Source organism: Vicia villosa, linkage group LG3 (genome assembly GCF_029867415.1).
Source record: "Vicia villosa cultivar HV-30 ecotype Madison, WI linkage group LG3, Vvil1.0, whole genome shotgun sequence".
Lineage (NCBI taxonomy): Eukaryota > Viridiplantae > Streptophyta > Magnoliopsida > Fabales > Fabaceae > Vicia > Vicia villosa.
Window position 1 is genome coordinate 157,669,642 of NC_081182.1, and position 144,179 is coordinate 157,813,820.

Consider the following 144,179-nt stretch of genomic DNA (forward strand, 5'->3'; position numbering starts at 1 on the left):
CATCAGCTAGTTGATTTTCCTCGCGTGGGATGTGTTCGAAAGTGATTTCTTCGAAGTAAGGAATCAAACTCAGCACATATTCTTTGTAAGGAATTAGATTCGGGTGCTTCGTGTCCCATTCCCCTTTGACTTGGTAGATTACCAAGGCCGAGTCTCCGTAGACTTCCAGGAATTTGATTCTTAGATCGATTGCAGCTTTAAGACCCAGAATACATGCTTCGTATTCGGCTATATTGTTAGTGCAATTGAAGCATAACCTGGAAGTGAATGGTGTATGACCTCCTGCGGGGGAAATGATCACAGCTCCGATGCCATTGCCAAGTGCATTAGAAGCTCCGTCAAAAACCATAGTCCACCGGGATCCTGGCTCGGGTCCTTCTTCTGGTCCTGGTTGTTTGTAGTCATTGACTAGCATAATGTCTTCGTCTGGGAAGTCAAAGTTCAATGCTTGATAATCATCCACTACTTGATGAGCCAGATGATCAGCTACCACACTTCCTTTGATTGCTTTTTGTGAAGTGTATTGAATGTCATATTCTGTTAAGATCATTTGCCATCTCGCTATTCTTCCAAAGAGAGCAGGTTTTTCGAACACGTATTTGATGGGATCCATCTTGGAGATTAGGAAAGTGGTGTGATTTAGCATGTACTGTCTTAGTCGGCGAGCCGCCCAAGCTAAGGCACAACAAGTTTTTTCGAGTAGTGAGTATCTTGTTTCACAATCGGTAAACTTTTTGCTAAGATAGTAGATTGCGTGCTCCTTTTGGCCGGATTCGTCATGTTGTCCTAGTACACACCCCATTAAGTCTTCTAACACAGTTAGGTACATTATCAGAGGTCTGCCTTCCACAGGTGGCAACAAGATTGGAGGTTTTTGGAGATATTCTTTGATTTTGTCAAAGGCTAACTGGCATTTGTCATTCCACCTTTCCACTTGATCTTTCTTCAACAGTTTGAAGATCGGCACACAAGTAGTAGTCATGTGGGCAATAAATCGGGCGATGTAATTTAGACGTCCCAAGAATCCTCTGACTTGTTTCTCGGTACGAGGTATAGGCATTTCTTGAATGGCTTTAACCTTGGCGGGATCAACCTCAATTCGTTTGCTGCTGACGATGAAACCTAAGAGTTTGCCGGATCTTACTCCAAAGGTACACTTATTTGGGTTCAGTCGCAACTTGTATTTCTTGAGTCTGTCAAACAACTTGTGTAAATGACCCAGATGTTCTTCCTCGGTGTTGGATTTTGCAATCATGTCATCGACATACACCTCTATTTCTTGATGAATCATATCATGAAATAGCGCTACCATTGCACGTTGATAGGTTGCTCCTGCGTTTTTCAGACCAAAGGGCATTACTTTGTAACAAAAGGTTCCCCAGGGTGTTGTGAAGGTTGTTTTTTCCATGTCTTCGGGTGCCATCTTGATTTGATTGTACCCTGAGAATCCGTCCATAAAGGAGAATACCTTGCATTGTGCGGTATTGTCAACCAGTACATCGATGTGTGGTAAAGGGAAATCATCTTTGGGGCTTGCCCGGTTCAGATTTCTGTAGTCCACGCACATTCTGACTTTCCCGTCTTTTATAGGAACAGGCACGATGTTAGCTATCCAAGGAGGATAACTTACAACTTTTAGGAATCCAGCATTGAACTGTTTTTCAACCTCGTCTTTGATCTTTTTTGACATATCAGGCCTACTCCTTCGTAGTTTCTGTTTGACTGGAATGCTACCTTCTTTGATTGGCAGGCGATGAACTACAATGTCCGTGTCAAGGCCTGGCATATCTTCATAGGACCAGGCGAATATCTCGACGTAGTCTCGCAGTATTTGAATCAGTCTTTGCTTGATGCTGTGTTCTAAATCAGCCCCTATTTTGACTTCTTTCTTTTCTTCGTTGCTGCCCAAGTTGATGACCTCAATTGGCTCCTCGTGAGGCTGTATGGCCTTGTCTTCTTGTTCTAGCAGCCTTGCCATTTCTCTTGGCACTTCACAATCTTCCTCACTTTCGTCCTCAGTTTGGTAGATCGGACTTTCAAAGTCATGACGGGCTATAGCAGAATCGTTGTTGACTGGATCCAGAGTGTATGTGAATCTGCATGTTAGTTATGTGAGTGTGTGTGAAGAAAAAACATAGCTATTTGAAAGCGAAGAAAGAAAGAAAAAGGATCACAAAATTTTAAATATGCAAGCGTCCCATGATTTTATTGAATGCACATGATCATGATATGATAAGCCCTTATAGAAGGGCCAGTGTGCTTTGGGCAAGGCACACGGCTTTCAGGCTCATGGTTCGATTGTTCAGGAACCATTTTTATCTTTGCACAATATACACAAAGAAAATAGGAAATGGCATTTACTCCTGGTCAAAGGAGATCACATCCTCAGCTTTCCAGTTGTTCAATCCACTGTTGTGAGCAGGGAGTATCCAGCTGTTCCAGTTGCAGTTGTCTTCTTCATCTTCCACAGCATTGATTTCATTAGTGGGAAAATGAGCCGGTGATCCTTCGGGATAAGTGATATACTCTGCTGGATACGAGAGCCCAGGCTGAGATATCTCTGCTGGCTGAGCAAGATGCTCAATAAGGTCGTCCCATGCAGTCGGGATGATGTTTTGAATAGAGAATTGTGCATCCTGATGAGGAGTGTATGCTGACAGAAAGCAACCCTCGTTATTTGGTATTTCCCTGGCTTCTTGAAAAGTGAAATTGTCATCGTAATGTTCATCCCATCCAGTTGGGACAATGTCCTTCATAGCAATTTGTGAGCTCGGAGGAGCGGAATATTTCATCATATAGTCATATTTGCCGCTGGGTTCTCCTAGCGTGTCCCATACTTCTTTGGGTGGATTTTGATATTGCTCAGTGACGGGACTTGTGAAACTTTTGTCATTTTCAATTTGATCACCCCATCCAGTCGGGGTAATGTCTTCCATAGCAACATAAGAATTCTGAGGTGCGGTATACTGATAATTATACCCGTCACTTGGTTCTCCCACAGCATCCCACATTCCCATGGAAATGGGTGGAATCTCATCTGGATATGGCTGAATGATATGGTTCAAGAACACTCCTTCATCTTCAATAGCGTTTACTTCTTGGCTGGCGAAGTGTGACATTAATCCTCCAGAACGAGGACCTTGATCATTCTTTTGATCTTCACTATCATAGCCCAGGCCTAGCTTGTCAGACTTGTAGGGTATATCGGGAAGCTGTCCCCATACTGTGCAATTACCCTGTTCAATCATGGCTTTGGCATCTTTGAGAGAAGCCATAGTTGTAGTTGGAGTAGCAGGAATATGCTTGGTGGTAGAGACATCTGGGGAGACCACCTCAAATGATTGGCATGGAGTTTCGATGAATTCGTCCTCCAACTCAACATATTTGGAATTGCTTAGGTGACTAACCACATATTCCTCTTCGCCATAGACTGTGACAATCTTTCCTTTTACTGGATATTTTAACTTCTGATGCAGGGTAGAAGTTACAGCGTTTGCCCCATGTATCCAAGGGCGTCCAAGTAAACAGGAGTAGGCTGGGTGAATTTCCATTACGTAAAAGATAGAATCGAAGATTTGAGAACCCACTCTGATTGGGAGATTCACTTTTCCGTATACCATTCTTGTTGACCCGTCAAAGGCTCTTACCACAACATCACTTGGTTGTAACACAATTCCCTCGAAGTCAAGCTTTTCTAGTACTGTTTTCGGTAACACGTTCAAAGAAGAACCGTTATCTACTAGCACATGAGATAAAGTGGTGCCATTACATTCAATGGAGATATGTAGGGCTTTGTTGTGATTTTTTCCAGCAGGGGTTAGATCCACATCAGAGAAACCGAGACCATTATTCACGGTTAGATTGGCAACACAATTCTCAAATTGGTCGACTGAGATCTCTTGAGGCACATGCGCAGCTTTAAGGAACTTCATCAGAGCTTTGGCATGAGCTTCTGAATATTTTAGCAGAGATAGCATTGAGATTTTTGAAGCGGTGTGCCCTAGTTGCTCAACAATATTGTAATCACTCTTGCAGATGATTTTCAATATTTCCTCCATTTCTTGCTTTGATGGATCTTCAGCAGTGATCTCCACCGGGGTTTGAACTTGTTCAACTTGTGGCTCTTTGCCTCGAGCGCTGTTATCTTGATTAAGAACTGGGACTCGGACTGGACCAGCAGCAACATTTGGAGAAATTTCTGGTGAAAAGATTCTTCCACTTCTCGTGATCTTGCTGGTACCCACAATATTACCCACAGTTGGAGTAGTTAACTTTGCGGCCTCTTCAGTCGAGGTACCCTGCTTAACTCCATGAACATAAACATTAGTGTCGTATCCCCATGGGACAGCTTTGTTTGAGGAGTATGGAAATGGAGTTGGACTAGAAATGACTACTGATGCCACTTTGAGTGTAGCAGAAATTTTGAATGGAGCCTTGGCAGAGATTTTGAATGGTAAGCTGGATATCACTGAGGCATCCTCTATTCTCATCCCGTTTGCAAAGACTTCGCACAGCACGTCCATAGAAGGGAGCCTCTCAAACATAATGATACGGCGATCCATCCACTTTTGAATTCCCATTCTTAGATTTTCACAACCATTGGGCAGGTATGAGCAATAAAAGCAGTCGGGGTCACACCCTGGAAAGTAACCAGCATGGATTAGCTTTCCTTTGACTTCGCAGAGTGGAGTTGATAATTCGTTCACATCATAGATGTAAACAGTGTCCAGGATAGCGTTAACAGTTTTGTCATGCTTTGGCATAGGTGCAGTGATGACATTTGGAGTTTCTGGAGGATCGAACTCAATTACCCCAGCATCTATCATATCTTGTATTTTATTTTTCAAGGCCCAGCAGTGATCTGCGTCATGTCCTGGACAGTTTGAGTGATAGGCACATGTCGCATCAGGGCGATAATTCGGAGAGGAAGTGTTGACATTCTTTGGAGGACCTTTTAATGTGATCAGATCTGCTTTTAGCAAGTGCTGCAATGCCTGAGAGATTGGCATGTTGATTCTGGTGAAATTTCTTCTTGATGCATCTGGTCGATGCGTATATTTTGGCTGCTGATCTTTTTGAGGTGCAGATGCGAAGATCAGAACTGCCCCTACAGATTGATGCTGCTCACTTTTGCGACTTTTCTGAATTTGTGTTGCATTGACCTCATTTCTCCCGCTGATGGGCCTTTTTGTAGTACCAGAGGAGGAACCTATTTGAATTTTCCCATTTTGAATGCCACTTTCGACACGTTCTCCGGTCAGTATCAGGTCAGTGAAACCTGATGATGAGCTTCCCAGCAAATGGCTATAGAAAGGGCCAGTTAAAGTGCCCATGAACATGTCGACTAGTTCGCGATCAGATAAGGGTGGTTGAACCCTTCCAGCCATATCTCTCCACTTTTATGCATATCCTTTGAAACTTTCTTTTGGTCCCATAGACATGCCCCTTAGTTGAGTACGGGTTGGAGCAAGATCAGCATTGTATTGGTACTGTTTGTAAAAAGCAGCAGCTAATTCTTCCCAAGTATGAACCTTGGTATTTTCCAGCTGGTAGTACCACTCGAGTTGTGTACCCGACAGACTTTCTTGGAAGAAGTGAATCCACAATTTGTTATCTGTTGTATGAGGTTGTATCTTCCTTATATAGGACATCAAATGTAGTTTTGGGCAAGAAACTCCATCATATTTTGCAAAGACAGGAACTTTGAATTTTGGAGGGATGACAACATCCGAGATGAGTCCCAGATCATTGAAATCTAAGCCAGGTATTTTTTGTATCTCCATAGCTTTCATACGGTCTTCCAGCTATTGGTATTTGTCATCATCCGATTCGTCCCCAGAATGATCATCTTCTTCATTTGAAGAGAGAGAGGGTTTAGCAGAACCCTGGTTGCTTTGATTGTCTCCTTGTTCATCATCACCGACTGTTTCAGGGATCAGTGGCTTTTTGAACTTTTTGACTGGGATTTTGATCTTCCTTTTCAGGTGACTCACGCCTACAGATCCTTTGGGCTTCTTTTTCTTCTTGATTATCAGGGCTTTCAGTTCTTGTTGCCCCTTTGCTAGTTCCAGAATTGCCACTTGAACTTGGGCATTCTGTGCTTCGAGATTCGTGATGCTTATTTCAGATTCCATCTCTTCTGACTGAAATAAACAGCGAGAAGATGAGAAATCCGTCATGTGAACCTGTTATGCAATGTGTATGAATGGATGCAATGTATATGCAATGTAATGAATGCAATGTATATGAATGCAATGTGTGTGCAATGTATATGAATGAAATGTGTGTGCAATGTTTTCAAGGATCTTAGAGTTTAGATTTGTTAAAACAAAGAAGAAACAAACATTAGTTAAACAATTTATTTCTTTTTTTTTTGCTTTTTTTTTCTTTGCCTCATTTGGGCTTACAAAACAAAAATAAAGGAAATGAATGATCCCTCAGGTCTCCCATGGACGCTTTCTCTTTGCCCCCAGGAATGTGTTGATCTGCTGTTCTTCTTGAAGCTGTCCGGTGAGCTCCAATATCCTTCTCTCATAGTCTTGACAGTGTGCTTTGAAGGTGTCTCTTTCCTCTTTTAGTTGAACCCAAGATTTTTGCAACTCTTCTAGGTCAGTTGGTATATCCGGGTGTAGAATAACGTGGGGTTCGTCTCCATCGACCTCTGGCTCAATAGTCACAGGTAGAATGGCGGGATATGGCATAATGAGTTTCTGAGCATGAGTGCGGACCCATCTGAGGTAAGGTTCCATAGGGATAGAATTCCATTGCCCCAAAGTTTTGCTTTCTATTCTATAGACACTGTCCCATGCATGTATGAACCTTCGTCGGTGTCTATGAGAATCATTCTCGTAATCAAACACAATGCCACGGATAATCAATGCCAGGGATTGTAAGTGATGCCTCCTTTGATGCCAAGGAGTGGTACATTAGGGTACTCTCCACAATGATCAATGATAGTAATGTCTCTTTGAAAGAAGTTGTTCCACCGGATATCTGAATGAGACAAAGACATAATCCTGCGAGACCATTGCATTCTTTGTTCATTTCTCAACATTGATCAGGGAAGATGAAATGTAAACCACCTAGCCAGTAGTGGTATACAGCACATGAGAGTTCCTCGTTTCTTCATGGTACGAGTGTGTAGAGAATGTAGAATGTCTCCCAGCAAGGTTGGTACCGGGTTACGGATTAGGAAAAGGTTGATGATGTGTACACTTATGAACTGGTCGGGATTTGGGAATAAAACCAACCCATAGATCAAAAGGGCCATAACCTCCTCAAAAGCTGGATAACTTTTGTTTTCTAGCAGTAGTCGAGCCTTTTCCATTAAGAACTTAGCAAGCAAACCCTTAACTCCACTCTTTGTTTCCCAATTGGACTCGATTTCTGATTTTCGCAGATGTAAAGCAGCAGCAATGACTTCAGGTTTTGGAATCCTTTCTAAACCAGTGAAAGGTAATTGATTTCGAACAGGCAATACAATTAGTTTAGAGAATTCTTCCAAAGTGGGTACCAACTGGTAATCAGGAAAGGTAAAGCAATGATGTTCAGGGTCAAAGAACTGGAACAGGACCCGTATCATGTCTTCTTCAAATTTTGAGGTAACCAAATGGAGTAAGTGACCATGCCTTTCGGTGAATTGAACATTCCTGGGGAATTCTGACACTAAGTCTTTTAGTTCAGATGGTACCGTTGAGATGTTGATTCAGATGTAATCTCGAGTGGCGGAAGCCATTACCTGCAAAAACAAAGGTAAACTCTTTGATCCTTGAAGTGTTTTGTGAGAAAATGATATGCTTATGATGCAAACATGTGGCACACAAAAACAAATCAAACAATAGCCTTAGGTTTAAAGGCTTGCATGGAGCTGATAGGTGATACCCTCCCCACTGAAGTTGAGTTGGTTAAAACCTGTCCTAGAATAGTATTCGGGTTCTATGATCCTTGGAAGTAACATCTCAATACGGCGCTCGAGCGGCCGATCAAAATATTCCTCGAGGATAACTAACTTCGATCAATTTCAAAGCTAGCCACTTAATAGGCCATAAGTCAAGTTCAACTAAAAAGGTTCTAAGACAAATTAGTGTTTAATGACATTTCGGAAGCCTAATATACTCCTTGATCGTTTTCAAGGGACATCAGTATAAACCAAAGTATCGCACTAACGATGACTACCAGATCAACCGTATCGGTACATGCCGTACAGTTTCCTTGGTCTATTGTCATATACTTAAGGTATCTCGAGATTCGGGTTAGAATCTTTCACACAAGCAAAATACCCAAACAAACCTTTGAAAAATAGAGCAATCAAGTCAAACAATTGAAAACATCGAAGTAATCTATTCTCTTAAGGTAACCCCTTTAGAAAACATTTTGTTTTTTGAAAGTGACTCCCCAGCAGAGTCGCCAGTTCTATGGACCTCCGTTTTTCGGGCCATACCTCTGAGCGGGAGAGATACGTGAACTGACTCTTTTTTTATCGCTTATGCTTTCGCATTTTTGAAAATTCACAGAGTCGCCACCGGCCTTTTATTTTATCCAATTAAGGAAAGGTTTATAAAAGAAACAGAAAAAAGACCTTTAAGAAATTCTGGGTAAGGGGGTAGGTTATACAAAGGGAAGGTGTTAGCACCCTTTGTATCCATGGTTATCCATGGGCTCTTAAGTTTGCTTAGCTCACTTGTTTTTCGATTACTTTTCAATTGCTTTAGAATGCTCATATGTGGTTTCAAATACCTTTGTAAATTGAATTTGTAATGATCCTTGTGCGGATGTATACAAAATGTTTGTTTATCTTTCGAAAGATGTTTTGAAAAGAACGTTAACTTTGTAATGATCCGTGTTTGGATGTATACAAAATATTGTCTTTTTGGAAAGTTTTGTTTTGAAAAACAACAGTGTATGAGAATTTTGTTTGTTTTGATTTGAGCAAGCAAACTAGGAGGTCTACCCTGAGTTGTAAGGTCTTTATCCTATTTCCTTTAAAAATCTATCCTTTCACCGGATACAAACAAAAGGTTCGATTTTGTACTCGAAACAGTAGAATTTTGACTTTGATTTTGAAAAGAATGAGAAGGGATTACCGAGGTGCAAGTGTGATTGTGATTGGATTCAGATATTTTATCTTTGAAGTTAGTGATCTAACGGTTCAATTTTATCTTTGACATACACGCAGTTTATATTTGCTGGAAATTAAAATGCGGAAATGTAAAGTGCGGAAAGTAAATCTACGCTATTACATCGATTGTGCAGGAAATGTAAACTAAGCCTATTTACATGATTTGGACAACCTATACATTTATCTAGGAATTTAAATTGCAATAAGATAAATAGTGAAATGCATGTTTTTGGTTTTTTTTGATGATTGATTTTAATTTAAAATTAATGCATAATTAATTAAATTAAAATGAGAAAAAGAAAATAAATTTAAACCTAGAAATTAAGCTTAAAAATATGTTCAAATGTGCTTGTTAATTAATTTTAAAACAAAACTAATTTTTTTGGAATTTTTGAAATTGATTTGAAGTTTATTAAGTTAATTAAGACATAATTATGCAAATAATTATACAAATAATTAAAACTTAAAGAGAAAATTATCCTAAATATGTACAAAATTAGTTTATAATATATAAACAATATTTAATATAAAGAACAATTATTTTTATGATTTTTTTTGATTGGTTGAAAATAATTAAAAAGCAAATATATAAATATATACTAATTAATTATGAAAAATATTGGAATTATGAAGAAAAATAAAATATTTTTATTTCAGAAAATAATATATTATTTTAGAAGCTTAAAAATATTTTTTGTGTATTTTTTGGATTTTTTTAACTATTTTTAATTAATTTTGCAAAAAAATTAAAATAGAAATAAAAAATAAAAGGATACTAATCAGATGTGGTTGATTATGAGGGAGCATGATGTTCATGCATGATCTGGCGCGTTGGACTGGATGGAAAGTGGATCAGAAGGCTCAGATTTTGAGGCGCATGGCAATCAGTATACTTGCAAAACACTTGATTAGAGGAAAATTTAAAAGAACGCGCGTGCTGGCTGGCCAATGGGGTGAGGACACGCATCATCTTCAACCTCCAGACACCACTTTTAACAGCGCTTTCTGGCTAGAAGCGTTGTAATAGATTAAACTCATCCCTGCAAAATAGCGAATAGGTGTAAACAATCATAGAAATCAGGCGCGATAGGACCATTAAATTCGTCTTGTTCCACTGAATGTAACCATGCCCTTAATTTGGTTTAATTTTGGCTCTAATGAAGAACCCTAAATTTGAGCTTAGAAACCCTAAAATGGTGGTTTTGCGCAAACGGTCATTAAAACTTAATTAAAGCTCCAGAAACGACCAGAGCACCAATCTAAACACAAATATATATCTACATCTTGTTAAATGTGCGTGTATGATCAGATATGAGTTGGTTTTTGTTTGAGCAAATCGTGACCTGTGTAGCTCGATTCAATGAGGTTTAAGACTTGCAATTGATTGGAATAGTTTCAGTGAAGCTCAGAGATGATGTTTGAATGTTTAGTTTATATTGAAATTGACTGAAACTTAAAATTCGAATTTCAAGTTTCTTTGAATATTAGAAGTTTTTACAAGAGTGATATATGCTTATGAATGCTTCTGAATTCGTCCTCATTTGATTGTGAAGTGTTATAGCCTTTATATAGACTATGTTGTGCTTAGAATTGAAGCTAAGAAGCATCTTGTTGCCTTTGTTGAATTCTTGATTTTTTATATTAAAACCTTTGAATTGTTGACCAAGTCTTGCTTCCCTTCAATGCTCTTGCCTTATACCTCAATCCTCTGCAGAAAATTGAAGATTTTTGGCTGACTCATGCTTAGATTGTAAGCTATCCATTATCCATTCATTTTTCCTTTTGATTTAATCTTAAAATAAGATAAAATTAAGCCAAAAATGGATAAAAATGGTATGGGCTTAGTCTTGGTCGTGGGAGGCCCATAATATTATGGAAATGATGTTTGAACCATGAAAACTTGGCCCCATTTGGAAAAAATACATTTTTGAGCAATGTTGGTTTCATGCATTTTCCCAAAATTTAGCTAACTTCCACAAGGTGTAAATCCCTCAATTTTTGTCATATGAAGGAGTTCTTGCACTTTTTGGAAACCACAAAGAGTCCTCTAACCAATGTCTTTGGTCTCATTTCAAAATGATTTTTGATGCTCCTTGTGTGTCCTTTTGAAAAAAGTGTCTTTTTGTTGACTTTAAAAATGACCTGTAATGTCTTTGGTCATATTTTTCAAATGGTGAATGCAATGACCATGGGATCAATTGCATTTGAAAGATAATTGAATTTCCTTCAAAATGAGCTTTGGTTTGAATTTTTTGGATGAAGGATGAGAGAGTTATGACCAGTCAAAGTTGAGTTGACTTTTCAGGCAAAAACCCTAATTTTGAATCTTAGGGTTTTGTTGATTTTTGATCTTTCCTTGATGAATTATGATCATCCAATGATCAAATGATGAATCCTTTGACAAAATATGGACTTTGACAAAAAATTTCATTTTTGACTGTCTGTTGACTTTTTGGTCAAACGGGTCGTCTGTTGATTGTTTCAGCTGCTGACGGTGCGTCTGAGTGAATTGAAATTTGAAAATTTGTATGATGGTACTTTGAGATATATGGATGTGCATCAAGAAGAGTCTAGCAGGACCAGGAATGTACTCCAAGAAGAGTCTAGCAGGACCAGGAGCATCAGCTAAGCAATCCTTCTGGAGATCCAGAAATTCAGCCTGCACTTCCTCAGCAAAAGCTGTCCACAGCTTTCCAGCAGCTACATGATCCAGCTTGGAATCATGAGCAACCTTCAGAACTTCTAACCCTGTCCCGACCTTGTCATTTAATGAATCAAAACATGCATCAACTGAAGGTTTTGGAGGGTTTGTTCTAGGAGCTGAGATTGGAGTTTTTGGATTGAGAGATGAGATTGGTTTTTCTGGGTGAAGAAGGCATAAGATTGAGGTTCTCTATCAAGCACAAAAGATGTGTTTGAAGAGGATGGTTGAAGAGAGGATTCAGCTTCTTTGTCAGAGTCTAAGACTACGACAACGAGTTCAGAGGATGGTTTATTTTGAGGTTTATAGGAGTTCATGACGCGCTTGAAAGAATCAGAAAATGAAGATTCAGGTGAGAGGAGGTTGAAGAGCACAACAGAGTCAATAGGTTCATAGTTAGAATATGGAGGAGGTTGAGAAGTGGAGATTATGGAGTGAGGAGGAATGACGGTGTTTAGAGGTGTTGGTTCAAGAATTGGTTCAGAAATAGGAGGTACAAAATCAAGAATAGGCTATTTGCCTTTAGACTTGGGTGAAGATGGAGGGTTAGGAATTTTGGTGGTTGGAGGGATTTGCTGGGGCTTTTTTTGGGGAATTTTCTGGTGGAGCTTCTGTTGATACAATTTTTGAAATTAAAACAGGAGCAAAACCAGGTTCAGAAATAACAATACCTGAAGATTTTTTCTTCTTCTGAGGCTTGGCAGGACCTTCTCCAACAGTCTTCCTCTTCTTCTCCTTCTACTTCTCTTCCTTCCTTGTTTCCTTCTGTTCTGCCTTCTTTTCCTTCTTCGCTTCCTTCTTCTCTAGTTTCTTTTCTTCTTTCTTCTATTCTTTCTTCTCCTTCTTATCATTCCTTATTTCTGGTTGGTCTAACTTTCTTTTCGTCCTCCTTTCTTTCTCTGCTTCTGGAGCTTGATCAGCTGCAGTGACAAGCTTTTGTTTACTTATCCATATAGGATCATAAGCAGAGCCTTCCTCCTTACACATAGCTATGTAGCGGACAACAACATTTGGATGTTCATTTCTGAAGAACAATTCAAAGTCAGCCAGAGTAGGAGCTTTTCTGGTCAGAACTTTAGTGTCCACTCTGGGAGTAGCACCAATGGTCTCAATTAAGCCCATCTTCTTCAGAGTGTTAGTATTCATAGTGCTACCACTCGTTTCATAGATATCCTTGATGATTCCGGCTTTCTCCAGATCCTCAACAATCTTGGTTTGAACCAAAAGATCAGTAATGATTCTTCCAAAGGGAATGATGTGTCTCTTGTACTTGGGATTCCTCAGTCTGTATTGTTCTCTGTAGTCCTTCACATGATTCCACATGTGGTTAAAAATGATGTAAGGAAGACCCACCTTCTCTTGTTTGCCAATACAATACAGAATGTACCGTTAGTCCTTGTTAACATAGTTGGAGGAAACAGTTGCCTTTTTATGATAGATGCAACCCAAAAGGATCTTAGCCCAGACTCTGTAAGAATCCTTCAGTTCCTTGATATCTGTAGACTCTTTTCTAGACTTGAAGATTTCAGTACATACAGCATTCCAGTCTGTTCTTCCTATAATGGCTCTAGAAGCACCTCCAACAGTTTCCAAACCAAACAATATTCTTAAAAGATTTTCAGTAATGGATAACGGTTCACCATGAACAAACGAAAGAATAGCTTTAGGCATGATTGTTGCATGAACCCAAAATTCTTTGACCAAATCTGGATAAACTGGTCCACACAAACCGTAGAAGAATGCTTGCCATTTTTGAAAGAACATGTCTTCCTTCAAATGAATGTCATGTTCCTCAAGATTGTCAAAATCGACCATCATTTCACAGATAACTTCCAACTCATCCAAAGGAATTAAATAGTTCTTCTGCGGAATAAGTTGTTATTGCTGTTGATTTTGATCTTGTTGATGTTGCTGAGAAGACGAACCAACTGCTTGCTTAGATGAAGAGGCCATTGAAGCATAACTGAGATTTCTGGGTTTTTTAACTTTAGGGTTTTTTAAGAGAGAAAAGAAGAGACAGAAATGCATATAAGAGATGATGAATTCGTGAAAAAGGGTAAAATGAATATGCAAAGTGTTTATATAGACACGGACGTGAAACAAAATGCAATGAAATTCTGAATGGGAGCAGTTACAGAATGCAGAGAATCAATCACATTTATTGCTGAATGACGTTAGTGGAGAAAGCGTGAGATTTGAAAAGATTTGCACAGTTACCTAGGGCGGCGTCTTATCAACTGCACGCATGCTTGTCCCTTCAGAATGAACACGTGGTCATCATCTGGAATAGCTGGTGACAGATGTTTTGATCTAACAGAAGTTCCGGGTCATACTTAGACATCTGAAACGTTAGCAATAACAGAATCAGAGTATCTAAATGATCAAACATAACCTGAACATCTGATAAGAGAATAAATAAGCATTTCAAATCTAATCCATATATCAGATCTTCTCAACACCTTTATTCATGACATAAATCCATACTGATATTCTTTAGAATGAACTTAAACCTATCTTCAGCAAGGGGTTTTGTAAAGATATCAGCCCACTGATTTTTGTATCCACAAAGTTTAAAGAAAGAACACCCTTTTGAACATAGTCCCTAATGAAGTGATGTTTAATCTCAATATGTTTAGCTTTAGAATGTAAAATAGGATTCTTAGATAAACAAAGCAGAAGCATTATCATAGAATATAGGAATGTTACTCTCATATATCTGATAGTCTTCTAGCTGACTTTTCATCCAGAGCATCTGTGTACTACATCCAGCAGCAGCAACATATTCTGCTTCTGTAGTAGAGAGGGCAATTGTGGCTTACTTCTTTCTATACCAGGAGATCAGGTGACTTCCCAAAAACTGACAGCTTCCAGAAATACTTTTCCTTTCGACTCTATCTCCAGCGTAATCAGCATCACAATATCCTACTAAGTTGTATTCTTCAGATCTTCTGTAGACTAAACCAACATTAGTAGTACCTTTCAGATACCTAAGAATTCTCTTAACAACAGTTAAGTGATATTCCCTAAGATCTGATTGGAACCTAGCACACAAGCATACACTGAATAAAATATCAGGTCTAGAAGCAGTAAGATATAGAAGAGATCCTATCATACCTCTGTAGATCTTCTGATCTACCTTCTTGCTTACCTCATCCTTACCTAATACACACGTTGGATGAATTGGAGTATTTGCTTCTTTGCTTTCAGACAGATTGAACTTCTTCAGAAACTCTTTGACATACTTAGTCTGATGAACATGAGTTCCTTCAGAAGTTTGATTGATCTGACTGCCTAGGAAGTACTTTAGTTCTCCCATCATGCTCATCTCCAATTCTTCCTGCATAGACTTAGCAAACTCCTTCCCAAGTGTAGCATTAGATGTTCCAAATATAATATCATCAACATAAATTTGGCAAATTAAAATATCCTTTTTAAAGGTTTTATAGAAGAGAGTTGTGTCTACTTTTCCTCTTGTGAAACCATTTTCCAGAAGGAAAGAACTTAATCTTTCATACCAAGCTCTGGGAGCTTGCTTCAATCCGTATACTGATTTCTTAAGTTTAAAAACATGTTCTGGAGACTTAGAGTCTTCAAAACCAGGAGGTTGGTGGACATAAACTTCTTCATCTATATAACCATTTAAAAGGGCACTATGAACATCCATCTGATACAGAGTGATGTTATTCTGAGTGCCAAAAGAAATTAATAGACGAATAGATTCTAACCTAGCCACTAGTGCAAAGGTTTCAGTATAGTCAATACCTTCTTGCTGACTATAACCTTGAGTAACTAGTCTGGCTTTGTTTCTGATGACTTCACCTTCCTCACTCAGCTTGTTTCTGAAGACCCATTTTGTTCCAATGATATTAAAACCTTTGGGTCTTGGAACCAGATCCTAGACATCATTCCTTGTAAACTGATTTAACTCTTCTTGCATGGCAATTATCCAGTCAACATCTTCCAGAGCTTGATCAACAGAAGTTGGCTCAATCAAAGATACTAGACCAAAGTGACATTCTTCATTGTTCTTAAGGAATGCTCTTGTTCTGATGGGATCATCTCTCTTTCCTATAATCATATCTTCTGGATGAGCAGAGTTGAGTCTAGAAGATCTTCTGAGTGTTGGCTCTTCAGATATTCTGAGATTCTCTAAAGACGCTGCAACTTGATCTTCTGATACATCTTTACTCTTGGGTTCTTCAAGATCTGAGTAAGAGATATCTATATCTGCAAAATTCTCAAACTACTTTGGCTTTTCATTGCCAAGCTTATCATTAAATTTGATATTGATTAATTCTTTAATTACCAGAGTTTCAGTATTGTATACTCTGTGTCATACCCCAAATTTGTCCTACCCCTTTACTTCTAACTGGCTTAGGCTTTGCATTCATGTACATACATCACTTAGGTCATAATCCATACCCATGCATGCATATCATTGGTATCAATCAAAGACTAGCAGGAAAGAACTTTTATGGCAAGGAATTTCCTACCAAATGTGAGGATCTGAGGTGTGATTATGTGGCTTTGTTTTCATTGAAGTCTTCCTGGATTAGGGTTCTTCTCAACTCAAGGCATTGGTGGGAGTGTACAAGCTTGTAATTCATCTGGTTATTCTTAATCAGGGTTTCCTTGACCAAAGTCGACCAGTTGACTTTCTGGTCAACATATAATCAGAAAGGGATTTTATAAGGGAGAAGCTTTCATGCTGACTATGTGGATGTTTCAACATAGAAACATGACAAAAAAGGAAAGTTTCAACATGGAGGAGAGTTTCAAAAATAGAAAAATGACAAAAAAGGAAAGTTTCAACACTTAGAAACTTTTTGAAGGTTTTAAATCTTGATGAGCAGTCCACTTCAGCCCTGATTTACACGTGGCAAATGGCATTTTTTGGAGAAATTTCCAACATCAAAGTTGTTCCTCTCATGGAGGAGAACAACTTTGTAGTTGGACACTTTTTCATTTAAAGCTTGTATGAACAGGTTAAGTGGTTTGAAGTCACTGGAAATCCATTCAATCCAAGTCACAATCTAAGTCACAAGCCAGGTCATGACCAGGCATTTCATCAAGCATGTGGCATGCCAAATCTCAAGCCAATTTTAGAGCTCTACAAAAATGCCATGGAAGCAAACTTGGTATCATTCTAATCCTTGCCATGTCTTCTTTCCAACAAGCCAAGAGTTGAGTCAATTGAACAAATATTGAATGAATTGCAAGCTTTTAAAGTTGTGCCCTCACACTGACTAAGTCCAGCATCCGGCCAAGGCAGAAAACCAAGTCATGCGCGTGCATATCATCAAACACATGGTGGACCAGATTCAAGTCTATTTTTCTTCCTCCACAAATTTCCATATTGAACAAGCATGATCCTAAAGTGCTCTTTGCCATGTTCCCTATCCATTGAATCCAATATCTTTAATTTTGGACACATATTGAGCTAGTAAGAGGCATCCAAAGTCATGCTCCTGGAAAGTATGTATTGGGAAGGGCATCAGGTACAGATATCCATGTCACGCACGCAAGTCTCGCTGGGTGCACACTACCATGTTCCAATTCATCTTGAAGAGATTGTAAGCACTATTATGTGATCATAGCAACATGAATCATGCTCTATCATGTGTCAGCTACATCATGAGCCAAAAAACAAGTCATTTGAGCAATTGATGAGAGAATTAGAAAGCTGCAAAGGAGGCTACTTGAACTAGAAGGAAATGTGAAGTCTGCAGCATGTATCAAGGTACATTCACCATCACTTGCCATTTCAAGCTATGCATTTACTGATTTCAGAAAAGGACACTAAGATGCTTGCTCCAACTGCTCAAGCCTTGCTCATTAAGAATCCTAAGTCCCACACTCGAGGAAACGCTTTCATTCTCCTCACACTTGCCCTATATAAACACCTCCTCACTCTCAAATCCATTCACGATTCACTCACTTTCTCACTCACTCTTCACTTCCATTTCACTCTCACTTTCTCCCTTCTCTCTCACTTCCCCCGAGCTTTCATTACTCTCCCCATTCTCAACTCCGGCCACCCTAACCTCCCCTCTTAACCAACTCCGGCCACCCTAACCTCCTCTTAACCAACTTCGGCAACCACAACCTTCCTCAACTATCATCTCTTCCGCTCCAGTCTTCGCTTTCTATTATCATCCACATCAATCATCTGCACTCATCATCCATTATAAGAGAAGGAGTAGGAAGCGGCTCTCCGAGAAGAAGAACTCTCTCATCTCTCAACTCAAGATCTCTCCAAGTAAGCCTCACGAACTCATTCTGCATCCATAGGCATGCTACATGATGATGCTAATTCGTTTACCATAACTGTGCTTGATGAAAATGTATGATGCTTATCGTATGAAGTTCCTTTTCTTTGAATTCAGTTAAGTTGATAGCCTGGCTGTTGAAATGATTTTCTTGTGGTTATGCATTCTAGAATGTGTGAGAACTCCATTGATGCGTTTATTTTGAGCTTTAGCATAGATCATTGAATGTTAGGGCTTTAGATTCATGCTCGGTTAGGAAGTTAGAGTAGGAATTCGTAGAATCCGAGGCCGGATCTGTGATCAGCGGCGGAAAACGAGTCGAAACGTGTAAGATCCTTCAGTTTCTGCGTAAGTTGGTGGCGGACTGGCGGCGGTGCTAAACGAAGAAAATGACCAGAGCATCTCCGGCTCCGGTGGTGTTCATGCAGGGGTCTGTTATCACTTATTTACGTGGCAACATGTTATTGGTTCTCTTTCCCAGCTCTTTCCTATTTTCTGTTTTATTCATATGATTAGATGTGGATGTGGCGAATTCTAATTGGCTCATTGTTGCCTTTGTTTTTAGTGACTTAAGTCCACTGCACCAATTGATGTGTTGTTATGTGCATGTTACGTTCCATCAAATAAACCATATGCTAATAATAATACTCATGCTGATAATAATAACACATGCAATAAAGTGGAATGAATGGAAATAGAAGGATAGTGTGTTGGGCCATAAGGCGCATGGGCCTTGCCCTCTTTTCTGGATTACACCCCTGGATTACTATTGCACACGCATGTTAGATGTAGATGGGCCTGGGCGCTAGTTCTTTTCACACCCCCATTCTAGGCCCAGTTTGTCCCTTAACTAATTTTAGTTCATATAGAAAACACTTTTACACCCCCCATGCTGTTAATCAAAAATAATAAAAGTGATTTTCCTTTTATTTTCTTTTGCTTATTAATTGAATTTTCCTTAAATAAAAATGACAAAGATATTTTTCACTCAATGAGATTTTTAGAATTTTATTTTCTTTTAATTGAATTTTTTATTGTCGTTTCCTTTGATTTTTGATTGGTTGATAAACCACAAATAAATAGTCTTTCTTTGTTAATTCTTGAAAATAGTTTCTAACATGAATAAAGTGCAATTGTTTGTGTATATATTTTCATAAATAGTTTAGATTTTGTTCCTTTTATTTTTGTGAATATTTTCTTATATTGTGAAATGCTTAAATAGTTTTTTCCCTGTTCTATTAGGAATTAGAATTAGAACAACAATTAGGCTTAGAGATTAGGCTAGTCTCCCCCTCTTTCATTCTTTTTCTTTTACAACACTAAAACATCTAACAAATATCAAAATAAAATCCCCTTTAAAAAATACAAAGAAAACACTAAAAAATATTAATAAAAAAGTGAAAATCATTAAAAAGGGAATGGAAGCTTGAATCTCCCTTGCTTTAGGGAATCATTCGAGTGCTTGGATCTCCCTTGCTTTAGGGAACCATTCGGGCGTAAGTTCCCAAATTCTAAAAGACACAAACTAAAGAGTAACTCGAGTTTCCCTTGCCTTAGGGATTTCCTCGAAACACTCAAACTCTCTCTCTTCTCTCCTTTCTTAAGGGCATTGTTATCTCCGCTCTATTGCATCCTAGGCTGTCCCCTTATGCAAGAGCGCGAGCGTTAACTCCGCCCAACTAAAAAACACAAAAACAAACAGAAAATCTTGAGCCAAACTACGGCGCTCTGATTCCTGAAAAGGATACGTAGGCATCAAGTCGCGGGGCTTGAACGAGCACATTTGTAAATATTCCTTCTTTTCCCCGTATTTCTTTTGCATTCATTCGCATATAGACATAGAAATAGTACACACCCTTTAGATAGAAACAAACATAGGTGGATACCATCGAGTACGATGGGCGTGAGGGGTGCTAGCACCTTCCCCTTGCGTAATCGACTCCCGTGCCCTGTTCTCTGGTCGCAAGACCCTGTTCCTTCCCTTGTTAGGTTTTCTGATATTCCTTTCCCTTATGGGATAAATATATTGGTGGCAACTCTGTTCATTTTTCGCGAGCGTGCGACAGCTGGCGAATCTGCTGGGGAAACCTAAGCAAGTCGATCCTAGCCTTTGTTTGTTGTTTGTTTTATTGGGTGTTTATTTGTTTTTTATGTCTATATCTTGTATATGTTTTCATGTTTATTTTCTGCTTGCATATCATGTTTATTTCTGCTTGCACATCATGCATCTGTACTATATTATGGGTCCCCGTGGGGGCCACATATTTTTCTGCTTTGTTTTGCAGGTGGGGGGTTTTTGTGACGTAAAAGGCCCACTACCCAGGCCAGTGACACATAGGATTAGCGTGGATGCTCATGTTGACTCCCGTGGCTCTTGCTACGATCGAGCTTGACATGGGGTACCACAACTGGGCGAGGTTCTTTCATGGAACACTGTGTCTGGCACGCTTGCTGCCTCAAACACTTTGTACCCCATGGGAACTGTAGACCCTAGTGACCATTAGGGACCACCTGTCCGTGTCTAGAATTCATACCTGTGAGTTTGGGTGGGACAGGATACTAGCCTTCATCAAACCCTGATTTCCATTTTGCAATCTGAAGCCGGAATTTTGAACCTGTTACATTCAGTGTTACCCAGATATCCAGAGCTGTGAGGGACATTCAGTCTCTCACCACATCACACACATGACACATCATGCTATTGCATCCACCTCACTTCATTCGTGGAGAATCCTAAAATCTATTTCCAAAAAAAAAAAAAAAAAAGAGAAAGAAAAGAAAAGAAAAGAAAAGAAAAGAAAAGAAATAATGAAAAGACTTTAGGATTCTCCCAATGAAATGCATTCCATCATATCATTTAACATGCATGTTCATTTATTTTCAGGAACTTTTGGCTTTGTCTCCGACCAACACATGGCCCCACCGATGAAGACTGGTAGACGCAACCCCTCTTATTCTTTCCTGGATCCGAATCTGGATTCCCTTGGGTGTTTAGCAAAGAAGATTACGCCAGATGAGTCAACCAATTTCCGAGAAAAATATGGGTACATTCTGAGCCTTCTCAAGATGCCGTTCACCAAGTACGAGCAAGAGGGAGTTCATACTTTGCTTCAGTTCTATAATCCTCCCCTTCGCTGCTTCACGTTCACCGACTACCTTTTGGTTCCAACATTAGAAGAGTATTCCCTATTTCTTGGCGTTCCTATGAAGAAGGAAGTACCATACTATGACACCATGAAGGCCCCTGATTTCATTGAAATTGCTAAGGCTCTTTATTTGAGCAAGTCGGTCGTGGAAGCAAATCTCACCGAGAAGGGAGGAGGTCTTGGTTTTCGCATGGAGTTCCTGGTCAAAAGGGGTTGTGATGCTGCTGAAGCGAAAGAATGGGACACGTTTAGGGCTATCCTGGCTCTAAGTATCTATGGTATCATGATGTTTTCAAACGTTCCTAACTTTGTTGATATGAATGCAATTCATATATTCATTCTACAAAATCCGGTTCCTACACTTTTGGGGGATGTTTATCACTCCATTCATCACAAGAGTAGTCAGAAGGGAGGTTTGGTTAGATTCTGTGCTCCGTTGTTATATCGTTGGTTCAGGTCACATTTTCCTGAGCGTGGCGCTTTCGTTGATAATAGGCACACATCTAAGTGGGCTGAGAGGATTATGGGGCTTAGGGCCAAAGATATTGTCTTGTATAACAGATCTTTAGATGACATGGAAGTTATTATGAGTTGCGGAAAGTTCAAAAATGTACCTCTCATGGGTCTTAGGGGTGGAATCAACTATAATCCCGTCCTGGCTAGGAGAACATTTGGATTTGCTTTTATCAGTCCCCCTGAGCAGACATAAATTGCTGAGAATATTTTCTATCATTCAGCCACCAACAGTGGGCAGATGGCAGAAGCTGTACAAGCTTGGAAGAGTATTTGTTGGAGAGATAAGAAACATTTTGGTCAGCGAGATTGTGCTACTTACGAGGATTATACTAAGTGGGTCGAATCTGTGGTTGCTGTTCAAGGGATGCCCTTCCCTCCCAAAGATCCTTTGTACCCCCTGCTGGTGAACAACCCAACATTGTTTCCATGCCTCGTTATAATCAAACTGTGGATCAGAATCGGAAGTTGACTGAACAGGTGGAAACAATGCATGTTAAGATGAATACTGCTCGACAAGAGAAGCTTTCCGCACTCCATAAGTTGAAATTAAGAGAAATAGAGCTTGAAGAATTGTATGCTAGAGGGAGCACTTCTCAAAAGAGGCCAAGGATGAATGTAGGTGTTAAATCTACTGAAACTCAAGAAATGAAGCTGAAAGACCATTATGAGGCTCAGTTGGCAGAACTAACTGAAAAGCTCCAGATTCAGACTGAAAAAGCCAATTCAAAGAAGACTCGTCGTAAGAAAGCAGACAAACTCTTGTTGGAACGCCAAGGACAGATAGAAAAATGTTATGAAGAAATCCGAAAGCTGAAGGGTCAGATAAGAGAAAAAGATCAAGGTAGTGCCCAAGCTCAGGAGGAAGCTACATATTGGGAGTTGAAGAATCGCCACATGGAAACAATGCATTTCAGAAAAGACCTGTTGATTCAAGAAATCATTAAGAGGCAAACCCTTGTAGAGACCAAGAAGCTCTTTGAAGAAATGAAGACATGGAGTGATAAGAACATTGGGGAGAGCCCCCTCCGTCATGTGGACATGGAGGACCCTGCTTAATGCTGATTTTGTTGTAGAATCACCACCAAATTTGTTGGATGGGATTCCTAATTCTATTTCTGTATTTGTTGGCTCATGGGAGCAGAATATTTTGTACTTCAAGAACTTGATTGCAGAATTAATCGATTATGTTTGCTTATCTTGGTTGTGCTTATCTTGGTTATGCGTCACTATTTTCTCCATTATCCTGTGTTGTTGGCCTGAGTCAAAGCTAAAGAGTCTTGAAAATAATAAAACATGCACACATGCACCCATGCACTCATATCATATTGCATTTTCAGGTTTTTATCAGATTCTAATTGGGGCCCCTTCCAACAACAGATTTCTTTTCCGACGACGAAGCTGACTTTCTTACATCCTTACCGCACCAGAAACAACGAGAAGAGAATCATGGACCAATTTGAACAGAATCAAGCTGCCCTCCGTAGGGATATGGATGTTATGGGGGAAAGAATGACCCAACTTATGGATACTCTCCATGCCGTTGTCCAAGGACAAGAGGAGCTCAGAAAGAGCGTCGCTGGATTGGTCAAGGATGCTCCTACCAATTCTGCTGATGGAGGAGTAAAAACTAAGGAGACTCCTATTAATGAGACACTTAAAGTAGTGGATGACCACCACGAGGTTATTGATCTTGAACACGATCTTACTACTGAGTTGACCGAGACTGCTAAGATGTACCAGGCTCTTGAAGAGCGCCTTAAGGTTGTTGAGATTGCTAAAACTTCGAGTTTCAACACTGCTGCTATGTGCTTGGTACCTGGCATTGTTATTCCCCCGAAGTTCAAGGTGCCAGATTTTGATAAGTACAAGGGAGTTACCTGCCCAGAGACTCACATTCGTTCCTACTGCCGCAAGATGGCCGCTCACGCTGAGAACGAACCTCTGCTTATGCATTTCTTCCAGGACAGTCTCACTGGAGCCCCGTTGGAGTGGTATATGAAACTCGAGAGGTCTAATGTCAGTACTTGGGGAGAACTTGTTGATGCCTTCTTGAAACAATACCACTACAATACTGCTATGGCTCCTAGCCGTGCCCAGCTGCAAAATATGTCACAAAAGTCTGAAGAGTCTTTCAAGGAGTACGCCCAGAGGTGGCGTGAACTTGCTGCTCGAGTCCAACCTCCTCTATTGAACCGCGAGTTGATTGATCTGTTTATGGGAACTCTGAAAGGGTCGTATCTTCAGCACATGGTTAGTAATACTTCTCCTTCCTTCTCAGATGTGGTCATCATTGGTGAACGGGTTGAGAACTGTGTTAAAGCTGGTACCATTCAAGGTGTCACTACTCCTAGCAATTCTAATAGTAATGGTAAGAAACCCTATTCTGGGTTTGTAAAGAAGAAGGAAGGTGAGACTAGCACCACCTCTGTTGATCACAGCCGAGCCCCTATGTACTCTACTGTTCCTCCTCCTTATTACCCAATGCCTTATGTTGTTCCTGGCCCATATGTTCCTCAAGCATATGCTGCTGCTCTCCCACAACCATGGGTGGCACCTCAACAGCCTCTCGTACCACAGCAACAAGCTGCTGCTCCTCAGAATCGTCAACAGAATCCTAGGCCTCAAGGTCAAAGGGGCCCACAGAGGACAAGGTACCAAGATAGGCGTATAGATCCGGTTCCGATGTCATATGCTCAGCTTCTCCCTCAGTTGCTTGCTGGTCAGTTGGTACAGCTTCGTGAACTTGGTCCTCCACCTAGTCCTCTTCCTCGCGGTTATGATGTTAATGCCCGTTGTGAATTTCATTCAGGGGCTCCAGGCCATACAATTGAAAAGTGTAGAGCATTCAAATTAAAGGTTCAAGATCTTCTTGATGACAAGCTTATCTCGTTCACTCCTACTGGTCCTAACGTGCAGAATAATCCTATGCCTCCTCATGCAGGCACGACCAATGCTATTGAATTGTGCAACGAAAGATCCTGGTAACTGATGTTAATGAGGTTAAGATGCCGCTTGCAACTGTCAGAGAACACCTCATGCAACAAGAGGTTTTGAGTGAACTACATGACTTCTGTTTGCAATGTTCTTCTAATCCGGAGGAATGTGCCAGATTGAAAGAAGAGATTCAAAAGCTGATGGATGAAGGTAGTGGAAAGGGTTGTTTCTGGTGAAGATGTGGCCACTTTAGAGATTCCTTACTATTCTGCTGAGGTGTCAAAGACTCAAAGTACTCCTTTGGTCATTCATGCTCCGAGTACTCCTTTGGTTATTCAAGCTCCGAGAACTCCGTTGGTCATTCAGGTTCCAGATGCCCCTCTGACCCCTTCAACCTCATCTCTCGTTCCCTCTTCTGTGATTAATTCCAAGGCTGTTCCTTGGAGTTATAATGCTGTGTATATTCGAGGGAAGAAGTATGACTGTCCTTCAGTGGGTAATTCGAGTGTCACTAATATTGCTGGGACTAGTGGCATCACTCGTAGTGGTCGAATCTTCGCTGCCCCTCCTCCACTTCCTAAAGAGACAAACAAAGATGCCAATGCACAAGCGAAGGGGAAGCAAGTTGCTGTTGATCCTCCTGAGACCCGTACTGCACAAGATGCTGAACAACTTCTGAGAATCATTAAGAAAAGTGACTATAAGGTGATTGATCAACTTGACCAAACTCAAGCTAAGATTTCTATCTTGTCTCTTTTGGTGCATTCAGAAGCTCACCGTGATGCTCTGATGAAGGTCCTGGCTTCAGCTCATGTAACTCAAGACATTACTGTGCCTCAATTTGAAGGGGTCGTGACCAACATTGCTGCTGGTAACTGTTTGGGTTTTTGTGATGATGAACTTCCACCTGAGGGTAGAGCACACAACAAAGCGTTGCATATCTCCGTAAAGTGTCTGGATGCTGTGTTGTCTCGAGTTCTGATTGATACAGGTTCTTCTCTTAATGTGATGCCCAAGGCTACTTTGTTTAAACTGAGTATGGATGGGGTTATGATGAGGCCATGCACTATGAGTGTCAGAGCGTTTGATGGTTCCAGAAGGTCCGTAGAAGGGGAAATTGATCTGCCTGTCTTGATTGGTCCTCACATGTTCTACATTGCCTTCTATGTTATGGATATACGCCCTTCATACACTTGCCTCTTGGGTCGTCCTTGGATTCACGCTGCTGGAGCTGTGACATCTACTCTCCACCAGTGTTTGAAATTTGTTGTGAATGACAAGATTGTTGTGATCACTGGTGAAGAGGATCTGATAGTCAATAATCTGGCAACATACCGTTATGTGGAAGTGGAGGGAGAGATACAAGAGACACCCTTTCAAGCCTTAGAGATTGTGTCAGTCGACAAACTCCCTGTGGTCGAGATTAAGAGGGAACCTGGAGCACCCCTCTCATCCTTGAATGATGCTAAGGCTTTCTTAGAAGCTGGTGTTCCCCATGGTGCCTGGGGCAAGCTGATTGATGTCTATGAGAAGCGAGACAAGTATGGGCTTGGATACCAACCATCCTCTTCTACTCAACTCAGCACAACCCTCGGAAAGAAGGTGATCCCCCCGATTTCTCAAGTGTTCGTCAGTGCCAGTACTAGTCCTGGAGGTCAGGTTCTCGCCGTGGATGATGATGATGAAGAAGATCTCTCCAGATTCATTTGTCATGCTGCGCCTGGACAGGAACTCAACAATTGGACCATATTGGACATCCCTAGAGTCACTTTTATGGAGATGTAATTTTCTTGTTTCGATAAATCATGTGCTTCGCCCCAAGCATTTTGATCACTTGTATAAAGGAGGGCCCCCCATGTGTTTCAATTTGTTTAATATTGAATGAAAATCATATTTTCGCATGCAATTACTGTTCCATTTCTTTCATTTTTACTTTAAAAACTTTTTCAAAAATGGCAAAGCTTTTTCTCTTTTTTCATTTCCTTTATGTGTTGCATTCTAAGGCATGAACCATCCATCGTGCAGATCCGGCTCGGATTCCATCAAAAATGATAATGTTACAGTTCCACGTCTTGATATCCTTGAGAATCCAATTGACCAAGCTGATGGAGATAGTGGAGAAGATTGTGAAGTCCCTGAGGAATTGGCAAGACTCTTGAGACAAGAAGAGAAATCCATTCAGCCAGATCAGGAGGTCATAGAAATCATCAACCTCGGTACGGAAGAAGCAAAGAGAGAAGTCAAGATAGGGGCTGCTTTGCAAAGTGATGTAAAGAGAAGGTTGATTGAGTTGCTCCGAGGGTATGTTGACATCTTCGCCTGGTCATACGAAGACATGCCTGGTTTAGACACGGATATAGTTACGCACAGGTTACCGCTCAAACCAGAATGTCCGCCTGTAAAACAGAAACCACGAAGAACTCGACCTGATATGGCCTTGAAAATCAAGGAGGAAGTTGAAAAACAGTTGAAGGCTGGTTTTTTATCTGTGTGTGAATATCCTCCTTGGATTGGAAACATAGTACCTGTTCCCAAGAAGGACGGAAAGGTACACATGTGTGTCGACTACCGAGACTTGAATAGGGCAAGTCCGAAGGATGATTTTCCTCTGCCTCATATTGATGTGTTAGTCGATAATACAGCTCAGTATTCGGTTTTCTCATTCATGGATGGCTTTTCTGGCTATAATCAAATAAAGATGGCTCCTGAAGATATGACCAAGACTACTTTTACCACTCCGTGGGGTACGTATTGTTATAAGGTGATGCCTTTTGGTCTTAAGAATGCTGGTGCAACATATCAACGTGCGATGGTGACCCTTTTGCACGATATGATCCATAAGGAGATTGAAGTATACGTTGATGATATGATTGCAAAATCCCAAACTGAGGAGGAACACTTGGTATATCTTTAGAAGTTGTTTGCTCGTCTGCGAAAATTCAAGCTGAGGCTTAATCCAAACAAGTGCACTTTTGGAGTGCGATCTGGAAAGTTACTTGGTTTCATCGTGAGCCAACGAGGGATTGAGGTTGACCCTGATAAAATAAGAGCAATACAGAATATGCCAGCACCAAAGAATGAAAAAGAAGTTCGAGGGTTCCTTGGGAGATTGAATTATATAGCCAGGTTCATTTCCCATCTCACTAACAGTTGTGAACCCATCTTTAAGTTGCTGCGCAAGAATCAAGATATCCGTTGGGATGATCATTGTCAAGAAGCCTTCGAAAAGATCAAACAGTATCTCCAAGAGCCACCAATTCTCATGTCTCTGGTTCCTGGGAGGCCGCTTCTTATGTACTTAACTGTGCTTGAAGGATCTATGGGGTGTGTGCTGGGCCAGCATGACGAGTCTGGTCGAAAAGAGTGCGCCATTTATTACCTGAGCAAAAAGTTTACCGATTGTGAATCCCGTTACTCACTACTCGAGAAAACTTGCTGTGCTTTGGTATGGGCCGCTCGCCGACTGAGGCAGTATATGTTGACTCACACCACTCTATTGATCTCCAAAATGGACCCGATAAAGTACATCTTTGAAAAACCGGCCCTTACAGGAAGACTAGCCCGATGGCAAATGCTTTTATCAGAATACGACATACAGTATGTCACACAGAAGGCCATCAAAGGAAGGGTCTTTGCAGATCATCTTGCTCATCAGCCATTAGAAGAATATCAGTCAATGAAGTTTGACTTTCCTGATGAAGATATCATGAAACTAGATGATAATGAAGGACCCGAACCAGGGGAACGATGGACTCTCACGTTCGATGGTGCATCAAATGCTATGGGTCATGGTATTGGGGCAGTTTTGACTTCTCCTCGTCAAACTCACATCCCTTTCACAGCTAGAATATGTTTTGATTGCACAAACAATGTCGCAGAGTACGAAGCTTGCATAATGGGCCTCGAAGCAGCCATTGATATGAGGATCAAGATCCTTGAGGTTTATGGGGATTCTGCCTTGGTTATACATCAAGTGAGAGGTGATTGGGAGACAAGACACCCCAACTTAGTTCCTTATAGGGACTATATCTTGGAGTTGTTGCCCGCTTTCGAGGAAATCACTTTCAATCATATCCCCCGAGAGGAGAATCAATTGGCAGATGCTTTGGCTACTTTGGCAGCTATGTTCAGAGTTAGCTCCCCGAAAGAAGTGCCAGACATAAGGATCCTCCGTTACAAAGAGCCTGCACATGTATTCCCTGCTCATTGTCTCACTACTGAAGATGTGTATGACGAAAAGCCATGGTATTATGACATCAAAAGGTATGTTGAGAAGCAAGAGTATCCCGAAGATGCTACAATTGGTGATAAGCGAACGCCTCAAAGGATAGCATCCAAATTCTTCTTGTCAGGAGACGTCCTGTACAAAAGAAACTATGATTCAGTTTTGCTCAGATGCGTGGATAGACACGAAGCAGAATTGATCATGCGGGAAATTCATGAAGGGTATTTTGGAACTCATTCCAGTGGGCACTCTATGGCCAAAAAGATTTTGCGAGCAGGATATTATTGGATGACGATTGAAAGTGATTGCTATGTGTATGTGAAGAAATGTCACAAATGCCAGGTGTACGCTGACAGAATTCATGTTCCTCCCACTCCTCTGAATGTTCTAACATCGCCTTGGCCCTTTGCTATGTGGGGCATAGACATGATTGGACGAATTGAGCCACAAGCTTCAAATGGGCATAGATTTATTCTTGTTGCCATCGACTACTTCACCAAATGGGTTGAAGCTGCTTCTTACAAGAACGTAACCAAGCAAGTCGTCACTGCTTTATCAAGAAAGAATTCATATGCCGATATGGGGTCCCAAACAAGATCATCACTGATAATGGGTCCAATCTTAATAACAAGATGATGGCAGAGTTGTGCGAAGAGTTCAAGATTGAACATTACAATTCATCACCCTATCGGCCGAAGATGAATGGCGCAGTCGAAGCTGCTAACAAGAACATAAAGAAGATCGTCCAGAAAATGGTTAGAACGTACAAAGACTGGCATGAGATGTTACCGTTTGCTTTGCATGGCTATAGAACTTCAGTTCGTACTTCAACTGGGGCAACCCCCTTCTCTCTTGTCTATGGTATGGAGGCCGTACTTCCTGTCGAAGTGGAAATTCCTTCGTTGAGGGTCTTGATGGATGCCAAACTCGATGAAACAGAATGGGTTCAGACGAGGCTTGACCATCTCAATCTAATTGAGGAGAAACGCTTATCCGCCATCTGCCATGGCCAGTTGTACCAAAAGAGGATCAAGAAAGCGTATGACAAGAAAATTCGGCCTCGAGAGTTCCACACAGGTGACCTAGTCGTAAGGAAGATCTTGCCAATTCACACTGATCCAAGGGGCAAATGGACTCCCAACTATGAGGGACCATACATTATGAAGAAAGCATTTTCAGGTGGTGCTTTAATCCTGACAAAGATGGATGGGGAAGACGTTCCGCTTCCGGTCAATTCAGACTCAGTCAAAAAATACTACGCATAAAAGACCCGCTAGGTCGACGTACCTAGGCAAAAATAAGGGCATCCCGGCAAACCAAAAGGGTTTGGGCAAAAATTAGGGATAAAACAAAAGAGAATAACCCGCTAAGTCGAAAACCCGAAAGGGCGACTTAGGCAAAAAGGGGTATCCCGCTGGATTGAAAACCCGAAAGGGCGATCCAGGCAAAAGTTAGGGATCAAAAGCGAGAGGCTGCAGTCTGAATATCCTTCACAAAGACCACTATACACCCTTGGCAAAACGGACAGGCCGATCCAACCATTACGCTTCTGAAGCAAAACATTGAGAGGATCAAGGATATGGGAGCTGTAGCAATACCAGTTTTAATGGAAATTCGAGCATTTCTCTTTGCCATTTTGCCTTTTTGCATCTTATTTTCTTTTTCGCAACTACCTCATTTAGGAGTTGCTTCCTTGTAAAGAAGCCTATTCATAGGCATTCCATCAATAAAATGATCTTTTGACAAAAACCTTTCCATCTTACTTTTTCATTTTTCGCATGCGGAGTGTGATTTAATTCGTTATTAAACATTGCATTGAAAGCATGGGGGATAATAATCTTGAACCAAAACGAAACATGATGTTACATAAAAGTGCTCTAAAGGGGGGCACCATGTGCATCCAAATGCTGTTTCTCTGTGCAGGTTGCAGGTTCTAATGGTCACTCCAATTTGTCTCATATCACAAAGGTCGTCATCATCCCACGTGAATATTCAAGCATGTAGTTCATCAGTACTGGTAAGCATGGGGCACCAGAAGAGGTCCATGTCCCTCTTCCATAGGGCAGACAAAGAAGGGTCCCTCAAAACTCACCACCCCCAAGTAGTTCAGGATGTAGAGAAAGTCAAACGAAGTCACTTCCTCCCCAACAAAGCTGCATTCTAACCCTCAACGCATTTGCCAATAATCTTTGGCACCGCAGGGCTCCCAACATCAATCCACATTGGTAGTTCAAGACTACAAGCAACGGAACTCAATGATCCTACTCCTCTCGCCAAGGCCTTTATTTGGCACTCTGCATATAGTATCCATTTGCATATAACATCGCATCCTCAAAAGCGTAGCATATCCATTACAATGGATCATTACGCCATAAAACTCAAACATGCATACGAAGCATAAGCCAGATAATGTGAGTCAATGTTGAATCGAAACAATGACACATCCCTACAGAAATTGTCATCTTTACAAACTCCATTTGATATCTGCTGTCGTGTCACGAACACTTTTAAGCTGCGGTGCCGATACGAGGTATCCTCAATCCCCGACAAATGTCTGACACAATGACTCTCTGCTTGTATCTTCTCCTGATGTCGAGTCGATGTTGAGTCGTAGATCGCACGAGATATATTCCCTTTTCTGTCCTGAAGGTCGTACGAGTTCTTCTCCCGATGTTGAGTCGTAGATCGCACGAGATCTATTCCCTTTTTGTCCTGAAGGTCGTACGAGATCTTCTCCCGATGTTGAGTCGTAGATCGCACGAGATCTATTCCCTTTTTGTCCTGAAGGTCGTACGAGATCTTCTCCCGATGTTGAGTCGTAGATCGCACGAGATCTATTCCTTTTCTGTCCTGAAGGTCGTACGAGATCTTCTCCCGATGTTGAGTCGTAGATCGCACGAGATCTATTCCCTTTTTGTCCTGAAGATCGTACGAGGTCTTCTCCCGATGTTGATTCGTAGATCGCACGAGATCTATTTCCTTTCAGTCATTGTCTCATATAACCATTCTCTTTGGAAACTCGTATTGGCACCTCGGCTATGTTACATGCTACCACCATTCAAACCTATCACTCGCTGTAAATATTCCCACCAGAAAAACAAAACTTCTCTTTCCCCAGCAGATACAAAAATAAAAAAATAAGGATAACACTTACACCATCTTCTCTTTAGGACAAATTTCTGGTACTTTGGTATTTAATCTCCTTCTACCTTGAATGCTCGAAAGGCTAGCGCCAATCTCACCTTCAGGTTTAAGACGATTAAATAGGGGCAGCTGTCATACCCCAAATTTGTCCTACCCCTTTACTTCTAACTGGCTTAGGCTTTGCATTCATGTACATACATCACTTAGGTCATAATCCATACCCATGCATGCATATCATTGGTATCAATCAAAGACTAGCAGGAAAGAACTTTTATGGCAAGGAATTTCCTACCAAATGTGAGGATCTGAGGTGTGATTATGTGGCTTTGTTTTCATCGAAGTCTTCCTGGATTAGGGTTCTTCTCAACTCAAGGCATTGGTGGGAGTGTACAAGCTTGTAATTCATCTGGTTATTCTTAATCAGGGTTTCCTTGACCAAAGTCGACCAATTGACTTTCTGGTCAACATATAATCAGAAAGGGATTTTATAAGGGAGAAGCTTTCATGCTGACTATGTGGATGTGTTTATTTGACTGGAGAAGATTTAATCAAGAATTCCATCAATAATCAGAAAAATCAGAACAGTTGACTTTTGAGTCAAAATCAGAAGAATTATTCAAATATTGACTTTTGGTGGAAAATCAGTCAAGAAAAGTCAAAGAATGGATAAAATCAGGAATTTGACAAAAAGTTGCCAAAAATAGAAAAATGACAAAAAAGGAAAGTTTCAACACTTAGAAACTTTTTGAAGGTTTTAAATCTTGATGAGCAGTCCACTTCAGCTCTGATTTACACGTGGCAAATGGCATTTTTTGGAGAAATTTCCAACATCAAAGTTGTTCCTCTCATGGAGGAGAACAACTTTGTAGTTGGACACTTTTTCATTTGAAGCTTGTATGAAGAGGTAAAGTGGTTTGAAGTCACTGGAAATCCATTCAATCCAAGTCACAATCTAAGTCACAAGCCAGGTCATGACCAGGCATTTCATCAAGCATGTGGCATGCCAAATCTCAAGCCAATTTTAGAGCTCTACAAAAATGCCATGGAAGCAAACTTGGTATCATTCTAATCCTTGCCATGTCTTCTTTCCAACAAGCCAAGAGTTGAGTCAATTGAACAAATATTGAATGAATTGCAAGCTTTTAAAGTTGTGCCCTCACACTGACTAAGTCCAGCATCCGGCCAAGGCAGAAAACCAAGTCATGCGCGTGCATATCCTCAAACACATGGTGGACCAGATTCAAGTCTATTTTTCTTCCTCCACAAATTTCCATATTGAACAAGCTTGATCCTAAAGTGCTCTTTGCCATGTTCCCTATCCATTGAATCCAATATCATTAATTTTGGACACATATTGAGCTAGTAAGAGGCATCCAAAGTCATGCTCCTGGGAAGTGTGTATTGGCAAGGGCATCAGGTACAGATATCCATGTCATGCACGCAAGTCTCGCTGGGTGCACACTACCATGTTCCAATTCATCTTGAAGAGATTGTAAGCATTATTATGTGATCATAGCAACATGAATCATGCTCTATCATGTGTCAGCTACATCATGAGCCAAAAAACAAGTCATTTGAGCAATTGATGAGAGAATTAGAAAGCTGCAAAGGAGGCTACTTGAACTAGAAGGAAATGTGAAGTCTGCAGCATGTATCAAGGTACATTCACCATCACTTGCCATTTAAAGCTATGCATTTACTGATTTCAGAAAAGGACACTAAGATGCTTGCTCCAACTGCTCAAGCCTTGCTCATTAAGAATCCCAAGTCCCACACTCGAGGAGACACTTTCATTCTCCTCACACTTGCCCTATATAAACACATCCTCACTCTCAAATCCATTCACGATTCACTCACTTTCTCACTCACTCTTCAATTCCATTTCACTCTCACTTTCTCCCTTCTCTCTCACTTCCCCCGAGCTTTCATTACTCTCCCCATTCTCAACTCCGGCCACCCTAACCTCCCCTCTTAACCAACTCCGGCCACCCTAACCTCCCCTCTTAACCAACTCCGGCCACCACAACCTTCCTCAACTATCATCTCTTCCGCTCCAATCTTCGCCTTCTATTATCATCCACATCATTCATCTGCACTCATCATCCATTACAAGAGAAGGAGTAGGAAGCGACTCTCCGAGAAGAAGAACTCTCTTATCTCTCAACTCAAGATCTCTCCAAGTAAGCCTCACGAACTCATTCTGCATCCATAGGCATGCTACATGATGATGCTAATTCGTTTACCATAACTGTGCTTGATGAAAATGTATGATGCTTATCGTATGAAGTTCCTTTTCTTTGAATTCAGTTAAGTTGATAGCCTGGCTGTTGGAATGATTTTCTTGTGGTTATGCATTCTAGAATGTGTGAGAACTCCATTGATGCGTTTATTTTGAGCTTTAGTATAGATCATTGAATGTTAGGGCTTTAGATTCATGCTCGGTTAGGAAGTTAGAGGAGGAATTAGTAGAATCCGAGGCCGGATCTGTGATCAGCGGCGGAAAACGAGTCGAAACGTGTAAGATCCTTCAGTTTCTGCGTAAGTTGGTGGCGGACTGGCGGCGGTGCTAAACGAAGAAGATGACCGGAGCATCTCCGGCTCCGGTGGTGTTCATGCAGGGGTCTGTTATCACTTATTTACGTGGCAACATGATATTGGTTCTCTTTCCCAGCTCTTTGCTATTTTCTGTTTTATTCATATGATTAGATGTGGATGTGGCGAATTCTAATTGGCTCATTGTTGCCTTTGTTTTTAGTGACTCTGCACCAATTGATGTGTTGTTATGTGCATGTTACGTTCCATCAAATAAACCATATGCTAATAATAATACTCATGCTGATAATAATAACACATGCAATAAAGTGGAATGAATGGAAATAGAAGGATAGTGTGTTGGGCCATAAGGCGCATGGGCCTTGCCCTCTTTTCTAGATTACACCCCTGGATTACTATTGCACACGCTTGTTAAATGTAGATGGGCCTGGGCGCTAGTTCTTTTCACACCCCCATTCCAGGCCCAGTTTGTCCCTTAACTAATTTTAGTTCATATAGAAAACACTTTTACACCCCCCATGCTGTTAATCAAAAATAATAAAAGTGATTTTCCTTTTATTTTCTTTTGCTTATTAATTGAATTTTCCTTAAATAAAAATGACAAGGATATTTTTCACTCAATGAGATTTTTAGAATTTTATTTTCTTTTAATTGAATTTTTTATTGTCGTTTCCTTTGATTTTTGATTGGTTGATAAACCACAAATAAATAGTCTTTCTTTGTTAATTCTTGAAAATAGTTTCTAACATGAATAAAGTGCAATTGTTTGTGTATATATTTTCATAAATAGTTTAGATTTTGTTCCTTTTATTTTTGTGAATATTTTCTTATATTGTGAAATGCTTAAATAGTTTTTTCCCTGTTCTATTAGGAATAAGAATTAGAACAACAATCAGGCTTAGAGATTAGGCTAGTCTCCCCCTCTTTCATTCTTTTTCTTTTACAACACTAAAACATCTAACAAATATCAAAATAAAATCCCCTTTAAAAAATACAAAGAAAACACTAAAAAATATTAATAAAAAAGTGAAAATCATTAAAAAGGGAATGGAAGCTTGAATCTCCCTTGCTTTAGGGAATCATTCGAGTGCTTGGATCTCCCTTGCTTTAGGGAACCATTCGGGCGTAAGTTCCCAAATTCTAAAAGACACAAACCAAAGAGTAACTCGATTTTCCCTTGCCTTAGGGATTTCCTCGAAACACTCAAACTCTCTCTCTTCTCTCCTTTCTTAAGGGCATTGTTATCTCCGCTCTATTGCATCCTAGGCTGTCCCCTTATGCAAGAGCGCGAGCGTTAACTCCGCCCAACTAAAAAACACAAAAACAAACAGAAAATCTTGAGCCGAACTACGACGCTCTGATTCCTGAAAAGGATACGTAGGCATCAAGTCGCGGGGCTTGAACGAGCACATTTGTAAATATTCCTTCTTTTCCCCGTATTTCTTTTGCATTCATTCGCATATAGACATAGACATAGTACACACCCTTTAGATAGAAACAAACATAGGTGGATATCATCGAGTACGATGGGCGTGAGGGGTGCTAGCACCTTCCCCTTGCGTAACCGACTCCCGTGCCCTGTTCTCTGGTCGCAAGACCCTGTTCCTTCCCTTGTTAGGTTTTCTGATATTCCTTTCCCTTATGGGATAAATATATTGGTGGTGACTCTGTTCATTTTTCGCGAGCGTGCGACACTCTGTAGCCTTTTGAGCGTTCAGAATATCCAAGTAGAAAACACTTCTGAGCTTTAGAATCAAACTTGTTCAGATGATTTTTAGTATTCAGAATATAACATACACATCCAAATGGATGGAAATAAGAAATTTTGGGCTTTCTGTTCTTCCACAATTCATAAGGAGTCTTATTTAGAATAGGTCTTATAGAGATTCTATTCTGAATATAACATGCTGTGTTAATTGCTTCTGCCCAGAAATGCTTAGCCATATTAGTCTCATTGATCATGGTTCTGGCCATTTCTTGTAAAGTCCTATTCTTTCGTTCTACAACTTCATTTTGCTGTGGAGTTCTAGGACAAGAGAAATCATGGGCAATATCATTTTCTTTGAAATAAATTTCGAAGAATCTGTTCTCAAATTCACCACCATGATCACTTCTGACTTTTATGATTCTGCATTCCTTTTCAGATTGAATCTGAGTATAGAAGTCAAAGAACACAGAATGTGACTCATCCTTGTGTTTTAAGAACTTTACCCATGTCCATCTGCTATAGTCGTCTACGATGACTAATCCATATTTCTTCCCTCTGATTGATGCTGTTTTGACTGGGCCAAAAAGATCAATGTGCAAAAGTTCTAGCGGCCTAGAGGAAGAGACAACATTTTTAGACTTGATGCAGGTTTTGAAAACTTCCCTTTCTGACATGCTTCGCAAAGAGCATCTGATTTATATTTCAGATTAGGGAGTCCTCTGACCAGATTGAGTTTGTTAATCTGAGAGATCTTTCTCAAACTAGCATGACCCAATCTTTTGTGCTAGACCCACTGCTCTTCGCTATCATACATAAGGCAAGTAACCTTTTGATTCTTAAGATCTGAAAGATCAATCTTATAAATTTTGTTCTTTCTCTTGCCTCTAAATAGGATTGAGCCATCCTTTTGACTAATAGCTTTACAAGACTTTTGATTAAAGATTATGTCATAACCATTGTCACTTAATTGACTTATGGACAATAAGTTATGAGCTAATCCATCTACTAAAAGAACATTAGTTATAGAGGGAGAGTTACCAATACATATGGTTCCAGAGCCAATGATTTTGCCCTTCTTGTTCCCCCTAAACTTTACTTCTCCAGCAGATTTAAGTTCCAGATCTTGAGCACCTGATGGGTCTGTAACGTATAACCTAAATATAGTACTACAAGTGCACAGCCTATCGAAGTAATATATAAGATTATCGAACCACAGAGACCAATCGTCAATCTATGAACACTATTGTTAAGGTGCTTATCTAAGGTGAAACAGGAATATTGTTGTGAGTGCAGTGTAACAAGGTAAGTGAGTAATAACAGTTTAAAGCGACAGGTTGGAATGTAAATCATGAAACCAGACTATGATCCAAGCATGCATTAGTGAAACGACTCATGGGGCAGTATTTTTTATTCGTAGCAAAGAATCAATTTAATGGGAACTTGTAGCTTTTGGCTACCAAGAACCGAATTTACTCTTTAATTTAACTTCCTTTATTGTCACATATAAAGGGTGCCTTGCGCGTTAAAGCAGTAAATCTATTTTTAAGAAATTGATAGTTTTGACTTAACAGAAAAGTGATTTTACTTGGAAAGATTAACTTAAAGAGACTCTTGGCTTTTGACCAAGAGTCAGATTTCAAATCTACAAACGCGTCCGAAAATAGTTTCAAAATCGTTTTCTAAAAAGAGATAATGATTCCTATTTAACCAACCAAATGGCTTTCGCTTCTTTTGTTTGGTTAAATAATAATCAAGTCATATCTTTGATATGGACGGCTTTAGATCTTACCCAATAAACATTTAAGCACAATTTGACTTAAGTTAAAAGTAAAACATTCCCAGAGTATTTTCACTAACATGACAATTAGAACACAGACATGATCACAATCATTACATTCAAACCTATAAATTGTGTAGACTATGGTAAGAGCATTTAAAGTCTATAACACATGTAGACTATGGTAAGAGCATTTAGAGTCTATAAAACTTGTAGACTATGGTAAGAGCAAGAAAATAAATAAAGCAAGTAAATTGAACTTTACTCCGATCGAAGATTGAATCTTGATACAAAGTGAAGGCTGGTATGATAAACTGCAACCAAAGTGCTCCAAGACTCGATTACAACTAAATCTACACCGTAGTAACTCCCCGATGTGAAGAGGTTACTACTTTACAGAAACTGATAGTATATGGCTTAAGTTTGTACTAAGCTTGGATAAAGAATCGAAAATGAAAAAACTAAACTAAACTAGTGCTTGGAATAGACTTTTCTGAACTTGAAGATGATTCAACATCTTTAGTTAATTTTAAAACTTTTTCTTTCAGTTCAGAGTTTTCTATTTCAAGTCTCTTAGTCTCAAATTCAAAGAGCCTTTTCAGCTTTTTATATTTGATACTAAGTTGACTCTTGACTTCCAGAAGTTCAGATAAGCTGGAAACTAAATCATCTCTAGTGAGTTCATAAAATACCTCATCAGAGTTTGAATCAGAAGTAGACTCTTCACCAGCTTCAACTGTTTCCATAAGTGTTATGTTGGTCTGCTCATCTTCAGAGTCTGACTCTTGATCAGAAGAATCTGAGTCATCCCAAGTAGCCATTAAACCTTTCTTCTATCCAAATCTTTTCTTGGGCTTTTCCTTCTAAAGCTTTGGACATTCATTCTTGTAGTGTCCAGGCTTTTTACATTCATAGCACGTCACCTTCTTTTTGCTGGATCTTATGTGTTCAGAAGATTCTCCCTTTTTGGGTCTTTTAAAGTTCTTGAAGTTCTAAAACCTTCTCTGCTTGCTCTTCTAGAGTTGATTTACTCTTCTGGATAAGAGAGATAGTTCATCTTCTTCTTCTGATGATTCTGACTCGTCAGATTCTTCTTCTTTAGCCTGAAAAGCGTTAGTGCATTTTTTATTATTAGATTTTACTACAATAGACTTACCTTTCTTTTGAGGCTCATTTGCATCCAGCTCAAACTCTTGACTTCTCAGAGCACTAATCAGCTCCTCAAGAGATACTTCATTCAGATTCTTGGCAATCTTGAAGGCAGTCACCATGGGTCTCCGTCTTCTGGGTAAGCTTCTAATGATCTTCTTTACATGATCAGCTTTGGTGTAGCCTTTGTCAAGCACTCTCAATCCAACAGTCAGAGTCTGGAACCTTAAAAACATTGCTTCAATGTTCTCATCTTCCTCCATCTTGAATGCTTCATATTTCTGGATTAGAGCTAGAGCCTTTGTCTCATTTACTTGAGCATTTCCCTCATGAGTCATCTTTAGAGATTCAAAGATATCATGGGTTGTTTCTCTGTTTGTTATCTTCTCATACTCAGCATGAGAGATAGCATTTAACAATATGGTCCTTGACTTGTGATGATTCTTGAATTCTTTCTTTTGGTCATCACTCATAGCTTGTCTTGTAATCTTGACTCCACGAGTGTTTACAGGATGAGTCTAACCATCCAACACTAAGTCCCATAAGTCACCATCTAGACAAAGAAATTAACTTTCAAGTCTATCCTTCCAATAATCAAAATTCTCACCATCAAAGACTGGTGGTCTATTGTAACCATTTAAGCTACTGTTTCCATTGTTACCATTGTTTTTCTCAAGAGGAGGAGTAGATGAAGTTGTTTCAACCATTTTGATTTTGTGTTTTTCTCCCTGAATCTTTTGTCTAACACGGTTAAGTGCTTGCACCTAGAACCGGCGCTCTGATGCCAATTGAAGGAGTGAAAAACATTTAGAAAGGGGGGGGGGGGGGTTGAATAAGTGTAACTTCTCAAAAAGGTTGATAAAAACAAAGAACACAATTATTTTTATCCTGGTTCGTTGTTAACTAAACTACTCCAGTCCACCCCTGACAAGGTGATTTACCTCAATTGAGGATTTAATCCATTAATCAAACTGATTACAATGGTTCTCCACTTAGATACCCTCTAAGTCTTCTAGAGTCTACAGATCACAACTTGATCACTCTAGGAAATCCTTTTACAATCAATGTAAAATAAATGTTTACAAGAGTATAACTTGCTCCTAATAAAGCTCTAATCACAAACTGATATTTATCTTAAGTTCTAATTCTTAACACTCATTAAGATATTACAAAGTTGTGAGGTTGAAGATGAAGTTCTTCTTTGAATTTCAGTTTGACAGCGTTTCAGTATAATTCGCAAGAGTGTTGTATGCTGCTTCTGAATGGAACTTCTATATATAGGAGCTTGAGTGGAAATGACAGTTGGGAGAATTTAATGCTTTGCATGAATAGTACAATGCTGCATTTAATGTTTCACATGTTTGTCAACTACCTAGAGCCATGCTTTTACTGACTTTGCCTTTTGTAGCTTCTAACGTTCCTTTTGTCAGTCAGAGATTTGATGTTATAGCCTTTTCATCTTGTTTTTTCTTCTGGACTCCGAATGTGTTGAATAGACGTTTGAATTTCAGAGTCCTCAACTTTGGTGCAGATGCAACTTCTGTCTTCAGAATTGAAGTGCTTTGAGCGTGATACCATCAGAGCTTCAGAGCTTTTACTTTTGACTGCCATCTTCTGATGCTTTCTAGATCATGTTCTGATTCTGCAGGACCATCTTCTGATATCTTGCCTGTCGCAACCCAATTTTTGCCCTACGAATTTCATTCATCTGGTCATGTCACATTCACATTTCCTTTGCATTTTGATCGTCGCATTTCTTGCATATTTCTCGATTTTGTTTACCTTTTCATTTCAGTCATTAGTTTTATTGTTAATATTATTATAAGTTTTATTTTTATTGTTATTATTATTATTTTATTTTTAGATTTAGTTAAGTTTAGAGTTATTTTGTTATTAATAAAAGAATGAATAGATAAAAAAAATATAGAAACTTAAGTCTTTTTTTATTGTTTAGGCCCATTCTTTTTTTACTAGAGCCCATTTATATTCTTTCTTACACTAGAATAAAACAAAAATCACAAAAATAAAATGTCCTTCTTCACGGTTCAGTGTTCACTATGACCATGTACCATTGCTGTCCCTCCTACTGTCAAACCTTGCTCTGCTTGATACAATGGTGCTGCAATAAGCCAAAATTTTCACTAAAATAGCCATAAGAAAACCTGCAGAAGAAAGCACAAGATCAGCTTCCAAAAATTGTCCAAATACCCTGCATCTTGCTGCATATATAAGCCAAGACCTTCACCAAAATGATCAACCAAATCTGCATCAAAAAAGACAATGAAACAGTTGCCAAAGATGTTCAAAATTGATCCTTCTTTTCCCCCAAAAATCCTTTACAACCCACTACATAAAGAGCAGCAAATAAGCAAGAAAGGGGGAGCGACCAAAAGCAAAACTCAGAAAAAACTCTGTATCTTCGTGATCTCTTCACTCCAAACTATGTTTCCACCATAAAACCTTCATCATACACTCATTCCAATACGCCTCCAACTCTCAGCTTCCATCGTTCATCATCTGCATCACATTTAACCACAACAAAGACATCGCCATCAAATTACCACGACAACAAGGATGTAAGTCAGAGAAGAAGAAATTGCCGAGGCGCGAGATCAGAAGAAGAGAAGAATCAACTCACCGTGGATTCGTCACCTCCGAGAACATTCGGAGTCGGTATTTTCGCATTCTTTTGACTTCCAATTATTAATTGTGTAATTGTATTTGAATCTTTGTTTTGAACCGAATCCTTGTTTGCTTCTTTATACTTTGATCTTCGTGGTGGAGATCGTTGTTGTTGTTTTAGAATGAGTGTGAGAGAGTTTGTTTTGTTGTTAGTGAGAAACGCAGAGCCAAGAGTGAGAAACACAAATCAATAGAAAGCAGAGAGAGTTCCGTGGAGTGTTTGTTTGGTTCTTTTTTTTCCAGAAAAAGCGTGAGACAGAGTGAGAGTGATGTGAGAGGTGAGGGAGGCGGATACCCTCTCCACTAGTTTACGGTTTTACCATCATGAGGGAGCTTGGGCTTGTTGTGATTCAGCCCAACCCGGATTTGTTTATCACCACCCCTCATTTCAGCGTGTACCCCCTGGCTTATGACACTTAGTTTGTCTTGGGCCTGCATCATTAAAAGCCCAATCGAGTTCCTTTACATGCCACCCCATTTTGATTCATACACCCCTTTTAGGCTGAGTTTTAGAATTGGTTGGGCCTCCCCTCTAAGCCCAACGATCCCTTATGCTTACACCTCCCCATTTTAATTGTTTTTAGCCCATTTATTTGTTTTACTTATTTATTTGTTCTAGTTTTTAGCCCATATATTTCTTAAAACAAAAATATGTTTTAGTTTAGATTTTATTTTCTTATTAAAAATACAAAAAATATTAATATTGTGTAGTTTTAATTTTATTCTTATAATATAAAAAAACCCAAAAAATATTTTTATTATGTAGATTTGTTAGATTTTACCTCTTATATTAAAAATACCAAAAAAAAATATTAGATTAACCTCGATCCGAAAGTCAATAAATCTTGGTCCAACGCTAAGTCGCTTCAAATAAATTTCTCGATTCAACGTCGAGTTTCTTCCTTACAAAAATTCTTTAAACCATACCGAAAAATCGAGTGACAAGAAGTGTACACCTTTTTTTAAAACCTTTCATTAATCAGATCAAAGTGATCAAGTGACAAGGGGTGAACACCTCTTGAATACCTTGATCTTTTGAACTAAAACACATTAATCAAAACAAGATATTAAGTGACAAGGGGTGAACACCTCTTAAATACCTTGATCTTTTGAATCAAAACACATTAATCAAACCAAGAGATTAAGTGACAAGGGGTGAACACCTCTTGAATACCTTGATCTTTTGAATCAAAACAGATTAATTAAACCAAGAGATTAAGTGACAAGGGGTGAACACTTCTTGAATACCTTGATCTTTTGAATTAAAACAAATTAATTAACAAGGATAACAAGTGACAATGGGGCTCTGTTGAATACCTTGGGTAAAGACACGCTAGGTGCACACTTATGCTCAATCCTTTTCTAAACATCCGCAAACATTCTCTTTTACCAACGTGGATAACAAGTGACAATGGGGCTCGCTCCTGTTGAATACCTTCGGTGAACAACGCGCTAGGTGCACACCTATGCTCAAAAGGTTCACTAAACATCCCTTTAAAAAACCATCTTCGATTTCATTCAAACCTTTTTGCCTTATGGCCTTTCCTTTTTAAACCTCTTTTCGTAAACGAATGTGAACAATACTTCCACATGTGAAGATCGAATATCTTCCACTCGAATGCGATTCTGGCCAAAATCTTGTTTTATCCTTGATTTAGTCATCCATTCTTGTAGTGATCTCTTATCTATGTGCGCGTAGTATTGTCTCCATTTGAAAGCGATCGAGTACCTCTCGCTAAAATCAACCAACAAACTTTCGTGGTTCTTCGCCCGAACTACGATTGCTCTGACTTTCCCATTGCACGAGGGAATACGTAGGCACAAGACACAAACGTCTTGGCGAGCATAATAATAAAAAATCTTTTCTTTTTCTTCATAATAAAAACCCTAAAAATCCTTTCTTTTATCTTTTATCGACTACTAAGCTAAAGAACGCAAACATCACGCTAACACTCAAACACGAAACTAACTAAATGGGTCCCATCGAGTACGATGGAGGTGAGGGGTGCTAATACCTTCCCCTTGCTTAACCGACTCCCGAACCTAAATGTGGTTGCGATAACCATCTTATCCATTTCTTTTTCCTTTGTGGGTTTTATCGATATTTTCCCTTTCCTTTTTGGAATAAATAAATTTCGGTGGCGACTCTGTTGTACTTCAAGCGTGCGATTACGCTCGAGTACATTTTTACCGCTACGAAAAGTGGAGACTCTGTTGGGGACTATCCTAAGAGAGTCAACCCTAGTTTAGTTTGTTTGGTATTTGAGTGTTATATTTTGTTTGTTTATTCTTGTATTCTTTATGTTTACTTTCGTGTTATTTAAGTTTCTTTACTCTTGCTTTATCACTCTTATTTATTTCTGTATTTCTGTATATATTCATTTTTGGATATGGGAATGATATTTGAGTGAAGCTCTTAACCCGAGCTTTGAAAAACAAGAGAAAAACATAAGTTAGGAGGTGGTTGTGTAGTGTTAGTCCCCAAGGTGAACACATTGAATGGCTAATACGAAAACCCCACTTGGAGGAGACTTTTTTATGAAATTTGTCATAAGATGGTTAACCCGTCGCATGACAGAAATCCGATTTCGTCGTTAACTCCAAGGACCTTTAGAACCTGTTTCATCTATAGAGGTTATGTATTGATCCCCAAGGTGCACAACTTGTATGATTTGTACGATAACCTCACCTAGAGGATGCATAGTCATGAAATTTGTCATAAGATGGTTCACTTGCCGCATGATGAAATTCTGATCATGCTCGGATGCCTCTAGGAATCGTTATATCCAAAAACTCTAGAGCTAGCCTTGTGAGGGGATTCTTGGGTAAATTATATAGAACTGTCCTATTATAAGAAGCTTTCCTCAATAGGTTCTTTTATCCATTTACAATTATCATTTTAATTCAGTCTTTGTATAGCATCGTGACATTGCATCATTCATGCATGTAAAAATAAAAAATATTCATGCATCTGCATTCATGCATTCAAGCTGTCAATAAAAGACTCATTTCGACTGTCTTCATCCTCAAGTGGTATGTCTACCGTCAAGTTGATTCCTCAACACATTGAACTGGAGGCATGAATCTGAAGACTATGGAAGAACATCAACGAGGCCAAGGTTTGCTAAGAGTGGAAGTTATCCAATTGAAAAGCCAATATATCAGACAAGGCAACTCATCCTCGTCACTAATTAGTCACTAGGCCTTGTTTCCTTCTGTTTGCAAATTCCTTGAGTTGTATTGTGTACTGCATTGAACTTTGTTTGTTCCTGAATGTTAATTTTAATGAAATGAGCATTACATATTTGAATCAATCCATTTACATCCATTGTGTGCTTCTTTATGTTTTATCTCTCAAAGAAAAACAAAAATATATCTCTTGTTTACTTTCTTCTATCAAACTTGTGTTTTATGCAAAGATTGGAAGGAGGATAATGACAACGAAATACCCAAGTTGTTGGATTGTATGGTTTCAAATAAAACTTTGCTGATGATGTACAGGCATTGTTTCCATTCCCAAACACTGGAGAAATAAGGAAGTTAATACCTAGTCCACCCCCTTTGAGCCTAGAAGTTGGTGTTTCTTTCTGTATGAAAACCCACAATTTTAACCTGGGGCAGGGTAGTTCTCAGTTAATTTGTTTATGCATTCAATTTCAAGAAAATAATTAAGTACACCTTTCAATAAGGGTTTCAATCAAAAGTGACAAAGATGGTTATCACTAATCATTATCAAGGCAGTCACTATCTTTCCAATACAAAAAAACAAATCAAAGAAAAAGCCCACTAAGTCAAAACCTACGAAGGAGAGTTAGGCAGAATTGGGGCATCCCGTTGGCTGTAATCTCAAATGAAGAAAGTTCAGGCAAAAGTTAGGGATATCAAAAGAAAAAAGAGAAGTCAATAAATTCCTTAAACAACAATAAAATATTGCGATTACCAAAAGGAAGAAGTGACTGCCATCTCAAAGATTCCCTTGACTTATGAGTCATCATCAAATGAATAGGTGCAATTCCAAAAGCCTCTTGGAACCTGAATGTATAATTTGAATTAACTGAGCATAGGACTGAAGATCATCACGAAGAATGGGGTAGGTACAAATATATTTTGAGCCTATATCCTTTGTTTCTGAAACCGTGAACCAAGCCACGTTACAACCTTCAAAAGACCTAATTGAAGCAAGGTTTATTTTAAAAGCATACTACAACAAGGTTGCTTTAACCCGACTCCTAATGATCTTTGTGAATCATTTGTTTTGCCATACCTTTTCTTCATATTTCACTTTAAATGTCTAAACCAATGTGTTTTGACCTTTGATTACTTTGCTTTGAATCAATAGCATCATTCCAATAAATAATTTTGATTTCAAAATATGCTTTGAGCGTTGCATTAAAATTACTATTTTGAATGAACATTTTATTTGCAAGTACTCATCTTTTAGGAAGTTCAAACAGTCGAGAAACCTGATCAATGATCCAATCAGGGGCACGTTACTTCAAGATCCTATTGTTCAAGACTCATACTGGGGCACGGGTTACCAACATTCAAGAACTGAAGCGACGATCAGTCAACAATCAGCCACTCAGGGGCAGTCTCCTTCACTGATCCCCAAGCAGTTTATCAGTCCTTCCCAAGAGGATCATCAGTGTGACGAAACCATAGTTGGCAGTGTTCTTGTGTTAAGGAATCAGAATTCCAATCTTCCCTCACAAAAGAGTCTACCTCAGTTATCGTAACCAATTGCATTACATTAATCACTCATATACCATGCATTGAAAAAATTTCATACACCATGCATACTCATGTGCATTCTTCTGAGTCTATTTGTTTGTAATATCTCACCTTATGATTTAAATCCAACTTACTTGACATTTGTCAAACTTCTCTTCATTCATGTTTTACCTTGACTGTCCCTGATATTTTCTCCTCGAAGTCCAATCCTGTTTTATCTTGGTTGTCTTTGGTGTTGCTTCATTCATGTTTTACCTTGAGTGTCCCTGATATTTTCTCCTCGAAGTCCAATCCTGTTTTATCTTGGTTGTCTTTAGTTTTGTTTCATTCATGTTTTACCTTGAATGTCTCTGACATTTTCTTTTCAAAGTCCAATCATGTTTTACCTCGATTGTCTTTGTTGCTTCAATCATGTTTTATCTGGATGTTTTTCAATCATGTTTTATCTTGGTTGTCTTCATCCATGTTTTATCTTGATGTGCTCCAGTCATGTTTTATCTTGATGTTCTTCAGTCATGTTTTATCTTGGTTGTCTTCATTCATGTTTTATCTTGATGTTCTTCAATCATGTTTTATCTCGATTGTCTTAGTTGGTCCGATCATGTTTTATCTTGATTCTCCTTTAATACTCGAGTCAGTCATGTTTTATCTTGGTTGTCTTCGATCATGTTTTATCTTGATTCTCCTTTAATACTTGAGTCAGTCATGTTTTATCTTGGTTATCTTCGATCATGTTTTATCTTGATTCCCTTTAATACTTGAGTCAGTCATGTTTTATCTTGGTTGTCTTCGATCATGTTTTATCTTGATTCCCTTTAATACTTGAGTCAATCATGTTTTATCTTGGTTGTCTTCGATCATGTTTTATCTTGATTCCCATCTAATACTTGAGTCAGTCATGTTTTATCTTGGTTGTCTTAAGTCATATTTTATCTTGATGTTCTTCATTCATGTTTTATCTTGATGTTCTTCAATCATGTTTTATCTTGATTCCCATATAATACTTGAGTCAGTCATGTTTTATCTTGGTTGTCTTCAATCATGTTTTATCTTGAATCCCATTCGATGTCGTTCAATCACGTTTTACCTTGATTGTCCTTTGATATTCTTCAATCATGTTTTACCTTGATTTTCTTTGATGTTCTTCAATCATGTTTTACCTTGATTGTCCTTTGATGTTTTCCAATTATGTTTTACCTTGATTGTCCTTTGATGTTTTCCAATTATGTTTCCAATTATGCTTTGATAGTCGCATTTCTTGTATATTTCTCGATTTTGTTTACCTTTTCATTTCAGTCATTAGTTTTATTGTTAATATTATTATAAGTTTTATTTTATTGTTATTATTATTATTTTATTTTTAGATTTAGTTAAGTTTAGAGTTATTTTGTTATTAATAAAATAATGAATAGATAAAAAAAATATAGAAACTTAAGTCTTTTTTTATTGTTTAGGCCCATTCTTTTTTTACTAGAGCCCATTTATATTCTTTCTTACATTAGAATAAAACAAAAATGACAAAAATAAAATGTCCTTCTTCACGGTTCAGTGTTCACTATGACCATGTACCATTGCTGTCCCTCCTACTGTCAAACCTTGCTCTGCTCGATACAGTGGTGCTGCAACAAGCCAAAATTTTCACTAAAATAGCCATAAGAAACCTGCAGAAGAAAGCACAAGATCTGCTTCCAAAAATTGTCCAAATACCCTGCATCTTGCTACATATATAAGCCAAGACCTTCACCAAAATGATAAACCAAATCTGCATAAAAAAAGACAATGAAACAGTTGCCAAAGATGTTCAAAATTGATCCTTCTTTTCCCCCCAAAATCCTTTACAACCCACTACATAAAGAGCATCAATTCAGCAAGAAAGGGGGAGCGACCAAAAGCAAAACTCAGAAAAAAATTTGTATCTTCGTGATCTCTTCACTCCAAACTATGTTTCCACCATAAAACCTTCATCATACATTCATTCCAATACGCCTCCAACTCTCTGCTTCCATCGTTCATCATCTGCATCACATTCGACCACAACAAAGACATCGCCATCAAATTACCACGACAACAAGGACGTAAGTCAGAGAAGAAGAAATTGCCGAGGCGCGAGATCAGAAGAAGGAGAAGAATCAAACTCACCGTGGATTCGTCACCTCCGAGAACATTCGGAGTCGGTATTTTCGCATTCTTTTGACTTCCAATTATTAATTGTGTAATTGTATTTGAATCTTTGTTTTGAACCGAATCCTTGTTTGCTTCTTTATACTTTGATCTTCGTGGTGGAGATCGTTGTTGTTTTAGAATGAGTGTGAGAGAGTTTGTTGTGTTATTAGAGAGAAACGCAAAGCCGAGAGTGAGAAACACAAAGCAGTCGAAAGCAGAGAGAGAGTTCCGTGGAGTGTTTGTTTGGTTCTTTTTTTTCCAGAAAAAGCGTGAGACAGAGTGAGAGTGACGTGAGAGGTGAGGGAGGCGGATACCCTCTTCACTAGTTTACGGTTTTACCATCATGAGGGAGCTTGGGCTTGTTGTGATTCAGCCCGACCCGGATTTGTTTATCACCACCCCTCATTTCAGCGTGTACCCCCTGGCTTATGACACTTAGTTTGTCTTGGGCCTACAGCATTAAAAGCCCAATCGAATTCCTTTACATGCCACCCCATTCTGATTCATACACCCCTTTTAGGCTGAGTTTTAGAATTGGTTGGGCCTCCCCTCTAAGCCCAACGATCCCTTATGCTTACACCTCCCCATTTTGATTGTTTTTAGCCCATTTATTTGTTTTACTTATTTATTTGTTCTAGTTTTTCTTTATATTTCAAAAAAATACAAAAATATGTTTTAGTTTAGATTTTATTTTCTTATTAAAAATACAAAAAATATTAATATTGTGTAGTTTTAATTTTATTCTTTTAATATAACAAAACCCAAAAAATATTTTTATTATGTAGATTTGTTAGATTTTACCTCTTATATTAAAAATCCCAAAAAAATATTAGATTAACCTCAATCCGAAAATCAATAAATCTTGGTCCCACGCCAAGTCGCTTATAATAAATTTCTCGATTCAACGTCGAGTTTCTTCCTTACAAAAATTCTTTAAGCCATACCAAAAAATCGAGTGACAAGAAGTGTACACCTCTTGAATACCTCGATTCTTTTGGATCAAAACATTAAATTAACACCTTTTTTTTAAAACCTTTCATTAATCAAATCAAAGTGATCAAGTGACAAGGGGTGAACACCTGTTGAATACCTTGATTTTTGAACTAAAACACATTAATCAAACCAAGAGATTAAGTGACAAGAGGTGAACACCTCTTGAATACCTTGATCTTTTGAATCAAAACACATTAATCAAACCAAGAGATTAAGTGACAAGGGGTGAACACCTCTTGAATACCTTGATCTTTTGAATCAAAACACATTAATCAAACCAAGAGATTAAGTGACAAGGGGTGAACACCTCTTGAATACCTTGATCTTTTGAATTAAAACAAATTATTTAACAAGGACAACAAGTGACAATGGGGCTCGCTCCTATTAAATACCTTGGGTAAAGACGCGCTAGGTGCACACCTATGCTTAATCCTTTGCTAAACGTCCGCAAACATTCTCTTTTACCAACGTGGATAACAAGTGACAATGGGGCTCGCTCCTGTTGAATACCTTGGGTGAACAACGCGCTAGGTGCACACCTATGCTCAAAAGGTTCACTAAACATCCCTTTAAACGAATGTGAACAATACTTCCACATGTGAAGATCGAATATCTTCCACTCGAATGCGATGATGGCCAATATCTTGTTTTATCCTTGATTTAGTCATCCATTTTTGTAGTGATCTCTTATCCATGTGCGCGTAGTATTGTCTCCAGTTGAAAGCGAATGAGTACCTCTCGCTAAAATCAACCAACAAACTTTCGTGGTTCTTCGCCCGAACTACGATTGCTCTGACTTTCCCATTGCATGAGGGAATACGTAGGCACAAGACACAAATGTCTTGGCGAGCATAATAATAAAAAATATTTTCTTTTTCTTCATAATAAAAACCCTAAAAATCATTTCTTTTATCTTTTATCGACTACTAAGCTAATGAACGCAAACATCACGCTAACACTCAAACACGAAACTAACTAAATGGGTCCCATCGAGTACGATGGAGGTGAGGGGTGCTAATACCCTCCCCTTGCTTAAACGACTCCCGAACCTAAGTTTCGTTGCGATGACCATCTTATCCATTTCTTTTTCCTTTGTTGGTTTTATCGATATTTTCCCTTTCCTTTTTGGAATAAATAAAGTTGGTGGCGACTCTGTTGTACTTCAAGCGCGCGATTACGCTCGAGTATATTTTTACCGCTACATTGTCATACCATGTTTTGATGAAGCCATCCAGAACTTCTGGGTAAGTGCTTCTGAATGTTGATTTGTGCATACTCTTTTATACTTTTACTGAAATGGAAAACGTAAAGGATAAAGAACAGAAAATGAAAAAACTAAACTATATATAGTGGATTCTGGATCAACGTAAGGACAGGAGTGCCCTTCAACTCCTTTTGAGCGGGAACCTTTTTGTAAAGGCCGCTGGCGCGACAGCTCTACTGCGGGTGTGGTGATGAGTAATTGATGGGATCGTGTGATCGTGGCAGTTGGCTTCATGAAGGAATGGGCCATGTCACACCGTTCTCTATGGTCGGCGCGGTCCAGGATGCCATAAGTGCAAATATATTTGAATAGCCCTAATTTCTTGGCGTTTTGACTCGTTTCTTTACTAAAGGCTCCGAAAGGTCAAGAATCCTGAATACAATGGAAATACAAGCATAATACGAGATAATGATAGTAAAACCTAAAGAAAACATGTGATATTCGAGCCAGAAACATAGTGCGATTCAGTGTGATCAAATCCTCCCACACTTAGACTCTTGCTTGTCCTCATGCAACAACTCTTAAAAGTAGATGAAGGAAAGTTTTGGTGTTTACAGGTTTTGGGCAAAGAGGGCTTCTAAGTTCGAGTAAAGGTGTGTTGTTAGGCACTAGCTATCCGAACTAAGGGTATCGTGGTAACACTAAACGCAAGGATGCGAACACAAGCCTCATAAGTATGCAGACCGACCCCTAATATCCTACTATGCTAAGACTCTTTTATGTATGAGGTCCTTTTTCATTCAGGTGCAATGACATTAAGCCCGTTATCTGTACGTACTCATGGTATAATGACCGGTTAGTGACTCTGATCTCAAGTAACGGGGCTCTGGTATAAGAGCTGGTGTAACCCCTTTTTATTTCACCCACTTGAAGTTACGAGGGATCGGACCGTAGTCCTCCCTACCAAGTCCAGCACCAGATACCTCTGGACCAACTACAACGGGCGTGCCTTTTATAATTTTTTTCTTTGTTTTTATTGATGCTTAGAACAATCTCGAGTTAAGTAATCTTATGAGGATCACCCAACTCATAGTTGCACACATATATATTTTTTAATTTTTTAGGCAATGGAGATCATTCACTTATATTTATCGATCCTATACTTAGAGGATGCTTATGTACATTTTATTTACAGTCAAAGCATAATGGGAATAAAGAGGGTCTAATTTAACTATTTCATAAAGCTTAAGGTGCTAAAACGATAACAATTTTTTCGAAAAACGAGTGCCTAAGATAAAACAAACCCTATCCAGAACCTGTCTCGTAGCCCAAATCCTTAAAAACAACCATAATTTCCTTTAAAAAATAAAATTTTGTAAGTCTAAAGGTGGGGGAAAGGGTATACACTACGCATAAGGACTTGTCTATCACATGCATTTTATTATTATCTAACAAAACAAAAACATACTGAAGGGAAATGAAAGCAGGAAATGAAAGCGATAAATGCTCCTTCCACACTTAAATTGGATATTATCCCCAATGTTCCAAGATAAGGCAGGTAGGAGGTACCTTAAAATTCTAGTGAGGTCCACTAGCTCGCTCACCGTCCTAGTTGGTACGGTCGGAACGACGACTACGGCTACGACGACAGCGCTCTCTTGCCAATGCTAGCTGCTTTATCCTCTCTGTCAAAACGGCATTTGCCGCTTGTAGCTCTTGAGTCCTACCAAGGAGGGTACCTTGGGTAGCTTCCATCAATCGGAAGTGACTTGAATATGTGGTCTGATGACGGTGCTGCTCATTCTGGAAAGCAAGTTGACTTTCCATAATGGTTTGCAAAGAGCAGGCATTCTGCACTTGGGATGCTTGCATGAAGGCCATGTTATCGGCCACCTATTGCTGCATGGTAGCCAGGAGGGTATCCCTCTGGGCCTCTCGGGCCATGCGCTCACGCCACATGTCCTCAGTGACATGGAAAGTGGGAGCGGTACCTGCATGAGGGTTAGAAGAAGAGGGTGCAGTGTGTCAAACTCATTATCAGTGTTGTTAACCTCATCTGTAGGTAGATTTGGAGGCATCAGACCAATAAAAGCTGGGGCATTTATATCGTAGGTCCAGTTGCGCTCAAATTTGATATCAGTACTTCGGGTACAAGGCATAACAACACTTGGTACGGCGGCACCACCAACCATAAGGTAATAACCACCTTCCCGCCTCGTCTTGCACAAACGTATATCTTTTAAAAACTTAAGGTTTTCAATACGAGGGGGAAGTGGGTCGAGGATGGCAAGCTCTGTGTCTAGTCCAATGGCACGAGTGATAGTGGTAACTAGGCCACCAAAGGAAATCGGTCCTCCTTTCCTCATAACATGGTGCATATGGGCAATCATAAACGAGACTGGATTCAGTTTGGTGTCGGCTAGGCAACTTTGCATGATAATTAGTTCCTTAGCATTCACCTTGTTTGGGTTCTCCCGAGCAAAGATGGTGGATGCTAAAAGGAAACAGAAGATGCGAAGGGTAGGATTGTGGATATGCGAAGCAAGTAGGCCATCAAAAGAGTTTGTATTTTGTGTAGTAATTCTGGCCCAAAATGCTTCGAATGCCCAATCCGTGTCCAGGGGTGCTTTACAAACAGCACCTTCCCCATAAGGCAACCCTAACATGGCTGCTAGACCGTCGGTGGAGTAGTCATATTTAACGTTAAACATTCTAAATTTGACTCCACCTACGGTGCTAGCAGTGTTAGGCGAGATGTTATATATTAAGGAACTCAGAAATTCGAACGTCAGTCTAGGATAGGTGGGTGTTTGTGTGGCAAAGATATCATGCATGCCTAGTTTGTCTAGAAGGAAGAAAACACTATGGTATATCCCTAGAGATTAGAGAGAGTTTTCATCGATATACCTTGTAGAGTGGATGGGTGTAGTTGTCAACCTTTCGAGTAGTTGACGTTGCTTGTCGCCCGACTTGCCTTCTCGCAAAATGTAGCCTTGATACTTCATGGGGTCTCCTTAAAAAATGAATGCAAAGAGAGTAGGGAGGTTATGGAGTGTAGAGGTAGAGAAGGTGTGAGAAAGAAAGTGGAAAAGAGGGGGTATTTATAGGTGGTGGAAGAAAGTGGTGGTTGATGAGTATTTATGGTGGAAATTAATGTGGCGGAGTGGTTATGGATTATAATGGGAGTTATGGGGGGTTAGGAATGGAAGAAAATAGGATTGGAAATGGAAAAAGGAAGAATGGAAGAATGGGGTGTTTTTCGAGCAACTAGCCGTTAGGTGACCGTTGCGTCACCGCGGCCACGACAGCCCTACAGTGGGCACGACAGGTTGAAACTGGCTGGACCAGTTCTGTCTCCTTTTGTTTTTGGGCCCCTTCTCTTGCATCATTACTCACATCTTGGGGGTGTACCTAGCATATATTCTTTGTAGAATATATATATATATATATATATATATATATATATATATATATATATATATATATATATATATATATATATACTCCTTTATACTTTTTATATATTTAGTGAAAGTAAATATATAAAAAGTATAAAGGAGTATATATATATATATATATATATATATATATATATATATATATATATATATATATATATATATATATATATATATATAAATATATATTTATATATAGATTAATATTATATATATACTCACATCTTGGGGGTGTACCTAGCATATATTCTTTGTAGAATATATATATATATATATATATATATATATATATATATATATATATATATATATATATATATATATATATATATATATATATATATATACTCCTTTATACTTTTTATATATTTAGTGAAAGTATAAAGGAGTATATATATATATATTTATATATAGATTAATATTATTTATTATTTTTTTCTTTATTTTCGTTATGATGACCGGGAAAACAAAACATTAGTATAACAAGTGAGTAAGAAAAACACAAACATATATATATATATATATATATATATATATATATATATATATATATATATATATATATATATATATATATATATATATATATAAAAGTACGAACGTCGGGTCATCATAACGTAGATAGTGCATAAAATATAAAATGCAACAAGTGTATCAAATGAAACTGAAAGGGAAAAACAACATAAGGGAAATCACACACACACACACACACACACACACACACACACACACACACACACACACATATATATATATATATATATATATATATATATATATATATATATATATATATATATATATATATATATATATATATATAAACAAGAGATCTCGTGAACAACATATATCTATCACCAACCAGGAGGACGCCCTGTAGGAAGGTCTGGACAACGTAACTCGGTCAACTAGCGTCGCATCTCTGCCACCTCGTGAGCTAGATCATCTAACTCACCAGCAAAGGAGGCATCATTCAGCTCCAATTGTAAATGAAGATCGGCCACCTCATTGCGGAGCGTGGCTATCTTGGTGCACATGGCGATCAATAGAGTGTGGATGTCAGGTTCCTGCAAGTTGAGGTTGTTAGTAAAAACAGTAGTGTGTACAACCTCGGGTCCAGGTGTGTACCCCGGGACTGGATCTTCAGGTCCAAGGGTATACTCAGGAACAGGGTCTTCAGGACCAAATGTGTACTCAGAGATGGAGTCCTCAGGTGTAGAATATGATGTCTCGCCCCAACCCTCCACAGAATAGTTCCAGATGGCAGGGTTGGAAACACATGTCATCAGGGGGTCTGGCAGGGTAAAGGTGTAAACTGTCTGATCATCTATGAGCAACCTGTACTGATAAGGATGGAAGGAGGCTCTCCTCATGAGTCCACAATCCATACAGAAGTCTAGATCCAGAAAGGTATAACCGCAGTAAGGAGTCAGCTGGAATAACATCCTGTCCAAGCCAAGAGCAGAAGCTATATGTGTCACATTCCCTCCGGAATGTATGAAACCTGCAGTAGATCTGAAAGTCTGGTCTAAGCTCTCTATCAGAAAACCTCCACTAGCGATGGGTCTGGACTGGCTAGCACAATATAAGAATAGGACCTCCTCAGCAGTGACTAGGTGGTTAGGATCATCTCAAAGTACCGGAAAGCTGGGTTATGGATCTTCCTTGACAGCTGGGCAGAAGGGTCAAGGCTAGCTCCATCAGTAACGTCCTGCCAAAACTTGTCAATATCTCTGCTCAGAAAGTAATTCAGTGGCATCTCAGTAATGGCAGTCGGTCCAGTTTGGAAACCAAGTAAATCCCCAAACTCCTTGATGTTCAGGGTGTACTTGGTGCCAAACATCCAGAAATTAATCTGTCCTCGGTCATCTCCTTCACCCACCCATGGGTTATAGTCTAAAGAGCTAAGGAACTCCAGAGTAAGGTTCCTGTAGGTCTTGTGAACATCATCAGCATAATCATTCCAACCAAATTGGTTGCACAGATACCTGATACTTGGTTCAATCCTGAGTACTCCCATGCAGCTCTAATCGGGGTACCTAGTGGGTACCATAGGTCTAGCAGATAAGGCAGTAAAACGGGCTTTCTACGCCTCGTCCCTGAAAATCACAACCATACCATCGAGGTAATTCATCCTGAAAATTAGAAAACACGAGAAATTAGTTCAGGTAATATATATATATATATGTACTAAAACAAAATAAAAGTAAAAATAAACCGTGGGTTGCCTCCCACGCATCACTCGTTTAACGTCATTAGTTTGACGGTTAGATCTTACTTCATGTAGGTATTGGAGGGTCTATCAGAATATGACTAGAGTAACCAACCGGCAGATCGCCCCCTTTGTATAACTTCAATCTTTGTCCATTTACCACAAACGGAGCACATGAATCATTCTTAATTTCCACTGCTCCTGACCTTAGAACTTTCGAAACTTCAAATGGACTTGTCCATCGTGAGCGAAGCTTACCAGGGAAGAGTAGTAATCTTGAATTGAATAGAAGAACTGGGTCGCCAATGTTGAAATCTTTCTTTATGATCTTCTTGTCATGCCATATCTTGGTTCTTTCCTTGTAAATGATGGCATTCTCATACGCATTTAAGCGGAGTTCTTCCAACTTATGAATGTCCAGATTACGTTTCTCTCCGGCCTTTAAGTAATCTAAGTTCAAGGTTTTAATTGCCCAATAGGCCTTATGTTCCAATTCAAAAGGTAAATGACAGGACTTTCCGTAGACCAATTGATAAGGGGTTGTTCCAATAGGGGTTTTATAGGCCGTTCGGTAGGCCCATAGAGCATCTCTAAGTTTTGCTGACCAATCTTTTCTGGACAACGATACAATTTTCTCTAAGATCTGCTTAATTTCCCTATTCGACACTTCCACTTGGCCACTAGTTTGCGGGTGATATGGTGTTGCTACTCTATGTTTTACTCCGTACTTACTTAGAAGCTTGTCAAATATCTTAGATATCAAGTGTGATCCTCCATCACTTATGACTAACCTCGGGGTTCCAAACCTAGGGAAAATGATATTCTTGAACAGTTTGACAACTACCTTGGTATCATTTGTGGGCGATGCAACAACTTCGATCCACTTTGAGACATAGTCAACGGCTACTAGGATGTACTTGTTACCCATTGAGGAAGGGAAAGGCCCCATGAAATCAATACCCCAAACATCGAATAATTCTACTTCTTGGATGTTACTCAAAGGCATTTCGTCACGTCTTGAGATGTTCCTAGTGCGTTGGCATCGGTCACACCTTGAAATATAAGTGTGGACATCGCGCCAAACGGTAGGCCAATAAAGACCAGCTTGGAAGATCTTAGCGCATGTCTTAGACGTGCTTGCATGTCCACCATAAGGTGCAGCATGGCAGTGTTCAATGACGTTGCCTAGAGAGGTGGTCCTTCTCAATAGTGTTCATCCCAGCTACTAGTCTTTCATACGTGGAGTGATCATCTATAGGTATTAGTTCAGGTTTAAGATGTTCTAACCTAGAGAGGTGGTCAGCAACTAAGTTCTCTGTTCCTTTTTTATCTTTAATATCAAGGTCAAAGTCTTGGAGTAAGAGAACCCATCTGAGCAATCTAGGTTTAGCATCTTTCTTACTTAACAAGTATCGGATTGCAGCGTGGTCGGTGTATACTATTATCTTGGCTCCTACCAAATAAGATCGGAATTTATCGATAGCAAACACGACGGCTAGCAATTCCTTTTTTGTGGTTGTGTAATTAAGCTGGGCAGCGTCTAGGGTTCTACTAGCATAGTAAATGACATGCAGTTTCTTATCTTTTCTCTGTCCCAGTACGGCTCCTACAGCGAAATCGCTAACATCACACATGATTTCAAAGGGTGGCGTCCAGTCAGGGGGTTGTATGATAGGCGCTGAAATCAGTGCTTGCTTTAAAACTTCAAAGGCCTCAAGACATTTCTGATCAAATTCAAACTCGACATCTTTCATCAATAGGTTTGTTAAGGGTTTAGTTATTCCAGAGAAGTTCTTGATGAAACGTCGGTAGAACCCAACATGACCTAGAAAACTCCTCACTTCCCTAATGGTCTTAGGTGGGTTTAGGTTTTCTATAACTTCTATCTTGGCCTTGTCAACTTCTATGCCTCTCTCGGAGATGATGTGCCCTAAGATTATCCCTTCGTTCACCATGAAATGACACTTCTCCCAATTCAGCACAAGGTTTACTTCCACACATCTTTATAAGATTTTCTCTAAATTCAATAGGCAGTTGTTAAAATCAAATCCACATACCGAAAAATCGTCCATAAATACCTCCATAATTCCATTGAGGTAGTCTGTGAAAATCGACATCATACAGCGTTGGAAAGTGGCGGGTGCATTACATAGCCCAAAGGGCATCCGTCTGTAGGCCAATGTTCCATAAGGGCAAGTAAATGTGGTTTTTTCATGGTCCTCCGGGTGAATAGGGATTTGGAAAAAGCCAGAATATCCATCAAGATAACAGAAATACGAGTGTCTTGGTAGACGCTCAAGCATCTGATCTATAAATGAAGGAGGGAAATGGTCCTTCCTAGTCGCCTTTTCAACTTTCGGTAATCTATACATATGTGCCATTCTCATTCAGTTTGTTTTGCTACACGCTCACCTTTCTCATTTTCCACAACAGTGATACCTCCTTTCTTTGGTACCACATGGACGGGACTTACCCACTCACTATCCGAAATCTGGTAAATGATGTCAGCTTCTAATAACTTAAGGACCTCTTTCTTTACTATGTCGCTCATGATAGGGTTTATTCTTCTCTGATGCTCTCTCGAGGGTTTCAAATTCTCCTCTAGCAAAATCCGATGCATGCATACGGACGGGCTTATTCCTTTTAAATCAGAGACTTTATATCCTAAAGCTGAGGGTAGGGATGGCAATGGGCAGGGTTTGGGCAGGGTACTATAATATCCGTCCCTATACCCGCAATTTAAAAAAATCCCCGTACTCGACACCAAACCCGCGTGGGCATCAATATTCATGCCCGTACCCGTAACCTGTGGGTACCTCAATGCCCATACCCGTACCCGTTTATCCGCATTTATAGTAAAATTAAATCGTTTAGTTACAAAATATCATATAATTTAAGTCTTTTTAACAATATTAAAAAATTTATGTATGTTATTGTTGAGTTAAGAAACAAATAAACACTTTTATAAAAATGTGTAATGATTTAATAGCGATATATTTTAAAAAAAATTTAGAATCATGCATTTTTATATAATAATATAAATGACATTATAGAAATATGCAGTGTGGGTATGGGGCGGGTTGGGTAGTAAGGTACCCGTGCCCGCACCCATACCCGCATATTTTAATGGGTAATTACCCGTGCCCGTGCCCATACCCATTTTTATTGGTATTTACCCTACCCGATATGGGGTTTTTTGTGGGTACCCACTGGGGATGGGCCAAATTGCCATCCCTCGATGAGGGATATTTCCGCAAGGTATCTAAGAGTTGGTTTGTTTCGATTTGGTTCAGAGTGGCGCTTATTATGACAGGTCGATTCATCTCCTCATCCAAAAACTCATATCTTAGATTTTTGGGTAGTTCCTTAAGTTCTATGGCAGGTTTCTTTGTGCACGGCATAGGGTCGGGGGTAAGTGCTAAGCACTCAAAAAGGTTGTCGTCAATGTAAGGTTCCATACTCTTGAATCCGTCATCCTCTAAAATGGGGGTAGAAGGTAATCTGATTAAGGAATCGTTGAGCTCATTTACACACTCATCGATGACGTCGATGGCATAACACGCATCTCCTATCACTGGTGCCATTAGAAATTTTGATAGAATGAACTCGATCTTTTCATCTCCTACCTCAAAAGTCAGCTTCCCTTTCTTAACATCTATTATAGCTCCAGCGGTCGATAAGAATGGTCTATCATCTTCTTTGATATCCATAACTACGAAATCAGTCGGAATGTATAACTAACCAATCTTGACAGGTATGTCCTCTAAAATACCCACAGGGTATTTAACGTATCTATCGGCTAGTTGTAACGACATCTTATTAGGTTGAAGCTCTCCTAGTATTAACCTCTTACAGATAGCCAAGGGCATCAGACTTACGCTTGCTCCTAGGTCCAAAAATGCTTTGTCTATCATATGATTTCCTAGGACGCAAGGGATAGAAAAACTTCCAGGATCTTATCTTTCTTGGCAAGTTTATTCTCGGATATGGAATGACATTCCAAAGGTTTGGGATCGTCGAGTCGGCGTTTGTTAGACAAAATATCCTTCAAGAACTTAGCATATGATGGTATCTGGGTTATTGCTTCGGTAAAAGGGATTTCTACGTGGAGTTTCTCTATTACCTTAATGAACTTTTGGAATTGGTTTTATGTTTTGGTGTTTTTCAACCTTTGTGGAAATGGAATGGGTGGCTTGTAAGGTTGTGGTGTGCGATTCTCTACCTCTGGTTTTGATTGCTTTTCGGGTTTCTCTGTTTCCTCTACCTGGTCTTTAGGTTCAGCATCTTCCTTAGGTTTTTTCGGCGTGCTTTGGTTAGGATTTTTAGGTCCTTCATAAGCGGTTCCACTTCTTAGGGTGATAGAATTTGTTGTTCCTTTAGGATTAGGTTGGGTTTGTCCAGGGAATTGTCCTCCAAGTACAACTTGTGCAGAGGTGGTTTGAGCTACTTGTGAAATCTGGGTAACTAACTCGTTTTTGTGAATGTGTTGGTTCATAAACTCCTTATTTTGCTGAGTTTGACTCTGGATAAAGGTGTATATGGTTTCTTTAAGGTTCGGTCTTGGTGGCACAACTTGCATAGGTTGGTTTTGTTTTTGTGTTTGGAATCCTTGGGGTATCGAAGATCCAGAATTTTGGATGGGGTTGTTGTTCTTGCAAGAGAAATTAGGGTGATTCCTCCATCCGGGGTTGTAGGTATTCGAGAAAGGATTTCCTTGGGTATAGTTAACTTGGTCTGAGCCAGAATCGTTCAGAAGGTTACAGTCAATGGTTTGATGTCCTTGAGTTCCACAGAGCTTGCATTCCGATTGGATTGCTGCCACTGTGGTAGGGTTTTGAGACATGTTTTCGACTTTCAAGGCCAAAGCGTCCATCTTAGCATTCATCATGTTCATGCAACTTATCTCATGCTTTCCTCCATGGCTCTCCTTTTTCTCTATCGTTGCTTGTTCTATCCCCCATTGGGCTTGGTTTTGGGCCATGTCCTTTATCAGGGCACAAGCGTCGGGATAAGGTTTGTTCATTAACGCTCCGCCAGCGGCAGCGTCAATAGACATTTTCGTGTTGTAATGGAGTCCATTATAGAAGGTGTGTATGATTAACCATTGCTCTAGGCCATGGTGCGGACTGGCTTTCAAAAGTTCTTTATATCTTTCCCAGGCATCAAAGAGTGATTCGCCTTGGTTTTGAGTGAAACTAGTGATCAGGTTCCTAAGGACAACGGTCTTACTAGGTGGGAAATATCTAGCAAGAAAGGCTCTCCTAAGGTCTTCCCAAGTTGTTATTGAGTTGGTTGGAAGGGCGTCTAGCCAGTCATGGGATTTACCTCTAAGGGAGAAAGGAAACAATCTTAAGCGGATGGCTTCGGGTGTGGCTCCATTCGCCTTAAGGGTGTCAGCTAACTGGATAAACACTTTTAGGTGTTGATTCGGGTTCTCTGTAGTGAGATCAGCGAATTGGTTTTGTTGAACCAGTTGAAGTAATGAGAGCTTAAGTTCAAAATTGATGGTTGTTATAGCGGGGGTTACGATACTAGAACTGGCCTCCTCATTAAATGGATGAGAAAACTCTTTAAGCGGTCTTTGGTTACGGTCTTCAGCCATAGCTTTCCTTAATTTAAGGATAAACAGACATGCTCGGGCGTAACGTTTGGGTTCCACTAAAGGGTTTAATAGGTTACCAGTGCTACGATTTCTACGCATCTACCTACTAGAATAGCCTTAGTCTAAACGGGATAACAATAGGGTACAAATTTTGACGAAGTTGTTCCCCGGCAACGGCGCCAAAAACTTGATGGGTCTGTAACATATAGCCTAAATATAGTACTGCAAGTGCACAGCCTATCGAAGTAATATATAAGATTATCGAACCACAGAGACCAATCGTCAATCTATCAACACTATTGCTAAGGTGCTTATCTAAGGTGAAACAGGAATATTGTTGTGAGTGCAGTGTAACAAGGTAAGTGAGCAAAGTGAATAACAGTTTAAAGCGACAGGTTGGAATGTAAATCATGAAACCAGACTATGATCCAGGCATGCATAAGTGAAACGACTCATGGGGCAGTATTTTCTATTCGTAGCAAAGAATCAATTTAACAGAAACTTGTAGCTTTTGGCTACCAAGAACCGAATTTACTCTTTAATTTAACTTCCTTTATTGTCACACATAAAGGGTGCCTTCCGCGTTAAAGCAGTAAATCTATTTTTAAGAAATTGATAGTTTTGACTTAAAAGAAAAGTGATTTTACTTGGAAAGATTAACTTAAAGAGACTCTTGGCTTTTGACCAAGAGTCAGATTTCAAACCTACAAACGCGTCCGAAAATAGTTTCAAAATCGTTTTCTAAAAAGAGTTAATGATTCCTATTTAACCAACCAAATCACTTTCGTTCTTTTGTTTGGTTAAATAATAATAATCAAGTCATATCTTTTATATGGACGGCTTTCGATCTTACCCAATAAACATTTAAGCACAATTTGACTTAAGTTAAAAGTAAAACATCCCCAGAGTATTTCCACTAAAATGACAATTAGAACACAGACATGATGACAATCATTACATTCAAACCTTTATAATTTAGCCAGACATAGTAATTGCGATAACACATGTAGACTATGGTAAGTGCGAGTAATAAAAGGGTGCGAGTCTATAAATCGTGTAGACTATGGTAAGAGCATTTAAAGTGTATAACACATGTAGACTATGGTAAGAGCATTTAGAGTCTATAAAACTTGTAGACTATGGTAAGAGCAAGAAAATAAATAAAGCAAGTAAATTGAACCTTACTTCGATCAGAGATTGAATCTTGATACAAAGTGAAGGCTGGTATGATAAACTTCAAACAAAGTGCTCCAAGACTCGATTACAACTCAATCTACACCGTAGTAACTCCCCAATGTGAAGAGGTTACTACTTTATAGAAACTAATAGCATATGGCTTAAGTTTGTACTAAGCTTGGATAAAGAACCGAAAATGAAAAAACTAAACTATATATAGTGCATTCTGGATCAGCGTAAGGACATGAGTGCCCCTCAACTCCTTTTGAGCGGGAACCTTTTTGTGAAGGCCACGGGCGCGGCAGCTCCACCATGGGCGCGGGTGTGGTGATGAGTAACTGATGGGATCGTGTGATCGTGGCAGTTGGCTTCATGAAGGAGTGGGCATGTCATAGCATTCTCTATCGTCGGCGCGGTGCAGGACGCCATAAGTGCAAATCTCTTTGAAAAGCCGTAATTTCCTGGCGTTTTGGCTCGTTTCTTTACTAAAGGCTCTGAAAGGTCTAGAATACTGAAAACAAATGAAATACAAGCATAATACGAGATAATGATAGTAAAAACTAAAGAAAACATGTGATATTCGAGCCATTAACATAGTGCGATTCAGTGTGATCAGCACCCAGAGTCCGGGTACCTAAGATTGGGTCATGCTAGTTTGAGAAAGATCTCTCAGATTACCGTGAGGAGTGATAATCCCTTCTCCTTGCGTAAGCGACACCCTTACCATTTTCTCTTGGTCGTAAGACCTTTTGTTTTTTTCCCCTTTAGGTTTTACTCGATGTTTTCCTTTCCCATCTCTTGGGATAAATAAACAATCAATGGCGACTTCATTGATTTCACTTGATAATTTTGATCCAGTTGTTTCAGGGGCTTGTTCATATTTCGGATGTTCAGACCGACCAGGAAAACCATCACCTGAAGGAGGAGGTATGCATAAGATAAGGATTGGCGATGAACCTTAAGGAGCCTAGTTGGATCTTCAACTCGGCGGAGACTCACAACTCGGCGGGAATACCCAACTTGAAATGGACATCCAAATCGGTTAGTGTCATTAGCCCGGCCAAGACGAACTCACTAGTAGGCATACAAATGTTTTACCCTAGTCGGCCATAACCACCACCTACATATAAAAGACCCCGTCATTATGGGAGTTATAACCCCTTTATGACCGGACGGCGAGGGTTACTATAGTTCGCTCATTATGGAGGGAATCCAAGGTCCCTCCATTAGTGATAGTGATTATGGCTCCAACATCTATAAATAAGGCTTCTGGCCGAAGAATAGAAAGGACGCATTCGATCTTGAACTCGCACTACTTGTATTGCTCAAACCCCTAAAGTTAAACACTACAGATTCCTGCGTGACCTCGCCGAAATCTTCTTCCGGATGGTAATCAAAAGTGTTATAAAGGAACAGTTCTATTCAAGAAAAAATACACAATAGCTTAACCCAAATCTCAATCTCAATCTTCAGTTTGAACATTATCACCACATCTCTACACTTTGATCAACAAAAATTATTATGTGTATTTGATGATGGATGCATGAGAGAATGAAGTTGATGAGTTCAATGTGTATATCTTTCTCTTTTTCTTGTTGTAAATTCCAAATGATGAAAACTAGTTAATATATGTGTTACCCAATAACCAATGACCACATAGCATAGCAGAAAATCTATGTCAAACAGTGAACAGTCGACCATTACAGTAATTCCAGTCGACGCGAGCAATCCTGAGGCAAGTGGGATGAAATTTCAAACAATGATGCATTGAACGTTGTAGGGCATGCGTCGACCCAAGCTGTAAATGTTTAACTTCCATTATAAGTCGACTAGATGGGTTGACGTGAGCGGTCCCGAGGTTAGTCGAAATGACCATGCGTCGTCCGCTGCAGGGCATGCGTCGACGCATAAAGTAAATTCTCAACTCCCAGTTTTAAGTCGACTAGAGGGTTCGAAGCGAGCAGTCTTGAGCTTGTCCCAATTTTTTTCTTCAAAGTCGACGTACACAGTACTTGAGTCAACGCATGCAGGTAGTTCTTCTAAAAATTCTTGCTTTCAAAGACTTTCATGAAGCCTACTCAAATCAATAAGTTTTGACATCATTAAAACAAGGATAGAGATTCATTGCCCTCACATACTCCCCCTTTTTCATGATGGAAAAACCTTAATTAACCTCAAGCTACTTTTATACTCAGTTTATTGAATATTCTCCCCCTGAATTTGTGCATCTCGTAAAGTACCAAAATCTGCAACAAAATCAGCATCTTGCTCACGCACTTATCTTGCTGTCTTCTTCCCCCCCTTTGACAACATCAAAAAGAGAAAAGCACATGGTTAAACGTAACACAAACATATCAAATAGCATAATCATTTTCTACTAAGCAACTTAAAACACTAACAACGATTCACATAAAATGAAGCTAGTGCAAAACATATAATGGTGAAATCAAGTAAACAACATCATGAAGTGCATTACATAACAGATGTTCAAAATTTAAATGCAAGAATAACAAAGTACGTTGTTAACAATAGGAAATTGCGGATACATAACAAATACATGAAGATAAAAGCTACAGTGTGTGTTGACTGCAAAGAGTCTTAGGTCAACTCATGCAGTCAAAAAGTCAATATTTATCCGATTTCATGTTATGTGAGCTCATTTCTACATTAAATAGCAAGCCTATGTGAAAAAAATTTATCATAAAAGAAACAAACACAAATATCAATGCAAGTTTACTGTTTACGCATGATCAAGAGTAGAGATTTTGATAGGAAAGACATTACCTTGATGAAGATATTATGTGACACATTGCCCTCACTAAACACTTATAAACTATATTGTAAGTAAGACATGAGAGTACAAGCATAAATATGGCCAATGCAACTCATTTATGTTGCATACTATTCGATATATCAAGAACACCTAGTTCCATACGGATGTGGAAGAACGGTTCAGTTGCAAGTGGTTTTGTAAAGATATCGGCAAACTGTGTTTGCTGTCAACATGCTCAAACACGACGCCACCCTTCTCTGCATCATCCCTAAGGAAATGATGCCTAATTTTGATATGTTTTGTGCGTGAGTGCAGAACCGAATTTTTGGTTAGATTAATGGCAATTGTATTGTCACAAAAAGTAGGAATACGTTTCTGTTTAATATGGCAGTCGAGAAATTGTTGTTTGAGCCATAAAATCTGAGCACAACAATTTCTGGATGCGATGTATTCCGCCTCGGCAGTTGACAAAGCAACAAAAACTTGCTTTTTGCTTTGCCAACTTACTAAGGAGTTTGAAAAGAAGTGACATGTCACACTAGTGCTCTTCCTATCCGATTTGAAACTGGAAAATTTGGAATCGAAATAGCCAACAAAAGAGCAATCAGTTCCCTCGGAGAACCAAAGCCCATATTTTGAAGTACCACAAAGGTGTTAGAACAAGAAATGTTCTGATCAATATTCTTAGTTTTGATGATAACATTAAGTATGAATTTTGTATAAGACAATGTGGTACTCTAATCCTTTACGTTTTCCATTTCAGGAAAAGTATAAAAGAGTATGCACAAATCAGCGTTCAGAAGCACTTACCTAGAAGTTCTATGATATATGGTGTAAGTGGAAACAAGAGAATAGGCATAGGCTTTGAGGGTGAAACCCCATATAAACTTGAACCTATTGATGAGATGATTATCAAATACAAACCTTTGTATGATCAGTTCAAGTATGGCCATTCTCATGATATCAAACACACATCACACTCTAAGAGTTTCCATATAACACACACAAAGAAATATGTTGTTGCACACTCTGGAAAATCTTATGGAAAATCTTATGATAAATCTCAGTTCAATCAAAACTTGAGAAGGACTAACCCCAAAGGACCCAAAAGAATGTGGGTACCTAAGGATAAGATAATTCTTGTTGCACATCTCCTTCAAAGCTCAAAAGACAAACATGTCATGGTACCTGGACTCTGGGTGCTCACGTCACATGACGGGAAGAAGGTCTATGTTCCAAGATCTGGAACTTAAATCTGCTGGAGAAGTAAAGTTTGGAGGGAATCAGAAGGGCGAAATCATTGGCTCGGGAACCATATGTATTGGTATTTCTCCCTCTATAACTAATGTTCTTTTAGTAGATGTATTAGCTCATAACTTATTGTCCATAAGTCAATTAAGTGACAATGGTTATGACATAATCTTTAATCAAAAGTCTTGTAAAGCTATTAGTCAGAAGGATGGCTCAATCCTATTTACAGGCAAGAGAAAGAACAACATTTACAAGATTGATCTTTCAGATCTTAAGAACCAAAAGGTTACTTGCCTTCTGTCTGTTAATGAAGAGCAGTGGGTCTGGCACATAAGATCTGGTCAGAGGACTCCCTAATCTGAAATATAAATCAGATGCTCGTTGTGAAGCATGTCAGAAAGGGAAGTTTTCAAAACCAGCGTTTAAATCTAAAATTGTTGTCTCTTCCTCTAGGCCTTTAGAACTTTTGCACATTGATCTTTTTGGCCTAGTCAAAACAGCATCAATCAGAGGCAAGAAATATTGATTGGTCATTGTAGACGACTATAGCAGATGGATTTGGGTAAAGTTCTTAAAACACAAGGATGAGTCACATTTTGTGTTCTATGACTTCTATAATCAGATTCAATATGAAAAGGAATGTAAAATCATAAAAGTCAGAAGTGATCATGGTGGTGGATTTGAGAACAGATTCTTTGGAAGTTATTTCAGAGAAAATGGTATTGCCCATGATTTCTCTTGTCCTAGAACTCCACAGCAAAATGAAGTTGTAGAACGAAAGAATAGGACTCTACAAGAAATGGCCAAAACCATGATCAATGAGACTAATATGGCTAAGCATTTCTGGGTAGAAGCAATTAACACAGCTTGTTATATTTAGAATAGAATCTCCATAATACCTATTCTAAATAAGACTCCTTATGAATTGTGGAATAACAGAAAGCCCAGCATTTCATATTTCCATCCATTTGGATGTATTTGTTATATTCTAAATACTAAAGATCATCTGAACAAGTTTGATTCTAAAGCTCAGAAGTGTTTTCTACTTGGATATTCTGAACGCTCAAAAGGCTACAGAGTATACAATACTAAAACTCTGGTAGTTGAGGAATCAATCAATATCAGATTTGATGATAAGCTTGGCAATGAAAAGCCAAAGCAGTTTGAGAATTTTGCAGATATAGATATCACTAACTCAGGTCATGATGCAGAAGATCAAGTTGTAGCGTCTTTAGAGAATCTCAGAATATCTGAAGAGCCAACACTCAAAAGATCTTCTAGACTCAACTCTGCTCATCCAGAAGATGTGATTATTGGAAAGAAAGATGATCCCATCAGAACCAGAGCATTCCTGAAGAACAATGCATAATGTCAATTTGGTCTAGTGTCTTTGATTGAGCCAACTTCTGTTGATCAAACTCTGGAAGATGCTGACTGGATAATTGCCAACTTTACAAGGAATGATGTTTGGCATTTGGTTCCTAGACCTAAAGGAATGATGTTTGGGATTTGGTTCCTAGACCTAAAGGATTCAATATCATTGGAACAAAATGGGTCTTCAGAAACAAGCTGAGTGAGAAAGGTGAAGTCATCAAAAACAAAGCCAGACTGGTTGCTCAGGGCTATAGTGAGCAAGAAGGTATTGACTAAACAGAAACCTTTGCACCAGTGGCCAGGTTAGAATCTATTCGTTTATTAATTTCTTTTGCCACTCAAAATAACATCACTCTGTATCAGATGGATGTTGAGAGTGCGTTTTTTAATTTTTATATAGATGATGAAGTTTATGTCCACCAACCTCCTGGTTTTGAAGACTCTAAGTCTCCAAAACATGTTTTTAAACTAAAGAAATCACTATACGGTTTGAAGCAAGCTCCCAGAGCTTGGTATGAAAGATTAAGTTCTTTCCTTCTAGATAATGGTTTCACAAGAAGAAAAGTAGACACAATTCTCTTCTGTAAAACCTTTAAAAAGGATATTTTAATTTGTCAAATTTATGTTGATGATATTATTTTTGGAACATCTAATGCTACACTTGGAAAGGAGTTTCCTAAGTCTATGCAGGCAGAATTTGAGATGAGCATGATGGGAGATCTAAAGTACTTCCTAGGCATTCAGATCAATCAATCTTCTGAAGGAACTTATGTTCATCAGACTAAGTATGTCAAAGAGCTTATGAAGAAGTTCAATTTGTCTGAAAGTAAAGAAGCAAAAACTCCAATGCATCCAACTTGCGTATTAGGTAAGGATGAGGTAAGCGAGAAGGTAAATCAGAAGATCTATAGAGGTATGATAGGATCTCTTCTCTATCTAACTGCTTCTAGACCTGATATTTTATTTAGTGTATGCTTGTGTGCTAGATTCCAATCAGATCCTAGAGAGTCTCACTTAACTGCTGTTAAGGGAATTCTTAGGTATCTGAAAGGTACTACTAATGTTGGTTTAGTCTACAGAAGATCTGAAGAATACAACTTAGTAGGCTATTGTGATGCTGATTACGCTGGAGATAGAGTTGAAAGGAAAAGTACTTCTGGAAGCTGTCAGTTTCTGGAAAGAAATCTGATCTCCTGGTACAGCAAGAAGCAAGCCACAATTGCACTATCTACTACAAAAGTAGAATACGTAGCTGCTGCTGGATGTAGTACACAGATGCTTTGGATGAAAAGTCAGCTAGAAGACTATCAGATATATGAGAGTAACATTCCTGTATTCTGTGATAATACTTCTGCTATTTGTTTATCTAAGAATCCTATTCTACATTCTAAAGTTAAACATATAGAGATTAAACATCACTTTATTAGGGACTATCTTTACAAAACCCCTTGCTGAAGATAGGTTTAAGTTCATTCTGAAGAACATTGGTATGGATTTATGCCCAGAATGAAGGTATTGAGAAGATTTGATAAATGGATTAGATTTGAAATGTTTATTTATTTTCTTATCAGATGTTCTAGTTATGTATGATCATTTAGACACTCTGATTCTGTTATTGCTAACGTTTCATATGTCTAAGTATGATACAGAACTTCTGTTAAAGCAAAACAGCTGTCACCAGCTATTCTAGATGGTGACCACGTGTTCATTCTGAAGGGACAAGCATGCGTGCAGTTGATGAGACGCCGCCCTAGGTAACTGTGCAAATCTTTTCAAATCTCACGCTATCTCCACTAACGTCTCTCAACATTAAATGTGATTGATTCTTTGCATTCTGTAACTGCTCTCATTCAGAATTTCATTGCATTTTGTTTTCACATACGTGTCTATTTAAACACATCTCATATTCATTTTATCCTTTTTCAAGCATTCATCATCTCTTGTTATATGCATTTTTGTCTTCTCTTCTCTCTTTTCAAAAACCCTAAAGTTACGAAACCCAAAAATCTCAAGTGTTCTTCAATGGTGTCTTCATCTAAGCAACAAGTTGGTTCGTCTTCTCAACAACAAGAGCAAGATCAACAGCAACAACAGAATGTTCCACAGAAGACCTGTCTGATTCCTATGGATGAATTAGAAGTTCTTGCTGAAATGATGGTCGATTTTGATAATCTGGAAGAACATGACATTCATTTGAAGGACAATATGATATTTCAGGGTTGGGAAGCGTTCTTCTCCCGTCTGTGTGGACCAATTTACCCAAATTTGGTCAAAGAGTTTTGGGTTCATGCCTCAATTATGTCAAAAGCAATTATGTCCTTTGCTCATGGTGAAGAAATCTCCATCACTGAAAATCTTATCAGAAGATTATTTGGCCTAGAAAATGTTGAAGGTGCTTCTGGAGCCATAATTGGAAGAACAGACTGGGACGCTGTTTATGCAGAAATCTTCAAGTCTGGGAAAGAGTCTACATTAATCAAGGAATTGAAGGATCCCTACAGAATCTAGGCTAAGATCCTTTTGGGTTGCATCTACCACAGTAAGGCAACTATTTCTCCAAACTATGTCAACAAGGACCAACAGTACATTCTGTACTGTATTGGTAACCAAGAGAAGGTGGATCTTCTTTTCATAATCTTTAACCACATGTGGAACCATGTGAGGGACTCTAGAGAAGCAGTCAGATTGAAGAATCCCAAGTTCAGAAGAAACATAATTCTATTTGGAAGGAAAATTACAGATCTTCTAGTTGAAACTGGATTGGTTGGTGATCTAGAAAAAGATGGAGTTATCAAGGATCTGTATGCAACGAGTGGAAGCACTATGAATGCTCACACTCTGAAAAAGATGAGTTTAATAGACACTGTTGGTGCTACTCCCAGAGTGGACCATGAAGTTTTGTCCAAAAGAGCTCCTGCTCTGGTTGATTTTGAACTGTTTTAAAAAATGAGCATCCTAACATTGTTGTCAACTATCTGAAACTATGTAAAGAGGAAGGCTCTGCATATGATCCTATGTGGATAAGCAAGCAAAAGGCTCTCACTACAACTGATCTAGTACCAGAAACAGAGGAACAGAAAAAGAAGAAGAAAAGAAAGTAAGACCAGAAAGAAGGAAAGAAGGAAAAGAAAGAGAAGAAAGAGCAGACAGAAGTTCAAGAAGAAAATCAAGAAAAACGAGAAGAGAAGAAGAAAGAAAAGAAAAGGAGAAAAAGAGGAAGACTGTTGGAGATGGACCTTCCAAGCCTTAGAAGAAGAAAAAATCTTTAGGTATTTCTATCTCTGAGCGTGTTTCTGCTCCTGTTTTAATTTCTAAACATGTATCAACAGAAGCTCCACCATTAAAATCACCAGAAAAAGCCCCAGAAAATCCTCCTCCATCCACCAAAATTTCTAACCTTCCATCTTCTGCTTCCCCCATGTCTAAAGGCAAAGAGCCTATTCTTGATTCTGAAACAATTCTTGAACCAACACCTCTAAACACCATTCTTCTAGAAAAATATACACCTTCTGAAACTCAACCCCCTCCTTCTGAATCTCAACCACAATCCACTCCTTAAACTTCTGACCCCCAACCTGCAGTTGACATTCTAGTTTTCTTCAACCTCCCCTCTCGAGAATCATCCTTTTCTGACTCATTCATTCGTCTCATGAACACCTTTAAACCCCAGAATCCATCCTCTGACCGCATTGTCATAGTCTTAGACTCTGACAATGAAGTTGAATCCTCCCTTCTACTATCCTCTTCAAACACTTCGTTTATGCTTGATAGAGAACCTGAACCTTATGCCCTCTTCAACCCAGAAAAACCAATTTCCATCCTCAACCCAAGATCTCCAATTTCTCCAATCAGAACCAACCCTCCAAAACCTTCTGTTGATGTACGTTTTGAATCATTAAAATATAAGGTCAGAACAGGGTTAGACATTTTGAAGGTTGCTCATGATTCCAAGCTGGATCATGTAGCTGCTAGAAAGCTGTGGAAAGCTTTTGCTGATGAAGTGCAGGCAGAGTTTCTGGATCTCCAGAAGGATTGTCTGGATGATGCTCCTGGTCCTGCTGGACTGGCTTTGGAGTACATTGCTGGCATCTACTATCATTTAATCACTGACTGGAGGCCTCTGGAAGAGAAGCCTTTCATTGATGAAATGGAAGTGGATAAATCCTTGGATCAGGTTGTCTGGACTCCTTCTCCGTATAAAGTTCTGACTGGAGATTTTCAGTTTCTGTTCAACTGGTTCCGGGAGAACCCTTTGGAAGAAAATCCTGACATGGTGTATCTTGTCATTGAGTATCCTCCAAAAGAAGAAGCTGCAGAAGAATGACAAGCTGAACAACATCAAGCTGAAGAGACTCAAGCTCAAGAAACTCCTGTTGAAGTGGAACCCATTGCTGAAAATCAAATGATTCAAGCTTCTGATATTCCTACTTTTTCTGCTAGTCCTTCTAGTTCTGTTCTGTTTGAAACTCTGAAGGAACTACAACAAAATCAAGCTTCCTTGGCTAGTCGTCTGGACAATCAAGATGACACCAATGAGGAATTCGGAACTTGGATGCAGAGACAGGAAGATTCCTCTAAGAAGCAAGCTGAAGACACTGCTGAGATTAAGAGCCTTCTGGCAGCTTTAGCCTCTCTAAGCTTAACAATCATAGTCTGTGTCTTGTGTCTTAGTTAGTTTTCTTTGTTTTTGCATCTGTTTTGCTGCATCTGCTTTGTACTCCCTTCTGATTAATCGATGAAATATATTTCTCTCTTCATTTTTTTTGTATTTCATCTGAATCTTTTATACATTTTGATGTTTTGACAAAAAGGTGGAGAAGTGTTCTAATTGAATTGATTTATAATATCAGTTGTTGGGCTTAAGTCTCAACATTCCTAACAATTATATTGCAAGTTTTCTGTCTCTGATAGTTTTGCAAGAATGTGATACTATGAACAAGCTCAATATGAGGAGAAGCAAATATGAGGAGAAGCATATGTGAAGAAAGTCTCTCAAAGAGTTGAAGCAATCAAGCTTAATGTTCTGATACATAAAGTTTCAAGCTCTTATACAAGCTACGCTTTAAAGTGCTCTGATACAATCCTTGCTCTGATTGCTCCCATACAAGAAGTCTCAAGATCAGAAAGAAGCTATGCTATTATACAAGAAATTTTATGCTTTGATACAAGCAAGCCTTCTTGATTCTATGATAAAACCAAAGTGATCTCAAAGAGAAATTCAAAGCTCTGAAGCTGTCCATTGGAAGCTCTGAAGTGAAGCTCTGAATAATCTGAAGTTTAAAGTTCAACGTGAAAGCCTCAACAGAAATGGAAAAATACTCAGGGAAGTCTTTTATTTATAAAATCTTCTAGTATTAATTTCAGGGGGAGATTGTTAATCCCAGGGGGAGACATATTCACACACTCTGATTAATATGATTTATGCTATATCTGTGTATTGTCTTTTTCATCTGATATTCTGGATACAAATTCATATCAATTTTGTATGTTTTTGTCATCATCAAAAAGGGGGAGATTGTTAGAACAAGAAATGTTCTGATCAATATTCTTAGTTTTGATGATAATATTATATATGAATTTTGTATAAGAGAATGTGGTACTCTAATTATTCACGTTTTCCATTTCAGGAAAAGTATAAAAGAGTATACACAAAATCAACGTTCAAAAGCACTGACCTTGAAGTTCTGGATGGCTTCATCAGAACATGGTCTGGCAGACATCAGAAGATGGTCCTGCAGAATCAGAACATGAATTGGAAAGCATCAGAAGATGGCATTCAGAAGTAAAGCTCTGAAGATCAGATGGTATCACGCTTATAGCACTTCTCAAGTCTGAAGACAAAAGTTGCATCTGCTCCAAAGCTGAAGACTCTGATATTCAAATGTCCATTCTACATATTCTAAGTCCAGAAGCAAGTACAAGTAGAAAAGGCTATAACATCAAATCTCTGACTGACAAAAGGAACGTTAGAAGCTACAAAAGGAAAAGTCAGTAAAAGCAGTGAAAGCATGGCTCGAGGTAGTTGACAAAAGTGTGAAACATTAAATGCAGCAGTGTACTATTCACGCAAAGCATTAAATGCTCCCAACGGTCATTTCCTCCAGCGCCTATAAATAGAAGTTCTGATTTATAAGCAACAAGAACTCTTGCGCAAAAGAACCAAAACGCCGTCAAACTGAAATCAAAGAAGAGCAAAGAAAAACTTCATCTTCAACCTCACAACTTTGTAATATTTTAGTGAGTGTTACGAACTGGAACTTAAGAGAAATATCACTTGGTGATTACCGCTTTCTTAGAAGCAAATTAAACTCTTGTAATATTTATTTTACATTGATTGTAAAAGGATTTCCTAGAGTAATCAAGTTGTGATCTGTAGACTCTAGAAGACTTAGAGGGTATCTAAGTGGAGAACCACTGTAATCATTTTGATTAGTGGATTAAATCCTCAGTTGAGGTAAATCACCTTGTCAGGGGTGGACTGGAGTAGTTTAGTTAACAACGAATCAGGATAAAAATAATTGTGTTATTTATTTTTATCTACCATTTTTGAGAAAGAACCCTTATTCAATCCCCCCTTTCTAAGTGTTTTTCACTCCTTCTGAGGAATCAATGAAATTTTGAGAGAAAAATCTGAATATTTGTGATGAGTTTGTTACAAAATCTGAATTTGGAAAGATTTTGAGTAATGGATCCGTGTGAACTTCTGTAATGAATTCTTAGCCTTTGATAAAACTGAGTGGATGGTTGAGGTTGATTTGGATGAATTGTGTTATGAATTTGAAAGTGAAATTTTATGGATATTTGGATGAACGAAAAAACGTGAACTACCCTTGGCTCAAAACGTGACCTCTCCTCTTGCTGGAAATCGTGACTTTGTTTTTGAAAGGACCCATTTGACCTTTTTGCAATTTCTATTTTTTGTCATAAAAAATCAAAGGAAATATTAGTGATAGAAATAATAAAATAAAAATGGTTAATAACAATTGGAATAAAAAATAAGAATAAGAAAAGAAAGTGATTTTATATTAAAAATTAATCTAATTTTAATAATAATTCAAATTAAAAAGATATTTCAATTTTGAACTAAAATCAAAATTAAGACTAAAAATTAGTATAAAATTATAAAATGATGGAGAATGGAACTCTAAACCTTCCATTTTGAATGGAATCGAAACGTTGACTTTTATGTTTAACCTTTTCGAATCATTTCATGATGCTTGATATTCGTGATTCAGTCCTTGTTTGATAAAAACAAAAGAGGAGCAAGACATATTTTTGTAATTTTGATTAAGAGTTAGTAAACATAGAGCATAATATGACGAAATTTAATGATGCGAATGAGATGGAATCTTAGGGTAAAAATCAGGGTGCAACAGCCCCCCAATCTTGTGTCTCGAAGGGAAGAATAGTTTGGTCCGTCAAGAATTTGTTTCGGGCGGGTCTGGCAAGTCAACTATCGGGTCCATCCAACGGTTTATAAGAGAATTTTCCTTTGAGTGTGTCAGGGTATTTCCCTTACTTATTACCACATTTATTTTCTCAAATGGCGCTAATAATGATGAGCACTTATGGGTAACATAAACTTGCTTTATTAATCCTCTAAACCTGATTTTAAATTTTTCAAAATGTTTGCCCTACCTTTTTCCCTCTTGCAATTTTCAGGTATTTCCTCCCAAATCTTGCATAGGAGTGTTTTCCTTCGTTCCAGCTTTCTCCATCAGGTGTTTTTCTCTCCATTTTTTTAATCCTTTCCTTTCATCATGGTTATTATTAGAGAGTGTGATGAGACGGGAAATATTGTTGTTCCCTAAACCGCTGGAGAGAGAAAAACTTTCTGGAAGTAATGTATGGATTAGTGTAAGGGTCATATGAGTCAGATTGAATTCAACCAAATTATTTATGAAGTGTACAATGACCTTTATGAATCTTTTAGCGACACTGCCTCAGAATCTAGGTCGTCAGGTTCAGTAGAGGTTCTAATAGAAATGAAAGGATTTTTTATCGATGCAGAAGTGTTGATGTAACTCGGTGGGAGAACTGACTTTTAATTTTGCAAACAATGTTGCGGTGTGCAAGAGTCTCCACCGACTTTTATTTCATCCAATAACTCGGAAGGGCAAAATGAACAGAAAAAGACCTTTTAAGAAAACGGGCTCGGGGGTAGATTATGAAAAGGGAAGGTATTAGCATCCTTTTCATCCGTAGTTATCTACGGGATCTTAATTTGCTTAGCTCATGTTTGTTTGTTTATTTTGAAAAGAATTTTAAGGACTTTAGCTTAAAAGCGTAGCCTTAGTCTTTGAAAAGAGAGGTGCGAAAAGCTCTTTTAATTGAGCAAACAAATTAAGAACACTACCCTAAGTTTGGTCTTTTTCTATGATTTTTGCTCTCCTAAGAGAGATAGGGCTATCCTTACCATTCGAGGTAGGTAGTCCTAATGATTGGATGTGCGGGACAATCAAAGGATCATCGGAGGTCATTGAAGGCAACAAGTAGAGGTACCTTTAGCAAATTCGAAGGGTTAATCATTGTTTCGTAGGCAACCATTCGAGGGACTAGATCATATAATCATAGGCAAAATCGAGGGTCATCGAGGGACTATGATCTTTGAGGATTTTTAATCGTCAGGACTTTTGCTAATGTGTACCTCTATTATTCGAGGGACCCGACCATTTAATTATTCGTAAGGCAACCAAGAGGGGAGTACCCTAGAAGTGAGTGAGTGCGAGTGTGTTAGATTCGAATATTTTATCTTGTGTTAGTGAGCTAACGTTCAATTATTAGTATTTCCATAAAATCCTATTAGCATACATCTAAGCAGTTTATAGGTGCGGAAAGTAAAAATAGAAAAGAAAATCCTACGCTATTACAAGGCTTCGGGGTGGGGGATACATAACCCAACAAATGGAAATAAAAAAAAAAACAAACCCGAATAAAAATTAAAGCGAAAATAAAAGAACAATATATACAAAATAAAATTATAAGTGTCCGCCAAATAGCCCAACGCTCAAGATGAGAATTCCTCACAAAAATAAAAAAAAGGTGTTAGTACGGATATATATACAATAATCCATGACAAAAATTAATCTAGAAATAAGAATATTAAAATCTAAAAAGGAAATTAAAATCAAAATAAAACTATATATATATATATATATATATATATATATAAATATTTGTTTTTTTTAAGGTTAGTCACTCGCGGGTAGCTTGTGCAGGAAGTCAGTCACGACAGTTGATCGTGCAGTTGTAATCAATTTGGTTATAGTGGATTAAGTCCTCGATTGAGAGAGGCAAAATCACCTAAGGAGGGTGGACTGGAGGTAGCCTTATTGAGAAGGTGAACCAGGATCAAAATGGATGGGTCTTTTATATTTTGCATCTTTCATTTAACTCAGAACATTCACACTGATTATCTTCAGAACTGTCTTTGATTTAGTCAGAAGTTCTGACGGAGTTAAGAAGTTAAATTAAATAAGTATCTCATTGGTTATGCCATTTCTAACATGCTTCCGCAACAATAATCTAAGCATATCCAAAAAATGAGAGAACACAATTCAAACCCTCCCTTTCTTGTGTTTTTCTCCACCTTTAATTGGTATCAGAGCATGGCTCTGTTATTGATCTCAGAATCAAACACTTTACCGTGTAGAGAGATCCAGGAGGAGAAAAACCACACTGAGTAGAAAAAAAAGATTTATCCCTACACTCAGTATAATCAGAAGCTATCAGAACAAAGATGCTCAAAACTCTGAGGAAATTATCTACAAACCAAAGGAGCTTACGAATCATATTTGAAAGAGGCTTGAGACATCAGAAAGAAGAAAATATGCTTAATGAAACATTCAAGGTCAAACACGTGTAGCTTACTCAAGCCAGTTGGTAAACTTCAATTCATCAGTTCAAATAAAAGGAAGAAGACAAGGTAGAACAAGATTTTGAAGCAAAGACCAGACAAAATTATTACATCAAAAGTTGCTCTCTCTTAGTAAAGACTAGGAAGTAAGGTGTATCTTCAAAATAGTGAGATATTTCTAAACTCTCTGATTATTTATTTAAGTTTTTTTTTATATCCTTAGTAATGACTAGATAGCTTATTCACTATTACCAAAATATCCTACTCGTAGCTTTAAGTATCCTTGTGCAGTATTTTCATCACTCTCGAGAAACTAGTTTAACCACCTCATTAACTCACCTGTCTACTTTTAAAATTCGATTTCCTTAGTGATATAAGTCCATTCACCATAGCCCCTCAACAACTACTTCTTCCTCAAAATGCCTCCACTAACCTATCTAGGTAATGAAAATCTTCTTGAAGTAATCTTACAAAATCAAGTTGAAATTTCATCAGTTGAAAACCATTTTACTTATAGTCTCATGGATGTAGTCTACTGTAAAAAATGAACTAGATACCTCTCAATGCTCAAGAAACCTATCTATGATAATCTCGTTAAAGACTTCTGGAAACACGTATGCCTTAACTCTTAGGAAAACTCTATTTCGTCCTTTATATTTGATATCCCGATTTCCATTAACTATTTTTCCTTTGTTCTTGCAACTGGATGTGAGGATCAAGGAATTATTGTTAACTCCTTTGAGACTCAGTTCATTAAGCCTGAGATGTTGAGAATCCTTCACGATTTTTCTTCAGGATATAATCCCACTGACCCCGAAAGTCTCCTAACCATTCCAAAGACCTGGTTTAAGCTTGTTACTTTAAATTTCCTTCCTAGAAAAGAGAACCAAGATATTCTAAGATATAGGGATCAAGTGTTCATGTATCTTCTGATGAATTATGTGTGCATAAATCTACCACAGTCTATGGTCATTCTTCTATGGAATTCCATTTCTGAATCCAGAAATCGCACTATGTCCTACATTCCTTTTGGAAGAGTGCTGTTAGAAATATTCGTTCGAGAAGGAATTATGGATATCATCAAGAAAATGATAGTAGATGATGAAATCGAAAATTACCCTGAAAATGTGTTGTTAAGAACTAAGGGCAACATCTTTAGAAACTAAAGAACTTAGGTATTTATGTAAACCTGCTCTCTAATGAAATTATGCTCTTGAGTTTGCATTATATTTTCTGTTTTGTTCTTCTCTTTGTTTATGTTGCTAGACTTTCTGGATAAAGACATTATGATCTATTAAGCATATACCATGCTAAAACCCATTCAAAATGCTGCCCCGTCTACACTAAGCCCCATCAGAATCTAGACTATGTGTAAACCAACTAAGTTAGAAGAACAAGTAAAACAAAAAGGTCAGAAGTTTAGGTTTATAAATTCAAAACTAGAAGTTAAAACTAACCAAAGTCAGGAAGAAAATCATACAAAATCAGAAAGTTCAAAACAGTAACTCACACATGCAAAAACATGTGATTATTGAACGCGTGTCCAAAGGTTTTCTGAAAAGTCACACGATCAAACTACTGAGACAAAATCCCTAGGAAACTGTTCCAAACTCTTCAAATCACGTTTTCCCTTTCCAAAACAGTCAAAATCAATTAATGCCCAGCAATAATTTCCTTTTAATTTAATAGTTCCCTTCGTCTTCCATTACATCGTCTCTACATTTATATATCACTAACATTTCCTCTCTACATCCATCCCACATATCTCTCCACCCGTCTGTCCTTACCTCTTTGTTTGTTCATCTCTTCCTTGTTCTCATATTCAATGGATTTCCAACCTAGTCTAATCATCTTAAAATTGAACTTCATTGGAGTAGCTGAAAGAAATAATTATTTTATGGAACTTCTGGAGAGACAAGGATGGTTTAATTATGCTGCCTTCTCAACGGTCCTATCTTCACTAACCTTGTGAAGACCTTCTAGATGGAAGCATCTGTTAGTGAGGACAATCGCAGCATCACAGACAAAATCTATGGCATTTCGTTTATCATTACGGAAGAATCCATTGCTGAAACGATCAGATATGCTCCCAACCCATCTGATATCAGTCTCGTGTCGTTTGATCGCTGGAATGCTAATCACACTATGGGCATAAATATCATACGCATCTTTAACAATGCGGAATTTCTGACCCCTTTCAACAAGTATTGTTTAGGTTCATCTTGTCTAACATAAAACCTAGAGAAAACATTCACCAAATCCTGTCAAATATGGATCGCTTTCTAATTCACAGACTTGATAACGGTCGTCCTCTAAACCTTCCTGCAATCATCTTCTGTCATCTGAAAGAATCTCTCACTGCATTTGGCTGTGGTCAAAGTGTTCACATTCCATATGGGAGAATTCTATCTGCTCTGCTTGAATCTACTGAAGTAATTCAGATTATTCGCAATGCACAATTTGAGAACAACGATGACATTCTTATTGAAGAAGAGTGTAAAGCGCTCTATGCTTAGATATTTGTAGTTTTCTCTGTTGTAATTTTTTGGTTAAATTATTATCTGCCTTAATTCTCTGCAATTTAATGAAATATTATGTTCCAATGTTTAATTGTTCTATTTGTTATCTGCTGAATATTTAAACTGTTTGAACACTCTTAACTATGAAACAGAAAAAGATATATATGAACTAAAATCAACTAAAAGATACTTTGATATTCATATATAACTCTTAAGACTACCTTGTTTAGGGGGAGCTATGTGACAGAAATAAGTTTATATGGTTATCTAACTTAGGGGGAGATTATGCATCTCAGGGGGAGAAAATAGCTCTTAAACGTGCACCATTTCACCAGACCCTCTTAATAGCTTTTTGATTATGACAAAAAGGGGGAGAAAGAATGAATAGATTTATGAATAAATTTTGATGCATTAAATAAGTTGCTTAATTGAACATGTAAAAGGGGATGAAACATACTTGCTTAATTATTATCACCTCATAAAATTGTTCCATCAAAATACATGGTTTTTGTCATCATCAAAAAAGGGGAGATTGTTAGAACAAGATTGAGAATCTATGTTCATAATCAAGTTTTGATGATAACAAGCATATATTTTGTGAGTAACAATTTTACTACTAATGCCTTCATTAAGTCTGAAGATATTATGCTATAAGCCATACACGACAGCATCAGAAAGGAATTCAGACAAGCTTCAAGGAATTAAATAGAAATAGTCAGATACATGAAGAACTCATTACAACAAGAAGATCACATGAGTAAATGATCAGAAGTTATGCACATAGAACAAGAATTCAACAATCAGTAACAAAAGATCATAAGTCATCGTAGACATAAAGGCTTGATAATACAAATAATACTAAGCTTCCTCAGAAGTTCAAGCGACATCAATATTCACAACAACAAAAGTTTTTGACTCTGTATTCAAAAGCTTCGAAGAACAACATAAATTGCTCTAATTAAATCACATGCAAGAAATCACGTTACTCAATGCAAAGACAAAATTATGACATCTATTGTTATCTACATTTTTGATAAAATGTAGGAAAACATGCTACCAAGAGAAATTATCTTGAAAGAAGAAAAACAAGGAAGACACGCTACCAAAATATAAGATTCGCCTTGGAAATAGGTGTGTCATCATTCAGTCTACGGCAAGCATTAAATGCTATGTTCAAATATGGTTCAATGGAAATATTCCAACGATAATCATAGACTTCTATAAAAAGAACAAAACTATGATAGAAGATATACGGTGTGAGTGTGAGATAGTGTGAGCAAGCAAATAAGCGTAAGATTAATTAAGCTGCTCCATTAGAGACAACACACACAAAGTGTGTGGTTAAACGATTATGTTGAAATACATATCATAAGCCTATGAAAAGAAAATCCAAAAGAGGGAAAAAGAAAATCCTGCATGTTTTGCCGTATGCTCCATTGGAGTTATAAGAAATCCACTAATACTTGATTGATCCATGCATTTCTCATGTTAAATGACAAAGAAACTGAATACACTGAGTTGCTGCTCGACAATGTTTCATGTTTGTTTATGATCATCAATGTGTCATCAGCTGTAACAAGCTTCATGATCAGTATTGAAGAAGAAGAAGATGAAGATCAATGAACAAGAAGCAATTCATACAAGAGTTGATGCTCTTAATCTGCTTTTAGAAGAAGAAGATCTCATCTAGAAGTTGAAGAAAAGAAGACTACAAGAATATTTTTATTTCTTATAATTATATGTAAAACACATAGAGTTGTTGCTCGTATTGTGCTATATCTTAGGAATCTTCTGATAGACTGTTTAGGCACCAGAAGTGACTTCTAGTCAGTGTGTCGTAAACATATGTACTTAGAATAGGAGAAAATCTGCTTGACTAAGAAGCACACTTGTAATCTCGAGAAGAACAATTCTTGTAGAATTGGTGTTCCTTGGGTATCCTCTGATATGGATACTTGAGAAGTCCTTGAGATCTGGTTAGACTCTTGGAGGGTTATGGGTCAATAAACGTTATATCTCGTGGAGATCACTGAACGGTTTATTGTCCAGGGTTAGTCACGAGCAGTTCGCTTGTGCAGGGTTAGTCACGAGCAGTTCGCTTGTGCAGGAGTTACTAGGTTGATGAACGTTATATCATGATGAGATCACTGAACGGTTCATCATCTAGGGTTAGTCACTCGCAGGTAGCTTGTGCAGGAAGTCAGTCACGACAGTTGATCGTGCAGTTGTAATCAGTTTAGTTATAGCGGATTAAGTCCTCGATTGAGAGAGGCAAAATCACCTGAGGAGGGTGGACTAGAGGTAGCCTTATTGAGAAGGTGAATCAGGATAAAAATGGATGTGTCTTTTATCTTATGCATCTTTCATTTAACTTAGAACATTCACACTGGTTATTTTCAAAACTGTCCTTGATTTAGTCAGAAGTTCTGACGGAGTTAAGAAGTTAAATTGAATAAGTATCTCATTGGTTATGTCATTTCTAACATGCTTCCGCAACAATAACCTAATCATATCCATAAAATGAGATACTAAGAAGAAAGAAAAGATTTTTAGAAAGGGATATAAAATTGAAAGAACACGATTCAAACCCCCCATTTCTTGTGTTTTTCTCCACCTTCAGCTTATAATTTAAACCATACGGACTTCAAGAACCAATTTATTCAGATAAAAGGAAGTGATGGGTGTCCAAAAGTTTAATATACCTCTGATGCGAGCCGGCGCTTTCCTTTTTATTAGACCGAGGACCTCGTCCCTATAGTTGGCTATGACTACGATAAACTGAACGTCGATGAGATTGAAGGTCTTTCCTTTTTAGATTCCTTTTCTTTGATTAAAACTAAGGATATTATGGAGAAGTCGGATGACCAAGTGACACTCTTGGCTTATTTAGGTACCACTTTTATACTCATTGTATCATGTAGATGATTTGTCCATCTTAAAGTTTAATCCAAGTTTCTCCCCTTGTGCAGGAAAAACTGATGGCTGAAGTCAGGGTGAGGCGCATTGCTACTCAAACCACGTTAAAATTGGATCCTTCAGGTCTCCAAATGCGAGTTTTTTGTAAGAAGAAAAACGAATCTAGCAAAGAAACGCCAGTGATCCCGACGAATATGTTTGATCTTCCTACTTCTGCTGAGCCTCCTCTTGCCCAGAAACAAAAACTTACCCTGACTGAGCCTACCAGCAGCATTGATCATGTTGTTTCTGACGTGATGCAAGAAACCGGGCAGGGTAGTCGACCGTCCCGTCTAAATCCACTATTCAAATTCAGGGAGAATAGTTTTGACGGCTTGAGGTTCCTATACGATCACCAGAATTCGGATGAAGACATTGCTAGAGCAAAATCCATTGGCCCTCAGCAACTTACCGCCAACTTGGGGGCCTACCTAATGCGGAGTGTCGTGATGGTCCGAGCTTTATTTGAAGCGGGGGATCATTCTGATCCAGCTAAGCGTCGTTTATCACAGGAAGTGACTAAGTTGAAAGAAGACTTGAGGACGCAGACTAAAAAGTTCAAAGAGGTTAACAAACAACTAACCCGACTATCGGAGGAAAGAAAAAGCTCGAAAGCTCTTCTTGTAACACTCCATTTATTTTCATAATTTAATTTAATTAGATTAATTGAATTATGAGGAATTAAGCAATTGGGCTTGAGTTGTGGTTAGTAAGGGAGGGGGTGTATTGGTAGGCCCTATTACTAATTAAAACAATTTTATTTCAATTTTAATAAAATAGGAGGAGTTGTGGAATAGAGAGGGTTACAGCATTTTGGGAAAAGAAGTCTGAACGTGAAAAGAGAAGAGGAGCGGAGAAGTGCGACCGAGGAAGAACGAAGAATCAACCTTCAGGTAAGGGGGGACTCTTCCGTTTATCTTCTATTATGGGATTATAGATAGTATGATAGAATTGATCGTGTTATTCGCATCAATTAGGTTGTGCTTAGGTTGTAGAAATGTTAGGTTTTGGGAGGATTGATGCATAATGATTATATTGATCATGTATTGGTGATAATTGGATGGTTGAATGTATTATAAATGTGTTATAATATGTGTTATTTCACTGTATGCGAAATCTGGTTGGAATGAGATTTGTTTGGTAGTGATTCGGTGAAAGAGGGACGAAATCGCAGGCTGTTTTCTGCTATTCAGTACGCGCCGCGAGAGTATGGCCGCGCCGCGAAGGCGTAGTTTCTTCTCGTTCCGCGCCGCGAAACCTTGTTTGCGCCGCGAAGGCGTTGTTCCGATTCGTTACGCGCCGCGAATGTGTGTGGCGCCGCGTGCTGTTAGTTGATGCGACAGGCCGTTTTGAAAAGTTTAAAAATGTGTAACTTTTAAACCGTAAGCCGGATTTTGGTGCCGTTTCGAGTACAGTGAAGCTAATCAAATAATTTATACAATCAAATGGTGTTTTGAGTTGTGGCTTGAATTATTTTTTAAAACACTCGATCTTATTTGTTGTGGTGGGATATGCTTATAGGTACACTAACGAATGTCTTACCTGTATGATGATGTGGTTGTAACTGGTGTTTTATTATATATGTATTGTTGGTATGAAATATGTGTTTTATTGATGATTATGACATTGATCGATGTATGTGGGTGCTGAGCATGTTATGGTTGATGCATGCATTCATAATCATTTTGTGGCTGGTCCTTGATGATGGTGGATCAGTGGTAGCTAATTCCCATTGTGTGGAATTAGTGAGTGGGTGTTACCGTATCCTTGACGATGGTGGGTCGGTGAGTTGGGTTATCCCAGGTTTTGGTACCACATGCATGTAGTTGCATTGCATTAGGTTGTTTGTGATATTATAACATGAATGGAAGGTTGTCCAATGTTATATTATGTGCTGTTGATTGTTTGTTTACTGATTCTATGGTTTGAATCTGATCATAACTGTAATTGGGTGAATGGCATGTGAAATGATATTTTATTATTTATATCTTATAACATTAGTTAAATGTGAATGAGACTCACCCTTACTGTTGTTATTTTTCAGATTGAGGAGTAGCTCTCGTACTTGGTGAGGATTAGCTCGTCAAGTAGTTCGTTAGAGTCAGTTGGGTCCGTGTCATGCTCTGGTCGTGTAACACTGGGGGCGTCGTTTAGAGTTACTTGTTAAACTCTTTTTTATGTTGGATGAATTTTTATGTTGATGTTTCAAGTCTGTGACTTGACCGTTTGTTATTCAGATGTTAAAGATAGTTCCGCTGTGTTAAACATGATGATCTGAATAAATTTGGTTGACTTTCTCTTTTATGGCATGACATGAGTATTATTGTTTAATTATTTGGAAGTTGTAATGCCCTTTTCATGTTTACTCTGATTATTGTTTATTATTTATGCGGGGTATTAGAAGGGTGTTACACTTCTTGCCAACCTTACCCAAGAGGTTGAGAAGCTCAAAGAATTAGTCAAGGAGGTCGAGGCATTTAAGGAGGCCAATGCCCAGCTTGAGGTTTTTCTAAGGGAAGCCCAACTCGACGTTCTTTCTGATGGTGACGAGGCCTTTGAGAGAGCTAAAGTGCAAGCGTTGGTTCTACAGCCTGATCTGGATGTTGAGGCCATGAATTTTTTTAAGATTGTCCGCGATGGGCAGCTGGTGGACCCGAAATCCGATGTCTCGAAACAGTGCCTGAGAAGGAGCTTGTTGTAGGACAAATTGGTGATGAGCCCATTGATCAGCCCGACCAGTGATATTTATGTTATCTTTCCATGTTTTTACTTGTAATATGTTGAAGCCTCTCGTGGCATTCACATTTGTTTCAGCCATCTTCTGGATATTTTTGAATGCACTACTTTGTTGTTTGTTGTCCATTATGATTTAGATTGCCTTATAATTATTTACGTTTTCATGCGAGTAATGAGCAACTGCATTTTAAATCGGCTCAAAATTGAATTTTTGTGCACCAACCTTTATAAAACCTAGGTATTATATGTTTTTGATATTATATATGTTTGCGCCTTTTCCCAAACTTCTTATATAAGGGGAGGCAAATGAACTTCTACTACTAAGATCTCTCTTTCTTTTAGTCATGGACAAGACTAAAGGCCGAAAATCCTCTAAACTCTCGAAACCACACGATATGAGAAGGAAGAAAGGGACTGCTGTGAAGTCTGCCACTGAGTTGAAGCATTTCTCCGAGGATATAAAATAAATGAAGTAAAAGACAAGGTGTTGTAGAATTGATACTTGAAACATAGTTGAGTTATGATCCGTATATATATATATATATATATATATATATATATATATATATATATATATATATATATATATATATATATATATATTAGTGTGTTTTAGTGTGATGATGTGTGAAGTCGTGACATGCAAGGTCAGAAGGATCTAGGCATGTATCTCTACAACATCAACAACATGTAAAAGGATAAGGGACACAAATCTCTAAGCTCCACTTGTAATCCTAGAACATGTCTCGTAAAAGTTCAGATTTCCTTAATGATTGTAGTTACTTATATCTAAGCAACTAATTCAAGTGAATATATCTATCATACTCTTTCAACCATCTTTACTCATGAAGTCCACTTGTTGTTGGATCTCTCACAACAAAAAGCTTGTAAATATTCCCAAGGTGATCAGTCAAAGAAACAAATATTAGAATGTTAACACGTGGTAAAGCATGTACTAGTCACACATATTTAACTTAAACACATTATATATATTAACTTCTCATAACTCAACTAAAATTTGTTTAGCTCATAGTGAGCTAAGTACATATAATGAACAAGGTTCTCATAAGAAACATCTTATAAAAAAAATTATATAAAAGATAATAACCTAAGAGAGAATTGAAGTTGAACTTGAAACGACTAAGTCCTCAAGAAACAACTTCAGTCGTGACAGTGTTCATCAACAAGCACAGAAAGGAACGAGGAGAGAAACTTCAGCACACTTCCGCAACACAATAAGTAACTCTTTTTAACTAACAATTAGTGAACTCTTTCAAATGAGTCTTTCATCTCCTTTTATAGACCAAGAGGATTAGGGTTTCCTTTGTGTGTTTGATCTTGGGAGCACCTCATGCACTCCACACTAACTAAACAAAAACAGCAAATGAGCATGGAAATAAGACAAATTAAAGGCAAAATATCATAAAACTAATTAATTAATAAGGATGTATTAACTCACAAAATGTGGGTTAACACACCCCCAAATTTGAACTATCACCTGTCCTCGGGTGATGTAGCATGAAAACAAAATAACTTAAGAAAAACATCCTCCCTTAATCAACAGGCTCATCGTCAGTTCAGACTTCTCTTGTCAAGACTATTGGCAAAAATAAGTATGACACAGACTAGAGGCACATCAATGATCAACTATTCTATGAGCTTTAAACACTTCCTGTCATGACAGAAGTCTCCTCTGAGGTTAAACAGCCTATCTTCAACTTTTGTTTGCTTTCTCTTATAGTACAAAATTTAGACTTGTTACTTGAATAGGGTTATAAATTGAACCTACACCTAGGACCTCCACTATCATGCTTGCTTTATTTCATTCAAAACAATTTTTTTTGTGGTTGTCTCATCTTTTCACTAGACGAGATCTCACTTGTTATGATGAGACAGACCATTATTCCTCCCGTTTTTGGCACATGAATTTTATTTAAGCTATGCTCTTCCAGTTTCTAGCACAAGAGCTTATTCGCACACTTTTGTGTGTCTTTTTAGCTAAGTCGTGCAGTGTTCTCGGAATGTGGCAGTCCTTTATATCTAAAAACCCCTAAAGTATTAAGTTCATTTCTATTCTATATTTAAAAACAAATCAATTATGTAATACAGGCTAATTACCTAAAAGGCTACTTGAGTCAAGACAGTGCTTGCTTCTAACTTAAGAGCAGCCCCATAGTCTTCCTCTAGGCTAAGTCCCTTATATTGCTTAAGTCTTTCATCCAAACTTATATACAATCAGCTCTTAAGGGGAATGTTATTTCAGTTATCATTGTTATTATTTATTATATATATATATATATATATATATATATATATATATATATATATATATATATATATATTATCATCACACATGAGAACAGAATAACATTTAAATAATCAAAAGGCAAAGGCTGATACAGCCTACAACAGACACAATTAAAAATAAAACTTAACAAAAAGGCTTCTACATCCATTTAGGGAAAGGGAAATTAATTAAAACAGCAGATGATTAATTGATTGATTGATAAGATTAGGTGAGACAGAAGAGAGTCGCGACTGTAGCCACCAGTCCCCCAAACTTAAAGTAAGTACAGGGTCCTCACTGTTCAGTAGGGAGATGGGGCATGCCTTTTTCTCACAGCTTACCAACTAGGCTTTACGCCTATAGCTCTTTCTGGTGGGCTTGATTGTCTTCTTCTTTTCAGCCTCCTTCTTTGCAGGCTTTGGAGCGGGCCTGACTCTTTCAGTTACAGGTGCGTCAGAGACTTCTGGAGTCTCATTTGCACCCTTTTCTTCAACATGCTTAGCAGTGCTCTTCTTTGGAGAGTCAGGGGTTTTAGGAGTCATGGCTGGAGTTGTCTTCTTGGTATTCTTCTTTGCTGTTGGAAGGGATCTTGTCTTGCCAGTTCCCAACACCTTCTTAGGAGTCACAACTTCTTTCTTCTCAAAAGCTCCTTCAGCATGTCCTAATTCTTGCAAACTAGCTAAAGAGTCTCCTCCTTCTCCTCTTTCTTCACCTGATTATTCCTCCTCCTCAGTAGATTCATCATTAGCAGAATTGTCTTCAGAATTCTCCTTCCATTCTTCATCTCCTGAATTGTCACTTCCCTTCTCCTCTTCAGTTGAAGAGTTAGAGACAGTCACATTAGCTGCCTTCTTGCTTCTCTTTTCAAACCCTGCCTCCTCTTTCTGTCTCTTCAATTTCTTTTCTTCTTCCTTCTTCATAGCCACTTTACTTGTTGTCCCAACAATGACTTCTTCCTCATTTTCTTCATCTGTCAAGGAAATAGATTTCGCCTTTTTAGACGCTTCAGCTTTCATTTCCCTGTTGTCCTTGACAGCCTGTTTAATCGACTTCTCAAGATCCATTTCAACTTTCTCAATGACTTCCTTTTTTCTTTCTTTTTGTTCTTCTCATGAGAGATATCCTGAGTCATGCAGTTGCAGGGTCACTTGGTTTCTTCACCTTCCATACTTTTCCAACTTTCTTGTCCTTCTGTTTCTCACTCTCCTTAGTTCTTGTAGGTTTGTCAAACTTATTTTTCTCCACCCCCAATAAATGATCTGGGAATGGAGGGCCTTCTGGACCTCCATCCATGATGCGGTAGACACGACTCTCCCATTCATGCCTCACTTTTTGAAATTTAAAGAACTTCAACTGATCTTCCCTTATTTTCTTAACTATATTCAGAATTTGTTCATCTCCTACCTCCACTTTCATTTCTTCAGTCACATGATGTCTTGCCTCTTCCCTTTTTCTTGCCCTAGGCTTTATCAACAATTGTAGACTTGTCTTGTCAAATGCAGCAGGGGCAGAGCATACATCATAAGTTTCCTTTTGTTGAAGACCATGCTTTAAGCATAGAGTAGTGATGAGGCAAGGGAAATGTAGCATTCCATCCTTCTTTCCAGCACATGCCTTGATCTTTTGAACAACAATCCTTCCCACATTGACATCTTCTCCAGCTGTGATACAATGCAATAGAGCCAACCTTAATTTGTTAATAGTTTCATTGTGCGTTGTTGGTTTGACAGAGTGCTTGATGAACTGGTACCATGCCTTTGAGTCTGGAGTCAGGTCCATCCTCTTCACAGTATTTTCTCCAGAGGACTCTATCCAAGTTGTTCCTTTATTACAAAGAGAGTCCATGAACACTCATATTCTTCTTCAGATGCTCTGTCCAGAACTTCATGATACAAACTACCAGGGTTCTTCATTCCTAATATCATGTTGATGATTTCTTCAGAATAAGAGACACTTACTCCTCTAACCATAACTTCATGTTTCTTGCTCCTCGTGATCGGTTTGACATAAAATTCTTTCACCATTTGAGTGTTGTATGGGCCAAGTTGCTTGCACCATTTAGACCATTTCTTTATCTTGATCAATGACCCAATGCCTTCACGAACACCTAGGTTTTCATCTTATCGATTTAGAATGAAACCATGCTCAAAGAGAAGAGCTCGGCTTGAAATGTATTTCATGAACCACATCTTTGCTTCAGCATTGGTGAATGTCGCTTCGATGTCACTTCCTTCATCATCAGAAACATCCAGAACTGGGTTTGCAGTTTTGCGAATGGCATTCTTGGTTCGCACTTGTTGTTAGAATAGAGTTTGGTTTTACATCTTTGAAATAGTTTTGATGATAACAAACACATAGTTTTAATAAGAACATACTTAGTTCTGTTACAAGACAATTACTTCAAGATCTTCTAGTAATGGATGGAACTTTAATTCTACGGACAAAATCCTTATTTTTGGAAAGAACTTAAAATGAATTATATCAACCTTCCAAAAATGAAGAAGTGTGTCTCTCAACGGATCAAAAGCTTCACTATATATTGAAGACACTACTTAAGTTTGAAAGAAGAATTCTCACGCACAAACAATTACGAAGAGCTCTCAAATTATTATTCATTCATTCTTTTATTTTTTGTGCATTATTCTTAAACATTGTGTATACATCATAGTTGTGATATAGCTTTCTAGAAGCAGTTCTTAAACACTTTCTAATTGTAAGTTTATAATTGTTGTTCCTTGAGAAACCGGATTGTGGTTTATCTCAAGAAGACTTTGACGGTTGTCATTGTGAACGTTGTTGTAATCAAGTTTGATTAGTGGATTAAGACCTCGTAAGAGAGAGACGAAATTACCTTAATAGGGTGGACTGGAGTAGTTTGAGTTCAAACGAACCAGGATAACCAAACGTGTCATAAGTATTTATTTTATTAAAAACCCAATCCAACCCCCCTTATTGTGTTTTTCGAACCTTCAATTGGCATTAGAGCGCCTGGTTCTAGGTGCATACACTTAACCGTGTCAAAAAAAGATCCTAAACGAAAAAGACTATGGCGGAACCAGTCAAGAACAACAACAATGACAATCATGATGATAGAGACAAAATCAGTGGTAGACCACCAATGATCGATGGAGAGAACTCTGATTACTGGAAAGACAAAATCAAGAGTTTCTTTCTAGCTCACGATGTAACATCCTAATTTTATTAAATATTTATTTAAGTAGCATTATTTGGTGTTTTGGTAATTATTTGTTTTATTTAAGGGTTAATAGTCATTTATCCCCCTGCCATATAAGCGAGTTTTGATTTACCCCCTTTTTAAAAAAAAGTTTTAGATTACCCCCCTATAATATTTGGGCACCCCCCTAAGCGTGTAAAAATAAGGGGGGTAAATCAAAAAAAATATATTTTACAGGGGGATAATTCTTCCTCTTAGGGGGCAAAAGACTTAGAAGTTTAAAATTATACGGGGGGGAATCCAATTTTTTTTTAAAAGGAGGGTAAATCAAAACTCGCCTATATGGTAGGGGGTAAATGGCTATTAACCCTTTATTTAATTATTGTTTGGAATGATAATTATTTAATTATGTGCTATTATGTTAATTTAGCTATTTGAGGAACTGGTAGAAATATTAGTGAATTAGATAAATGGGTCTAATTGAGTTAGAAAGAATAGTTGAGTGGGTTAAGCCTAATATCAATAAGAGTTAGTAGAGAGTTTGTGAGGTAATAACTTAATTAGAAGAAAATAGAGAAAGATAGAAAAAGGAGAAGAAAAGGCTAAGAGAAGAACAAAGAGGAGAGGATTGTAGATTTCATCAAGAGGGTGGATTAAAGCAAGAGGTAAGGGTTAGAATACAAGTTAATAAATGTTGTATGATTGGGTAATGTGTTGATTTCTATAACATGTTTCTATGAGGATTCTTGAGTTTACTAGATTTTGTGTTTGAGATGAAATTGGTATGATAATCCATGAAATATAAAAGTTCTAGTTTTTGTTGATGTTTCTAAAAATGATTCTATGTGTGGGTCTAAATATAACATGTGAAATTGATGTTCTATGTTGATTTTTGTGAAACCCTAGTTTTTGAATAGAATACATGAAAACTCATAATTCTTATGCCATTGATGATTATATTGAGTTACTAGTCAGAGACCCGTGCGACACGGGTGCATTTTTTTTATGGCGCAATATTTTTATAAACAATAAAAAAAATATGCAGTAAAGAAATTTGACCTAGATGCTTATATAAAGTGAAAACGAACAATTATAAAAAACAATTATTTTAATAAATTATTCTAATAAATTTGGCCTGAAATTCTTTCTCTTTATACATGAATTTTACCTAGTATTACAACTAATGTTCTGGATCATCGATCCAAAGAGTGGAAAAAGAAATGTCGTCATAATTTTTATATAAAAATCATGACTGACAGTGTAAAAGAAGTAGTATTACAACATATATTTTAAGAGAAAAGAAGTCATGCACTGACAGTGTAAAATAATTTTACACTGTCAATCAATCACAATCATGCATTCAATTACATCCCACTTTTATTTTAAAAAAGTTTTAATAGCATGATATTTTGTTAATTTTTTATTGGTTGAATGTGTAAAATAACTTTACACTGACAGTGTATGAATATTATTCTCATTTTTTAATTTAGCAAGATAGATTTATAATTAATTATTCATAGTGATTAAAGAAGTATAAATTTATAATAAGCGATAAATAAGGACATAGAATTAATACTATTAGAAAGGAAATATACAATTCAAGGGAAAGGTCTATCATGAAATAGAGATTTTTTACCTTGAAACAATAAAATAGAGGATTGGAATAATTCTAGTTTGTTTTGGTTGCCCCGTGAATACTATTACAAAGAAAAAATTGTTTTAAAATGACAAATTCATTAATTTGATAATTGTAAATATTTTGTTAATTAAAATAAAATATATATTATGGTGATAGTGACCCGTGAAAATAATAAATTTCAATGATACAATTTATAAGAATTAGTAAAATTTACAAATATTAATTTTATTGATGGAAAACAATTTTCACGTAGTATATTGTAAATACAAGATATGACACATGCAAAGAAATTTTAAATTCTATTTTCAAAAGATTTGATAATTTATACAAAAAGTTGTTATATATAAAATGAAATAAAACGATTTTGATAGAAATATTAATTGCAACATAGCAGCATTGTAATAGCTATTAAATAGGATATGATACCATGTTATCATCAATTGATTAAATGCTTAAAACAGAGACTAAAATATGATCTTAAATGTGAAAAATGTTATTTAATTTTAATGTTTTGTTGTTATTTGAGCAAAATTATTTATCATAAATTATATTAAAGTGATTAATAAAATAAATTATGGATGATGTCAATCCAAAACTTTTCTAAATTAATATTCTTACCAAAATAAAATATTTTTTGTTTTTAATTATTAAAAGGGTTTCCAAGAGATTGATCTTATTTCTTAAATTTTTTATGGTTCAGTCTATGCTAAAATATAAATTCATTATCATATTCTTTCTATTTAATCATCTTCTTTTCAAAATTCTCCAAAAGTCTCCTTTCTTATTCTCCAAATAAATCTTGACATTGGAAAATATTTTGCACAATATATGTCTTTCTCCTTGTATCAATACTAATAGCCTGAACCTGAAAAAGATCAAGAAATGCATGCTTATAGGCTAAACATGAATGAATTTAAAACATAAACGTATGCACTTATAGTGAATAATTAATTTTTCTCATAAATTTACAGAACCTGGCAATTATTCTGTTTTAAATAATTAATTAATTTCTCTCATTTAAATGAAAAGGAATATCAACATGTATCTTATGCTCACATGAATGGATATATTATTTCCCTGTTATAATGAAAATATCCTTAACATGAATGGATATACTATTTCCACCAAACTGCTAAGTTCTTTTATTATACTATGTCTATGGATAAGTTTAGGCTGACCATCACCCATGAGAGGCACCCTAAAAAAATAAATCATGTCTAAAGACTTTTGAAACAAACAAAACAAAAGAAAACGATCATGCTTTGAGGGGGACTATTGAAATCTGTACCTCTATGTCCCCTTGTCCAAAAGAGAATATTATTCTATTCAGTTGAAAGTGGTCATTTTTAATTAATTATTTGTTATCAGATATTGCAAGCCCGACTACCTCAAATGATATATCCTTGTTCAATAGTATTTCACCAACTTAGTTAGTATTCAACGATATTGTGTTTGGACATCTTAGCCTAAATAGAGTATGCTAATCACCAACTTTCGAAGCAACAGAAAAAGCAGAATGTGCAGTGTACCAGTCAACCATGATTTGTGGCAAAAGCATGATTATTTTAGTACTTAATGTGACTTTACACCATAAAGTAGATTGTAAGATAACTGACCTGTCGAATAGGGTAGAGGATATTCCTGCAATTAAGTAGTATAACATGGCAAGAGCTTAGAGCTAAGACTTTGCATTTAAGGATGACTTGACATCGACTTGAGCACTTGCCTCCAATGCTGCAACTTTCTAAAAAATATATATTAGTTGATGCAGTTGTACAAAAAATAACAATACATCAGGATCAGGTTCCCAATGTTATAAAGCAAAAGCATTGGTAATATATATGCTTAGATGATGTTTCAAAAGCACATAAGGGTCTGAGTTTGCTACACAATTATCAATGATTAAAAAACTGTAATTTTTTTGCACAGTTAGCCATTCTCAATCGTAGGACTGTGTTGAAGAAAGTCTATACGGTAGCAAGTGTCTTAGATGATAAGGCAGCCCATTTTCTTCAATTTTTTTTAGGAGAATGTGTTGAACAAAGTTTTTTGAATTACTAATCATCAAATATTAGATTGTCAAAAAGTGGTGGATGAACTATTTTCTTATGGCTGGAAATATACTGAATCACATAAGAAGTATAGCTGGTGCATACAAAATACTGTTATAATAGCTAAAAGGATGTAAAGATTAAAACCATACATAAGAAACACGGTCTAATAGCTAAATGGACTGATAAAGTCAATACCAAAAACTCAGAAATGGTTAGACCTGTAATGTCAAAAATGTAGAACTCATAAAGAACCAAGCTTTTTCAACTCAAAAATCTAAATAAAGGAAGTTTAAAAAACCCAAGAACCAAGCTTGTTCACATTAAAATATTTTAACAAAAGGACTGATAGGTAGTATTAAAAGTGACAGTTAGTAAAGATTTAACATTTGCTCAATAAATATGGTGTTATAAAGATTCCAGTGACAGGTAGTATCTAAACTCAGAAAAGTATGGAAAGATTAAACCTTTTCTCAAGAAACACACTCTAATAGCTAAAAGGACCGATAAAGAACCAAGCTTTTTCAACTCAAAAATCTAAAGAGAGGAAGTATAAAAAACAAAGTTTTTTCATGAAGAACACATAAATGACTGATAAATCGGTCAAAAACAAACTATTTAAGCACATAACATTCTGTCAACATCAAAACTCAGAAAATAGATGCATAATTTTCCCTTGTCGGTCGGTGTAATAACTAAAAGGGATGAAAAATGGGTAAAAAAACAAACCATTTAACACTACAGGATGTAAAGAATTGATTTTTACCGAAGAAAAACTCAAAAACGTATGGCTGTCTGGCTGTATGGGGCCTACCCCAAGAAACTCGGATCACTTATTGACCTATTATCTTTCCCTGCATCTTCTGAATGGCTTCTTCAGCAGATGCTCTGCAGACATCAGATATTCAAAAGGTTAAATGATTCATCACATAATAGACATCATTTAACATCCACACACCAAATATAATCAACATGTTCAAGACAAATCACAAAAAGACATTATGCCACATTCAAGTTCAGTCATAACCAAGCTTCATTGACCTACTTACTGCCTTACAACTGACTTGGTCTTAACAACTAATACCTAACTGTTTCAAACTCACTTTAACAGTTGCACTAACCTGCTAGCTAACACCAAAGGAAGTTTCAATACCAGCAGCGAACATGTCCTACAAACGAAGCTAGGCTGAAAAAGTATCTAATCAGTATTACAACTCAAATCAACTAAAAAATTACATTAACCTAGGCAGTGTACAACTCAAGTCAACTATAAAAACAAAAAATCAAAACCAGAAAGTCATTAAACCCAATCGATTTAGCAGCAGGGTTATCAAAAGGGAATGACCTAAAGGCAAGTTTGCAAAGAAATCAAAACCTGAAGAAACCAAAACAAAAAAGTCATTAAGAAAATTCATTCAAAGCAAAAACTACCTCGAAGAATCACCAACAATTCAAATCGAAAGGGTGTCATCTAGTATCCAAAACATGTTAATGTCATCTAGTATCCCAAACATTATTTTCAAATATTATTGATATCAAAACATTATTAGGGCACACAAATGCCGAGAGACTACCTGGACTGCAGAAACAACAACACCGGAAGGAGCTTTCCATGTTCCAACACCAATTGCAGGGGTGAGCATTGCATGGGGTGAGGTGAGAGGTGACTCGGGGCGGTTTTAGGGTTTAAAAAAAAAGAGAATGGAGAAGAAGAGAGAGAACGGAATATATAATGAGAAGGGAGAAAAGAGAGAACAAAATACATAATGAGGAAGGAGAAGAGAGAAGGGTATCATTTTGAAAAGGAGGCAAAGAGGGAAAAAAAATTGGACCAATGATATTGCTACACTTGGTGAATTTGTTCTGAAAAGTAAGTAGAAGGAAGGGTTCATTTTGTTAATTACGAAAATAGACAATTGTTAGTGCAATAATTTTTGGAAGAAAGGGCATTTTCGGTACTATGCTCAATCTTATAATAGTGGGTAGATAGTAGATATGTGATATATACATGATATAAGTGTGAAATTGGTGCTTAATTTTGGACTAGAAATGAGTTTTGGGTGAAAATGGGAGAAATGGGTTGCTGTTATCGCAACAAAAATTCTCCAAAAAATGCACAGGGCGCGTCTCGTAGAGTAGCGCGCTGTAACACGGTGAACTGACTTTATCGAAATGTCGCGGTAAGCAAGAGTCGCCACCGACTTTTATTTTATCCAAATTAACAGAAAGGCTAAAAGAACAGGAAAAACCTTTAAAAGAAAACTGTGTTCAGGGGGTAATTTATACAAAGGGAAGGTGTAAAGCACCCTTTGCATCCATGGTTATCCATGGGCTCTTAATTGCTTTGCTCTTCAGTTTTGAAACCAAAAGTTTAGAAATGTAGAAGAAGAAAAATAAGGACTTTAGCTCGTAAATGAGCGTAGCCTTATTGAAGTTTTTTAAGAAGAAGTGTAATAAAAAGATTTTTAAACTAGAGCAAAGCAATTAGGGGCAAATTACCTGGTTAGATGAAAAATGTTCTTTTAGCCTTTCAGGGCTATCCATACCATAGGAGGGCAGGGAAGTCCTTTCATTTGGAGGTAGAAGGGTCGTCGAATTATCGTTCGCCATAAGACTGTCCCTGCCATAAAGAGGGCAGGTAGTCTAAGGGAAAGGTATAGTAGTCATTTAACATTTTTAGGCATCATGCGAGGATACCTTAGCAATAGGACAATCATCTTATTTTTCCGAGGCAACATCGAGGGACTAGATGATTTTTATTTTTTAAGGCAACCTTGCTTTAGGTATCCTCGGAATCGAGGGACGTGACTATTTAGTACAATTAGAGGCAACAAAATCATTAAAGCAACAGGCAACAAAGGCAACAAGAGGAAGTACCCTAAAGGTGCGTGTGTGGCACAATCACGTGGTTAACTTCGATGATATTTATCTTATAAATTAGTGATCTAGATTATTTAGCAGGCTTGCACTCCCTATTGTTACTAACCACGCAGTTACATAAGGCAGAATTAAAAGTTCCTACGCTATTACAATAAACACCTGTATGTGGAAAATTAAAGGCGGGAAGATAAACCTAATTACTATTACAATAAAACCTTCGAAGGGTAACAGAAATAAAAGACAGAAAAAATAGAGGAAGAATTGGGCGCGAAAATAAAACCTTACAAATTAATACCAGCCACAAGGGCAAACACAAGGCAGATAAAATAAGGCGAAATTAAAATAAAAATTAAAATTAAAGGCATGCGACAATCAATGGAGTATGAGGTGAGAAAAAGGGCAAACATAAGCCTTAGAAGTTAATGGTTAAAAAAACTAAGGGTAAAATCCTAGTCGACGGACAACACCTACCAAGATGATTTTTTTAGGATTAAGGGCAAAGGTAGTGATGACATCTAAAATATTAAGAGAAAACCTAAAATTAATTAATTAGCCTAAAATCAAACTATTATTATTAAACCTAAAATAATTAAATTATTTAATCTAATCAATTAAAAAACTAAATTTAAAACAAACTAAATGAATTATATTATCTACCTACAAATTAAAATTGATTTTATTATATTAATAAACTAACCTAATTAAATATAAATTTTGAATTAAAAAAAACTAACAAGAATCCTAACTACTAATTAAGTAGTGATTTTAAATTAAATTAAATTAAAAAAAACCTGGGTATTAGAATCTGGTGTGGTGAGTTCTTTATGATGTATGGTGGACGCTCATCTTCTGGGCGTTAGATTTGGCTTTGGAGTTGATCTGAGGGCTCTGATCTGAAGGCTCGTTATAAGGACCTGTGTACCGTATCTACTGGATCCGTAAACAAGAAAAGGCATAGAAAATATTTGTATAAGCCTGGGTTCGAACCCAGGTCTTGAAACTCAATCTTTGCTTGCCATGGCCAAGTGTGTTGCGTACGTTTTGCTGTTAGGAATACAAACATCAATCAACAAAACATTAAAACAAGTATAACCACAAAGTTCAACGTTAGTCGAAGTGGGCCCCCCTGGATTCGCGTGTGAGCCAATGAGAGTTGGAGAGAGTGGAGAGACTTGTTGACTGGCCGTTTGCAGTATGACACGCGTGGGAGAGAGAAGTGGAGGGAGTTGAGGCAATTGGACTGGCGAATAGCATGCTCCCATTCTGCCACGCATGATGGTCAAATCTTCAACCGCCATTGTTCATCATCGATCCCAAGTTACCTGCGGATTTGCTTGCAATTTCTGCTGCGATTTTACCTGCGGATTTTTCCGCAGGTACTTCGTCTTCTTCAACTGCAAATTATAACGCACATGAAACATGAACTAAACACATAGAAACGTGCTCAGATCCAATAAATAACACGCTACAGATTCAATGGTGTAGCTTTCTGGAGCTTAAACATCCTGGAACATGGAGAACGAAGCACAAGATGTTTCTTGCCCTAACAATGGCACGCGATGATTTAAGGCTCTGAGCTTCCATGTTGCGCATCAAATCTTCTCTAAAACCTGTTAGAAACTCAAAGCAATGATTAGTTCAGGTTAGAACACGATAAAACGTGGAAAACGAGCATCAAGTGCTTATGAAACATAAAGGACGATAAGTATGCATCCAGGGCTGTTTTAATCACTCTCTTTGATCCAGGTTTGCTCTTTGGCGCCTTGGGAGGAGGTTGGGACGATTGGTCTAGATGGAAAGTGCCTGCCTCAAGGAAAAAGTCTTGCCCTAGTTTATAGAAATTTTTGTGACATTTGAATTTATGAGAAAGACTAGGGTTTCGTCCCCCTTGAGAGGCTGCACTTGTTGGCCTTATATAAGAGGTGAATTAGGGTTATATATCATTGAGAGAAAGCATGAGTTTATTTGAAGAAAATATATGATTGATTTCTTTTACTCTTGCATGAAATCTTTCTAAATTTGTCTCATGCTATTTTCCAAACCCTTTCACGTGTAACCTTGGCCATTTAAACTTATCAAATTAATCTCATAACATTTTACAATTAAATCTTGATTTTACTTGATTTAATTTTGAATTTAAATGAATAAACTCTGATGAAGTTCCTTAAAGCTGCGCATGTGCCTCAAGAGATCTCAGTCGACCAATTTGAGAATTGTGTTGCCAATCTAACCGTGAGCAATGGTCTCGGTTTCTCTGATGTGGATCTAACCCCTGCTGAAAAAAATCACAACAAAGCCTTACATATCTCCATTGAATGTAATGGCACCACTCTATCTCATGTGCTAGTAGATAACGGTTCTTCTTTGAACGTGTTACCAAAAACAGTACTAGAAAAGCTTGACTTCGAAGGAATTATGTTACAACCAAGCAATGTTGTGGTAAGAGCCTTTGACGGGTCAACAAGAACGGTATACGGAAAAGTGAATCTCCCAATCAGAGTGGGTTCTCAAATCTTCGATTCTATCTTTTACGTAATGGAAATTCACCCAGCCTACTCCTGTTTACTTGGACGTCCTTGGATACATGGGGCAAACGCTGTAACTTCTACCCTGCATCAGAAGTTAAAATATCCAGTAAAAGGAAAGATTGTCACAGTCTATGGCGAAGAGGAATATGTGGTTAGTCACCTAAGCAATTCCAAATATGTCGAGTTGGAGGACGAATTCATCGAAACTCCATGCCAATCATTTGAGGTGGTCTCCCCAGATGTCTCTACCACCAAGCATATTCCTGCTACTCCAACTACAACTATGGCTTCTCTCAAAGATGCCAAAGCCATGATTGAACAGGGTGATTGCACAGTATGGGGACAACTTCCCGATATACCCTACAAGTCTGACAAGCTAGGCCTGGGCTATGATAGTGAAAATCAAAAGAATGATCAAGGTCCTCGTTCTGGAGGATTAATGTCACACTTCGTCAGCCAAGAAGTAAACGCTATTGAAGATGAAGGAGTGTTCTTGAACCATATCATTCAGCCATATCCAGATGAGATTCCACCCATTTCCATGGGAATGTGGGATGCTGTGGGAGAACCAAATGGCGGGTATAATTATCAGTATACCACACCTCAGAATTCTTATATTGCTTTGGAAGACATTACCCCGACTGGATGGGGTGATCAAATTGGAAATGACGAAAGTTTCACAAGTCCCGTCACTGAGCAATATCAAAATACACCCAAAGAAGTATGGGACACGCTAGGAGAACCCAGCGGCAAATATGACTATATGGTGAAATATTCCGCTCCTCCGAGCTCACAAATTGCTATGAAGGACATTGTCCCAACTGGATGGGATGAACAGTACGATGACAATTTCGCTCTTGAAGAAGCCAGGGAAATACCAAATAACGAGGGTTGCTTTCTATCAGCATACACTCCTCATCAGGATGCACAATTCTCTATTCAAAACATCATCCCGACTGCATGGGACGGCCTTATCGAGCATCTTGCTCAGCCAACAGAGATATCTCAGCCTGGGCTCTCGTATCCAGCAGAGTATATCCCTTATCCCGAAGGATCACCGGCTCATTTTCCCACTAATGAAATCAATGCTGTGGAAGTTGAAGAAGACAACTGCAACTGGAACAGCTGGATACTCCCTGCTCACAACAGTGGATTGAACAACTGGAAAGCTGAGGATATGATCTCCTTTGACCGGGAGTAAATGCCATTTCCTGTTTTCTTTGTGTATATTGTGCAAAGATAAAAATGGTTCCTGAACAATCGAACCATGAGCTTGAAAGCCGTGTGCCTTAGCACACTGGCCCTTCTATAAGGGCTTATCATATCATGATCATGTGCATTCAATAGAATCATGGGACGCTTGCATATTTAAATTTTGTGATCCTTTTTCTTTCTTTCTTCGCTTTCAAATAGCTATGTTTTTCTTCACACACACTCACATAACTAACATGCAGATTCACATACACTCTGGATCCAGTCAACAACGATTCTGCTATTGCCCGTCATGACTTTGAAAGTCCGATCTACCAAACTGAGGACGAAAGTGAGGAAGACTGTGAAGTGCCAAGAGAACTTGCAAGGCTGCTAGAACAAGAAGACAAGGCCATACAGCCTCACGAGGAGCCAATTGAGGTCATCAACTTGGGCAGCAACGAAGAAAAGAAAGAAGTCAAAATAGGGGCTGACTTAGAACATAGCATCAAGCAAAGACTGATTCAAATGCTGCGAGACTACGTCGAGATATTTGCCTGGTCCTATGAAGATATGCCAGGCCTTGACACGGACATTGTAGTTCATCGCCTGCCAATAAAAGAAGGTAGCACTCCAGTCAAACATAAACTACGAAGGAGTAGGCCTGATATGTCAAAAAAGATCAAAGACGAGGTTGAAAAACAGTTCAATGCCGGATTCCTAAAAGTTGTAAGTTATCCTCCTTGGATAGCTAACATCGTGCCTGTACCTAAAAAATACGGGAAAGTCAGAATGTGCGTGGACTACAGAGATCTGAACCGGGCAAGCCCCAAAGATGATTTCCCTTTACCACACATCGATGCACTGGTTGACAATACCGCACAATGCAAGGTATTCTCCTTTATGGACGGTTTCTCAGGGTACAATCAAATCAAGATGGCACCCGAAGACATGGAAAAAACAACCTTCACAACACCCTGGGGAACCTTTTGTTACAAAGTAATGCCCTTTGGTCAGAAAAACGCAGGAGCAACCTATCAACGTGCAATGATAGCGCTATTTCATGATATGATTCATCAAGAAATAGAGGTGTATGTCGATGACATGATTGCAAAATCCAATACCGAGGAAGAACATCTGGGTCATTTACACAAGTTGTTTGACAGACTCAAGAAATACAAGTTGCGACTGAACCCAAATAAGTGTACCTTTGGAGTAAGATCCGGCAAACTCTTAGGTTTCATCGTCAGCAGCAAAGGTATTGAGGTTGATCCCGTCAAGGTTAAAGCCATTCAAGAAATGCCTATACCTCGTACCGAGAAACAAGTCAGAGGATTCTTGGGACGCCTAAATTACATCGCCCGATTCATTGCCCACATGACTACTACTTGTGTGCCAATCTTCAAACTATTGAAGAAAGATCAAGTGGAAAGGTGGAATGACAAATGCCAGTTAGCCTTTGAAAAAATCAAAGAATATCTCCAAAAACCTCCAATCTTGTTGCCACATGTGGAAGGCAGACCTCTGATAATGTACCTAACTGTGTTAGAAGACTCAATGGGGTGTGTACTAGGACAACATGACGAATCCGGCCGAAAGGAGCACGCAATCTACTATCTTAGCAAAAAGTTTACCGATTGTGAAACAAGATACTCACTACTTGAAAAAACTTGTTGTGCCTTAGCTTGGGCGGCTCGCCGACTAAGACAGTACATGCTAAATCACACCACTTTCCTAATCTCCAAGATGGATCCCATCAAATACGTGTTCGAAAAACCTGCTCTCTCTGGAAGAATAGCGAGATGGCAAATAATCTTAACAGAATATGACATTCAATACACTTCACAAAAAGCAATAAAAGGAAGTGTGGTAGCTGATCATCTGGCTCATCAAGCAGTGGATGATTATCAAGCATTGAACTTTGACTTCCCAGACGAAGACATTATGCTAGTCAATGACTACAAACAACCAGGACCAGAAGAAGGACCCGAGCCAGGATCCCGGTGGACTATGGTTTTTGACGGAGCTTCTAATGCACTTGGCAATGGCATCGGAGCTGTGATCATTTCCCCTGCAGGAGGTTATACACCATTCACTGCCAGATTATGCTTCAATTTCACTAACAATATAGCCGAATACGAAGCATGTATTCTGGGTCTTAAAGCTGCAATCGATCTAAGAATCAAATTCCTGGAAGTCTACGGAGACTCGGCCTTGGTAATCTACCAAGTCAAAGGGGAATGGGACACAAAGCACCCGAATCTAATTCCTTACAAAGAATATGTGCTGAGTTTGATTCCTTACTTCGAAGAAATCACTTTCGAACACATCCCACGCGAGGAAAATCAACTAGCTGATGCTTTAGCTACCATGTCATCTATGTTCAAAGTCAGGTGGGACAACGAGGCGCCTATGATCACCATTTACAGGAAAGATGAACCATCCTATTGCAATGAGATCGATACCGAAGGAACCGAGGAAAAACCATGGTTCCATGAAGTAAAAAGATATCTCGAAGCTCAAGAGTACCCTGAAGGGGCATCCATTAACGACAGAAAGTTTCTAAGGAGATTTGCTGCCAAATTCTTTCTAAGCAATGGAACCTTATACAAACGCAACCATGACTCGACTTTACTTCGCTGTGTAAACAAGAAGGAAGCAGAACAGATCATGAAAGAAATACACAATGGTGCCTTCGGTACTCATTCCAGTGGACATACAATGGCTAAAAAGATCCTGAGAGCAGGTTATTACTGGTCTACCATGGAAACAGACTGCCATCATCACTCCCGAACATGTCACAAATGCCAGATATACGCTGACAAAGTACATGTACCTCCAGTTCCATTAAGCGTCCTGACGGCTCCTTGGCCTTTTGCAATGTGGGGTATTGATATGATTGGAGAAATCAAACCTACTGCCTCCAACGGACATCGCTTTATCCTGGTCGCTATTGACTACTTCACAAAGTGGGTAGAAGCAGCTTCATTTGCTTCTGTCACCAAAAATGTGGTGGCCCGGTTCATCAAATACAATCTCATTTGTCGGTACGGCATCCCTGAACGGATTATTACGGACAATGGCACAAATCTAAACAACAGAATGATTACTGAACTTTGCACACAGTTCAAGATCAAACATCATAATTCTTCTCCATATCGACCAAAGATGAACGGCGTGGTGGAAGCTGCCAACAAGAACATCAAGAAAATCATACAAAAAATGACAGTAACCTACAAAGACTGGCATGAGGTGTTGCCTTTTGCTCTTCATGGTTATCGCACATCTGCGCGTACTTCAACAGGGGCAACTCCATTCTCCTTAGTCTATGGTATGGAGGCAGTTCTTCCAATTGAAATTCAGATTCCTTCCCTAAGGATTATGAAAGAAGCCAATCTAGACGAAGACGATTGGATTCAAACACGGTTGGACCAGATAAACTTGATTGATGAGAAAAGGCTCGCAGCTATTTGTCATGGTCAGTTATACCAAAAGCGTATGATCAAAGCCTTCAACAAAAAAGTCAAAAGTCAAGCATACCAAACTGGTGGCTTGGTTGTCAAACGCATCATCTTACCACAAGGTGATCCCAGAGGCAAATGGACTCCCACCTACGAGGGACCATTCATAATCAAGAAAGTATTCTCCGGCGGCGCCATGTTGCTTACCACCATGGATGGTGAGGATTTCCCACACCCTGTGAATGCTGACATAGTCAAAAAGTACTTGGCTTAAAAAGAAAAAACAGCTCGCTAAGTTGAAAACCTGAAAGGGCAACTTAGGCAAAAAATGAGCGTCTCGGTGGATTGAAAACCCGAAAGGGCGGTCCAGGCAAAAATTAGAGACTAAACAAATACTATCCCGGTAGGCTGAAAACCTGAAAGGGCAGCCTAGGCAAAAGTTAGGGAATGAAGCATACAACTATGTTCCGTTTAGCTGCCTACTCACCATCAAGATTCAACACCTCAAAGACACCGATCAGTCCAATCACTTCCTTCCAACAAGTGAGGGATGAGATGCTCGAAGACAGATTGGCAATAGCAGAATTGAAACTTGACTGGATTGTTTTCACATAGCTATTTATCTTTATAAATATTTTCCAAAACTTTCTGGCAATTTCCTACTTCTAGGATTGTTGTCTCCCTGTGCTAATCAGCCTATCATGGCTCTTTTTCAAAAATCAATGCAGCTTTGGCTCAAAAATCACTATTTTCACTTTTTCTGTTTTAAATACGTAAACGTCCCAATGATAATTCTGAATGAACATGTGCATTTGAATATGATTGATGTTTACCAGGAAAAACAGGAATAGCATTCAGGTAATGTCCCAATTATCTGGACATCATCCCATCAGAAGAAAATCCCCAAGAGAAACACATTTCTCAGCAAATTCCACAAAAAGATTTTCTCTTCAAAAGAAGTCTTATCCCCCAGCAGGGTTGTTCCAGATTACTATCTTCAGAAGGTGTGATCCCCGCACCCGGACTTGGTCAGATAGTGCATCGGAGGATTATGCATCTTCCTCATTCCCACTTGAAAGGGCATCAGAACTTCCAGCTACCTTTCATTCCCAAGTGATAGTCAAAGATCCTTCAACAGAGTACCATGGTTCTCAAAGAATTTCCCCAGCCGAGGATACTCAAACAAGACAAAAGATCATCAACAATCACAATATAGTCATATCCAGATGACTGACGGAAATTTATTTTCCCAAATAAAAGCTTGACATCACATTCATACATCACACATTCATATTCACATTCATACATCATGCATCATGTGCATATTCATACGCATATTCATACACAACATCACATGCATAATTCTCCGGGAATATCTTACATTACATGCATCATAAACATTGCATATCACTAACTTGATTTTTCAGGTAGACGGATATCTTCAACAAAGATATTCTCAATCACATGCAGTGTTCACCTGAATTCCATGAACAGTTCTCTCAGATATAATCAAGCCGAAGATTCATTCTGATCACTTATCAACTCAAAAACAAACATCGAAGATCTAAAGTTGATACCTCAGACGGTTCAAGAACGATCTAACATTGCAGATCTAAAGTTGATACCTCAGACGGTTCCAGAATGATCTAACATCGAAGATCTAAAGTTGATACCTCAGACGGTTCCAGAACGATCTAACATTGCAGATCTAAGTTGATACCTCAGACGGTTCCAGAACGATCTAACATTGCAGATCTAAAGTTGATACCTCAGACGGTTCCAAAACGATCTAACATTGCAGATCTAAAGTTGATACCTCAGACGGTTCCAGAACGATCTAACATCGCAGATCTAAAGTTGATACCTCAGACGGTTCCAGAACGATCTAACATCGCAGACCTAAAGTTGATACCTCAGACGGTTCCAGAACGATCTAACATCGAAGATCTAAAGTTGATACCTCAGACGGTTCCAGAACGATCTAACATTGCAGATCTAAAGTTGATACCTCAGACGGTTCCAGAACGATCTAACATTGCAGATCTAAGTTGATACCTCAGACGGTTCCAGAACGATCTAACATTGCAGATCTAAAGTTGATACCTCAGACGGTTCCAAAACGATCTAACATTGCAGATCTAAAGTTGATACCTCAGACGGTTCCAGAACGATCTAACATCGAAGATCTAAGTTGATACCTCAGACGGTTCCAGAATGATCTAACATTGCAGATCTAAAGTTGATACCTCAGACGGTTCCAGAACGATCTAACATCGAAGATCTAAAGTTGATACCTCAGACGGTTCCAGAACGATCTAACATCGCAGATCTAAAGTTGATACCTCAGACGGTTCCAGAACGATCTAACATCGCAGATCTAAAGTTGATACCTCAGACGGTTCCAGAACGATCTAACATCGAAGATCTAAAGTTGATACCTCAGACGGTTCCAGAACGATCTAACATTGCAGATCTAAAGTTGATACCTCAGACGGTTCCATAACGATCTAACATCGCAGATCTAAGTTGATACCTCAGACGGTTCCAGAACGATCTAACATTGCAGATCTAAAGTTGATACCTCAGACGGTTCCAAAACGATCTAACATTGCAGATCTAAAGTTGATACCTCAGACGGTTCCAGAATGATCTAGCATCACAGATCTAAAGTTGGTACCTCAGACGGTTCTAGAACGATCTAACATTGCAGATCTAAAGTCGATACCTCAGACGGTTCAAGAACGATCTAACATCAAAGATCTAAAGCTGATACCTCAGACGGTTCCACAATGAATAAAATCTAAAGCGGAAAAACTTTGGACAAGTTCCGTAGCAATCATCCTCCTAGACTTAAAGCGGTAACCTTGGACGGTTCCGAAACAGTCAACACAAAGACTTTCAAATCCTTCATCAAGATATAATCAATGGATTCATTCTGATGAACAAACCATCAACACATTTACCAGGTGGCATCTGAAAGCCCATCTCAGGTAATGTTTCAATATGCCAACAACGTTTCGCAGACGACATTCAAATGCAACTTCCAACATCTCTTCTGATCAAGGTAAGTGCAAATTTTCAGGGCATCTAAATATTCAATCATCTTCTACCTACAGATTTCAGACAATCTCTTCAGGTTTAAGAAGATTGAATAGGGGCAACTGTTATACCCCAAAATTTGCCCGCATCTTTTTTCAATAAAACTCCAATCTGGAAATTAAGAGTCTCATATAATCATGGATTTTTATTTCAACAAATATCCTGACATATGAAATACTTAGTTTTCAGAATTTTTCTTATACAGTAATTTGGCTTGCAGTTGAATTTATTCTTACGCAAACGCCAAATACTGTTTATTACTTCACACATGCTATTTATTTATTTACATATAAATAGTACTAACACACTTGGTACAGAGTTAAATCTTTTTGCAGGCGCAGAATCAGGAAACTCAGACTGTACTGTCAGTTGACAGCCAAACTGCTGGCAGTACAATTCTCAGTGTTTTGTACCATCAATCAAATCAATCTTTTACAATTCAGAATTCCAAGATTTTTGTTCTAGAAGTCTTCTGAATATCACGCGATTAGCAGAGACTCAACACTGCACAAAAATCAGGTACGCTTAACTGTCTCCTACATAAACAGTCCCTGACTAGGGTTTTCTTGTTTTTATAGGAGAAACAAGCTTTTGAGACCTCAAATGGATTTCATGCACATCCATATATCTCAAAGTACCATCATACAAATTTTCAAACTTCAATTCACTCAGACGCACCGTCAGCAGCTCAAACAGTCAACAGACGACCCGTTTGACCCAAAAAGTCAACAGACAGTCAAAAAGGAATTTTTTTGTCAAAGTCCATATTTTGTCAAAGGATTCATCATTTGATCACTGGATGATCATAATTCATCAAGGAAAGATCAAAAATCAACAAAACCCTAAGATTCAAAATTAGGGTTTTTGCCTGAAAAGTCAACTCAACTTTGACTGATCATAACTCTCTCATCCTTCATCCAAAAAATTCAAACCAAAGCTCATTTTTAAGGAAATTCAATTATCTTTCAAATGCAATTGATCCCATGGTCATTGCATTCACCATTTGAAAAATATGACCAAAGACATTACAGGTCATTTTCAAAGTCAACAAAAAGACACTTTTTTCAAAAGGATACAAAAGGAGCATCAAAAATCATTTTGACATGAGACCAAAGGCATTGGTTAGAGGACTCTTTGAGGTTTCCAAAAAGTGCAAGATCTCCTTCATATGAAAAAAATTGAGGGATTTACACCTTGTTGAAGTTGGCTAAATTTTGGGAAAATGCATGAAATCAACATGGCTCAAAAATGTTTTCTTTCAGGAATGGCACTGAAAGAAAGAAGAATCACAACACTCAGGAATGGCACTGAATGAGGTAAGAAATCACAATATCCAGGAATGGCACTGAATAAAGTGAGAAACATCTTTCAGGAATGGCACTGAAAGAAAAAAGAGATAAGAAACATCTTTCAGGAATTGCGCTGAAAGAAGAAATGAGACATCTAGGAATAGCACTAGACGGAGAAGACAAACAAGTATCTGTTTTTGGTAGGTGCCAAGTGAGTTGGACTTTGATCTCAAGGTAAGATGTTGATAACAACAAGACCTCAGAAGAATGTAAATGAGTATGAATTTGTTTCTATGCATGATGTTATATTTTTCTATGCATGATGTTATATTTTTCTATGCATGATGAATGCTTAATGCAATGCGATAATTTGTGATGATTGAGGTAGACTCTTTTGTGAGGCACGATAGGAACTCTGATTCCTCAACGCGGGAGCCCTGCCAACTCTGCTTATGAAGAAGATGCTTGGACACACTTCTTGTCATATTGGTAACTGTATCATACTGATGATCCTCTGAGAAGGATTGATAAAACTTCTTGGGGTTTACTGAAGAAGATTTCCTTTGATTGACCAATTGTTGCAAGTTAACTGATCATGGCTTCAGTTGAACTGTACTAGGGGATGAACTGATCATGGCCTTAGTTCTTAAATGAGTGTTGGGGAGGCTTGCCCCAGTATAAGTCTTGAAAGGATATTCTGATAAACAAATCTTGACTGAACAACAGGATCTTGAAGTAACGTGCCCCTGATAGGATCACTGACCAAGTTTCTTGATTGTTTGAACTTCCTGAAAGATGAGTGCTAACTTGAAAATAAAATGTTCATTCAAGAATGGTAATTTTAATGCAATGCTCAAGGCATATTTTTGAAATCAAAATCATTATTGGAATGATGTTATATATGTAAGGCAAATGGAATCACTGGTCAAAACATGAAGGTTAAGACGTTCAAAGTGAAAGATAAAGCAAAGATATGGTATCAAAACAAATGATTGGCAAATCTCATGGGAGTCAGCTTACGCAACCTTGTTGTAGTATGCTTTCAAACAAACCTTGCTTCAATTAGGTCTTTTGAAGGTTGTAACGTGGCTAGGTTCACGGTTTAAGAAACAAAGGATATAAGGCTCAAAATTAATTATACCCACCCCATCTTCGTGATGATCTCCAGTCCTAAAACTCAGTTATTTCACCCTATGCATTCAGGTTCCAAGAGACTTTTGGAATTGCACCTGTTGTAATGAAGATAGTTCACAAGCAAAGAGAACCTTTGAGATGGCAGTCACTTTTTCCCTTTGATAGTCACAACATTTTGTTGTTTGGGGAATTTATTGACTTCTCTTTTTTTTTGTTCTTTTTCTTTTGATATCCCTAACTTTTGCATGAACTGTCTATTTTTGAACTTACAGTCAGCGGGATGCCTTGATTTTTGCCTAAGTCGTTTTTGGTTTTGACTTAGCAGGCTTTTCTTTGTATATATTTTTTTGATACATATTTTTTTTTGAAAGATAGTGACTGCCTTGCTTTGATTGATGAACCATCATTGGCTTTTGATTGGCATCTCCAACATTTCTTTGATGTATGCGGATGATAGCTTGTGATTGAAACCTTTGTGGAAAGGTGTACTGAATGATTCTCTTAAAATATAATGCACAGCCAAATTAACTGAGAACTACCCTGCCCCAGGTTAAAAATGCAGGTTTTTTCGTACAGAAAGAAACTCCTACTTCGAAGGCTCAAAGAGATTGACAAGGGATTAACTTCCTTATTTCTCCAGTGTTTGGGAATTGAAACAATGCCTGTACATCACCAGCAAAGTTTTATTTGAAAGCATACAGTTCAACAACTTGGGTATTTCGTTGTCATCATCCTCCCTCCAATCTTTGCATAAAATACAAGTTTGATAGAGAAAGCAAATGGAAGAAAAAGGTTTGTAAAAGAAGGTATAAACATAAACACAGTGGATGTTAATGAATTCAAAATATGCAATGCTCATTTCACTAAAATCACCATTCAGAAACAAACAAAGTCTAAAAGTAAACAGCACAATAAAGGAAATACGAACAGTACAGAAACAAGGCCTAGTGACTAATCAGCAACAAAGATAAGCTATCTCGTCTAAAACACTTGGCTTTAGGAAAATCAGGCTTTGACTTGTTTTCAGCCACTCTGATCTGGTAAAGGATTAGTGACAACATTAGGACTCATATCCTTGAAAGAGAGCAACTTTGATCTCAACAACTCTTGAACTCTAGTCTTCAAAGCATAACAACCTTCTAAATCATGGCCAGCACCACCCTGATGGAATTCACAATGAAGATCAGGTCGGAATCCTTTTGTGGGAGGATTTCGAGGAGGAGGCATAGCTCTTGTTGTAATCAACCCTTTATGAACCAATGCAGGATACAATTCAGTGTAAGACATAGGAATAGGATCAAAGTGAGTCCTATCGCGATTCTGATTCTGATTAGTATTTTGAACTTGCACAGGAGCAATAGCAGCTACATAAGGTCGATCATCATTCTGAGGTCTACGACGAGATCCCCTTCTGTCATCTGATACATCATTAGTCTCATTCTCCTTCTTCTTGTGGAAGTTTCCATAAGGTTTCTTCGATCCATCAGAAGATTCAGCAATATGAGTAACTTTCCCATTCTTGATTCCCTCTTCAAGTCTCTGACCAATGGTTACCAAGTCTGTGAAGTTCGAAGATACACTACCAATCATTTTCTCCCAAAAGAAGGGTGAGAGAGTGTCCATAAACATGCCAGTCAACTCCTTTTCAGCTAAAGGTGGCTCCACGTGAGAAGCTAGCTCTCTCCAGCATTGAGCGTACTCCTTGAAAGATTCTTTCTCTTTTTGAGACATGCTTTGTAGTTGTCGGTGATCAGGTGCCATGTCCAGATTATACTTATACTGTTTCATGAAAGCATCAGTCAAATCTTGGAAGCAATGAATGTGACTCTTTTCAAGTCCCATATACCATTTTAGCGAAGCTCCACTCAAACTATCCTGAAAGCAATGGATAAGCAATTTGTCAATATGGGAATAAGCAGCCATCTTGCGATAGTACATGGTCAAATGGCTTCTAGGGCAAGTGTTCCCTTTATATTTCTCAAACTCAGGAGTCTTGAATTTTGCAGGCATGACAAAATTGGAAACCAAACACATATTCACAGTGATCCCTTCAGGCTTCAATGGTGTAGAACACAACACCTGGAATTCCTTCAAATGTTTGTGTGGATCTTCACCTGCAAGACCATTAAACTTTGACAACAAGTGTATTAAACCCAATTTTAATTCAAAAGGAACAGCAACAGCATCATATTCAATACACAAGCCATTATAATTCACATCAGGGGCTGCAAGTTGCCTTAGAGTTCTATTGTCAGCCATTTCAAAAGCAAATTCAGAATCAGAAGCAAACAAGTTATGCAAATAGTCGGACTCAGAATCAGACTCAACTATGGTCGGTGAAGGTGAACTATTGCTAGCCTGGCCTGCTCTACGAAGTGTGTGCAAGGTTCTCTCTACCTCAGGATCAAAAGCAACAAGTTCAGGACAAGAAGACCTAGTAGCCAGGAGTAGTGCACAGCAATGCAGCAACAATCGTGAAAATGCCAACTATGTCCCTAAAACAAACACAATGAAGCAAATCGATTAAAAACAATTCAAAAAAATAAACTGACACCGAAATTAATTAAATGACGTAAAAATAAAATTTTGATAATTTTTTTGGATTTTTTCGGCTCTATGAAAACAGAAAATAAATCATTAAAAATAGTAAAAAGGCTTTTTTCGCGATTCGAAAAATTTATCACATATGTGACTTTTGATCAGGGAATTTTTTCACACCTAACTGTCGGGACAGATTTTTGAAACGGTGCAATTTTCCCAAAAACCGATTTTTCGACTCAAAAGGCGTTATGGCCGAAACTGCGAGGAACCTATGGCCAAAACGCACAAACACTACACCTAAGACTCTAATGTCAGTTAATATTCACAAGAATCCCCAGCAACGGCGCCAATTTGATCCGCTGTCGCGCGCGGGTCAAAAACGAGTTAAATTGCAAAACTGTAGTAACGACGGTAACGGTAACACGTGTATCGTCTCTCAAGGACTCTTGGGTTTTACTAACTGAAATCGAAATTGGGGGGGGGGGGGGTTGGTTTGGTTTGGTCGAAAAAAAATGATTATCAAAAGTGATTATGAAAATAAGCTGTTTTGAAAAACTGATTATGGAAATAAGTCAATCTACCGATTCGATTCCTACCAATCATCGACTATTATAATATCACTATCCTAAGCGGATTCCATTCCTGTTCGATTACATTATAATTGACAAGCGCAACAATATTATATGAATTATATTTCCCGTTTGCCGAATTAAGCATTCGATTAAACATGCAGCGGATTAACGATTAAGCATACGGTAAAACGCGAATAAATTGGGAACATAGATCAATCGAACCAAACAATCTACTCTATGAATAATCAAATTAAGCAAATGATAAACACACACTTGAATTGAAGGAATAGGAATTAAGCAAAATTATATTAATCTCATAGTAAATTGGAACCTGAATAGGGCAGATTAACCAAGAGGAATTAGTTCTCCATGAATTGGTACAAGCTTTTTCAAAATGCGTGAATAGTGATGAAGATAAACAGTGTTTTGGCTGCTACCCTAGGAGAAAATAGCACAACCCGTTTTACAATCCAACGGGGTCAAACATACGACCCAGGCCCAAAACTAATTGACCCGAAACTTAACTAAAACTAGTGCTGCAACTTCAACAAATTTTCTGGCCCTTCTACAGTCCGATTTTGACTTCGACTCCAACATAAGAATTGTAGCTCTTTCTCTTAGCTCTCCGTCGATTATTAGAATGCCTCAATCGGACTCCTAGAACTCCAGTTATGATCGTTTCCGTGCAGACTGCTAAAGCTGAAAATTAAATACGAAAATCAAATAACAATAAAAATAAATTAAAATATAAAAACATTATAAAATACAAAAATAAAACAAGCAAACCATGGAAATATATAAGTACAAACGGAGAGGAATGTGCATCAAAATGCACTGATCAAATTCCCCCACACTTGAACTTTTGCATTCCAAGCAAAATGAAAAACAAAACACAGAAAGCACAAATACATCAACAGTTACTCATCCTAGGCTACAAATCTTCTTCGGGTATGTTTGCAGACAGATACTAATCTTGCACACTAAGGACATCGTAAGAACACTAACCACAGAAATGCAGACATAAGCCTCCTAAATACACAAACCAATTCAAATCATATTATTATACCATAGCCTAACTTACTCATCCTTTTTGATCTTTTTCATTCAGGCGCAATCACATTAAGCCCGTTATCTCCACACAATTATAGCAGGACGACCGGTTAGTGACTCAGATCCTTTTTTGCACGGGGTTCCGGTACTTACGTGGCATACCCCTTTGCGTACTCAGATGTTGTTGCGGGGGATCGGACCGTAATCCTCCCTACCAAGTTCAGCACCAGAAACCGCTGAACCAACTAACAAAGAGTTTTGAAAACTTTTTTTTTTTGAAGATTACACAACCGTCGGGTTAAGTGACCGGGTGAGGGTCACAAACTTAGAAGGTGTATTACCTTTTTCTTTTATTTTTTTTCTTTTCGGAACATTCACTTATATTCATCGGGTTCCCTGCGTAAAGTGTGTGAGAGATGGTGCCGACTGCTGAAATAAACTACTCAAGAGCTGTCAAAGAATGAGAAATTAAGGCTAAAACCTAATAACAAATTCAAATCAATTTCCATATGCAGGAGACTTACGGTGTTAGAACGATACCGATCTTGTGAATTTTTTTCCAAGTCTCCGCAAACTCGACTCAAATTAGTCTATAGCCTAAAACTTTCAAGAAGATGCATTTTTTATTGGTTGGAATTAAATAAGCATTGCCCTCAATGAAAGGACATTACCAATAAAGTAGAGAGAAAGAAAGAAAACTCCCTGATCAAATTGCAGTGTAGTTAGGTGCTTCCAAAGAAAGCTCCTCTATGCTGACATCTTCAGGTACCGAACTTTCATAGAATAACTTCAGCCGCTGCCCGTTAACCTTGAAGACTTTGTCAGTACCTGCACTTTTTATTTCTACTGCACCATGAGGGAAAACATAAGTAACAACAAAGGGGCCAATCCATTTGGATCGAAGTTTCCCAGCCATAAGCTTAAGGCGGGAGTTAAACAGTAAAACCTGTTGGCCCACAAAAAATTCCTTCCTAGAAATCATTTTATCTTGGAAGTGCTTTGTTTTCTCCTTATAAATCCTAGAGCTCTCATAAGCCTCTAATCTAAGCTCTTCCAACTGTTGTAATTGGAGTTTTCTTTCAATACCTGCTTGTTGCATCTCAAAATTACAACTTTTCACCGCCCAAAAAGCACGGTGTTCTATCTCAACAGGAAGATGACATGCCTTACCAAAAACAAGTCGATAAAGAGACATCCCAATGGGTGTCTTGAAAGCTGTCCTTTGAGCCCAAAGTGCGTCTTCTAGACGACGGCTCCAGTCTTACCTGTTTGGCTGCACCATTTTCTCTAAAACCTGTTTGATCTCCCTGTTTGATCTCCCTGTTTGAGATCCCAGCTTGCCCATTAGTCTGTGGGTGATATGCAATAGAGACTCTGTGCACAACTCCATACTTTCGGAGCAAAGCTTCAATGGTGCGGTTACAAAAATGAGAGCCTTGGTCACTTATGATAGCTCGCGGTATTCCAAACCTGCAAAAGATATTAGACCTGACAAACTCTGCAACAACTCGAGAATCATTAGTCCTAGTGGGGATAGCTTCCACCCACTTTGAAACATAATCAACAGCAAGTAAAATGTAAAGGAAACCAAATGATACAGGAAAAGGACCCATGAAATCGATTCCCCATACATCAAATACCTCACAGAAAAGCTATTTGGCACTCTTTACAAGTGCGGTAAGTCTCAAAAGCATCCTTGAAAATAGTTGGCCAATAGAAACCTGAATCAAGGACTTTTCTCGCAGTCCTTTGCGGACCAAAGTGTCCTCCGACTTGAGATGCATGAGAAAATTTCAAAATAGATTCAATCTCATTGTTTGAGACACATCTCTTGATTACCTGATCACTACCAAACTTCCATAGATATGGATCATCCCAAACATAATATTTGGCATCACTCTTGAGTTTGTGAACCTGTGATCTAGATGCACTTGTAGGAAAAACACCAGCAACAAGAAAGTTAACAATGTCAGCAAACCAAGGTGTAATTCCATGCAAAAGAAAAAGCTGCTCATCAGGAAAGTCATCCTGAATGGGAAAAGGGTCTTCATCTCTCTTTATCCTGCTCAAGTGGTCATCCACTAAGTTCATAGCTCCACTTTTGTCTTTAATCCCGACATTAAACTCTTGGAGCAACAACATCCACCGAATCAATCTCGGTTTCGCATCCGGCTTCTTCAGCAAGTACTTTAAAGCTGCATGGTCAGTAAAAACAACAACCTTGGAACCTAGCAAATAAGATCTGAATTTGTCAAGAGCAAAGACAATAGCTAGCAGTTCTTTTTCAGTGGTAGTGTAATTTGACTGTGCAGAATCTAAAGTCCTAGAAGCATAGTAAATAACATGGGAAGCCTTGTCAACTCTTTGCGCAAGAACAACCCCAACAGCATAATTGGAAGCATCACACATAAGCTCAAAAGGAAGTGTCCAATCAGGGGGCTGAATGATGGGAGCGGAGGTCAATGCTTTCTTCAAGAAGTCGAACGCTTGTTTGCATTTGTCATCAAAATCGAAAGTGACGTCATTCTTAAACAAGTTCGACAGCGGAAGAGCTATCTTGCTGAAATCCTTGATGAAACGCCTGTAAAAACCTGCATGACCAAGAAAAGAACGAATCTCGCGAATGCAAGAAGGGTAAGGGAGTGTAGAAATCACATCAATCTTAGCAGGGTCAACAGAAATTCCTTTTTCAGAAATAATGTGACCAAGAACAATTCCCTGCTCAACCATAAAATGACACTTTTCATAATTCAACACAAGGTTAGTCTCGATGCATCTTTCTAAAATCAAGCTTAAACTTTTCAAGCATGCATCAAAAGAAGAACCATAGACAGTAAAGTCATCCATAAACACTTCCATGCAATTTTCAATAAAATCATTGAAAATACTCATCATGCATCGTTGAAAAGTGCCAGGAGCATTGCAAAGGCCAAAAGGCATCTTCCTGTAAGCAAATGTACCGAATGGGCACGTGAAAGTGGTCTTTTCTTGATCTTCAGGTGCAATACGAATCTGAAAGTAACCTGAAAAACCATCAAGAAAACAATAATGTGATTTACCAGCTAGCCGTTTAAGCATCTGGTCAATGAACGGAAAAGGAAAGTGATCCTTTCTAGTAGCCTGGTTCAGTCTCCTGTAATCAATACAAACTCTCCAGCTGTTCTGGACTCTAGTGGGAACAAGTTCATTCTTTTCATTTTTTACCACTGTGAGTCCAGATTTCTTAGGTACAACCTGCACTGGACTTACCCACTTACTGTCAGAGATAGGATAAATGATACTTGCTTGCAAGAGTTTGGTTACCTCTTTCTTTACAACATCAAGAATCAAAGGATTAAGCCTCCTTTGGGGCTGCCTTACTGTTTTCGCTCCATCCTCAAGTAAAATCCTGTGCATGCACATCGAAGGACTAATACCTAGAAGGTCGGCTAATGTCCACCCGATTGCTTTCTTGTGCCTTTTCAAAACCTGCAAAAGTTTGTCTTCTTGATTGAAATCAAGGTTAGAAGAGATAATAACAGGAAGTTTTTCATTACGCTCCAAGTAAGCATATTTCAGGTTCCCAGGGAGCTCTTTTAGCTCTAAGGACGGGGGCTGCTCGATGGATGGAAGGCTTGGGGCAGCCGGGATGTCAAGAGCATCAACTGCAAGAACAGACTCATCGGTAACAGCTTCACATGTGGGAAACACATCAGCCTGCAAAGCATCATTAATCTTAGCACAAACAACACACACGTCAATGTCAATGCAGTCAGGACACAAGTAAATATCATCAAATCCCGATAAAGACAGAAAATCCATAGAAAATAATTCAGAACAGGTGTCATCAAATAATACAGAAATCAACTCAATGTTAAAAACAGAATGCTCCTCCACAGGGTGTTTCATGGCATCGAAGATGTTAAATTTTGCAAAGATGTCGCCAAATTCCATGGACATGGTTCCATCGTCAACATCAATTTTTGTCTTCTCCGTTTTCATGAACGGTCTGCCTAAAATGATGGGAGCTCTGCTTGTCTTGGTTTCTCCTTCCATGTCTAGAATATAGAAATCTGCAGGAAAAATCAAATCGTTAACTTGAACAAGAACATCTTCGACTACCCCGGCGGGTCGAGCATTGCTCCTGTTCGCCCATTGAATGATTAAACATGTATGCTGCAAAGGACCAAGACAAAGGTTATTATAAATAGAAGTAGGCATAACATTAATGCCCGCTCCCAAATCAAGCATGAAATTCTCAAATTTACTATCCCCGATGGTGCAAGGAATAGCAAATGTTCCCGGATCCTTTTGCTTTTGTGGCAGAACCTGAGTAGTGAAGGCTGAAACATTTTGCTCGCCTACAACATTTTCAGATGATTGTTTGGGCTGAATAAAAGCAGAAATATTTCGTCCTAAGTTCACTCTTTCACTTCCCTTCATCCTCCTCTTGTTGGTACACAAAACTTCCAGAAACTTTGCATACTTAGGAACCTGCTTAATAACATCAAGTAGCGGAATGTTTACCGCAACTTTTCGGAAAACATCCAGTATCTTTCTTTCTTTGTCTCCCTCCTCAATTCTTTTATTTTTCAAAACTCTATGAGGGAAGGGGACTGGTGGCACATACTCCTTTTCTTTAATTTTTTTAGTTTCGACCACATCAGAAGAAGGAGAAGAAAGTTCAGCTGGAGGAGGTTTAGGGGAAGAAAGTTCAGAATTTACCTCAATGATTTTTTTATTCTTTTCAGGGGATGTTTCTGTAACTCTTCCGGATCGCAAAGAAATAGCACTCACATTAGCATTAGGACCATTCGGGTTGACAACTGTCTGGGCCGGAAGTTGGTTCGAACCTTGAGCTTGCATGTTATTTATTTGAGTAGCAAGCTGTCCCATCTGTGTGTTCAAGGTTTGAATGCTAGCATCGGTCCTTTGTTGGAACTGAAGGTTGTTCACGGCCATTTGTTTAACAAGATCTTCCAAGGATGGTCCGGAAGTATTAGCTGGAGGGGTGTGATGTGGCTGGAGTAATGGAACGGTGAGCTGTTGTTGGGAGGGCTGCTGATTTCCATATCAAAGGTTGGGAGATTCCTCCAATTGGGGTGATATTTGTTTGTGGACAAGTCAGGGGTGTTGTTGTACCTGTTCTGGTTGTAAAGGTTGGCTGCATAAGCTTGAGGCAGCTCGGTAACAGTATCATCTTTCAGAAGAGGACAAGTATCAATGGGATGATCATGAGCTGTACAAATGCCACATACAGTTGTTATTTGAGGTTTCGCTACTGCAAGTTGTTTGACTAACATGGTCAGCTCATCAATTCTGGTTTCTAAAGCTCTGTTCGAGGAACCTTGAATTTGATGTACACCCTTGGTCTGGACAGAATTGGTTCGAGTGGTGAACTGCTGGGAATTTAAGGACATATTTTCAATGAGGGCCCTGGCAGCAGCTGGAGTTTTGTCAACAAGTGCTCCACCACCAGCAGCATCAAGAATGTTTCTATCCATAAGTAACAACCCCTCATAAAAGTACTGAATGAGAAGTTGCCTGTTAATCTGATGTTGAGGACAACTTGAAACCAACTTCTTGAACCTATCCTAGTACTCAGCCAATGACTCGTTATCTTGTCTAATGCCACAAATCTCTTTTTGGATTGAAGCAACTCTAGAGACAGGAAAATATCTCTCCAAGAACACTTTTTTCAGAGCATTCCAGCTTGTGATTGCATTCGGTTCGAGATCATATATCCAGTCATTGGTTGCACCCTGCAAAGAAAAAGGAAAATCACGAAGTTTGATATGATCTTCAGTGATCCCTTCAGGCTTCAATGGTGTAGAACACACCACCTAGAATTCCTTCAAATGTTTGTGTGGATCTTCACATTCAAGACCATTAAACTTTGAAAACAAGTGTATTAAACCCGATTTTAATTCAAAAGGAACAGCAACAACATCATATTCAATACACAAGCCATTATAATTCACATCAGGGGCTGCAAGTTGCCTTAGAGTTCTATTGTCAGCCATTTCAAAAGCAAATTCAGAATCAGAAGCAAACAAGTTATGCAAATAGTCGGACTCAGAATCAGACTCAACTATGGTCGGTGAAGGTGAACTATTGCTAGCCTGGCCTGCTCTACGAAGTGTGTGCAAGGTTCTCTCTTCCTCAGGATCAAAAGCAACAAGTTCAGGACAGGAAGACCTAGTAGCCAGGACTAGTGCACAGCAATGCAGCAACAATCGTGAAAATGCCAACTATGTCCCTAAAACAAACACAATGAAGCAAATCGATTAAAAACAATTCAAAAAAATAAACTGACACCGAAATTAATTAAATGACGTAAAAATAAAATTTTGATAATTTTTTTGGATTTTTTCGGCTCTATGAAAACAGAAAATAAATCATTAAAAATAGTAAAAAGGCTTTTTTCGCGATTCGAAAAATTTGTCACATATGTGACTTTTGATCAGGGAATTTTTTCACACCTAACAGTCGGGACAGATTTTCGAAACGGTGCAATTTTCCCAAAAACCGATTTTTCGACTCAAAAGGCGTTATGGCCGAAATCGCGAGGAACCTATGGCTAAATAGCACAAACACTACACCTAAGACTCTAATATCAGTTAATATTCACAAGAATCCCTGGCAACGGCGCCAATTTGATCCGCTGTCGCGCGCGGGTCAAAAACGAGTTAAATTGCAAAACTGTAGTAACGACGGTAACGGTAACTCGTGTATCGTCTCTCATGGACTCTTGGGTTTTACTAACTGAAATCGAAATTGGGGGGGGGGGTTTGGTTTGGTTTGGTCGAAAAAAAATGATTATCAAAAGTGATTATGAAAATAAGCTGTTTTGGAAAAGTGATTATGGAAATAAGTCAATCTACCGATTCGATTCCTACCAATCATCGACTATTATAATATCACTATCCTAAGCGGATTCCATTCCCGTTCGATTACAATATATTTGAAAAGCGCAACAATATTATATGAATTATATTTCCCGTTTGCCGAATTAAGCATTCGGTTAAACATGCAGTGGATTAACGATTAAGCATACGGTAAAACGCGAATAAATTGGGAACATAGATCAACCAAGAGGAATTAGTTCTCCATGAATTGGTACAAGCTTTTTCAAAATTCGTGAATAGTGATGAATATAAACAGTGTTTCGGCTGCTACCCTAGGAGAAAATAGCACAACCCGTTTTACAATCCAACTGGGTCAAACATACGACCCAGGCCCAAAACTAATTGACCCGAAACTTAACTAAAACTAGTGCTGCAACTTCATCGAATTTTCTGTCCCTGCTACAATCCGATTCTGACTTTGACTCCAACATAAGAATTGTAGCTCTTTCTCTTAGCTTTCCGTCGATTATTAGGACGCCTCAATCGGACTCCTGGAACTCCAGTTATGATTGTTTCCGTGCAGACTGCTAAAGCTGAAAATTAAAAACGAAAATCAAATAACAATAAAAATAAATTAAAATATAAAAACATTATAAAATACAAAAATAAAACAAGCAAAGCATGGAAATGTATAAGTACAAACGTAGAGGAATGTGCATCAAAATGCACTGATCAATGACAAAGAGAGTATTGATGTTATAACATCTAGATGTACATCACCATCAACTTCCTCTGTGAAGTACACACATTGTGGTTTACATGAGGAAGAAGATAGGGGAGGATCCCTTACTTCTTGTAACTCAGAACACAAATAACAATTGTGTTCATAACTAAGATCACAAATCACAACTATACTAGTTCCTACAATAGGCATGACACTGCATGTGGATGAACAATTTTTCCTGACCTCACACAAAAACTCATGACAGAAACGAATAGCAACCTCAGTCCATGATGCTCTTTTTCGGGCTAGCACTTGTCATAGCAACCAATCACAGTACCAAATCCAGACACAACTTATTTGAACGCACACGAAAGACATACTGAAGGAAATTGATGTATGCGATATGTTGTGACACCATTATATAGCCATTTGAATTCATAGAAATTAACGATGGTCTTTGGTCTTATTCAATGGTCAAACGCGTTATTTTGAAACATTTCCAAAAGCAATTAATCTTTCCAAAGCGGTTTTTGACTGTTTCTTCTGGAAAGAGTTATCTTTAAAACCAACGCACGTACATTCATCAATTACACTTTACATCGTCCACAGATGTGTACAGATAATATCCAAGAAAATTTCCTTGTTTGGCTCAGTAGATATGATGTCCTTAAACATGTCAGAACACCCCGTCTAACATTTCTACCTTTACATTACATAAACACACAGACCAAGCCTCTTCAAATGTTCTTGATAAAACATCCTATCGACCCACTTAATGACCTCGCAAACACTATAATAACTCCCCCTGTCAAAGGTACAGAACTCCTGTTGTTCTAAGGCCAATTTAACACACAATAAAATCCACATATATCTTCTCACATGCTTACAAAGTAATATCACACCTTGAAAAAAATATCCTGAACCAAAATCTATTCCTTATGGGTTTGTTCATTCAACAAAGTCATGCCAGCTCATCACATGTTGCATTCCTTTCTTATCTTGCACTTGGTATCACCAGACACTAAAAATTCACACATCTCTAGCATGGCCAATACCTCCTCTTGGTGTAAAGCCTTACAAACTAGCTATACAAGACTAGAAACAAACAAACCCAAGCAAGGATACAAATACTTGTATCCTATTGCAGCATGTACATCTATTTGATATCCTTTTAAGGAAACACAATTTCATACACTCATCAATCCATTGACTCACCCCGACATGAGCAACCAATGCTCCTTCTTTAGATGACCACTTTGTTAGAACATGAAATATTCTGATCATATTTTCTAGTTTTAATGATACCATTAGATATGAATTTTGTATAAGACAATGTGGTACTCTAATAAATTATGTTTTCCATTTCAGGAAAAGGATAAAAGAGTATGCAACGTTTCATCCTTCAGATGCTCTAAACCAGATGTTTTGGATGACCGCGTCAAAACATGATCTTGAAGACATCAGAAGATAGTCTTGAAGTTGTCAGATCATGACAAGCAGAAGCATGTTCTGAAGCTCTTAAGGTATCACGCTCTAAAGAACTTCCAAAGGCTGACGCGCTGAAGTTCTAACACTGCACCAAACGCTGGAAACTCTGATATTCAAAGAGACTTGCAAATTCTGATACCATTACAGAAGCAAATGATGAAAAGACTAAATAGACTAGTCTGTGTGTCTGACAAAAGGAACGTTGGAAGTATGGCTACAAAAAGCAAAGGCAGAAGTAGCAGTTATTGTAAGGCTCGAGGTAGTTGACAGAAGTGTGAAACATTAAATGCAACGTTGTACTGTACACGCAAAGCATTAAATACAGAACTGTTCAACGGTCATATTCTCATGCCTATAAAAGGAAGAAATCAGCAAGCAAAAGTGCTAGAAACCTATGTTCAGTTTTCATATTCTCATCATCTGACTCTGAACCTTTCTCGCGCTAAAAGCTCAAGAACAAAGAAGCAATATTCATCTTCGAGCTCACATACTTTTGTATACTTAGTGAGATTTAGAACTTAAGCTTAAGAGAAAAATCACTTAGTGATTACAGCTTTATTAGAAGCAACTTAAATCTCTTGTATTTGATTATATCTTTGTAAACCAAAATTCCTAGAGTGATCAAGTTGTGATCTGTAGACTCAAGAAGACTTAGAGGTTGATCTAAGTGGAGAACCATCGTAATCATTTTTGGTTAGTGGATTAAATCCTCAGTGGAGGTAAATCACCTGTGAGGGTGGACTAGAGGTAGTTTGAGTTTAAACGAACCAGGATAAAAATAATCGTGCTCATTATTTTTATCTGCCAAAAAGAAACAACCCTTATTCAATCCCCCTCTTTCTAAGTGTTTTTCAATCCTTCAATTGGCATCAGAGCGCCTTGGTTCTAGGTGCAAGCACTTAACAGTGTTAGACAAAAGATTCAGGAGAAAAACACGCAAATGGCAGCTGCACTACCACCTCCTACTGAACAAAAAAATAATGGTAGTAACAGTTTCAATGGATACAACAGACCACCATTCTTTGATGGTGAAAATTTTGAATATTGGAAAGATAGGCTAAAGAGCTACTTTCTATGTCAAGATGGTGACCTATGGGACTTGTTTTTGGATGGTTACAAACATCCAGAAACTGGTGGAGTCAAGATCAGTAGACAAGCTATGAGTGATGCTCAAAAGAAAGATTTCAATAATTATCATAAGGCAAGAACCATATTGTTAAATGCTATATCTCATACTGAGTATGATAAGATAACTAATAGGGAAAAAGCTCATGATATTTTTGAATCTTTGAAAATGACTCATGAAGGGAATGCTCAAGTCAAGGAGACCAAAGCTCTGGCTCTCATCCAGAAGTATGAGGCTTTCAAGATGGAAGATGATGAAAACATTGAAGCAATGTTCTCTAGATTCCAGACTCTGACAGTTGGACTGAGAGTTCTAGACAAAGGTTATACTAAAGCTGATCATGCCAAGAAGAGAATTAGAAGTTTACCCAGAAGATGGGGACCAATGGTTACAGCTTTCAAGATAGCCAAGAATCTGAAATGAGCATGAGTTTGGAACATCCAATGCCTCTATGGGGAAGGATTTTGCTAAGTCTATGCAGGCAGAGTTTGAAATGAGCATGATGTGAGAGCCAAAATACTTTCTAGGCATTCAGATAAACAAAACCTCTGAAGGGACTTACATACATCAGACTAAGTATGTTAAGGAACTTCTGAAGAAGTTTAAATTATCAGACTGTAAGGAAGCTAAAATTCCAATGCATCCAACTAGCATTTTAGGTAAGGATGAGGTAAGTAAGAAGGTAGATCAGAAGATCTACAGAGGTATGATAGGATCTCTTCTCTATCTGAATTCTTCTAGGCCTGACATTTTATTCAGTGTCTGTTTGTGTGCTAGATTCCAATCAGATCCTAGAGAATCTCACTTAGCTGCTTTTAAGAGAATTCTTAGTTATCTAAAAGGTACAACTAATGTTGGTTTGTGTTACAGAAGATCTGAAGAATTAAACTTAGTAGGTTATTGTGATGCTGATTACACTGGAGATAGAGTTGAAAGGAAAAGTACTTCTGGAAGCTGTTAGTTTCTGGGAAGAAATCTGATCTCCTGGTACAGCAAGAAATAAGCCACAATTGCATTGTCTACAACTGAAGCAGAATATGTAGTTGCTGCTGGATGTAGTATACAGATGCTCTGGATGAAAAGTCAGCTAGAAGACTATCAGATATATGAGAGTAACATTCCTATATTTTGTGATAATACTTCTGCTATTTGTCTTTCTCAAAATCCTATCTTACATTCTAAAGCTAAGCATATAGAGATTAAACATCATTTCATTAGGGATTATATTCAGAAGGGTGTTCTTTCTTTAAACTTTGTAGATATAGACCATCAATGGGCTGATATCTTTACAAAATCCCTTGCTGAAGATATGTTTAAGTTTATTCTAAAAAATATTGGTATGGACTTATGCCAAGAGTGAAGTGATTGTGAAGCTCTGATATGTTGTTAGTCTGAAGAAAATGTTTTTATTTATTTATTCTTATTATCAAATGTTCTGATTGTGTTTGTTCATAAGGACACTCTGAAATTGTTATCTCTAACGTTTCATGTGCCTAGTATGACTCAGAACTTCTTTTAAAGAAACTGTTTCGTGTCTACCAAAACCCTAAACCTAGACATTCTTGTTCTTCATCTTCAATGGCTTCTTCAACATCAAACCCTTCTTCATCTCAACAACAGCAACAACAACAACCTGCATTCACCCCACCAACAAGAACCAGTTTGATTCTGATTGCAGAGTTGGAAGTTCTTTGTGAACTCATGGTGGATTTTGAAAATCTCAGAGAATACGGTTTCAACATCCAAGCAAACATGATGGTTCAAGGCTGTGCAAACTACTTTGATCGTCTCATTGGGCCTATTTACCCAGATCTTGTAAAGGAATTTTGGATTCATGCTACTCTTGCTCCCAAGGAAATCATCTCCTTCGTCTTAGGGCAAGAAATCGTCATAACTCAAAATCTCTTAAGGAAGTTACTGGATCTCAAAGGTTTGTGTGGAGTAACTGGAGCTATTGCTGGCAGAACTAACTGGGAAGCAGTATGTTCTGAAATTTGTATATCTGGTCAAGGTTCGGCAAACACGAAGGATTTGAAGCCTCTATACAGAGTTTGGGCAAAGATCATTCTGGGATACATCAACCATAGAAAATCTTCCTTTTGTATTGCATTGGCAAAGGTCAGAGGATTAATTTACCTCATATTCTGTTCAATCATCTGTGGAATCATGTGAAGGATTCAAGAGAGAAAGAAAGGCCGAAATATCCAAAGGCCAAGAGGAACACCATCCCTCTTGGTAGGCTCATATTAGACATTCTGACAGAGAGTGCTCTGATAGATGCTCTGAAGGAAGTTGGCGCAGCTCAAGATCTGGTAGCTGTCAGTGGGAGTACTCTGACTACCCATTGTCTGAAGAAAATGAAGCTGATTGAAAAGGTCATTTCTCCACCCTGAGTGGTCAGTGAAATTCTGTCAAGAAGAAACCCAATTGATGACTTTCAACTGATCTTCAAGGAAGAACATCCAAAATATGTCCCCTACTATCTGGAGTCTTGCTTACAAGATAACACAGAGTTTGATCCAGCCTGGCTACGAGGCAGAAGTCTTCTCTCTCTGGATAACTTAAAGAAGAAGAAGAAGAAGAAGAAGAAGAAGAAGAAGAGAAAGACTACTGGAGAAGGTCCTTCCAACCCTCTGAAGAAGAAGAAGAAGAAGAAGAAGAAAAGTTCTGGTATTTCTATATCTAGTTCTGTACCTTCTTCTGTTAATGTTTCTGAAAAAGTATCAACAGGTAGCCCTGACTCTCTTAAACAACTTAGATCATCTAAAGAACTTAGGAAAATTATAGATGATATAGATTAGATATATGACTCTATCTTAAATTCTGACCTATAACTTCCCCCACAACAAAAACAACCATATTCTAATTTTCCATCATCTACATCCACCTCCTCAAAGGGAAAACAACAAGTTCAATCTTCTGAACCCTCCACCTCTCGATGTTATCTTCCCACCTCATACCTTCTCCACAACCCAACCTCCATCCTTTGAACCTCAAACTTCTGCACCCCAACCTCAACCTTAAACATTTGTACCTCAGCCTCAACCAACGTCTCCAATATCTGAACCCCAACCAGCAGTTGACATTCTTGTCTTCTGTGACTTTTCTGACCCATCCTCTCCATCCCCTGATTCTCTCTTTCACCCCATCGCAACCCAACTCCTTCTTCTAATCGAACAATTGTTATTGTTGACTCCGATCATGAAGAAACATCCTCACCCCTCTCAACCATCTCACATCTTCTTTCTGATAGACCTTCAGAGCCATACCTTCTCTAAAAACCCCAAGAGCCCACAACCATCATCAGACCACCCTCATTTCTACCCTCTGTTGATACTCGTTTTCAGTTACTTAACTATAGGGTACAAAACAGGTTGGAAATTTTGAAGGCTGCCCATGACAATAAGCTGGATCATGTGGCTTTTGGAAAACTCCGGGATGTTTTTATTAGAGAATTAGAGGATGATGTTCTGGCTCTTCAGAATATCTGTGTATCCGAAGCTCTTGGTCCTGGTGGTCTAGCTCTGGACTTTGGTCATTAGAAGGCTCTTCTGGAGATCAGAAAGTGGAAGTCTCTATAGGTAGAATCTTCGTGTGCTGCTGCATATGAAGTTGATGAGATGGAGCCTGAGGCTGCAGAAATAGAAGTTGATAATCCTCTGGAGCCAAAACGATATCCTTTTGCTCCAAAGGATTTTTTCCTTCAGACAGGGGATATAGAAACTCTATTTTCTTGGTTTGACTCTAATCCGGTTGCTCAACCAATGGTTCAAGCCCCTCCTTTGCCAGTTCCTCAACTTCTGAAGTGTGGAACACTCTGAAGGAACTTCAGAAGAATTAAGAAGTTGTCTTTAATCGTCTAGCTAAGCAAGATGATACAAACTAAGAGATCAAGACATGGATGCAGAAGTCTGAAAAGACTTCTAAGAAGCAGGCAGAAGATACCGCTGAGATCAAGAACATCCTAGCCCTCTTTGCTTCTAAGTTGTCTTTGTCTGTTTCTTGTGTTTTTAGGAGTTTTCCTTTGTTTTTTTTGCATCTGCTTTGTTAACATTCTGTTTATCAATAAAGTTTGTTCTTTCCCTTTCGTTCTTTGTTTACATCTGAATCTTTTTATGCTTTTTGATGACTGACAAAATGGGGGAGAAACGAATTAATTGAATTGATTTTATTATATCAGTTGCTGGGCTTAAGTCTCAACATTTTCTAACAAGAAATTCAAAGCTCTGTATCTGAAAGTTTTTTTGCAAGAATATAATGCTCTGAAAATCTCAAAAAGGGAGAAACATATTCTAACTACTTAAGGGAGAAAAGCAGTTTGATGTTCTGAAGATCTTAAAGATAATGAATGAAATTCTAAAGATCTGAAGCAAACAAAAGTTGATGCTCTAATACGCTGGTTCTCCAAAGAAAATTCAAAGCTTTGATGCTGTCCAAAAGGAAGCTATGAAAGGAAGCTCTGAATCATCTTAAGAAAAAGCTCAATTGCAAAGTCTCTTCTGAAATGGAAAATACTCAAGGAAGCCCTTTATATTAAATTCATCCAGTATTAATTTCAGGGGGAGATTGTTAATCTCAGGGGAGATATATTTAACAAGTTCTGACTAGTTTGCATTGCTATATTTGATTGTTGTCTCTTTCATCTTCATTCTGGATACAAATTCATATCAATTCTATATGTTTTTGCCATTATCAAAAAGGGGGAGATTGTTAGAACATGAAATGTTCTGATCATATTTTCTAGTTTTGATGATAACATTAGATATGAATTTTATATAAGACAATGTGGTACTCTAATAAATTATGTTTTCCATTTCACGAAAAGGATAAAAGAGTGTGCAACATTTCATCCTTTAGATGCTCTGAACCAGATGTTCTGGATGACCACATTAGAACATGATCTTGAAGACATCAGAAGATGGTCTTGAAGTTGTCAGATCATGACAAGCAGAAGCATGTTCTGAAGCTCTTAAGGTATCACGCTCTAAAGAACTTCCAAAGGCTGACGCGCTGAAGTTCTAACACTGCACCAAACGCTGGAAACTCTGATATTCAAAGAGACTTGCAAAGTCTGATTCCAGTACAGAAGCAAATGATGAAAAGACTAAATATGCTAGTCTGTGTGTCTGACAAAAGGAACGTTGGAAGTATGGCTTAAAATAGCAAAGTCAGAAGTAGTAGTTATTGCAAGGCAGAAGGGAAAGATCGTAGGCTCTGGAACCATTGGTATTGGAAACTCTCCCTCTATAACTAATGTTCTGCTAGTAGATGGATTAGCTCATAACTTATTGTCCATAAGTCAATTAAGTGACAATTGTTATGACATAATCTTTAATCAGAAGTCTCGTAGAGCTGTTAGACAAAAGGATGGCTCAATCCTATTTAAAGGAAAGAGAAAGAACAACATTTATAATATTGATCATTCAGATCTTAAAAACCAGCAGGTTACTTGCCTTCTTTCTGTTAACGAAGAGTAGTGGGTCTGGCACAGAAGATTGGGTCATGTTAGAATGAGAAAAATTTCTCAGATTAACAAACTCAATTTGGTCAGACGACTCCCTAATTTGAAATATGAATCAGATGCTCTTTGTGAAGCATGTCAGAAAGGGAAGTTTTCAAAATCTGCTTTTAAGTCTAAAAATGTTGTTTGTTCTACAAGGCCTTTAGAACTTCTGCATATTGATCTGTTTGGTCCAGTCTAAACAGCATCAATCAGAGGCAAGAAATATGGATTGGTCATTGTAGGTGACTACAGCAGATGGACATGGGTAAAATTCTTAAAACACAAGGATGAGTCACATTCTGTGTTCTTTGATTTCTACAAACAGATTCAATATGAAAAGGAATGTAAAATCATAAAAGTCAAAAGTGATCATGGTGGTGAGTTTGAGAACATATTCTTTGAAATTTATTTCAAAGAAAATTTGTATTTCCCATGATTTCTATTGTTCTAGAACTCCACAACAAAATGGAGTTGTAGAACGAAAGAATATGACTCTTCAAGAAATGGCCAGAACCATGATCAATAAGACTAATATGGCTAAACATTTTTAGGCAGAAGAAATTAACACAACATGTTATATCCAGAATAGAATATCCATAAGACCTATTCTAAATAAGACTCCTTATAAATTGTGGAAGAACAGAAAACCTAACATTTCATATTTTCATCCTTTTGGATGTATTTGTTATATTTTGAATACTAAGGATCATCTGAACTAGTTTTATTCCAAAGCTCAGAAGTGTTTTCTTCTTGGATATTCTGAACGCTCTAAGGGCTACAGAGTATACAATAATGAAACTTTGATAGTTGAGGAATCAATTCATGTCAGATTTGATGATAAGCTTGACATTGAAAAGCCAAAGCATAATGAGAATTTTGCAGATATAGACATTTCTGATCCAGATCATGAAGAACCCAGAGGAAATGATGATTCTGAAGATAAAATTGCTGCTTCTTTAGAGTATCTCAAAATATCTGAAGAACCAACAGTCAGAAGATCTTCAAGAATCATCTCAGCTCATCCAGAGGATGTCATCATTGGAAATAAAGATGATCCCATCAGAACAAGATCATTTCTAAAGAACAACGCAGAGTCTCTATTTGGATTAATGTCTCTGATTGAGCCAACATCTGTTGATGAAGCTCTGGAAGATACTGATTGGATTATTGCTATGCAAGAAGAGTTAAATCATTTTACAAGAAATGATGCGTGGGATCTGGTTCCAAGACCTAAAGGATTTAATATTATTGGAACAAAGTGGGTTTTCAGAAACAAGCTAAATGAAAAAGGTGATAGATTAATTTCAGTATTAAATTCATCTAGTATTAATTTCAGGGGGAGATTGTTAATCTCAGGGAGAGACAGATTTAACAAGTTCTAACTAGTTTGCATTGCTATATTTGATTGATGTCTCTTTCATCTTCATTCTGGTACCAATTCATATCAATTCTATATGTTTTTGTCATCATCAAAAAGGGGGAGATTGTTAGAACATGAAATGTTCTGATCATATTTTCTAGTTTTTATAATAACATTAGATATGAATTTTCTATAAGACATTGTGGTACTCTAATAAATTATGTTTTCCATTTCAGGAAAAGGATAAAAAGAGTATGCAACATTTCATCCTTTAGATGCTCTGAGCCAAATGTTCTGGATGACCACATCAGAACATGATCTTGAAGACATCAGAAGATGGTCTTGAAGTTGTCAGATCATGACAAGCAGAAGCAAGTTCTGAAGCTCTTAAGGTATCACGCTCTAAAGAACTTCAAAAGGCTGAAGCGCTGAAGTTCTAACACTGCACCAAACACTGGAAACTCTGATATTCAAAGTAACTTGAAAAGTCTGATCCCAGTACAGAAGCAAATGATGAAAAGAATAAATAGACTAGTCTGTGTGTCTGATAAAAGGAACATTGGAAGTATGGCTACAAAAAGCAAAGTCAGAAGTAGCAGTTATTGCAAGGCTCGAGGTAGTTGACAAAAGTGTAAAACATTAAATGCAACATTGTATTGTATACGCAAAGCATTAAATGCTGAACTGTTCAACGGTCATATTCTCATGCCTATAAAAGGAAGAAGTATGCAAGGAAAAATGCTAGAAAGCCTACGTTCATTTTTCATACTCTCATCATCTGACTCTGAACCTTTCTCACGCTAAAAGCTCAAGAACAAAGAAGCAATCTTCATCTTCAAGCTCACATACTTTTGTATACTTAGTGAGATTTAGAACTTAAGCTTAAGTGAAAAATCACTTGGTGATTACAGCTTTATTAGAAGCAACTTCAATCTCTTGTATTTGATTATATCTTTGTAAACTAACATTCCTTGAGTGATCAAGTTGTGATCTGTAGACTCAAGAAGACTTAGAGGTTGATCTAAGTGGAGAACCATTGTAATCATTTTTGATTAGTGGATTAAATCCTCAGTGGAGGTAAATCACCTGTGAGGGTGGACTAGAGGTAGTTTGAGTTCAAACGAACCAGGATAAAAATAATCGTTTTCATTATTTTTATCTGCCAAAAAGAAACAACCCTTATTCAATCCCCCTTTCTAAGTGTTTTTCACTCATTCAATTGGCATCAAAGCGCCTTGGTTCTAGGTGCAAGCACTTAACAGTGTTAGACAAAAGATTCAGGAGATAAACACGCAAATGGTAGCTGCAGTACCACCTCCTACTGAACAAAACAACAATGGTAGTAACAGTTTCAATGGATACAACAGACCACTAGTCTTTGATGGTGAAAATTTTGAATATTGGAAAGATAGTCTAGAGAGCTACTTTCTATGTCAAGATGATGACCTATGGGACTTGGTGTTGGATGGTTACAAACATCTAGAAACTGGTGGAGTCAAGATCAGTAGACAAGCTATGAGTGATGCTCAAAAGAAAGATTTCAAAAATCATCATAAAGCAAGAACTATATTGTTAAATGCTATATCTTATACTGAGTATGAGAAGATAACTAACAGGGAAACAACTCATGATATTTTTGACTCTTTGAAAATGAGTCATGAAGGGAATGCTCAAGTCAAGGAAACCAAAGCTCTGGATCTCATCCAGAAGTACAAGGCTTTCATGATGGAAGATGATGAAAACATTGAAGCAATGTTCTCTAGATTCCAGACTCTGAAGGTTGGACTGAGAGTTCTAGACAAAGGTTATACTAAAGCTGATCATGTCAAGAAGATAATCAGAAGTTTACCCAGAAGATGGGGACTAATGGTTACAGCTTTCAAGATAGCCAAGAATCTGAATGAAGTATCCCTTGAAGAGCTCATAAGTGCTTTGAGGAGTCACGAAATTGAACTTGACGCAAATGAACCTCAGAAGAAAGGTAAATCTATTGCTTTAAAGTCTATTAATAAAAACTGTACTAACGCTTTTCAGGCTAGAGAAGAAAGATCTGACGACTCAGAATCTGAAGAAGAAGATGAGCTATCTCTTATTTCTAGAAGAGTAAGTCAACTATAGAAAAACAAGCAAAGAAGATTTAAAAGCTTCAAGAAACCTCAAAAGGGAGAATCTTTTGGACCTAGAAGATCTGGAAAGAAAAGCATAGTCTGTTACGAATGCAAAGAACCAGGACACTTCAAGAATGAATGTCCTAAGCTTCAGAGAGAAAAGCCCAAGAAAATATTTGAGAAGAAGAAAGGAATGATGGCCACTTGGGATGACTCAGAGTCCTTTGATCAAGAGTCAGACTTTGAAGATGAGCAAGCAAATATAGCATTCATGGCAACTATAGATGGTGAAGAAGAATCTGCCTCTGACTCAGATTCTGAAGAGGTATTTTCTAAACTATCTAGAGAAAAACTTGTTTCTAGTTTCTCAAAACTTCTGGAAATCAAAAGTAAACTTAGTATCAAATTCAAAAGTCTCAAAAAGACCTTTGTATCTGAAACTAAGAAAGTTGAGATAGAAAAATCTGGACTCAAAGAAAAAGTTTTAAAACTAACAAAAGATGTTGAAAGTCTAAAAACATCTTCTAGTCCAGATGCTTTTATTCCAAGAACAAACAATATTCTTAAAGAATATGACTTGAGTTTCAGAAAGTTCCTATCCAGGAGTATAGGTAGAAGCCAGATGGCATCTATGATATATGGAGTTAGTGGAAACAAGAGAATAGGTATAGGATATGAGGGAGATATCCCATATAAACTAGAACCTGTCGACAAGATGGTTATTGAATATAAACCTCTGTATAAACAATTCCAGTATGGTCATTCACATGATATTAAATACACAACACATCCTAATAATTTCCATGTCACACACACTAGGAAACATCATGTTGCACATTCTAATACTCCCCATGCTAAACCTCAGTTCAATCAGAACATGAGAAAAACTAACCTCATAGGACCCAAAAGAAAGTGGGTACCTAAGGATAAAATTATCCATGTTGCAGATCTCCTTAACAACACAAAAGACAAACATGTCATGGTACCTGGACTCTGGATGCTCACGACACATGACGGGAAAAAGGTCTATGTTCCAAAGTCTGGAAATTAAATCCGGAGGAGACGTAAAGTTTGGAGGGAACCAGAAGGGAAAGATCATAGGCTCTGGAACCATTGGTATTGGTAACTCTCCCTCTATAACTAATGTTCTGCTAGTAGATGGATTAGCTCATAACTTATTGTCCATAAGTCAATTAAGTGTCAATGGTTATAACATAATCTTTAATCAAAAGTCGTGTAGAGCTGTTAGTCCAAAGGATGGCTTAATCCTATTCACAAGAAAAAGAAAGAACAACATTTATAAGATTGATCATTCAGATCTTAAAAACCAGCAGGTTACTTGCCTTCTTTCTGTTAACGAAGAGCAGTGGGTCTGGCACAGAAGATTGGATCATGTTAGCATGAGAAAAATTTCTTAGATTAACAAACTCAATCTGGTCAGAGGACTCCCTAATCTGAAATATAAATCAGATGCTCTTTGTGAAGCATGTCAGAAAGGGAAGTTTTCAAAATATGCTTTTAAGTCTAAAAATGTTGTTTCTTCTTCAAGGCCTTTAGAACTTCTGCATATTGATCTATTTGGTCCAGTCAAAACAGCATCAATCAGAGGCAAGAAATATGGATTGGTCATTGTAGATGACTACAACAGATGGACATGGGTAAAGTTCTTAAAACACAAGGATGAGTCACATTATGTGTTCTTTGATTTCTACAAACAGACTCAATCTGAAAAGGAATGTAAAATCATAAAAGTCAGAAGTGATCATGGTGGTGAGTTTGAGAACAAATTCTTTGAAATTTATTTCAAAGAAAATGGTATTGCCCTTGATTTCTCTTGTTCTAGAACTCCACAACAAAATGGAGTTATAGAACGATAGAATATGACTCTTCAAGAAATAGCCAGAACCGTGATCAATGAGACTAATATGGCTAAACATTTCTGGGCAGAAGCAATTAACACAACATGTTTTATTCAGAATAGAATCTCATAAGACCTATTCTAAATAAGACTCCTTATGAATTATGGAAGAACAGAAAACCCAACATTTCATATTTTCATCCTTTTGGATGTATTTGTTATATTCTGAATATTAAGGATCATCTGAAGAAGTTTGATCCCAAAGCTCAGAAGTGTTTTCTTCTTGGATATTCTGAATGCTCTAAGGGCTACAGAGTATACAATACTGAAACTTTGATAGTAGAGGAATCAATTCATGTCAGGTTTGATGATAAGCTTGGCATTGAAAAGCCAAAGCAGATGAGAATTTTGCGGATATAGACAATTCTGATCCAGATCATGGAGAACCCAGGGGAAAGGATGATTCTGAAGATAAAATTGCTGCTTCTTTAGAGAATCTTAGAATATTTGAAGAACCAACAGTCAGATGATCTTCAAGAATCAACTCAGCTCATCTAGAGGATGTCATCATTGGAAAGAAAGATGATCCCATCAGAACAAGATCAATTATAAAGAACAACACAGAGTCTCTATTTGGATTAGTGTCTCTGATTGAGCCAACATCTGTTGATGAAGCTCTGGAAGATAGTGATTGGATTATTGCTATGCAAGAAGAGTTAAATAAGTTTACAAGAAATGAGGAACACAAGACCATCTGCCATAGTTCATCTGCCATAGTTTTGAGGAAATATACTATTTCTCAACAGGATTTCCATGTTTACAGCAGTATCCTCTTTGATCAAGTTTCGCCCCCTTACACTGAGAACTGTCTCAACTTATAGACAAACTCACTTGAACCATCCATATGCAAGTATAGAGAACCAGATCTCTACATTGGATGACTCAGAACACAAGACATCCAGTGTTCATGCTTCTAAACAGGACTTAATTACTCTGACAATCCATAGAGATAACATTCCTCTATATTGGATGACTTAGAACACAAGACATAATTTGTGTTCATAACTTGAAAACAAGACTCTGAACAGAAGGAAAAACTGACTTAGAATAGAAAGCCTATTCAATATCTTTGCAGAAGCAACTACAAGGAAGGACCTTAGACTTAACAATGTTTGTACACTACCATTATTCCCTATGTTTGTCACAAGTTAACAAACATAACCTATATAGACTCTAAACTTACCCACATCTGAAAGAAGGACACGAGAGACTCAAACAAGACTCATGAGAAGAGAAAAAAAATAAAAAACAAAGAAAGACTCTAGAAACCTGAGCAACTTAAATAACATACCTGGACTATTAGAGGTGTTACTTTAATAAGAACTGTATCAGGTGAATTTGTGCATTGGTTGGAACATGCACTAAGTCAGAGCAAGTGATACACACCATCAATACATGTTTTAGAAGAAAATAATAAGAACTATCCCTGCCGGTTTCCAAGGATAAAACATGTCTTGAGTTATATCCTGACTTCTTGTTTGAAATTGTTCTTTTGGCTTTAAAATATTAGTTTTTGAAAAACTTTCCATTTGATTAGAAGCAGAATTACACTGTCCTTGCTGATCTCCATACTCTATACTCCCCCTGAGATATACAAATTAAGGACATCTTTGATGTTGATCCTTGAAGTACTCTTTATTTGGAATTTCCCACAGTTTCCAAATTAGGAATCCTTAGTTTGCTTGCTACACAAGATTCAGATTGCCATATTCTGCAACTTGTAATAGAAGAAACCTTTTGTGTATAACCATAAATTTGTCTTCAACAGATAAGACTGAACCTTTTCTTTCTGGTGTCTTCAATAGTTGTGATGTTACTTTTTAATGTAGAACATTCTCTTCTATACATCACATACTTCTTCTCTTGATTCCAGTTTCCACACAGTTATTGTTAATATCCAGCTCCCATTAAGATATTTAACAGAACCTATATGTTTCTTCTTGTTTGAATCAACTCTTCAAATAAACACCAGACAACATTGCCACACTTCCTAGACTTGGGAAGATAACAGTGAACTTTAATACTAATGATTAGTTCATACTAGTCCATGAATTCTTCATACATATACTCAGCTCCTGACAGAGTATATGAATCATGCATTTAGGCTGCACATCTAATAAGTACTAAGTCTCCCGTCAAAGTACCTATCAGTTAGTCAGTTAGAATTGACTACTCACACTACACCATTCAGATTGATTACCTCTTCATACTTGCATATTCTTGACAATAAAACAACTTTCAATAACTGAAGACAGTAAGATGATGTTTTATCATTTGATATGACATCATCTATTATGGTTCTTGGTTAACATCTCTAACATCTTATTCATATAACTTGAGGGGAACAAAAGAAGCATAATGAGGAGCAACTTTACATCCAGACATATCAAGGATTTAGTATATGCCACATCTCAATGAACTTTTCTTCAGACTTTCATTCTTATTTTGAGATGATGGATGCCATAGTCTGTACCTATATAGGAGATTCCCTCATTTAGGTTTTTTGGAACAGACTCAATTTTGGCATAACATTGAAATAGTCAGATTCTTCTGAGCAATCTGATTTCCTTGATTCTCATTGACAATACCCTTTCTGGTTAATAACTATGGGGCATTCAACATTCAAAACCATATTTCACTGTGGTTGAGGCACATTATTCAGCTCCAACAACTGTTCTATGGTCATGAATTAAAAATCCACATATCTGGTTCCTTTGATCACATGAAAATACCAGAGATAAGCTCATCTTGGTTTCTCATAAAGGGACTGTAGATAATACCTTTATGAATCCTTTTACTTGCATTGAGCTCAACTTCCATACTCCCATGAGCTTAGGTCAGAAATAAACTATCATCCGGAGTAGAAAACTTTGTTGATCGTGTCCTGATCAACTAATACAAAACAGATGCCTCATGTTCCAGATCAGGAGTAAGTTCCAAACGTTTGTACTCACACTACATTTATTTAGCACCCAAAACATCTATTCTTCAACTGGTAGATGCATACCAGTAGTAATAATGTTCTAACATCCTATAGAACATCAGTTCCATCTCCTTGGAACACATTATCCTTGAAAATCTTCAAGGTCTTCTAACAACTTGCAGATGTATATGAGAATCATTGATCAATTGATACTCATCAATTCTATTACTAAATGTCTTTATGAGTAGACTTGAGAAGGACTCAAGTATCTTTGACACTCTTAATATAGTTGAAAAATCTGCCAAATATTTTGTTGATAAAAATATAACCCTATAATTCTTCTAGCACTTTGACGGCTGTATCAGAAGCTATGCAGCGGAATATAGCCATATTTCAACAGACTTTACACAATGCTTGCTCCCCAATTTTATTGTAAGCATGACACATAGGGATTGAGAATAAATCAAGTCTACAAGCTGATAGCTTCTTCAACAAGCAACAACATAGACCCACCAAAAATCTTGACCACATGGTATCACATAAACACAAGGATTACCTTATCAGTGTCTTCACTCCTGCATGAAGGTTTTGATAACTTCCATCTATGTGTTGAGATCGGACTCTTCATTCTTCTGTTAGGTTGGTCTAGTCTTCCACAAATAGGTCCATCCTCCACTTCAAGGGACCATACAATATAAACACTCCTTGTTCAAACAATCTTATACCTTATACATAACCAGAAATTATCCCCATGGATTTCATCCAGAAACAGACAGGATGCCTACTCTGATACCAATTGAAATTTTGGTATGACAGAACTCAGATGTCATGTATGATGTCGTGACATCTAGCCTGTTAGAAGAACTGCACTGATAAAATAGGATCATCTTCAACTTTGGTTCAACACTTGAATGCTAAAAGATCCTAAACTTTTTGGAATCATTTATAATGATAGCACAGAGATTACAATCAGGTATTGATCTGGTTTGATTTGCTGAAAGCTCATGCTTGGAAAGAATTTCCTGATGACATAACCGATGTTATAACATCTTATACCAGATCAGTAAACTAGTGCAGAAAATAGATAACACAAGGAATTGTTAACCCAGTTCGGTTCAACCAACCTACTCTAGGGGCTAAAATCCAGGGATAAATCCTCTATGGTAGTATCAATTTAAAGCTAAACTCCCCCGTTTACAACTTCTCACTTAATCACTACCCAAGTTAGATTTCTATCTAAGACTCACCTAGATATGAGGCCCCCCTCAATCCCTTCACTCACACTCAAAGAAACTGAGGGCACGCTTCAAGACAAACAACTTGATCTTGCTTAACAAATTTGATCAAGAAACAAATCTCTCAACTCTTACCTAAAGGAACCGAGTGAGAATAATACTTCTCTAACCTAGAGGTTTTGAGAAGAACATGGCAGCCATCCAACAACTCGGGTGATCTACCTTGACAAACCCTAATGTTTACATCTTTTCAATATTTGGCTTGCTTGAAAAACTAGGTTACAAAGTTTCCTGTTTATAACCTATTCCTAACTGGACTTGGTCCTTCAATCACAGCTTTATTTGCTATTACAAATCAGCAGAAAACTTCTGCTAAAAGAAAGGTTTTTAATCATAAGTTTCCTAAATTGTCTCCATAACTAGAAACAAATTATTCTTCAATATTCTGACTTGATTCTCTTGACCTTTAAATCTGTGCCACATAGGATTGCATAATATTCCATAGAATATTCTGCATTTGTATAATGTATATTGATTCTTCACATTCCAGCTTCAGCAGGCGCAATATCACATAAGACATGATGTCACATAACATGTCTTAACGTTCCATAGAACATCTTCATGTTGTACCTGTTTTGTTCATATTTATATTTGCAAGTTCTATAGATCCTATTACATATTGTTGCTATTATGTTTTATCCAAACATAAATGCCAATCATATAAATCAAGGCATTAACATAAGTTTTCTTGGTTTGGCTGTTTATTATAGGAAGTTCATTGAAGGATTTTCTAAGTTACCTTTGCCGTTGATGCAATTTACTAGTGTCGCACGCTCGCGAAATGTGAACAGAGTCGCCACCAATATATTTATCCCAAAGAGGGAAAGGAATATCAGAAAACCTAGAATAAAGAAAGGATAAGAAAAAGGTCTTTCGACCAGAGATAGGGTACGGGAGTCGGTTACGCAAGGGGAAGGTGCTAGCACCCCTCACGCCCATCGTACTCGATGGTATCCACCTATGTTTGTTCTATTCTAAGGGTGTATAAATCTAAAGCTTAATTACTAAGGGAATGAATGCAAATGAAAGAAAAGAAACACGGGGAAAATAGGGTTTATAAATAGTTGTGCTCGCTTAGGCCCCGCGACCTAATGCCTACGTATCCTTTTCAGGAATCAGAGCGCCGTAGTTCGACTCTTTAGTTTTTGTTTGTTTTTGTGTTTTTTAGTGGACGAAGTTACATTTCGCACTCCGCTGCTCGACCTCTGGAGTCTTAAGCTGGGAATGGAGCGGAAATAACGTGTCCGATTAGGAGAAAGAAATGCCCTGAAGGCAAGAGAAAGAATGCCTCGGAGGCAAGAGAGAAGAGAGAAAATTGGTTTGTGTTTTTTATGTAACTTCATGATGAACAAAACCCAATACAAGGCTTCGCACCACTTCATTACTTTGTTTAGGTCTGAGCCTTTATTAAGTATTTTAAATGTTTTTTGATTGGTGATTTTTAAGGGAATTTACTTCGCGATTCGAATCACATAAAAATGCATAATGATCGAGAAGCAGATTAGGGAATGGATCCCACTCACTTCTATCCCATTATGTAATGTTCGAGAAGCAGATTAGGGAATGAATCCCACTCACTTCTACCCCATTAGTTAATGTTCGAGAAACAGATTAGGGAATGAATCCCACTCATTTCTCTCCCATTAAGTAGTGGCCGAGAAACAGATTAGGGAATGAATCCCACTCATTTCTATGCCACTAAGTGATTGAGAAACAGATTAGGGAATGAATCCCACTCATTTCTCTATCACTTTCTTAATGTGATTCGTATCTCCATTTGTTAATGTTTTAAAGTTGAAAAGAAAAAGAAGAAAACTAGCCTAAAATGAATAAATAGCCTAATGTCATGATGGGAACTTCTAAGTCCTAATGTTGTCATGGTCTCTACCTAAAGTTAGGAATTTAAGGAAAAAAGACTAAACCTAATAGTTATGGAGATTATAGGTCCTAAATCTAAAGGAATGAGATTACACGCACAAGCAAAGATCAAAATTACAAGTAAAAATTACAAGTAAACAATGATACAAAATAGTGCAAAAATGACTAAAAGAAAGACTTGAAATATGGTACAAAACATGGAAGCAAATGATGCAAAATATAGTACCAAAAGTGAATTAAAGGACTATTATTTTTATTGATTTTTATATGACAAAGAACAAGAATTCTAATCAAGCAAAAGAATTAAAATACAAGCCTAAACTAATATTTTTTAGTGATTATTTTCTATGTCAAAAATGTGTATTAAAGGTCTAAAATGATGGTAGAAAATTAGTATTTTATCGCCTAAAAGAAATTGGTAAAAAAACTAATCAAACCTAAATAAAAGATATAAACAGGGGGTGAACAGTGAAAATGTGGTGCATAGAGCAATTAGGGCGCAGACCCATTGAGGCAGGCTCAGTATGCAGTTTGATCCAGAAGCTTATCTTTTTTGTTTCAGAAAAGAAGGGGTACGGGCCTAAGGGGAGTATGAATAGTAACTCGGCCCATGGTGATTGGTGATCTAGAATTTGTCATATTTTTGGATTAAAGAAATTACTCACTCATCAATATTTTAATTCAATTCTTATTAATCAGAATGAAATAACGAAAATAAGAAGAAAAGGGGGCTAAAATTAGGGTTGAGATTATGTGACCTTTGGGATTATCACGTTCTTCTCCCTCTCTCACGCTCAGTTGGAACGACGACGTCGAGCGGCGGCCGAATTCTCTCTTCCTTCTTATCCGTTCAGATTCGCCGCAAACACCGCCGTAACTGTGCTCTATTCATCACCACAGATGTCTTCCCCTCGACTTAACCTCGGCTCCGACTCGAATCCTCCTCTCTCTTGATTATTCTGGAAATTTTCTATGTATGCTTCGTTATTGTTGTACGTGATGAACGCTGTCGATTGTGTAACTGTTTTTTGGAGGTTGTTAGGGTAGTTAGAAATCTGTTATGAATTGGTTAGGATAGGTTAGAGATTTGTACTAGGTTGTTAGGATTAGTTACAAACTGTTAGGTTAGTTTTGAATGGAAATTGAATTCTGTTATAAACTGATTTTCTGTTGAGAGTTAGTTAGAGATATGTTTTTTTTCTGTTAG

At 38.0% G+C, this 144,179-nt stretch overlaps 1 non-coding gene and 1 pseudogene across 1 annotated transcript; one reads left to right on the forward strand and one right to left on the reverse strand.

The window, feature by feature from the left end:
- Positions 1-1,021: 1,021 nt before the first annotated feature.
- On the reverse strand, positions 1,022-120,763 carry LOC131659247 (uncharacterized; annotated as a pseudogene).
- On the forward strand, positions 61,795-61,901 carry LOC131593795 (small nucleolar RNA R71). The gene has a single exon (XR_009281175.1). It is a non-coding gene; the product is annotated as a small nucleolar RNA R71 (small nucleolar RNA).
- Positions 120,764-144,179: the final 23,416 nt, after the last annotated feature.